The sequence below is a fragment of the Mercurialis annua genome, linkage group LG6 (genome assembly GCF_937616625.2).
Source record: "Mercurialis annua linkage group LG6, ddMerAnnu1.2, whole genome shotgun sequence".
Taxonomy (NCBI): Eukaryota; Viridiplantae; Streptophyta; class Magnoliopsida; order Malpighiales; family Euphorbiaceae; genus Mercurialis; species Mercurialis annua.
In genome coordinates this window covers 7,468,299-7,595,793 of record NC_065575.1, presented here as the reverse complement: position 1 = coordinate 7,595,793, position 127,495 = coordinate 7,468,299, and the positions used below count along the sequence as shown (strand labels likewise).

General features: G+C 33.0%; 14 protein-coding genes and 1 non-coding gene across 23 annotated transcripts; 8 read left to right on the top strand and 7 right to left on the bottom strand.

Annotated features, from left to right (window-relative positions):
• The first annotated feature begins 25,514 nt into the window (after window positions 1-25,514).
• On the top strand, window positions 25,515-30,308 carry LOC126686623 (ankyrin repeat-containing protein At5g02620-like). Of its 2 annotated transcripts, XM_050380759.1 has the most exons (4): window positions 25,515-26,728; window positions 27,476-27,885; window positions 28,952-29,837; window positions 29,985-30,308. In XM_050380759.1, exons 1-3 carry the CDS (start codon window positions 26,077-26,079, stop codon window positions 29,810-29,812), a joined length of 1,923 nt encoding a protein of 640 aa, XP_050236716.1. In that variant the 5' UTR covers window positions 25,515-26,076; the 3' UTR covers window positions 29,813-29,837; window positions 29,985-30,308. The 2 variants fall into 2 exon arrangements, with proteins under 2 accessions (XP_050236716.1, XP_050236715.1); XM_050380758.1 differs by having other exon boundaries at window positions 28,952-30,308.
• Window positions 30,309-30,483: 175 nt separating this feature from the next.
• On the bottom strand, window positions 30,484-36,382 carry LOC126686621 (type I inositol polyphosphate 5-phosphatase 12-like). Of its 2 annotated transcripts, XM_050380757.2 has the most exons (11): window positions 35,404-36,382; window positions 34,925-35,177; window positions 34,008-34,839; window positions 33,767-33,891; window positions 33,375-33,459; window positions 33,117-33,276; window positions 32,974-33,014; window positions 32,513-32,780; window positions 32,313-32,436; window positions 31,749-32,109; window positions 30,484-31,188 (listed from the first exon to the last, which is right to left on the bottom strand). In XM_050380757.2, exons 1-11 carry the CDS (start codon window positions 36,248-36,250, stop codon window positions 30,826-30,828), a joined length of 3,459 nt encoding a protein of 1,152 aa, XP_050236714.1. In that variant the 5' UTR covers window positions 36,251-36,382; the 3' UTR covers window positions 30,484-30,825. The 2 variants fall into 2 exon arrangements, with proteins under 2 accessions (XP_050236714.1, XP_050236713.1); XM_050380756.2 differs by having other exon boundaries at window positions 32,974-33,276.
• Window positions 36,383-47,813: 11,431 nt separating this feature from the next.
• On the top strand, window positions 47,814-54,831 carry LOC126688139 (UDP-N-acetylglucosamine diphosphorylase 1-like). Of its 2 annotated transcripts, XM_050382737.1 has the most exons (15): window positions 47,814-48,136; window positions 48,208-48,262; window positions 48,610-48,761; window positions 50,098-50,137; window positions 50,453-50,545; window positions 50,619-50,731; window positions 50,808-50,882; window positions 51,399-51,438; window positions 51,543-51,625; window positions 51,731-51,808; window positions 52,368-52,511; window positions 53,144-53,211; window positions 53,992-54,106; window positions 54,186-54,342; window positions 54,498-54,831. In XM_050382737.1, exons 1-15 carry the CDS (start codon window positions 47,972-47,974, stop codon window positions 54,593-54,595), a joined length of 1,476 nt encoding a protein of 491 aa, XP_050238694.1. In that variant the 5' UTR covers window positions 47,814-47,971; the 3' UTR covers window positions 54,596-54,831. The 2 variants fall into 2 exon arrangements, 1 of the variants encoding a protein (XP_050238694.1); XR_008790988.1 differs by lacking the exon at window positions 53,992-54,106.
• Window positions 54,832-57,838: 3,007 nt separating this feature from the next.
• Window positions 57,839-60,662, top strand: LOC126688044 (cell division control protein 2 homolog). Of its 2 annotated transcripts, none has more exons than XM_050382610.1 (9): window positions 57,839-58,123; window positions 58,688-58,732; window positions 58,831-59,003; window positions 59,102-59,228; window positions 59,423-59,569; window positions 59,648-59,811; window positions 59,901-59,976; window positions 60,172-60,246; window positions 60,325-60,662. In XM_050382610.1, the coding sequence occupies exons 2-9, from the start codon at window positions 58,718-58,720 to the stop codon at window positions 60,409-60,411; spliced, it is 864 nt and encodes a 287-aa protein (XP_050238567.1). In that variant the 5' UTR covers window positions 57,839-58,123; window positions 58,688-58,717; the 3' UTR covers window positions 60,412-60,662. The 2 variants fall into 2 exon arrangements, with proteins under 2 accessions (XP_050238567.1, XP_050238566.1); XM_050382609.1 differs by having other exon boundaries at window positions 58,679-58,732.
• A 1,875-nt stretch (window positions 60,663-62,537) lies between these two features.
• LOC126688296 (cell division control protein 2 homolog) lies at window positions 62,538-65,579 on the top strand. 3 transcript variants are annotated; one of them, XM_050382946.2, is made up of 8 exons: window positions 62,544-62,710; window positions 63,281-63,332; window positions 63,694-63,878; window positions 63,974-64,100; window positions 64,318-64,667; window positions 64,754-64,829; window positions 64,908-64,994; window positions 65,281-65,579. In XM_050382946.2, the coding sequence occupies exons 2-8, from the start codon at window positions 63,318-63,320 to the stop codon at window positions 65,365-65,367; spliced, it is 927 nt and encodes a 308-aa protein (XP_050238903.1). In that variant the 5' UTR covers window positions 62,544-62,710; window positions 63,281-63,317; the 3' UTR covers window positions 65,368-65,579. The 3 variants fall into 3 exon arrangements, with proteins under 3 accessions (XP_050238902.1, XP_050238901.1, XP_050238903.1); XM_050382945.2 differs by having other exon boundaries at window positions 62,538-62,710; window positions 63,289-63,332; window positions 64,754-64,994; XM_050382944.2 differs by having other exon boundaries at window positions 62,539-62,710; window positions 64,754-64,994.
• On the bottom strand, window positions 63,710-68,392 carry LOC126688297 (probable thiol methyltransferase 2). Of its 2 annotated transcripts, XR_007644222.2 has the most exons (11): window positions 67,980-68,392; window positions 67,725-67,855; window positions 67,513-67,599; window positions 66,564-66,664; window positions 66,387-66,486; window positions 66,146-66,192; window positions 65,943-66,021; window positions 65,530-65,606; window positions 65,227-65,343; window positions 64,285-64,992; window positions 63,710-64,056 (listed from the first exon to the last, which is right to left on the bottom strand). XR_007644222.2 is itself a non-coding variant. In XM_050382947.1 (8 exons), the coding sequence occupies exons 1-8, from the start codon at window positions 68,194-68,196 to the stop codon at window positions 65,553-65,555; spliced, it is 816 nt and encodes a 271-aa protein (XP_050238904.1). In that variant the 5' UTR covers window positions 68,197-68,391; the 3' UTR covers window positions 65,419-65,552. The 2 variants fall into 2 exon arrangements, 1 of the variants encoding a protein (XP_050238904.1); XM_050382947.1 differs by lacking the exons at window positions 63,710-64,056; window positions 64,285-64,992; window positions 65,227-65,343 and having other exon boundaries at window positions 65,419-65,606; window positions 67,980-68,391.
• A 528-nt stretch (window positions 68,393-68,920) lies between these two features.
• LOC126687258 (uncharacterized) lies at window positions 68,921-78,510 on the top strand. Of its 2 annotated transcripts, XM_050381751.2 has the most exons (15): window positions 68,926-69,226; window positions 69,314-69,527; window positions 69,656-69,754; window positions 70,027-70,117; window positions 70,527-70,593; window positions 70,917-70,960; window positions 71,266-71,436; window positions 71,573-71,671; window positions 72,821-72,889; window positions 74,223-74,361; window positions 76,400-76,601; window positions 76,998-77,110; window positions 77,191-77,230; window positions 77,903-78,113; window positions 78,206-78,510. In XM_050381751.2, the coding sequence occupies exons 1-14, from the start codon at window positions 69,092-69,094 to the stop codon at window positions 78,073-78,075; spliced, it is 1,656 nt and encodes a 551-aa protein (XP_050237708.1). In that variant the 5' UTR covers window positions 68,926-69,091; the 3' UTR covers window positions 78,076-78,113; window positions 78,206-78,510. The 2 variants fall into 2 exon arrangements, 1 of the variants encoding a protein (XP_050237708.1); XR_007644087.2 differs by lacking the exon at window positions 78,206-78,510 and having other exon boundaries at window positions 68,921-69,226; window positions 77,191-77,302; window positions 77,960-78,050.
• An 86-nt stretch (window positions 78,511-78,596) lies between these two features.
• Window positions 78,597-82,814, bottom strand: LOC126687260 (outer envelope pore protein 37, chloroplastic). The gene is made up of 6 exons (XM_050381753.2): window positions 82,273-82,814; window positions 80,283-80,372; window positions 79,813-79,983; window positions 79,418-79,512; window positions 78,955-79,075; window positions 78,597-78,858 (listed from the first exon to the last, which is right to left on the bottom strand). Exons 1-6 carry the CDS (start codon window positions 82,702-82,704, stop codon window positions 78,724-78,726), a joined length of 1,044 nt encoding a protein of 347 aa, XP_050237710.1. The 5' UTR covers window positions 82,705-82,814; the 3' UTR covers window positions 78,597-78,723.
• Window positions 82,815-84,788: 1,974 nt separating this feature from the next.
• On the bottom strand, window positions 84,789-84,862 carry TRNAI-AAU (transfer RNA isoleucine (anticodon AAU)). The gene has a single exon. It is a non-coding gene; the product is annotated as a tRNA-Ile (tRNA).
• Window positions 84,863-86,033: 1,171 nt separating this feature from the next.
• Window positions 86,034-93,947, bottom strand: LOC126687259 (la-related protein 6B). Its single transcript, XM_050381752.2, has 10 exons — window positions 93,200-93,947; window positions 90,176-90,257; window positions 89,309-89,403; window positions 89,133-89,204; window positions 88,257-88,336; window positions 88,070-88,169; window positions 87,385-87,432; window positions 87,217-87,285; window positions 86,936-87,085; window positions 86,034-86,575 (listed from the first exon to the last, which is right to left on the bottom strand). The coding sequence occupies exons 1-10, from the start codon at window positions 93,824-93,826 to the stop codon at window positions 86,321-86,323; spliced, it is 1,578 nt and encodes a 525-aa protein (XP_050237709.1). The 5' UTR covers window positions 93,827-93,947; the 3' UTR covers window positions 86,034-86,320.
• A 2,827-nt stretch (window positions 93,948-96,774) lies between these two features.
• On the bottom strand, window positions 96,775-103,968 carry LOC126653804 (inositol 1,3,4-trisphosphate 5/6-kinase 4). Its single transcript, XM_050347741.2, has 12 exons — window positions 103,704-103,968; window positions 103,591-103,626; window positions 103,333-103,507; window positions 103,131-103,231; window positions 102,635-102,703; window positions 101,982-102,184; window positions 101,537-101,690; window positions 100,281-100,394; window positions 99,370-99,432; window positions 98,202-98,347; window positions 97,969-98,101; window positions 96,775-97,176 (listed from the first exon to the last, which is right to left on the bottom strand). Exons 1-12 carry the CDS (start codon window positions 103,863-103,865, stop codon window positions 97,036-97,038), a joined length of 1,497 nt encoding a protein of 498 aa, XP_050203698.1. The 5' UTR covers window positions 103,866-103,968; the 3' UTR covers window positions 96,775-97,035.
• A 529-nt stretch (window positions 103,969-104,497) lies between these two features.
• Window positions 104,498-108,542, bottom strand: LOC126688245 (probable uridine nucleosidase 2). Its single transcript, XM_050382877.2, has 9 exons — window positions 108,319-108,542; window positions 107,898-108,013; window positions 107,529-107,588; window positions 106,445-106,630; window positions 106,262-106,366; window positions 106,060-106,156; window positions 105,337-105,444; window positions 105,098-105,233; window positions 104,498-104,792 (listed from the first exon to the last, which is right to left on the bottom strand). Exons 1-9 carry the CDS (start codon window positions 108,365-108,367, stop codon window positions 104,684-104,686), a joined length of 966 nt encoding a protein of 321 aa, XP_050238834.1. The 5' UTR covers window positions 108,368-108,542; the 3' UTR covers window positions 104,498-104,683.
• Window positions 108,543-112,740: 4,198 nt separating this feature from the next.
• Window positions 112,741-113,286, top strand: LOC126687503 (uncharacterized). Its single transcript, XM_050382063.1, has 2 exons — window positions 112,741-112,897; window positions 112,988-113,286. Exons 1-2 carry the CDS (start codon window positions 112,741-112,743, stop codon window positions 113,284-113,286), a joined length of 456 nt encoding a protein of 151 aa, XP_050238020.1.
• A 937-nt stretch (window positions 113,287-114,223) lies between these two features.
• On the top strand, window positions 114,224-116,130 carry LOC126687502 (uncharacterized). The gene is made up of 4 exons (XM_050382062.1): window positions 114,224-114,585; window positions 114,755-114,809; window positions 114,968-115,626; window positions 115,716-116,130. The coding sequence occupies exons 1-4, from the start codon at window positions 114,224-114,226 to the stop codon at window positions 116,128-116,130; spliced, it is 1,491 nt and encodes a 496-aa protein (XP_050238019.1).
• Window positions 116,131-121,928: 5,798 nt separating this feature from the next.
• On the top strand, window positions 121,929-124,338 carry LOC126654022 (uncharacterized). The gene has a single exon (XM_050348059.2). The coding sequence runs from the start codon at window positions 122,089-122,091 to the stop codon at window positions 124,144-124,146; it is 2,058 nt and encodes a 685-aa protein (XP_050204016.1). The 5' UTR covers window positions 121,929-122,088; the 3' UTR covers window positions 124,147-124,338.
• Window positions 124,339-127,495: the final 3,157 nt, after the last annotated feature.

The following is a 127,495-nucleotide window of genomic DNA, read 5'->3' as shown; positions in this document are numbered from 1 at the left end:
ACAAAATTTTAGCTTTCATTCACGAATGGCTACAAAAGGTTTCAAATATCCCAAAATGGGCTAAACTAGACGATTTTTAAAGGTTTGGATATAACTGACAAAATCCACAAACGTTTGATATTTTATTGGAATTAACTCTAAAATATTTAAAATATTTCTCAAAAAATGAAAAATAAAATAAAATATGAGTAATTATACTCATATCAATTGTAATTAAGTAAACTAAGTCAAACTAAATTTTAACTTAGTTTTAGTTAAAATTGATAATTAATATTGATTTAAACTTAAGCAATTATAAATATAAATTAAATTATTTTGATTACTATGTTCGTCCAAAATTGATGTGCCATCCTTTTTTTTGCCTCTTAATTATAGCCACCTTTTAGTTTTAGTAAACACTAAACAATTTGAAGATTAGAAAACTTTTTTACCCCTACTAAATAATGTATATTTATTCCTAAATAAATTAATTCTTCAAATTTTAAATATGAAAATAATATATGTTTAATGTTAAATATTATAAATTATTTTATACGTATATTGTTTCCGTCTCATAGAGATAAGAAAAATTGAATTTGCATAAAAACTGAAAAATAATAAAATAACTATAGACACTACTATACAGCAGCGTTTTTGCGACAGACTTTTCCGTCGCTATATACCTCTATTCCGTCGCAAAACGCATCTAGATAGGTCCTTTTTTATATTAGTATTGATGGAAACCGACTTGGAATATAATATAACGCACCAAATCCGCTTGTCAAAGAGAATACGTGGGCTCGCCAACACAAGTCGTGACCGAGTCTTTAGAGACTCGCCTTACATAGGCAACCCCAAAGAATTCACCTAATAGCAGTAATGACCGAATCCCGTAAGATTCGGTATATTTCAAATTTCAAATCTAACGCGTTGGATTAGGAGATAAAGCCTAACAAAGAAAACTCTGCGAGATCCGAGAAAAAATCTCTATATATATTTGATCTTTATAAAACGACATCATGGATTTCTGGAAAAACACGTTAGATTCGATATTGGCAGATTTGCTGAATCCTGTGGGGATTCGGTATTCGTTGCTCTTGGGAGAATCCTCTCTGATTCCCTTGTGTGGGCGAATCCGTTTAGGAAACAGATTCGGTGATGTTCTGGTTAAACGAGTTCTCTGATTCTCCTTTAGGGTCGACCAGCTATGACTTGTTTAGGCTATGACTTCTTTAGGCGAGTTCTCAGATACTCGACTATGACTTGTTTAGATGAGTCCATAGATTTTTCTTGATGGGGTAGATCCAGTGAGACTCAGTTCATTATATCAATATGTATTTCGGTTTTCATTATTTAAGTTTATAAAGACAACATTAATGTTATAAAATTAAGTTTATAATAAAGAGAAGGGTTAATTTCATAAAAAATTACGAACTTTACACGAAATTTCATTTTAATCACGACTTTTAAAAGTTGCCATATAAAACCATGACCTTTAATTTTTTTCAAATTTATCACCGATTATTTTCCGGTGTATTTTTACCTTTCATTTTTTTTCAAATCAGTCGGATTCTGGTTGTCACGTCAGCAAAAATACACTAAAAATCAATTTGGTGATAGATTTGAAAAAAAAAAGATTAAAATGAAATTTCGTGTAAAAGTCATGATGTTTTATGGAATTAACCCTAAAGAGAATATTAATATTATAAAATTAAGCTTATAAATATTTAATATTGAAAATAATTACAAAATTAATATAAAATTTATAATGATATAATATGCTAGTATTAATCTTTAATTTGGTTTGTTTTATTAGCTTCAAAAACCGAACACTTTTGATATTTTGACTATCAAACCGAGCTAACTAATTTATACTCGTATCTCTACTAAACTAAGCAAAAACTGAATCAAATTTTAATTCAAAGAAAATTAAATCATAATTCAATTTAATTAGGTAAAAAATCGATGAAAAATATTGGTTTGTATTTAAATAATTTAGAATATAATTTTTTATTTTGGTTTGGTTTGTATTTGTTGGTTAACCGAATCAAATGAAAAATTTTAACCTTAAACTAATTATGAAAGAATATGATCGGTTTGTTCAACTAGTTGAAATAAATAAGAACCAGTCAGCTGTCCGGCCCAAACAATCTAAAAGATTAGAAATTCGGTCCATTCAGATTTGGACCAGATCGAACTGGACAACTTGAATTAATATGTGGCTGAGCTAGTGGACGAAACAGTTTAGCCGGTGATTGAGCCATGAATCGAGTTAAATTTTTTGAACAAAAAGTTATTCAATTAATTAAAGGCCAAACGCTCGAAAAATACCAAATTTTTGCGATTTATATTTATGACCAAATATTTCAAAATCAGCATACAATAACCCGTTTTTGCATATCATGTCTTTATAGACATTTTTGAGTCGGTTTATTTTTTTTATTGTGATTCAACACGCACATATTTAGTTTTTTTATTGTGATTAAATCTTTTTTAATCTTATGTACATGACTCTCATGTTAGCAAGAAAATCAATTTGATTCGAATTTGGTTATAAAAGAAACACAATTTGTCAAAACGGGTTATATTGACCGATTTTAAAAGATTTGGTCATAACTGACAAAAGTTGCAAATTTTGGTATTTTTTGAGAGTTTAACCTTCATTAAACTAGTCTTGAATCAGTTAAATCGAGAACCGGTGGCTACACCAATTAGTTTACAAAATATTTTTTTTAAACAATTTTTTTTTTATTTTTTTACTTCATTTAAATTTTTTTCCACGATTGCTATAATTTAGAGCTTCTATGCCAAATTTCATAGAATTAAAAATAAAGTAAATTTTGAAATAAACTTAATAAATATTTTGAATAGTAGTTTTTTTTTCAATGTTATGGTAAAGTTGGAATGTATAAAATATTTAAAAAACACTATGGTAAAGTTGGAATGTATAAAATATGCAGCTCAACTATAGAAAAATGTTCAATAGTTATAGTTTTGTGTTAAAATTTAATTAGTGACCTAACAGTTGCGAGGTTCTTGTTTATATAATTAACAGTTTGCAAGTTGTTTAGATTGTTTATCACAAAAAATAACACATTCAACAAATTTTCAAATTTTCTCATATATATCTTCTGCATTTAATTTCGTTTCTTTTAAGTTTCAAATTTTTACGTTTTTTCTTAAAGGTTACAATTGTCAGTGTAATTCAGTAATTATATAAAATCACTTAAATGCCCCTGATTTTTTATTATAAATGACCAAAATAGGTCTTTCTATCCGGATAGATTCTATCCGGATAGCTTTTTCCTTTTTTAAATAGATTTAATTTAGATTAGTTGTAGATATTATACTAAATCAATTTTAATTTAACTGTACTGACAATCGCAAATGAGACCTCAGTAATATAGTTGGAAGACTTTTTAAAAGGAAAAGTTAATGGCTAAATCTATAATTAGGTCTCTTAACAATGTGTGTATTTTTTCTCAAAAAAAAAAAATCTGTAAACTTTTTTTTATAATCTCTCAACTAAAAAAAACGTTACTTTAAGTCTCTTATAAAATATCTGTCAGAAATGTGATATACATTTTAAAATTGGTGGGTGATAAAAGTTAAAAATCTTTTAGATCACTTAGATTCGTTGGATCAAAACTACTTATATAAGTATTATTACCAATTTTTACTTTTCTTTCATTCCTTTCTTTTTCACTTCGAACCTGTCACGACCCATTTTCATGAATCGTGACCGGCGCTAGGGTATGGGTATGGTTGTACCAAAACCCGTAGCTAGCCTTGCGGATAACCAACTTATATCATTTAAAACAATGTACCTGCAGAAAACCACATGCTCGGGGGCAACCGAGACTTCAGCCTAGTCTAGCAGTACAATAAGCAACATATATTCAAAGTATACTTATCTGAAATTATAACTCCAACATTATGGCAATATAATATAAATACCATAGTTACTGTAATCATACCAAAAGCGATAAAGTAATCACCAACAATCAGCAGTCTAAAATATAATAAAAGACTAATCATAAATACTCTAATACTACTACTGCGGTCTAAGAGTTTAAAACAGTTCGACTCTTTTATTCTGAAAAATAAAATAAGGAACCTCCGAGAATGAAGAAACGGAGATCGACCAATGCTCAAATCATAAACCTGGAAAATTTTGGAAAACAACGGGGTCAGATTTACTGAGTAGAGTTTATATAACCATTTACATTTATTAAGTTAAAAACCTTTAAAACGTTTAATAAAACATTTTCATTATGGATTATCAATGAAACCCTAAACCACAATTCTAAATCCATTGTCGTGTCGGTGAGACGTATCTCAATAACCGATCCCCGACTATCACTTAATAAATAGTGAGCCTAGGAGACGTATCTTCCACCGGTGCCCTCACTAAGGTGAGACGTATCTCAAACCTACCTCAATACCATAATCTTTACCGGTGCGCACGCAGTCTCGATGATGCCCATCGAGTAGCACGTTCCAAATCAAATCCACAATGCCGAAAACAGTTCAAAAGCTGCTTATACATATATATATACAAAATAATACATTTGCTTAATAAAGAGGTAAATAGAGATATAAACTCACTGCTTGCTATTCCACGTGAAACTTGGCAAGCAATTTAACTCTGGTTCGCCTCTGAAGTACGAACAATCGACGGGTCTAGCCAAGGTAATAATTATAAATTAAAAACAGACTCTAACTCTAAAGAGTACCAGACACCATGCATGATTAGCACAAGCAACAAGTTAAGGTAAGGCTAATCAGAGTAAACACAATACTCAAACAATTGCAAAGTCAACAACAAGTCAAGCCTATTGAATTCTCGCTCTAAAGTCCGTTTCAGAAAATATTATTTAAATACTTGTTAAATAATAAATCACTTCAAAATTCCAATTAGTGGGTTAGCCGAGTTACCGATAACTTAAGGTAACCTCACATGTCGAGCGACCTCAGTCTAGCGCGATCCAAATATTTTATTAAAATATAAACCAGAGTTTATATTCCAAAATAACTTTGATAAAATATTATATTTATATCTAATTATAAACCATGGTTTATAATTATAAAAACAACCTTGATAGAATAATAATTAAGATTAAAACGGAACTAAATGGTTTAAGATAAAGTAACCCAAGTTACAACCGAGTACTTAACTAAATAAAGTTAAGAAAACGTTGTAAAAATTAAAACGTAACTTTAGCCAAATTGGCACGTAAGCCAAAATTTTACAAAACAATGATTACCCAAGTAATTATTTGATTAAAATGTTATAAAATAACTATTGCTTTTAAATACAATTATCGAACAATTTTATTATAATCCAAATAAATATTATTTTCAGATTAAAATAATGTTGTCAATAAGTAAATTAGAGATCAACAGTATTTGAAAGTTTGGTTTCAAATCGGAATTCAAAATTCAAGAAATCACATTAAATATGTTTAAACACCATATTCTTGTCATTTTACATAATCAATTAGAGATAGCCAAAACCTTTGATTAATCACAACAAAACCAACCAATCGTCATGGAGAATCATTTATTCATTTCACTTGATTCAAAAGTTACTGCCGCCAATTTTAAAACCAAAACAACAAGAATTAATTAAAGATCCAAAGATACAGCAACATTTTTCACATAACCATGTCCCTTAAATTTCAGTCAACTCACACGACACAAGTAATTATTTATTTGGCAATCATGCTCAACATAAGAGAATCAACAAGGATAACAGATCAGCCAAAGAGCCACGGCAGCAACACAACCAGAGAAACAGCAGTAAAGGTAAGTTGATTCAAAGACGGCCAAAACCAACAACGGCAAGAACAAAAGATCGAACACGGCAAAGCAAATTTATTATGAACAACGTGCCTCAGTTAATAATCCTAGGAACAACGCAAATAACCCTAGGGTGTAAGAACCCATCGGCAGCAACACAACTAGAAACAGTAATCATGATATTATAAACGGTGAACCGTAATGTCGATAGACGGATGGATTATACGTACCAAATTCGATTCTCAAACGTTAGGATTAAAAAGGATGTAATTTAATGATGTAACGAAGCACCAAATCTCAGAATTGTACTGTAACGAATAAGATATTGATTAGAACGATAACACGGCGTCGAATGAATAATGAAAGGAAAGGCATGTGTTAAGTTATGGCTCATATTGTTCCTATTTGCATTAGGATATATTGTTCCTATTTAGATTAGGATACTTAATCCTTTGTTTAGCATTGTTTTCCTTTTAGGATTTATAGTCTAGTTCCTTATTAGATTAGGACTTAAATTGTGTCTTAAGGGTTCACTATAAATAGAGGTGATGACCCTATTGTAAACTCACAACAAACATATAGAATAAATTCTCTTTCTGCCCGTGGAGTAGATCGCATTGATCGAACCACGTAAAAATCTTGTGTGATTCTTTTCTCTTCTCTTATTTATTTTCTGCTGCGCTAACAAGTGGTATCGGAGCCTAGATTTTAAATCTGAGATTCTAGGTATTTTGTTGATTGAAGATGTCGCTTCATAAATTTGATATTGAGAAATTCAATGGTTCGAATGACTTTACTTTGTGGAAAGTCAAGATGAAGGCTGTTTTGGTTCAACAAGGATGCGTAGCGGCGTTAGGAGGAGAAAGCAATTTACCGGAAGGTTTGTCTGTGGGAGAGAAGGCAGATATTATGTCAAAGGCACATAGTACGATTCTATTGAGTCTTTCTGATGAGGTGTTGAGAGAGGTTATCGGTGAAGGAACTGCTGATGCTTTATGGGGAGCGTTGGAGAGCAAGTTTCAGAAGAAATCTCTTACAAACCGGTTGTATCAGAAACAACGTTTGTATACATTGAGGATGACGGAAAATACTCAGGTAAGAGATCATGTTAATAACTTCAATCGAATTGTTATAGATTTACAAGGTGTTGGTGTTTCGATTGAAGAAGAGGATCAAGCCCTCATTCTTTTATGTTCTTTGCCCAATTCATATGAAAAATTTGTTGATACAATGTTATATGGTAGAGATTCGATTTTTGTTAGTGATGTAAAGGATGCTTTGCACTCCAAAGAACTAAAGAAAAAGGTCTCTAACTCTAATGAGGAGGAATCGGTTTCTGGTCTTGTGGTGAGTCGGGGCAGGAGTCATGAGAGAGATGGTGGGAAAGGAAACAGGTCGCGTTCCAAATCGAAGTCTAATGGACGACGATGCTATCACTGCAAGGAGAAGGGGCACTTTAGAAGAGATTGTCCGAAGCTGAAAAAGGGTGGCGAAAACAAGGAATCAAGCGGTAATGCTAATGCAGCTGTGGTACAGGAGAGTTCTGATGAGGAAGAAAGCGGTGATGTTTTGACTGTGAGTACATCAAGTTCTGATAGTACCTGGGTCCTAGATACTGGTGCATCTTATCATATCTCTTCTAGAAAGGAATTGTTTAATTCTTTCAAGGAGTGGAATGGCACTGTAAAGGTGGCGAATGATAAGGAGCTTGCTGTCAAGGGTAGTGGTTCTGTTCAGATCAAGATGTATGATGGTATGGTTAGAACATTTGATGCTTGGTATATTCCTGAATTGCGGAAGAACTTGATTTCTGTGGGTACACTTGACAAGTAAGGGTACAACCACTCAGGTGGAGATGGACAGATCAGAATTTCTAAAGGTGCATTGACTGTGATGAAGGGTGTGCTACAACACGGCATTTATATTCTCACAGGAAGTGCAGTAGTGGGAACTGTGGCGGTTGCTCGGTCCTTGGAGGTACATGATGGTAAAACCGAGTTGTGGCATCAGAGGTTAGGTCATATGAGTGAGAGGGGGCTATCCATATTGAGTAAACAAGGGTTGTTAGAAGGAGCGGAAACGGGGAAGCTGAAGTTCTGTGAAACTTGTATTCTTGGCAAGCAACGCAGGGTGAAATTCACTTCTGGAAGGCACACTTCGAAAGGCATCCTGGATTATATTCACTCGGATTTATGGGGTCCTGCTCGGGTTGAATCCCACAGGGGACTCAAATATTTTGTGACCTTTATTGATGACTACTCGAGAAAGGTGTGGTTGTATTTTCTGAAATCGAAGGATGAAGTGTTTGGGCGGTTCAAGGAGTGGAAGACCATGGTTGAAAAACATACTGGAAAACAGGTCAAGACACTCAGGACGGACAACGGGTTAGAGTTTTGCAATGCACCATTCGATGACTTCTGTAGAAAGGAAGGTATAGTGAGGCATCACACTGTACGGTACACGCCACAGCAGAATGGGGTTGCAGAGCGGATGAACCAAACACTACTACAGCGTGCTCGGTGCATGCGGTTAAACGCGGGTCTTCCAAAGCGTTTCTGGGCTGAAGCAGTTAACACTGCTTGTTATCTGGTGAATAGATCGCCATCTACTGCAATTGATTTGAAGACACCTTAAGAGGTATGGTATGGTAAACCTGTTAGCAAAAATGCCAACTCGTAATAAAGTGGACTTTAAGTCCGGGTTGTCGAACCCACAAGGATGAGAGGTTTAAAGTGAGCGAAATCGATCTTGAAATTCAATTCGGATAGCAAACGAGTGATTGGTTTTGATTAATACTACGCAAATAAACTCAAGCAATAATAAATAAACTAAAAGCAACAACAATTCAACAACTAATTGATTAACGGATTAAAAACGATAATTAAAAGCGCCTAAGGGTTGCTAATCATGCCAAAGCAATTCCTAGGTAGATAGGTCGGGTATACGGGTATTGGTTTGGGTCAAGCCATTCTAAGGTATCCAAATCCGCTCTCTCGAGCCGGAAGTCGAAGAACCGAAAATTGATTAATAAGTCGAAATCCAACTCACTCTCGCGCAATTGAATGTCGACTACACCAATCAATCTGATTAATCCGCAAACTCAAACAACCGCTAAATCCCTAAATCACTCTCGTGCATCTAGGTCTTAAGCTTATGCTTAACTAGGTCTATTTAATTAGTTTAACTCTCGCCCTCACTAATCAAACACTAATCAAAGATTAAGAAGCCAACTTAATCAAGGCATTAAGACTAATAAACACAACAAAACCCTAACCCATACTACCCTAACCAATCATCTAGCAATTAAACATGGCAATCATAACAATCCCTAGACTAGGAGTTTAGCTACTCATGATTAAAGTTAAAGCAACAACTAAGCAATAATTAATTAACATAACAAAAGTGAGAATGATTACCTTAAATGAAGAACAATAAATCATAAAGAAGATAATGAAGAATCAAAGATAAAAGCTTGTATTCAATAGGTAAATCTTGTTCTTACAAAGCAATAAAAGCTTCCAAGCACCAACAATGGTGGAAACTATGGAGGCACAAAACCCTAAGCTATTCTACTCCTAAAAGATGACTAAAAGTGTTGCTACATAATAATTGATACCCTAAAGTTGAGGGATAAGGTCCCTTATATAGGCAAAATCAAAAGAGGAAATATATATCATTCTAGTACAAACTTTGTTGGGCTTAATAAGGAAATGTTCCAAGCAAAGCTCTAAACTCGAAATTTGGACTTTTTCTGAGTTTTCTTCACTTCTCGATCGAGAAGCTTCATTAAAGTCAGCTTCTCGATCGAGAAGCAAGATTTCACAATTCTCTGCCATTTTTTGCCTTGCTTCTCGATCGAGAAGGTGAGGTTCTCGATCGAGACATGCACAAAAGTTTGTCTCGAAAGAGACACTATTTCTGCTGCACAACCACTGACTTCAAAACTTCATAACTCGATGTAGAAACCTCCAAATGAGTTGGTTCTTGAACCTCTGGAAAGCTTAAGATGTCTACTTTATTTCTTATGAAGAACACAATTTCATTGGAAGCCTTGAACTGGTCCATATTCGTAAATTAGTGCAGCGGGGTCAGATTTTCAGGCTTGCAAATGTGCTTTCGACGTCTCTTTGCTTCGGAAACCTTCGGAATGGTCAAATTAAACCCAAAACTCATTGATTTCCATGTATTTAACCTGAAATACTAAAACACACAATAAGACCCAAAATAGCTCAATTATAACAATAAAAGCATATTAGAAGACCCAAAACCGACATAGAAAATAGGAGTATTTCTACTCCTATCAAACCTCCTCACACTAAACCCTTGCTTGTCCTCAAGCAAGAAATGAATCTTACTTAAGAACACATGCTAACTAATAAACTCATACTTAAACATGTATCAAACATTGCATTCCAACCAATGAATACTCAACCAAATGCTTCAAGAACCAACAAATAAGAGTGATGCAAACAAATGAGGAATGCAATTATAATGACATGATCCGGTGACATTAAGACTACAATCACGGAAGTACTTTAACAAAACAAGTTACATCTCGAGGTTGCTATCATATGCGGGACATGTACACAAATTTATCACAAGCTAACTTGGGCAAAACATGGCATAGTTCTTAAGTTTCAAACAATGGCATAATCCTCTCTAGATTTCACTCGCTCAAAAGATCAAGGTGTAAAGGAACGCATGCAAAGTCACCATAAGCTTGCTCATAGTCCGAACTCCACTACCTAGTTCGATTTCCGACAATTATCATATGGACTTTATTGGGTTGTAATGGGGTTAAGGGTTAGGGTAGGTAGAAAGGTAAATTTTTTGGTTAAACAAATAACTTGATGACTAACTCACAGAATATATCAAATTGATCTAACTTGAAATTTTGCACAATGTGAACATTTTCTTCTTTTTCATGCCTCTATTTATTCTTTTGCATTCAACTTCTTTTTCTTTCTTTTTCTCTTTTGTTCTAAACTTTCTTTATTCTTTCTTTGTTTTGATTTTCTTTCTTTTCTACTAAGATATTTTGTTCACTTTTCTTTTTCTTTTCATCAAGTTAGGATCAAGTGTTTCTTACATTAAAGTCAATCAAGTCAAATGTGGTGTTTAAAGAGGTAAATTTTTGAAAGGTTAAATGTGTGAAAATGTGGTTTAAAAACAAGAAAGGTCTTAGGCTCAAGTTTGTGTTATCTAGGGGTAAAAGGGTAGGCTTTTTAAGTGGTTTAAAGAAATGTGTAATCCTAATTGCCATACTCATCTAATTGACAAAAACTCAACAATGCAATCTTGAACGGACACCGAGCAAGTTCTAGGACTAAGCATACAAAACACAACAAGAAATGTAGGCTCAAAATATTCAATCAATGAAAAATGTGTGTTTTTGCCATATGCTAGAAACTACATCAACTATGCCAAGCATTGCCCAAATTTTGAAAATTACACAATTTTATGACATACATATCATGAATCCGCATCAAGCTAAATCGAGCATGCGTCGAGGGTTAAAATTGCTCACAAGTGAGTTCACCCTAATCCTATCGAATCATGTCATACGATTGGCATTTCATTAGGCAAGCATCACCAAAAATTGTTTACTCGAGAAACATCATTCTAAGCATTCATTAACTGGAAAATCGACAATTAATACGGTTCAAACATTTCATTCAACTTAGATAACATGCTTACAAAATTAAGCAAAGGCTTCATGCACTATAGGCACCAAAATCCCAACCTAAAACAACACTAACATCCTAAAACATTTAAACTAAATAAACACATAAAAGCATAAACACATAAAAACAACCTAAAACAATCTAAACACAAACGAGATTCAATTTTCCAACCCTCCTCACACTATTTCTAAGCAATGCCCTCAATGCTAAGAAATAAAACATATATGAAAATTGCATGAGTTTGGGTTAGAGAATAAAATCTTTTTTCAATCAAACGCAAAATAACATAAATGAAACACTAAAAATAAATAACAAAAGATAAATGACAAGAAAAGAAATCGAACCTCTCGGGATTGCCTCCCGAGTGCGCTTTAGTTGGAGTCCAAAGCTAGACTCTTTGCGTAAGGTTGTTAAAAATACAACCTAACATGTGGAAGCCGTCTTGGTAGCATCTTCTCCCTTTTTTTCCGTGTTGGCTCTTTCAAATAAAGCTCATGTGATATGAAGTATGCTTGTACTCTAAAATAATGAACATGAGGAGTATGGAGCATCTTCATATACTTGGTATTATTTCCATCATACTCGGAATCAAACCCCTCTAAGAATGGATCTTTATAATCAAAGGATTTGTTGAATTCCTCGTAGGGTACCGTAATACCAAATTTCTCCTTACTTTCATCATTTACACTCTTGGGACAAGTAAGTGGCTTGGAAATCGGAGCTTCAAGTTCAACATCCTCACACCTTTCTCTTTCGATCTCTATGTGAACTTTTGTGGGAGGATATTCTACTAAAGAATCATCATCTTTCAACTCTATGGCCATAGCATGTTGTGTTGAAGGAGCTTCAATTTCGGCTAGTAATCCTTCTTGGTTTGTCTCTTGCAAATCACTAGCTAACCGAGTAACTTGTATCTCTAGGTTATGGAGATGTATAGATTGAATTTCATGTTGTACCTCCATTCTATCTAACAACTCCATGATCTTGTCGATTTTGCTAGATTCATCAAACATTTTATCTTGTTGAAAACCATGTGGTTGTTGTGGTTCATTGCCAAAATTGGAATTGAGGTCACATTGGTTTTGATATGGGTGATAGCTTGAATCGAAGTTCAAGTTTTCATTGAAGTTCTCCCAATTGTTTCTCCAACCATAGTTCGGAGGGTTGTGCCACCCCGGATCATACACGTCGGAATAAGGGTCACTAGCTTGCCATTGATCACCCACATAGTCAACATGCTCATTCCACTCCGGATAGAGTTCGGGACACTCATCTCCGGTATGACTAAAATTCTCACAAATATCACAATTGTAGTTAATGTTTTGGTACGGCAAATAACTTTGATTCCATGCCATTACTCCTTTCCGACCATAATTCGCCATAAAAAGAATATTTGAAGATAAACCAATGAAGTCCAAAATTTCCTACGCAACCACAAACGAGAACACCAAGCGTAATTCACGAAAACACAAACTAACTAAAGAAAAGTAAAAATAGAAAATAAGGCTAACTCGACCGAATTTCAAAATACTTTCAATCAATTAAACGCAACCTCATCCCCGGCAACGGCGCCAAAAACTTGTTAGCAAAAATGCCAACTCGTAATAAAGTGGACTTTAAGTCCGGGTTGTCGAACCCACAAGGATGAGAGGTTTAAAGTGAGCGAAATCGATCTTGAAATTCAATTCGGATAGCAAACGAGTGATTGGTTTTGATTAATACTACGCATATAAACTCAAGCAATAATAAATAAACTAAAAGCAACAACAATTCAACAACTAATTGATTAACGGATTAAAAACGATAATTAAAAGCGCCTAAGGGTTGCTAATCATGCCAAAGCAATTCCTAGGTAGATAGGTCGGGTATACGGGTATTGGTTTGGGTCAAGCCATTCTAAGGTATCCAAATCCGCTCTCTCGAGCCGGAAGTCGAAGAACCGAAAATTGATTAATAAGTCGAAATCCAACTCACTCTCGCGCAATTGAATGTCGACTACACCAATCAATCCGATTAATCCGCAAACTCAAACAACCGCTAAATCCCTAAATCACTCTCGTGCATCTAGGTCTTAAGCTTATGCTTAACTAGGTCTATTTAATTAGTTTAACTCTCGCCCTCACTAATCAAACACTAATCAAAGATTAAGAAGCCAACTTAATTAAGGCATTAAGACTAATAAACACAACAAAACCCTAACCCATACTACCCTAACCAATCATCTAGCAATTAAACATGGCAATCATAACAATCCCTAGACTAGGAGTTTAGCTACTCATGATTAAAGTTAAAGCAACAACTAAGCAATAATTAATTAACATAACAAAAGTGAGAATGATTACCTTAAATGAAGAACAATAAATCATAAAGAAGATAATGGAGAATCAAAGATAAAAGCTTGTATTCAATAGGTAAATCTTGTTCTTACAAAGCAATAAAAGCTTCCAAGCACCAACAATGGTGGAAACTATGGAGGCACAAAACCCTAAGCTATTCTACTCCTAAAAGATGACTAAAAGTGTTGCTACATAATAATTGATACCCTAAAGTTGAGGGATAAGGTCCCTTATATAGGCAAAATCAAAAGAGGAAATATATATCATTCTAGTACAAACTTTGTTGGGCTTAATAAGGAAATGTTCCAAGCAAAGCTCTAAACTCGAAATTTGGACTTTTTCTGAGTTTTCTTCACTTCTCGATCGAGAAGCTTCATTAAAGTCAGCTTCTCGATCGAGAAGCAAGATTTCACAATTCTCTGCCATTTTTTGCCTTGCTTCTCGATCGAGAAGGTGAGGTTCTCGATCGAGACATGCACAAAAGTTTGTCTCGAAAGAGACACTATTTCTGCTGCACAACCACTGACTTCAAAACTTCATAACTCGATGTAGAAACCTCCAAATGAGTTGGTTCTTGAACCTCTGGAAAGCTTAAGATGTCTACTTTATTTCTTATGAAGAACACAATTTCATTGGAAGCCTTGAACTGGTCCATATTCGTAAATTAGTGCAGCGGGGTCAGATTTTCAGGCTTGCAAATGTGCTTTCGACGTCTCTTTGCTTCGGAAACCTTCGGAATGGTCAAATTAAACCCAAAACTCATTGATTTCCATGTATTTAACCTGAAATACTAAAACACACAATAAGACCCAAAATAGCTCAATTATAACAATAAAAGCATATTAGAAGACCCAAAACCGACATAGAAAATAGGAGTATTTCTACTCCTATCAAACCTCCTCACACTAAACCCTTGCTTGTCCTCAAGCAAGAAATGAATCTTACTTAAGAACACATGCTAACTAATAAACTCATACTTAAACATGTATCAAACATTGCATTCCAACCAATGAATACTCAACCAAATGCTTCAAGAACCAACAAATAAGAGTGATGCAAACAAATGAGGAATGCAATTATAATGACATGATCCGGTGACATTAAGACTACAATCACGGAAGTACTTTAACAAAACAAGTTACATCTCGAGGTTGCTATCATATGCGGGACATGTACACAAATTTATCACAAGCTAACTTGGGCAAAACATGGCATAGTTCTTAAGTTTCAAACAATGGCATAATCCTCTCTAGATTTCACTCGCTCAAAAGATCAAGGTGTAAAGGAACGCATGCAAAGTCACCATAAGCTTGCTCATAGTCCGAACTCCACTACCTAGTTCGATTTCCGACAATTATCATATGGACTTTATTGGGTTGTAATGGGGTTAAGGGTTAGGGTAGGTAGAAAGGTAAATTTTTTGGTTAAACAAATAACTTGATGACTAACTCACAGAATATATCAAATTGATCTAACTTGAAATTTTGCACAATGTGAACATTTTCTTCTTTTTCATGCCTCTATTTATTCTTTTGCATTCAACTTCTTTTTCTTTCTTTTTCTCTTTTGTTCTAAACTTTCTTTATTCTTTCTTTGTTTTGATTTTCTTTCTTTTCTACTAAGATATTTTGTTCACTTTTCTTTTTCTTTTCATCAAGTTAGGATCAAGTGTTTCTTACATTAAAGTCAATCAAGTCAAATGTGGTGTTTAAAGAGGTAAATTTTTGAAAGGTTAAATGTGTGAAAATGTGGTTTAAAAACAAGAAAGGTCTTAGGCTCAAGTTTGTGTTATCTAGGGGTAAAAGGGTAGGCTTTTTAAGTGGTTTAAAGAAATGTGTAATCCTAATTGCCATACTCATCTAATTGACAAAAACTCAACAATGCAATCTTGAACGGACACCGAGCAAGTTCTAGGACTAAGCATACAAAACACAACAAGAAATGTAGGCTCAAAATATTCAATCAATGAAAAATGTGTGTTTTTGCCATATGCTAGAAACTACATCAACTATGCCAAGCATTGCCCAAATTTTGAAAATTACACAATTTTATGACATACATATCATGAATCCGCATCAAGCTAAATCGAGCATGCGTCGAGGGTTAAAATTGCTCACAAGTGAGTTCACCCTAATCCTATCGAATCATGTCATACGATTGGCATTTCATTAGGCAAGCATCACCAAAAATTGTTTACTCGAGAAACATCATTCTAAGCATTCATTAACTGGAAAATCGACAATTAATACGGTTCAAACATTTCATTCAACTTAGATAACATGCTTACAAAATTAAGCAAAGGCTTCATGCACTATAGGCACCAAAATCCCAACCTAAAACAACACTAACATCCTAAAACATTTAAACTAAATAAACACATAAAAGCATAAACACATAAAAACAACCTAAAACAATCTAAACACAAACGAGATTCAATTTTCCAACCCTCCTCACACTATTTCTAAGCAATGCCCTCAATGCTAAGAAATAAAACATATATGAAAATTGCATGAGTTTGGGTTAGAGAATAAAATCTTTTTTCAATCAAACGCAAAATAACATAAATGAAACACTAAAAATAAATAACAAAAGATAAATGACAAGAAAAGAAATCGAACCTCTCGGGATTGCCTCCCGAGTGCGCTTTAGTTGGAGTCCAAAGCTAGACTCTTTGCGTAAGGTTGTTAAAAATACAACCTAACATGTGGAAGCCGTCTTGGTAGCATCTTCTCCCTTTTTTTCCGTGTTGGCTCTTTCAAATAAAGCTCATGTGATATGAAGTATGCTTGTACTCTAAAATAATGAACATGAGGAGTATGGAGCATCTTCATATACTTGGTATTATTTCCATCATACTCGGAATCAAACCCCTCTAAGAATGGATCTTTATAATCAAAGGATTTGTTGAATTCCTCGTAGGGTACCGTAATACCAAATTTCTCCTTACTTTCATCATTTACACTCTTGGGACAAGTAAGTGGCTTGGAAATCGGAGCTTCAAGTTCAACATCCTCACACCTTTCTCTTTCGATCTCTATGTGAACTTTTGTGGGAGGATATTCTACTAAAGAATCATCATCTTTCAACTCTATGGCCATAGCATGTTGTGTTGAAGGAGCTTCAATTTCGGCTAGTAATCCTTCTTGGTTTGTCTCTTGCAAATCACTAGCTAACCGAGTAACTTGTATCTCTAGGTTATGGAGATGTATAGATTGAATTTCATGTTGTACCTCCATTCTATCTAACAACTCCATGATCTTGTCGATTTTGCTAGATTCATCAAACATTTTATCTTGTTGAAAACCATGTGATTGTTGTGGTTCATTGCCAAAATTGGAATTGAGGTCACATTGGTTTTGATATGGGTGATAGCTTGAATCGAAGTTCAAGTTTTCATTGAAGTTCTCCCAATTGTTTCTCCAACCATAGTTCGGAGGGTTGTGCCACCCCGGATCATACACGTCGGAATAAGGGTCACTAGCTTGCCATTGATCACCCACATAGTCAACATGCTCATTCCACTCCGGATAGAGTTCGGGACACTCATCTCCGGTATGACTAAAATTCTCACAAATATCACAATTGTAGTTAATGTTTTGGTACGGCAAATAACTTTGATTCCATGCCATTACTCCTTTCCGACCATAATTCGCCATAAAAAGAATATTTGAAGATAAACCAATGAAGTCCAAAATTTCCTACGCAACCACAAACGAGAACACCAAGCGTAATTCACGAAAACACAAACTAACTAAAGAAAAGTAAAAATAGAAAATAAGGCTAACTCGACCGAATTTCAAAATACTTTCAATCAATTAAACGCAACCTCATCCCCGGCAACGGCGCCAAAAACTTGTTAGCAAAAATGCCAACTCGTAATAAAGTGGACTTTAAGTCCGGGTTGTCGAACCCACAAGGATGAGAGGTTTAAAGTGAGCGAAATCGATCTTGAAATTCAATTCGGATAGCAAACGAGTGATTGGTTTTGATTAATACTACGCATATAAACTCAAGCAATAATAAATAAACTAAAAGCAACAACAATTCAACAACTAATTGATTAACGGATTAAAAACGATAATTAAAAGCGCCTAAGGGTTGCTAATCATGCCAAAGCAATTCCTAGGTAGATAGGTCGGGTATACGGGTATTGGTTTGGGTCAAGCCATTCTAAGGTATCCAAATCCGCTCTCTCGAGCCGGAAGTCGAAGAACCGAAAATTGATTAATAAGTCGAAATCCAACTCACTCTCGCGCAATTGAATGTCGACTACACCAATCAATCCGATTAATCCGCAAACTCAAACAACCGCTAAATCCCTAAATCACTCTCGTGCATCTAGGTCTTAAGCTTATGCTTAACTAGGTCTATTTAATTAGTTTAACTCTCGCCCTCACTAATCAAACACTAATCAAAGATTAAGAAGCCAACTTAATTAAGGCATTAAGACTAATAAACACAACAAAACCCTAACCCATACTACCCTAACCAATCATCTAGCAATTAAACATGGCAATCATAACAATCCCTAGACTAGGAGTTTAGCTACTCATGATTAAAGTTAAAGCAACAACTAAGCAATAATTAATTAACATAACAAAAGTGAGAATGATTACCTTAAATGAAGAACAATAAATCATAAAGAAGATAATGGAGAATCAAAGATAAAAGCTTGTATTCAATAGGTAAATCTTGTTCTTACAAAGCAATAAAAGCTTCCAAGCACCAACAATGGTGGAAACTATGGAGGCACAAAACCCTAAGCTATTCTACTCCTAAAAGATGACTAAAAGTGTTGCTACATAATAATTGATACCCTAAAGTTGAGGGATAAGGTCCCTTATATAGGCAAAATCAAAAGAGGAAATATATATCATTCTAGTACAAACTTTGTTGGGCTTAATAAGGAAATGTTCCAAGCAAAGCTCTAAACTCGAAATTTGGACTTTTTCTGAGTTTTCTTCACTTCTCGATCGAGAAGCTTCATTAAAGTCAGCTTCTCGATCGAGAAGCAAGATTTCACAATTCTCTGCCATTTTTTGCCTTGCTTCTCGATCGAGAAGGTGAGGTTCTCGATCGAGACATGCACAAAAGTTTGTCTCGAAAGAGACACTATTTCTGCTGCACAACCACTGACTTCAAAACTTCATAACTCGATGTAGAAACCTCCAAATGAGTTGGTTCTTGAACCTCTGGAAAGCTTAAGATGTCTACTTTATTTCTTATGAAGAACACAATTTCATTGGAAGCCTTGAACTGGTCCATATTCGTAAATTAGTGCAGCGGGGTCAGATTTTCAGGCTTGCAAATGTGCTTTCGACGTCTCTTTGCTTCGGAAACCTTCGGAATGGTCAAATTAAACCCAAAACTCATTGATTTCCATGTATTTAACCTGAAATACTAAAACACACAATAAGACCCAAAATAGCTCAATTATAACAATAAAAGCATATTAGAAGACCCAAAACCGACATAGAAAATAGGAGTATTTCTACTCCTATCAAAACCCTCTGATTATTCTGGCTTGCGTGTTTTCGGTTGTGTTGCCTATGCTCATGTTAATGATGGTAAACTTGAGGCGAGGGCAATGAAATGCATATTTCTAGGGTATGCGACTGGAGTTAAAGGGTACAGACTGTGGTGCACAGAGATGGATAGAACTCCAAAACTGATTATTAGTAGAGACGTAACCTTTGATGAATCTACTATGTTTGGCCAGAAGAGGAACTTGGTGATCTTGCAGGAAAAACTGATCTGGGTGCTAGCCAGAAGGTGGAGTTTGTAGCTCCAAATAGGATTACTACTGATCCTATAAGCGAGCCTAATGAAGAAGTGGTAGAAGAGAGTATAGCAACAAGGAGAGGAAGAAGGCAAATCAGAACACCAATGAGATATGTGGGTTGTGTTGATACAGTTGATACTAATCCTATGGCTTATGCTTTGGCAATAAGTGAGATCATTGATTCTGATGAGCCGCAGTCGTATAAAGAGGCAGTGCAGAGTAGAGAAGCATCTGAATGGTTAATTTCCATGAATGAGGAGATGCAGTCTCTTGAGAAGAACAGTACATGGGAGTTGGTACCTCGACCAAAAGGAGTGAAACCGGTAGGATGCAAATGGGTTTTCAAGAAGAAAGAGGGTATTCCTGGAGTTGAATCAGCTAGATTCAAGGAGAGACTTGTAGCGAAGGGTTTTTCACAAAAGGAGGGAATTGACTACAATGAAGTATTCTCACCTGTTGTGAAGCACAAAACCATTCGGGTTCTTCTATCTATGTGAGTGCGTTGGATCTTGAGTTAGAACAACTTGATGTGAAAACAACGTTCTTGCATGGGAGTTTAGAGGAGCAGATTTATATGTCACAGCCGGAGGGATTTCTTGATTCTGATCACAAGGACTATGTGTGTTTGCTGAAAAAGTCCTTGTATGGTTTGAAGCAGTCTCCTAGACAGTGGTACAAGAGGTTTGATGCTTTCATGCTTTCTCATGGGTATGTTCGAAATCAGTTTGACAACTGTGTTTACTCTAGGAAGCTGTCTGATGATTCCTTGATCTATCTGTTGCTATATGTGGATGATATGTTAATTGCAGCTAAGTCTAAAGCTGAAATTAATGACTTGAAAGCCTTGTTGAGTAGTGAGTTTGAGATGAAGGATTTGGGTGCAGCCAAGAAGATTTTGGGCATGGAGATTTGGAGAGATAGGAAAGAAGGCCTGTTGTATGTTTCTCAACAGAAATATATTGAGAAGGTGCTGCAATCTTTTCAAATGGAGAATTCTAAGCCAGTAAATACTCCTTTGGCATCGCATTTTAAATTTGATGCTAATGCACTACCTAGTACTGATGCTGAGAAGGAATACATGAGCGATGTTCCGTATTCGAGTGCAGTTGGAAGCTTGATGTATGCAATGGTCTGTACAAGACCTGATTTAGCACATGCTGTTAGTGTGGTTAGCAGATTTATGAGTAATCCGGGAAAGACTCATTGGGAGGCGGTCAAGTGGATTATGCGGTACTTGAAGGGAACGAGTGGCATATGTCTGGTTTATGGTTCTAGTGGTGGTTCTGATGGAATTGTGGGTTACACAGATTCCGACTATGGAGGAGATCTTATTCGAAGGAGGTCCTTAACATGTTATATCTTCACCCTATATGGATGTGCTATTAGTTGGAAAGCAACTTTACAATCTACAGTTGCTTTGTCCACAACTGAAGCGGAATACATGTCATTGACGGAAGGGGTCAAGGAAGGTATGTGGTTGCGAGGTATAATTGATAGCTTGGGTTTAGAAGTTCAGAAGCCTGTGATTTATTGCGATAGTCAAAGTGCTTTGTGCTTGGCGAAGAATCCGGTGTATCATGAGAGATCAAAGCACATTGATGTGAGGATGAACTTCATTCGGGATGTCGTGGAAGACAAGAGATTTCTTATAGAGAAGATAGCCACTGGAGTTAATCCAGCGGATATGTTGACAAAGCCGTTGCCTACTGAAAAGTTCAAGCTCAGCTTGGACTTGGTCAATGTACGCAGTGCATGAGGCCCTTAAGGGGCATGGATGGCAGAGAGAGAGTTGGTCTTGGTTAACTTTGACTTTGGAGTAATTTTAAGTCAAGGTGGAGAGTTTATTCTGTGATGCAATTTGGTGGCCTTTGTGATTTGCTGAAGAAGGTTTCAAGATTAATCTTGTTGGATGTATTCGCCAAGGTGGAGATTGTTGAGTTATGGCTCATATTGTTCCTATTTGCATTAGGATATATTGTTCCTATTTAGATTAGGATACTTAATCCTTTGTTTAGCATTGTTTTCCTTTTAGGATTTATAATCTAGTTCCTTATTGGATTAGGACTTAAATTGTGTCTTAAGGGTTCACTATAAATAGAGGTGATGACCCTATTGTAAACTCACAACAAACATATAGAATAAATTCTCTCTCTGCCCGTGGAGTAGATCGCATTGATCGAACCACGTAAAAATCTTGTGTGATTCTTTTCTCTTCTCTTATTTATTTTCTGCTGCGCTAACAGCATGAATTACTTACCGAATTCGAGAACGATGGAAAAGAACAAATGAGTTGGTGTTTCAGAGTGTTTTAGACTGAGGTAGTCGGCTAGGGTTGATAGAAAATGATAGAATATGAAAAATAGGGTTTAAAAAATATAACAAGTCTATATAAATACTTGAAATTCCGAAACAGCATAGTGCACGTTCGTTCACTTGAGTGCACGATCGTTCACTCCATCGCTCCTCCAACGCGTCTCAAATTTTGATCCAACGGTCAACTTTTTGTCGTGCACAGCATATCCAAAATGGAGCCCGATCCAACGGTTCAATTGGGAGATATGAATTTTTTATCAAAACATGTCAGATTTAGAAGGCACACGAACACAACATCGATTATCATCCGAATACAAATCAAATCGCCATCGAAAACTCACAGGACACATGCGACACATACAAGATACAATTCCAACCCCAGTTAAAGTTTCACACTTGCTAAGTCCACCATTAATACTCCGAAACTAAGTTGGAAACACAACGAAGCCATGACGGAAAATACGGGATATTACAGAACCGGTCGAAACGTAGACTAAGACTACATCCACAATTAAGCGAATAGACAGGTGTGAGTACCATTTTGAATTAAGAATGAAAAGGAGTTTCTTTTTCTACGCCCCTTCGTATAATTCTTTTAAATTTCGAATATATAAATTTATAGTAAATTAAAATTTGCTCCTACTATTGAGCCTTGAAAATTATACAACGTATTGTAATTCAATTTATAAAAGAAGGACAATTGGCCGTACTTAGCGCAGAACCACCTAAGGGTGGCTAAAGATAGATCCATTCGGCGTGCTTACCATGGAGGCCATGCTGAATCGTGGGATCAAATATGTCGGTGTTGTATAAGTGAATGATAGTTTAATGATACAAAAGGGTGCGGAACTTGGCGAACATACGCTCGGTGCCCTTTTATTGACGAGTTTCTCCCGGATACTTAGATATTAAATAAAAATATTACAAAAAAGTATTTAAAAAGGGAATAAATAATTTTTAAACTATTAAATGTTGACTATACTTTGTCAATATCAGAATGAAAATAGAATATGATATATATCAACCAGAAAAACAGATTGAAAAATCGTGAAATGCTTCTTAATTTGATAAAAAAAACTCACATACCCCTATTATTGCTATAACCTTAGACAGTTAACTCGCCTGCGCGGCTGCACCTTTCACTTTATGGCTAGTCTTAGAAAACCACGGCTCCTTTCCTAGATGAAACCTTTAAGGAAGTTGGATATTCAATTGGGAATTTTCAAATGAATGATTTCAACGAATTTTTTTAATTTTTTTTATTGTATTTAATGCCAATCCTACAGCAGGTGGTTCTCTTCGTATATGAAATCATCACAGAAAGACGAAGCACAAGTAAACAATGAAGTCCACAACTCTTTGTTTTTTTTATGTGAACCAAAGGATGGTAACTAATTTCTAGTTGACCTCACAATTTATATATCCGAACTATTATTTTCTTCTTTTCAAAAAATCACTATTTCTCTTTTAATTTGTTATATTTTATACGACTGAAATCCCTTTCTATAAGAGGGTGCTATTTGAAGAAAACTAAAATATAAAGAGAAAAACAATTATATTTTACAACTGTATACTCTTATATTCTTTTTTTTTGTATATATTAGGTCATTTTCTTAAAAATTTGTTTTTATCAAGTCCTTACACTTAATTTATTTTGAATTTTGAATTTTTTTGGATGCAAAAGAAGCGTGCACGCACTGGCAGTGAAGCGCACGTGAAGCCAAATTTGAAGAGGGATTAGATAAATAAATTTTTTACAATACAAGTACTAGATAAACAAAAATTTAAAAACATAGAGATAAAATTTAAATGTAAAGAAAATATCTTACCATTAAAGAAATTGGAGTTACATCTCTTTTCCATTTCCGTTCAAGAGTTTCCCTATCCGCGGAACTCTTGGAATATATTTTTATTTCAAGAGGCCACATAGCATAATCCACCTCACACGAAAACTATTGAATAAAAAAAATTTAATCTATTAATTCAAATTTACTTAACTATTTTCCCTCAAGGTGACAGTAACGGCGACTGAACACACACGTATAATTCCGTCCAAGAAAAAAAAATTAAACAAAATTTGTGAAGTATAAAAGTTTAATGAATACAAAACTTTTAAAAAAGAATAGATAAATAAAAAAAATAAAGGCCTGATTATTTAAAAAAAAACCCCGCCTTATAATATTTTTTCGTTTATACCATTACCTAGGAAAAAGTTTATTTATACTCTATTTTTGATTTTTCGTTTTCAACTGTACCCCGAAATACTAAATTGATCTCTTTTCATATACAAAAAAGGCTAAAATAATCCTTCAAATTTACCTATTATTCTAATAAGACATTAATCATATTAATGGTTCAAAAATACCTTTTTTTCTAAAAAAAGTTTAAATTGATAATAAATATTTAATTTATATAAAAATTTATTTTTTTTTAAAAAAAAAAATTTCGGGCTCCTCCTCGAAGGAGGAGCACGAGCAGCTCCTTCCTCCATGGAAGGAGGAGCAGCTCAGCTCCTCCTCCCATGGAGGAAGGAGCAGATCTGTCCTTTCCCCATGGACGAAGGAGAGCTCCTCCGGCATCAAAACAATAAACAAATTAAAAAAAATTTAGCGGGTCAATAAATCGGGGGAGTACGATGGTACGACGAAAATATTTTTTTAAATAATTTAATTTGTTATTAAAATATTTAAAAATAATATATTAAAAAATTTATTTGAACATTTTTAAAATTGGAGGACTTATTTGTATTTTTTAAAATAAGAAAAAATATGGTGGAACCCTTCTATTTAGTTGTTATTAACATTTTTATACTTAAAAATTTTATATAGTCAATTGTACCCTTTTTGGAGTAGAGATGAAAATGAAAAATCAAAAAAAGGGTACAAATGAACTTTTTTCTAGATCATGGTAAAAACGAAAAAATATTATAAGGTGGAGTTTTTTTAAGTAATTAGGCTAAAGATAAAAATACATGAAACTCAATATAAATTTTGCCATATTTTAAAATTTATGAAAGAAATAGTACTCGAGATCAAGATAATAATTATACCTTAAAAGAAAAACTAAAATCATAACAACCATAAAAAGTGGTTGTCCCTACCAATTTTGCCTGTTTTAGTTTGGACACTACCAAGATTCAGTTTTATTACAATCACAGTTTTCCATTTTATTTTTATTAAGTTTTTTTTTGAAAATATTTTTATTAAGTTGATGTATAGTTTTTTAATAATATTTCAAAAAATTAAAAATAAAACAAATAAAATTTATTACCCAAATAACTTTTAATTTTCTCAGTGGGATCATACATTTTTTTAATCCCTTATAACAAATTAACAATGGCTTCATTCTTATCAAAAAAAAACAATGGCTTCATAGTTCATGCTTTATTACTTGACAAAAAGCAGAAAAGAATTGCCAAATAATCAAACATTTTAAAAAATAATAATTCCCCAGCATTTAATTTTTTTTTTGGTGACGAGTAATTTTACTGAGCCGAAACTTAATATTTTTGTTAATTCCGAGATGTGAACCGTCCGCAAGCCCACATACCCTATAATTCCGGACTGTAATGGCCGGCATTTAACTTTAATTTACATTTTCTGATAAAATCATAAAAAAAAACAAAAAACAAAAAGTAGGAAATTGCTTTTTAAACAAATCAAATCACAGAAGAGGTTTGCTGATATATCCTACTGTGTCACCTTCTTGCTACAAATGGAAGTTAGGATTTGAACTTCTTTCAACTTGTTTTTCCTGGGTTTCATAATCTGGGTGTAATTAATCTCATACAAAAGCTTATGTCTTTGAGTTCAGTGTAAGGTATTATGTATATTGAACTTCCAATTTTTTAATCTTGTTGATGGAGTCTTATGTTTGATTGATGATCAGCTTGTGGAATCTAAGTTTGTTTTGTGATTTCTGGTGACTATTTCATGTAAATTTGGCTTCTTTGAGTCTATAGGTTTGAATTTGAAACCCAAGAATTAAGCTTTCAAGTGATTTCTGGATGTTATTGTTACTGTGATGTGCTGATTGAGGATGATTTTGATCTATAATGGAAAAGGAGATGAAATTTGTGGGTAATTCGACTGAAAGATTGGGGATTTTGTTATAGACAAGTGATTATTTTCTGATGTTTTAGTTGGTAGAATTTTATTGTAGTGAGGTACTGTGTATAATCATGGAGAAACAACAAAGTTTGAAGGGAAGAACCATGGGAAAACAGGTTAGTTTTAAGGGAAGAACAATGGAGAAACAGGTGAGTTTTAGTGCAAAAACAATGGAGAAACAAGTAAGTTTTAAGGGGAAAACAATGGAGAAACAGGTAAGTTTTAAACAAAAAGTGATGGAGAAACTCCCAAGTTTTAATGGTGTTACTGAAAATTCATCGACTTCACGTGGATTGATGGAAAAACATCCTAGTTTCCGTGGTGCACTGGAGAAACAGAAGAGTTTTCGTGGTTTTGTGGAGAGACAGAAGAGTTTTCGAGTTATAATGGAAAGGCAGCTTAGTTTTATAGGTGGTGGTGGTGAGAAGAAGAAGAACAAGGAATCACCTGGAAAACGAGGTGATTCGCAAATTCATTTGGCAGCTCGCGCTGGGAATTTGAGTAGAGTCAGAGAGATTCTTCAAAGTTGTGATCCTAATGAGGCGAATGATCTGTTGGCAATTCAAAATCAGGAAGGAGAAACTCCCCTCTATGCCGCAGCAGAGAACGGACATGTGGGAGTTGTGGTAGAGATGTTGGAATACATGAACCTCGAGACTGCGTCCATTCCTGCTAGGAATGGATATGACCCATTCCATATTGCAGCTAAGCAGGGTCATCTTGGTAAGACTTAATCTGATTCGACATATAATACCATTTTATCTGTTAATAGTCTTTCATGAAGTGAGAAAACGTGGTTCTGATTCGTACCAAATGTGGAACACTTGAAATTTGGAAATGAAAACATTTTCCTATGATTGGATTTTTGAAATATGATTTTCTGATTTCAATGGAATGCAAATGCTATATCAACTATAATCGCTTAGTGGGTTGCTGTTATTTCCTAAACCTACATTTGATGCAAGAAAGGCAAGGTTACTTTTGGCCCTTATGCTCAAGAATTTTTCTAGATTGTGGACTCACCATTGCTTCCCATTATGTATTTTAGAAATATTGCTAGCTTCAAGTGCGTTTTTTAATCTGTTTCTCAATTTAATGAACTCACAGTTGCTTATATTTTGTTCTAGAAAAGAGCTGCATTATAATGGTTATTTAATTTGTCATATGATAAGTTCATTACTCTTGTTTCATTGATGAAGGTTAAAACAATAATAAGGCAATTCCTGATCCAAACATTATTTCCATTGGCAGTTCTGCATGGTTGACCACCTTAATTAATTTCTTCTGTAGTAAAGTGTAACTGTAGTCTTATTCTGATCTGTAATGAGAGATATGTGATAATTAAGCAAGCAACGGGCACATTTTTCTGCCTTTTCTGTCTGCAATTCAAGATTATGTGTTCTAGTTATTGAACATTAAATTTTGGTTTTGTTCATTGCTTCTGATATTCTTTGCATTTACATCTTGCAGATGTGTTGAATGAACTTTTGCAAGTGTTCCCCAATTTGGCCATGACCACAGATTTGACCTGTACAACCGCCTTGCATACAGCTGCCACCCAAGGTCATATAGATGTGGTCAATCTTCTCCTGGAAACGGATTCAAATCTGGCTAAAATTGCCCGTAATAATGGTAAGACCGCTCTCCATTCAGCTGCAAGGATGGGCCATGTGGAAGTTGTAAGGTCCCTCCTGACCAAGGATCCAAGCACTGGCCTACGAACAGATAAAAAAGGACAAGCTGCACTGCACATGGCTGTTAAGGGTCAAAATAAGGAAATTGTAATGGAGTTGCTAAAGCCTGACCCTGCTGTGTTGAGCTTGGCAGATAATAAAGGAAACACAGCATTGCATATCGCCACAATGAAGATTCGTACACAGGTGCATATCCATTTCTTTAGCCTTCATTCTTGTAAATTAGTTAATGAAATGTTAGAAGCTTTACACCTGCCAATAACTTACTGTAGTAAAGTTTGTTTCACCGCATTTTGTGAAGAATTTCCTATAGTAATACATAAAATCTGCTGAAAAATGCAACTTGAGAAGGGTGGCAGAAATATTTGCCACTGACTATGCTTTAAACCATATGGTGGGATTTTGAAATTTAAGAGTTCATAATTTTAATCCATTAAGCTCTAATTTGGCTAATGAAACCAAAAACTATTGCTTTGTATAAATTTATGGCTTGCTTTGTCTGTTTTGCTTTTCTGGCTTGGGGAAATATTGGGAATAGAATAAGAAATGTTTATTGGCCACAAAGCAGCAAAGAGCAGTTTGGACCCCTGACTATTTGAAGGCTTTCTCTTAGCATCTACAGTTTTCATGGTTGCATGCGAACCTGTTGTTGATTTTTCATTCCCTTAATTAGCCTTGCTCATTTAGAACCTCTTCAATATTCATAACTCATAAGACAAACGTGTAGGATCTGCAGCACACAGCTTGTATTATAAGAAGGAAGATTTGTTGTTTGAGATCATATCTCAAATTATGAGTGAAAAAATCATACTAATGCGCCAATCCTCAAGAGGGAAATAGATCAAACAACAATATTTATCCACCACAAATGGTTGTAGGAGCTATTGTGTCAGCATCTTGCCTTCATGGTGAAAGTTGCATTTTATTTTGGTCAAAAAATATCGGAAGAGACTAATTGGTCAAACCTTCAAATTACACTGCATTTTTTGCCCTTTTCTTGCTTTGCAACCCTTCTATTAGTTTAATTACAGAAAATTGATAGTTAAGAAATTGTAGGATGGGATAGCTATTCTGGGCAGAATTTATTAGAAACAATTCTAGATAATGGATTTGTTTTATACTAAAGTAATTTTGAATTATTTTGATTATGAGCTTCTTATTTCCTTTTCTATTATCTAATGCTATAGTTAGATAATTCGCATTCGTAACTTTATTCTTTATGGAGATTCAATTTCACTTTATGCAATTGCAGAATGTACGTTGCTTGTTATCAGTTGAGGGTATCGATGTAAATGCAATTAACAAAGCTGGAGAGACCCCACTTGACATTGCAGAAAAACTCAGTAATCCCGACATTATTTCCATTTTAAAGGAAGCAAGAGCTGTCAATTCTAAGGATCTTGGAAAACCACAAAATCCTGCAAAGCAACTTAAGCAGACAGTAAGTGACATAAAACATGACGTCCAGTCCCAGCTTCAGCAGACCCGTAAAACTGGCTTTAGGGTGCAGAAGATTGCTAAAAGATTGCAGAAGCTGCACATTAATGGTCTCAACAATGCTATAAACTCTGCAACTGTTGTTGCTGTACTCATAGCGACTGTTGCTTTTGCGGCCATTTTCACTGTGCCTGGCCAATATGAAGAAAATAAAGTAAAAGGCACATCTCTTGGGCAAGCCCATATAGCAGAAAATCCAGCTTTCTTAGCCTTCTTTGTTTTTGACAGCTTAGCATTGTTCATCTCTCTTGCTGTTGTCGTGGTCCAAACATCTGTTGTTGTGATTGAACCGAAGGCAAAGAAACAGCTTGTGTTTTTTATAAACAAACTCATGTGGCTTGCTTGCCTCTTCATTTCAATCTCATTTATTTCTCTCACTTATGTAGTCGTGGGGGTGAAGTACAGGTGGCTTGCTATTTATGCAACAGTTGTAGGGGGATCAATCATGCTTACTACAATCGGCTCCATGTGCTATTGCGTGGTTTTGCATAGAATGGAGGACTCAAGATTGAGGAGTATAAGAAAAGATAGTCGACACGATTCTTACCCTAGGTCAATGGTATCAGATCAGGAGATACTGGACAGCGAATTTAATAAGAGGATGTATGCAGTATAAGGACATCAGAGGGATAACGGAACAAGTACGAATTTTCTGGCTTCTTATATTCATCATCTACTTTATGAGGCTCGTATCTCATATACTTGCAAAATTTTGCTTGTAAAAAGTTAACCTGAGGTGTTGCTTTGTTGATATAATATGAAGTTATGAATAGATTATTCTGCTGCAGCAACGCAAAGGCGGTTGTCATCTGCTCATCCTTAATATACCGGAATTTAACCTTGATAAGGACTGCCAGTATCATACAGTTGGTTGTTCCTTCGACATCTGTTCGATGATGAATTGCGCGACTATCTGAATCTGTTGTACAACTAGTTATTACAAATTTGATCAAAGCTTAAAAGCACAAAAGATATCAACTACAGAAGACAAATATATCCTTATATATTCACTGTCTGTAGACTCTGTATTGTTTTGTATATCTAAAGCTAATCGGTTATTATGTTAAGAATTCATGTTCTTGAATAATGAAAGTATAGAATAAATTTTTGAATTACTGGTGCTATTGGTCGATGCAATTCACTTTATGTAATGCGGAGTGAATAGAAGGAGCATTGCAAATTCTGCATAATGATTAGGAACTCGCAGTCGCGTTCTTTCTCAAATTCAGCATATATGTCAAGGCGGAGTGCGTTCAGGTAAGTTTCAGCAACTGTAGAATATTTCAATTTACAAGAGAAATAGTTCTAATTTAATTCTGTAGAAAGCTATACGTTGGAGCATATTTGCTGCAATTTTTTAAAAAACCAACTAAATCAAGAATCATACAAATAACTTCAACTACAAATCTTGACTGGAAAAGGTAAAAAGGAAAAGAATTCAAGTATAAGAATAGGTGGCTGATGATAAACATATTGAACCTGTTGTAGAGCAAATGAACAGAGATCATCATGCATCATGAGTATTTACATCAATACTGTAGCACCCGTAGAGTTTCCGAGTTCTGTCTGTAATGATGATGCATCTGTATCTGCTTCCTTTTTTTTTACTATCAGCCTTATGGTTGAGATTCAAAATTTACGTGAATTTCGATGTTCATCAGCAGTATCAGATGAGTTGCTCAATTGCTGCCTGAGTTCAGAGCGGTGGTTGTGATTACCAGATTGGTTTTTCTTGGAATTGTTCAGTTTTGTGTCAATGCGCACAGCCTTAGCTGAGAAACAGTGGCGGACATGGATTTTGTGACTTTTGATATGTGTTGAGCTACTACCTTGGATAATCACAACTAAAATCACTTCCTTATCTCGTGTGTCTTCACACCACCAGTTCTGCGGAATGCCATCGACAAATTCTTCTAAGGTATGGAATTCTTCATGATGTACTGAAACTTCTGCAAATTGATCTGGTTTGATTACGCCAGCAGCGGGTGTGACCTGTTTTGAGGATTACACAAGAAATTAAGTGTTAATAGATGTTTGCTAGGTTGCAACGAAATAGAAATGCGAAAACACGAAAACAGGTAGAGAAAAATAGTGTTTTGGAGAGCTTCCACATATAAAATAAAGTTTCAAGTTTAAACTGGGGTTTCTGAAACATTTTCATATTTCAGAACGCAGAAAACGTAAATAGAATGAAGTTTACGTGCATCATAGGTTTGGGGGTGTGCATCTGGTTGAATTAAATTTTTTACAGTTTCTCTATAAAAGCAAATGAAACTAGTCCGTTTGTTCAGTTTTTCTTGATTCAGTTTGCACTAAAACGGAATTGAAGTACTTTTACTTTCAAAACTGAACCGAACAGAAAACCCGATTTCTTATTTGTATTTCAAACTGAATCAAACGGGATTTGTTTGTTCCACTATTTGATTTAGTTTGATTTTCGCACACTCTAGTAGGTTGTGTAAGGTCCGACAGCTTGAGTACGGGCGATGAACCTTACATTTATAGTCAAATTATTAGTGAAAGCAAGTGAGATACTATAGTAGAGAAGCTACCTCGAGCCATCGAGGAAAGCCGTAGGAGCCTCTAGGACGGTACTCATCCTCGTCTCCGTCATCCTTGATGGCGTATTGACCTTCACAAATAACTTTAAATATAGCTTCCTCCTTGAGGCACTTGTTGCTAATGCGCAGAATGGAGGTGTCCTGGTTCTGAAGAACAATGTTGTTGGTGCTTACACTGGTTTCTGGAATATAATGTGCTTCTTCAAGCAAAGACCTCACTTTCTCATTAGACCTTATAATTTCTCCAAACTCTTGTCTTCTCACTGATCTGTCAACATGTGCAATCTGCATATTGAACTTGCACCGAACCGGTTTGTGATCGCTCTCCGTAACGTCCATGCAAGCCTCATACCTTGAACACATGAAATGTCGAAATAAGAAACGGCAAAATAGAGAACAGTGAAATTACATTTTTATAGAAATAAGTTATAAATATAGAGTTTTGATGTTTTAGAAGCATTTTTTACACTAGGAATGAAATGCTGAAATGTAAGTTTCGTCAAGTTCACGTGCAATATAAGTTAGAATAACAATATCGTATAATTTGAAACATACTGTAAAATTGATGTGACTATTGGACACTCTAAGCTGCAATCAGAAACTGAAGACGCCCGGTTATCTCGATATATAATTCGATCACACCAAGCTGGTATACGCTTTTTCTCTCCGGAATCGTATCCTGCAAAGATGTAATTTAGCAGAATACTGAAAATTGCTTCATAGACATAAACCGTTATGACCGGAAAGAATTTTACCTCCTAATCCTGGTTGGTTTCTTTCAAATTTGTAAGTAGGAGGGAATCTGATGAGAGCCTCACGCATTCCTTGGAAAACTTTTCCTGTCTTCATTTCTGCTCTCAGCTGATCCTTTTCTCTAAGCCAATCAAAGCTTCTTTGCGAAACGAAGTCCCTTGCTTCATCGTATGATATACCGAAAAGCCGGTAGTTGAAATCACCTAAAAACACAACCATATCCGCCTCTGATAATTCAGGCTTTGAGTCCTCCGAGTTGGCGCTCACAGCCTGTGAAAACACCAAAAAATTCGTCTCAAAAGAGCAACAAATAAATAAATAATATGGATTTTACTATCAACTTGCCATCGGAAGTCTAATATTTATATACATTTGTCCATCATGTCATCCATAGACACAACCAATGTGATGGACAAAGTCTGTGTAAGAATTTGTCGAGATATAGATGAAAATGGAAACTTACGTTTGTGCCCTTGAGCATCTGATTGGCTGTGGAGACTCCGGCTGCAATAGAGAAGACGAATGGGAAGGCAGAAGTATAAAGCAGCCAAAATAAATAGGTGGAGAGGGCAAGAGAGCAACATAAAAATAAGAGTCGCACCATACCAGCTGCTGTAATGTGTGATGATCGACTGAACACCATCGATTTGAAAATGTGATCGAAATCAGCATTTCGACGATTTACTGCTTCCAGATGTGCTGCCAAGTGACAGTTCACAAAGCAAATTATCCTGTCAAGAACTCTAATCCTCAAACCTACACCTCCCTGCAAAGATTAACATCATTTAAAGCTATGTTTGTACCGAAAACGCTGAAACGAAATGACAAAATAATATTCTTTTATAGAAAATGAATTATGATAACCTTATTGCCAATTGCACGTCCAAATCCACATGGAACTGCTCCAGCATCAACATCCCCAACATGTGCTCTAAGATTCTTCCTCACCCTAATTAGGGACTCACCATTCATTTAAGTTGAAAAGAATGCCACTTAAGACTAAGGATGTCAAAACGAGTTAGTTGGCCGTGTTCGTATCATAACGACCCATTCAATTGACACGATTATGGTCAATACGAGCACAACTCGTTTAGCAATTGCGTCAATACAAACTCCAAAAATTAAACAGAATATGAGTCTCAAGCCATACAGCCTATTTAATCTGATGGTTCGATTATAAATCGTGTTCGCGTGTCATGCTCATTTTGACACCCCTGCTTAAGAAATGAGAATTAGAATTGATAGTAAGTACTTACCAAAGAGAAATAAGCAATCCTGCGAGTTGTCTAGAACCCATACGCTCGAAAGTTGTTCCCTCGTCTAATGCCTTGCCTATATTATCCAACCACCACTGCCCAACTGAGCTTCCTTCAAGTCCTACCTACAATCACAACATTATCATGTAATCAGACCATTACATATCCCGGTTAAATATTTTGCTGTTATCGAATATGATACTTTTACAAAACTATTGATAATGAAATTTGTGTTACTTACAGTTTCTTTAGCAGCAGACATAGCAAGAAAACCAGCTCCCATCTCAACTTCTTGCAACCCAACAACAATAATCCCCACATCCGAAGCAGTCGAACCTAACCATGCAGTAAGTGCATCCTGAGACGCTCGTCCTTGACCAACATTCCAAGTCCCAACTAAAATCCTGAAACAATCTCGTCTCGTGTATGCAACTTCTTTCTCCGCCAACTCTGATCGGATTATGTTATCCAGCGGCCCTGGCGACGTCAAGTTCCACCCCCGTATACCTCCGTGAGTCGCCAAGCTGAAAATATAACCGTTCCCAACGGCCAGTTTCAGGACAGGATTACTGTGAGATACCCAAACTGCAACCAAGTTTCCTTCAAGATCAAGAACTTGAACGATCCCACTCACGTATCCAACGTAAATCCTCGTCCCGAATGTGCAAAAACATTGAACTGTGGAGGAGTGGTGAGTGAAATCTTGGATTCGGTTTCCATTTCCATCCCATTGTACTAGTAATCCGTTTGAACAGCCGCTCCAGATCATTCCGTCCACGGTTAGGACTAATGCTTCGGTTCTTTTCGTGTCTTCTACGAAAGCTCCCGCCCCTCTGGTGGCGACGCGACGTACGGCGTCTGCTGCTCCCATTAAGGCATTACGTGATCGTTGAAGAAAGCCTTGAGATTTGTCCTTTTTTGATGCTGATACGAATTTTACCTTCATTTCGTCTTCGATTGGTTGATCTTGCTGTGATTGTGTTGATGATGATGACGACGATGATAGATCGACTCGGTTTTCGGTTTGGCCGTCGATGTTGAACACTCTCAGAAGCTCCTTTGTACGGGCATCCCTGCAGAATAAGCTTACATTTTAAACCGAAAACATACTTGAAATATAGGTACCGATCAGACAGTTTAATTCTAGCTTCTACATACCATAGAGAGAAGGAGAGAGGCTGAGCACACCAGACTTTAGCTCTAACATTATCAGACAACAAGCACTTGACATCAGAAGAAGAGATACTGGAGGCACCATTTACGGTCACTTGACTCCTCAGGTCAATGTGTGACCTCTCTACCAAGAGTGCAGCCATGTGTTTTTCCTCCGGTGATAGAGACAATGATTTCTCAATTGTTTCCCATGGCCATATCTTTATAGTCCCTCCCTCACCACCCGACCATAGATCACCTAAATCAACCGAAATAAAGGATCATTAGTAAAGAAAAAAAGATCTTGAAGAGCGAAATATACTAGTATTTGCTTTAAAAAGGTTAAATACTTTTGCGGTTATCTGATTATACTATTTTGACATGGCGATTATCGATATTCAAACATTTATTTTTCAAACAACGGAAGGTTATCCGATCAATTCAGGTTAATTTCCGGGCAAGAAAAGAGAAGATAATTAACTTACCATAAGCACTCATGACAATAGAAAGAACAGGACCTTTATGAGCCTGCCAAGACAAACCTTCCTTAAGAGGAGTATCAATGTCATCAAAAGAATGATCCATTTTCCATGACCTAATCTTGCCATCTTTATGTCCACTCCAGACCAATCTGTTAGCACTGTCAATGATCAAACACATTGTCGGAGAAGTATTCACCGACTCGTAAAACGGAGCTGCATCCTCATCTCCTCTCCTCACTCTACCTCCTAATCCACACCCTGCCTCATATGCATCATCAAATTTCCAAAACCTGATTCCGCATTCTTGACCCGCCCATAACTGCGTCTCCGTGCATGCAATGTTTCTCAGGAATTTACCCACTTGAGTCTCTCTCAGCGGGTGCGGTCTGAGCTCGAGGCAGGGCGGCCGTCCGGGGTGGACGGCCGCGCGTATCGGGGCTTTGAAGATCCCCGTACCTCCGCTAGCAATGAATTCAGGCAATGGTTGGAGTTGCTTAACCTCGTCGCGATCCGGCGGGACCTCCATGTTGAGGCTCATGGAGCGGAACTGCTCGTTATCCCCGGCGGAAGAGGAGGAGTTAATGGAGGTGGATGAATACGGGACGAAATTATCATCCTCGGAAGAGTCAAAGTTGTGATCGGAAGAACTGGTGGCTATTGGTATAGGAGGTGAGATGTTATCGAGGCTATGTTTTCTCATTTGGTGGTGGCGTTTGTGGGTGGTGGCACCGCCTGAGCTTGTCCGGAGCTGCTGGCTGTAATAGACCTTACGGGAAGTGGGTGGGGCATTATTATTCAAAGTGGACAACGGTTCTTTATCTTCTTCTTCCTCGATCCTGTCATCTTCCATTGTTGTTGATCTTGAAAATGTAAAAGAAAAAGAGTTATTTTGGGTTATGGAAGAGAAAGAAAGAGTCTAAGGAGAGATCCGAAAGAAGTGAAGGTATTGTTGTATTGCAGAGAGGAAGAGGAATTAGCGCCAAGAGATGGATGATCTTTAATTCTATATATAGAATAAATTTAAACTTACTTTCTTACTTTTAGTTCAGGGCTAACTTCGTCATTTTATTATCAAAATATTAAATTATACATTTTTCCATAATACTTAATTGAATTTTTTTTTTCTAATTAATGCGGCTCATATATGATTATACATGTTCATGGGTTTGGGTACCCGGCTCATCCGCCCAGGCCCGTCCTCATAGAGCCGGGCTTGGACACCAATATTTGGTCTCAAGCCCGGTCCGAGTCCGAGCCCGAAAAAACCCGCTTTTTTATGAGCGGACATGGACTTTCAATATCGTAAAAAAATCAACGTAAGCCCATTCAAGCCCGACCCGAGCCCGTAAAAATAGTGTATTAGGGCCGGGTTTGGATAGCATATTTAAGGGACGATGACAAAAGTATTTAAAATTTTAAAAAAATTTACAAAAGTATCTGTAAACTTTTTTATTTACAAAAATATCGATTGATTTAAAATTAATTACAAAACTACCAAAAAATAAAAATTATTTACAAAAGTACGATGTGTATAATGCCGGTATAATTATGGTATAATTTCGAAATATAAAAACTATAAATCAGATAATTTAAAAATAGTTTTTGGTTTATTATTAATATAATTTCAGTATATTTTCGGTATATTGATTATAAAATTTTAACATGTATAATTTTTTTTATATGTATTTTTCACTACTAGTTTCGGATTACGTGCTATGCACGTGGCTCGTAACGTAACTTCTCAATGAATATATTAGTAAATTTATTATAATTATATCAATTTTTTATTTATAATTAATGTTAAATTAGTTAAGAATTTTTGTAAAAGTAAATATAATATATTCGGTTATTAAATTTTCTTTTTTTGGTTTTATGTTAACTATAATTAAATAATTAATTTAATTTTATTAATAATATTTTTAAAAATAAATAAGATGGAAATTTAAATAATAATATATTGACCAAATACAGTATTTTAATTTTGTAGTTCAATCAAATTAAAAGATAGGTATTCCTACTAATTTGGAGACAATTTAGCAATTTTTTACATACTAAAAATTAAATTGGAGATAATTTAGCTACCTATTCTAATCAGGACTTTAATTATAATAGTGATTAATTAAATACTAATTAATTAATGACTATAAAACCTTTATTTAATAGTGAACTGAAAAGGATTATTCAGTAAATTTGCATGTCCCCCCCTCCATCCGTGCTTTTATATATAATATAGATAGTTGGTAATGAATTAGAGAATTTGTATATTGTTGGTATAATTTTAGTATATTGTTAGTTTACTTTTTAGTATATGATGTGGTGTAATATTGGTATAATAATAAAATTTCAGCATATTTTGATGTATATACTCTTAGTGTACTGCTGGTATAATTTTGGTATATTATTAATTTAATTTTTAGTATAGGATTTGATGTAATTTCGGTAAATTTTTATTTAATATTAATAAAATCTCAGTATGCATAATGTTGGTATAATTTTGGTATAATTTATTAGTATACTAACATTATACCCGCAGTATACACCGTATGTTTGTAATTATTATTTTTTTAGTACTTTTGTAAATATTTTTAGGATTTTTATAAATGCAAAAGTCAACATGTAGTTTTGTAATTATTTTCATTCTTTTTGGTAAATGGTGTAATTTTCTCTATATTTAAAGCCCGAACCGGACTTGAGCGGACTTGGGTTTGCCGTTAAAAAAGTCAAGCCCGTCTAAGCCCGGCCCGAACTCGTAAAAATAGTGTATTAGGGCCGGGTTTGGGTAGTATATTTGAAGCACAAACTGGGCTTGGACGGGCTTGGGTTGCTTTTAAAAAAGTCAAGCTCAACCCGAGCCCGTCTAAACTCGGCCCATTAACAGGTAGGGGTGTGCATCGGTCAGTTCGGTCACCGAACCGAACCAAAACCGAATTAACCGAACCCGAAATGTTAGAAATTTCAAAACCAAAACCGAACCGAATTACATTGAAACCGAACCGAAACCAAACCGAAAATATTTCGGTTCGGTCGGTTATTTCGGTTAACCGAAATAACCAAATTTTATTAAAATTAATTATTAAAAAATAAAAAATAAAATAAAAAACAATAATTTTAATACTAATTTATAATTTAAGTACATTTTGAGGTGTTTTAGTAACTAAATTCTAAAAAAATTACAAAATTACCTTAACTTTTTTTAAAAAAATACAAAAATAACACAATTAATATATATAATTCGGTTATTTCGGTCGGTTCGGTTAATTCGGAAATTCCATCACCAAAACCGATCCGAACCGAATTAACCAAACTTTTTAAAAATGAAAATCGAAACCGAACCGAATTAACCAAAAACCGAACCAAATTAAAATTTCGGTTTGGTTCGGTCGGTTAATTCGGTTTTAACCGAATACTGCACACCCCTATTAACAGGTCTCTATATGATAGACAAGATAAGGGTGCGAACATAACAAGCGAAACAGGATTGACTGATCTAATTTGGTTAATTCGATTAATTTTTTTTAATTAATTTGGTCGATTTGATTTGTAAAAAAAATTAGTTTGATTACGGTTAAGAGTTTTACAATTTTAGTTAACCTAATAATTTTTTTCTTTTTATAGTTATTCTTAATATTATTATCAGTTTAGCCGAATAAACTGACAAATTCGTTCAATTTGGTTTTATGTTTGAAAGTTTTTGGCGATTTTTAGTTAATTCAATTTTAATTAATTAAAGGTCAAACCCTAAAAAAATACCACACCTTTGCGACTTTTGTCAGTTATGATCAAATCTTTTAAAATCGGCAAATATTATCCACTTTTGCATATTATGTTTCTTTTATAGTCATTTTTGAATTGGTTTATTTTTTGCCAGCATGTCGGCCACATTAGATCTGACTCAGCAAAACGACGTCAGATCAAATTAAAGGTGTTTGGCTATATTTGATAAAACATGTAAACGGTTTGTTTATAGAGAAAATTACCTAGTGTACTCCTTTTTTCCAAATCTTTACAAACATTATCTACCTAAACTTTAGTTTTCAAGCGTGCGCTTTTTTTAATTCTTTCTTTTCATTTTTACTCTTTTTTCCAGCTTGTCAATTATGTGTGTTGTTCTTCTCCATTATCTTCTCTATTTCTTTTTATCAATTGCTTTTCTCTTTTCTCTTTTCTCTTATTATTTCAAAAAATCAAAAAACAATTTACACTCTTACTCATTGATTTATATTTTGAATTGAATCTCAATACAGATTTTTAATTATTTTTCCAAAGCTAGATTTTATATTTTTTTTATATTGCCGCACTGATTCTTCCAGTCTCCACCACATTAAGCAAACTCATGCTTACTCTATTATTAATGGCGCCACAAATAGAGTTAAGAGAGTATGTATGTTCTTTGTGAAAGCTTCAAAGATGTAAAAAAATAATTTCTCCAGCTTTATCATACTTTACTATGCTCTAGAATTAGATGATTGAAGGGTTTAATAAGATGGGTCACTTTGATTTTGTTTTGTTGTTTATTTTAAAATGTTAAAAAAAGATGTTGATTTGTGGAGCTTTTCTTGATAAATATACTTTTCCTCGTGTGATTTGTGCTTGTGGCCGAACAATGAATTACTTGCTATGGTGGTTCATGATATGATGTTGTCCATAAAATTTGATGTGGATGAGTTTGTAGGTAGTTCCTTAACTGAATTGTATTTTGAGAATGATTGTATAAAAGATGCGTACCTTATGTTTGATGAAATGCCAAAAAAATATTGAATTTTGTGAAAATTATGTTTAGTGATTTTGTGAAATGTGAAGAGCTGAATAATGCGTAAAAGGTATTGCATCATCAACTATTAGTAATTCTTTAGTTAAAACTTAAAACGTGTTGCATTTCAATCTATCTTCATAAAATTATTTGACGATGAAATACAATTTTCTAAAAATCAGTTGACAAGGATAATAAATGGATGAATATGAGTATTTTTTTTCTAATGAGAAGAGAATATGACATAGTACCGAAGTTCCCCACATTATAAAGGAATTCGTAAATGAAAAACTTGAACAACTAATGAGCAACCGAAAAACAACTGATGAGCAACAAAAAAGCAACTAATAAGCAGCAAAAAAAGAGCAACCAAAATGCAACTACCGAGCAACCGAAAAATAACTACCGAGCAACTAAAATGCAAGTGAAGCTAATATGAATATCAAAAATATTTTTGCATAGAGATATTACTGCTTGTGAAATTAAAATGTTAAGCAATTTTTTACACTTAAATCATAACATATCTTTTTTTTTAAAGAAATTTATTTGTCGAAAAATAAAAAATTACAGCGTAAGCGTGAAGGAAAAGATAGAAGATAAATATTAAATTATAATTTGTACTTTCCGCATTTCATTTTTTTTCTTAAACATCACCTTTAAAAAGAATATAATTTTGAAAGTTTATTCTATTAACAATATACAAAACTAGTCGTAATCCCGCGCATTTCCGCGAATCTAATTGAAATATTAATTTTTAAAGCAAAATTCATACAAATAATAATAAAAATAATTTGTGAATTATTAAGATAAAAAAATTTATTCTAATAATGCTAGTAATTTGTTATTTTAAAGTATTGAATATATGAGACATTTTTTGTATTTTATTTTTTTATAAATTTTTTGTGTCGATATTTTTTTATTTCTCCGATGACTTTTTTCCATTTCTTTGCAAGTTTGCATGCTACCTTTTTTAATAAGATAAGAAATAATCACCATTATTTTTAATACGATATTGTATTCATCAAATTCACTTGCGATGTGAATTTCTTTTACAATTGTTAGTGTATTGATATCGCTTTTTAATTGTTAAATATGTGCTCGATGACCACATACACGTTTATTTTTGTTCTTTTTATTATAGTGAGAAATTCTTAAATAGACTCAGTCCACCACGTCATTCGTGGACAGTCTATCAAAATATAACACGTCATTAAAATGAGAGTATTATTGTAATTTTGTTTGTTCTTTTTTTTACACATTTGAATAGTAATATTATGATGATGCCCTCATTTTTATGAGATGTTATTTTAATAGGCTCAGTTTACGGATGACATGGTGGACTGAGTCTACCTAAAAATTTCTTGAAGTTTTTATACTAATTTTTCTGCAACATTGATAAATTTCAATAACAAATTGAACATATTTAGTTTTAACTCTTTTATATTTAATATTATATAATATTTAATTTTTGAACATTAAATAAATATTTATAAAATAGCTCAAGGTTTACATTCTTTATTTAATTTGATTTTTGTGTTGCAGCATACAAATTGAATGACCGTATCAAAATATAACACGTCATTAAAATGAGAGTATTATTGTAATTTTGTTTGTTCTTTTTTTTACACATTTGAATAGTAATATTATGATGATGCCCTCATTTTTATGAGATGTTATTTTAATAGGCTCAGTTTACGGATGACATGGTGGACTGAGTCTACCTAAAAATTTCTTGAAGTTTTTATACTAATTTTTCTGCAACATTGATAAATTTCAATAACAAATTGAACATATTTAGTTTTAACTCTTTTATATTTAATATTATATAATATTTAATTTTTGAACATTAAATAAATATTTATAAAATAGCTCAAGGTTTACATTCTTTATTTAATTTGATTTTTGTGTTGCAGTATACAAATTGAATGACCGTAAAAGAAAATAATTAATTTATTAACTTATAACTTATGTTGTTATAAATATATAAATAAGTCATGTTTGATAAATAACTGAAGGTTTACATTCTATATATAATTTGATTTTTGTGTTGCAACATACATATTAAATAACCCATAAAAGAAAATAATTAATTTATTAACTTTTAACTTATATTAATGGTATTTTGATGGTTAATGACTTTTAACTTTTAACTTTTAACTTACATGTTAAGTGGTATTTTGATAGTTACTGACTTAATTAGTACTATGACATCAATTGGTTGAAACTAAAATGATAGTTGAATTTGAGGCAATTATAAAATCTGCCTAATACTCAATTTTTATGCTTAATAATTTGCTTTTTTGTTCTGATTGTGAAAATTGAGTATTACTCAGGTCTTATAATTAAAAACCAACTCTATACTTAGGCAGAAAGCTAATGTTAAAAAATTTAATTACAATCAACAACAATACAGAATAAAGCCAACTATCATAGAGTCGATACTCATTTATCTATTTCAAATTTTTTGTAAAAATTTAGTATCATTTAAAAAATTGACAGATTTTTGTTATAAGCATTATATATATAAAAAAAAACAAAAATTAATGAGAAGATAAGAGTTCAGTTCATATGTCATCTAATTTCAGCAATTTTTTTTTCTTTAAACAAAATCTATCAATTTTTTAAATGACAAATTTTGACTTTAAATAAATTTGAAATAGATAAAATGAGTATTGATACAATTTCTACAATCTCTATTAATAAGATCATAATAATAAAAAATAGTTCATATAAAGTCATAATAACTTTTCTCCTAGAAAGAATAATATTGAAAATAAAATCAACAACATAAGATCACATTAAATAACAGCACAACAGTTATATAACACAAAATCTATCCAAAAATCTATTACATAAAAATATAATTACTATTATTATTATTAATCACTTTGAGACTCAAACAACAATGTTAAGAAATATAAATTTAACAAAAAGAAGAATGATAAAAAATAACTTTTTCAAAACTTACATATAGCTTTAAATAATTCTCAGCATGCTAACCGGATTATTCTTGGGGAAAAATAAATTGCAAGCCCTTCTATATATAATTTTGTTGCCCTGTAAAATTTGATGTTTGAAGAAGGCATAGTTAAGAGAATAAAGAGATTAAGAGAATAAGAAAATAGAAACCTCATAACGTTTCAAAATATGGTGGAGATATAAAATGATGAGTTTGGTGATAGAGTTTGTGTATCAATACAATTACATGTTTATGATGAATTTAATCTCTATCACGGAACTGAATTCTAGTAGTTTAAACATGTAATTATATTGCTAGAGTTTGTGTACCTATTAAATTGAAGATCAATAATAATTATTTAATTATAAAAATTGAAGTAGTTAAAAAAAGTTGGAAACTCCAAGAATGCTCTATTTGGTGAGAATCAATGAGAGAGCTCCGTTGGTCCTCTCAATTATATAAGTATATAGATATCTATACTATATATAAAAGCACGGATGGGGGGGGGGGGGACAGGCACTTTTACCTAAAAGCCCTTTCTAATTCATCAGTTAATTACTGGTTTTATGGTCATTATCTAATTAATTGTAAAATTAAATTATTAAATGGAAGAAAATCTAATTACAGCACTAATTGGTATAGAATCCTATTGATTACAAACCTTTTTTTTCATAGAATATTTACTTTTTTCACTTATCTCTTTTTCTATATATTTTGATCCCTACAACATCTTTGTCCTTCTATAACTCAAATTCCTCATTATGCATGCATTGAATCTTCTCCTCCGTTGTAGATTTATTATTTTCCCATTCAAATTGAATTTATTGTTCTTTGTTCTTTATAAGTATAATCTGTCTTTAATTATAAATGAATTAGTTAAAGAATATAAACACTTAATTAAGTAATTCATTCGTATAGTAATAGAATACATCACCTATCCGTGATTATGTTTATTACAAATCCAATACAAGTTAATGGAAATATATATGTTAATGAATTTGATTATTTTAACTATTCACTCAATTAAATTAAATTTTACAATTATTTATTTATTTATTTAAATAAAAATCTAAAACACATGTATAATTACTTATTATTTTAATAAATATAAATAAATCTATACTATATATAAAAGCACGGATGGGGGGGGGGGGGACAAGCAAATTTACTGAATAATCCTTTTCAGTTTATTACTAAATAAAGGTTTTATAGTCATTAACTAATTAGTTATTTAATTAATTACTATTGTAATTAAAGTCCTAATTAAAATAGGTAGCTAAATTATCTCCAATTTAGTTTTAGTATGTAAAAAATAACTAAATTGTCTCCAAATTAGTAGGAATACCTATCTTTTAGTTTGATTTAACTACAAAATCAAAATACTGTATTTGGTCAATATATTATTATTTAATTTTCTATCTTATTATTTATAAAGATATTATTAATAAAATTAAATTAGTTATTTAATTATAGTTATTATAGAATTAAAAGAGGAATAAATTCAGTATGGAAAAAAATTTAATAGCCGAATATATATTATATTTATTTTTATAAATTTTTTTAACTAATTTAATATTAATTATAAATAAAAAATTATTATAATTATAATAAATTTATTAATATGTACATTGACGAGTTACGTTACGAGCCACGTGCGTAGCACGTAATGCGAAACTAGTAGTAATAAAAGGTCAATTCATATATTGTTTTTCATAGTTTACAAGTTACAATTTTAAATCCTTAATTTGAAAAGATGGCTTATATTCAAGATTGCATAAAGTTAAACTAGAAGATACATATAACAAAAATTTAGTGCATTATTTATACATAAACACAGTTCTTGTAACAGATAAATTAAACTTCTAGGTTGTTCATGTATATTATTAATTACAGATTTAATTTTTGGTTGTTCTTCGCTTGTTCATCGATTGTTCTTCGGTTGATATATCTACTATATATATATATACACTTTTGTAATGTCCAGCCATGACCTTGGAACAATTCCCCTGAAAAATAGAGTGACATAACATTCACGAGTAAGAAGATTCTATTTCATTGAGGGATAATTAGACAAAAATTCAAATATTAGTAACTCTTCGTAGCACCAGTAAGGAAATCGGAATTGAAGTTTGACCAATTCATGTCAAATGCACATGAAAAACAAGAGTGAAGGCTGGAAAAAAGTTGACAAAGCAAAACCATATTCCAATCTTTCAAACATTTATATAAGAAACTTAATAACAAATTTTCAAAAAATTAATCATATAAATCTCAAATAAAGTGGGTAATATATAAATATAAAAAGAGGCATTATAAATATATTCACAACATATAGTCTCTTGGGCATTTGATCAAATATGTTATATGCAACGTTAAAAAAAATATTGTATGTTCTTGCTGTATATAAATCTCCATCTTCAAAATTTTAATTTGATGCTCTTTTTGTTGTTGAAGCCAACAAAACCATGACAAAACTACTCATTCAACAGTTGATTAAAAAAACATGGAATCATACTTTTATTGCGAAGAAAACAAATAAAGGAATATCATACTCGGCGTTCTACAATAATTCCGGCGTCGAAACTAACACATATCAGTTCCGTTGTCTGTGCCGCCTTCGACTCTGTAAATCTCCGCTCCCTACCGCCGTTGTTGCTTGCTATCTAGGCCCGTCTCTCTTTTGTTATCTCTCTGCTGCTCATCTCTGTATTTACATGGTCCAAAAATAAAAACATTCATGATACAACACAGTGAAGATCTGAAATCAAAGTATCCAGAGAATGATGTAACAAATTACTTTCTCTATTAACATAAAATAATTTAGCTCTGCCAATTATCTAATAGAGAAGAAAGCGTCTTTTCACAAAATATATTTCAAAAAAGCGTATCTTTGCTAGTTTTTATTTGGCAGCGTGTAAATGGAAACTCTTAGACTAATTTGAGTATATATGTAAGAAGCCCTTGTTTATAACTGACACAGCATGTAAGATTTGAATATAACTGATATAACACGTGATAATTTGATAATTTATTGTGATTAAATCTTTTTTTAATCTTATACATGGCTGCTATGTTGGTGAGAAAATCGGTTTAGTTCTAATTTGACTGTAAAAATACCCACAGTGTGTCAAGTTATATTTGCCGTTTTTAAAAAGTTTAGTCATCTATATCTATATTATATATAAAAGCACGGATGGAGGGGGACAAGCACTTTTACCTAATTACCCTTTCTAATTTATTATTAATAATAGTAATTGATTATTAATTAAAATTGCATTGCAATGAAAATTTTATCGGAACAGAATTTGAATTGAACAAGGAAATAAAACTCTTGTAATTTTCATTAGCTATAATCTAGCCTATTTTTTGTAGTATTATTTAAAAATAACTAAATCAAGCATAATTGAATGAATATGAAATCCTCTTCAAATCAAATTTTCAATAGATTTTTTATTTAAGTCAAATTCATTACTTCCCAATTCCAATTATTAGAAGGATTGTGCATCATATTCTTTTCCGGAAACTATGGCAACTAAACAAGTTTCAAATTTAATTTGAATATTCTTAATTGTTTTTACAGGGAACATTAATTGTTTATGTATGGCGCATGTTATGCTCATAAGTTGAATTGGAATTTTGGAAAAAAGTTTATTTTATTGGATAATTGTTAAAATTTAATTAATAAAAAGCTTTCAATTAATTTCATAGTAAAAGTAGTTAACTATATGTCAATTGCTATTCTTTCTTTCACATATACTTATATTCAACTACTAAAAAATTATGCATGAGATCCAACAACTAATTATATTTGTGATAATATTATATAACACGAAATTAAATATTAACTAATAAGTATAAATTTTTAATTTTATTTGTAAAAGAATATCTTTAATTTTAATCAATTGTATATAAATATTTTTCTATCAAATAGCCAATTCATTCAAAAATTAGTAACTTAAGTTTTTATAAAAATAAATATATTTATTTATTGTTATTTTTAGGCTTAATTCCTTAAAAAAACCCCACCTTATTTTTTTTTCCGTTTATACCCTGACCTTGTAAAAACACCATTTGTACCCAATTTTGAGTTTTTATGTTTCATCTCTACCCAAAAGCATTAAATTGTACTCTTTTCATTTGAAAAAAAATTTAAAACAATCCTTCATTTTTAACTTATATACTAATTAGATATTAATATTATTAATAATACAAAAATACCATTTTTTTCAAAAAATAATAAAATAATAATAATTTTTTTTAATTTTTTTAAAAAATATTTCGAATTTTTTTTTAAATTTTTTTAATTTTTTTTAAAATATTTCCGACAAAAAATTAAAAATAATAATAATTTTTTTTAATTTTTTATTATTTTATCAAATTAAAAATAATTAATTAATTATTTGGATGTATTTGATTATTTTTTAAGTTTAAGGATTTATTTGTATATTTTAAAATAGAAAAAAGTATGTTTTAAACTCTTTTCCAAATGAAAAAAGTACAATTTAATGCTTTTGGGTAGAGATGAAACATAAAAACCCAAAATTGGGTACAAATGGTGTTTTTACAAGGTCAAGGTATAAACGAAGAAAAAGTGTAAGGTGAGGGTTTTTTAAGAAATTAAGCCTTATTTTTAATATAACTATCAATTAAAATTCAGTTATTTTTGACGTGTCACATTACGAGTCACGTGCGAAGCAAAACTAGTAACTACAAAATTCGCAAAGATTTTGTATGTCCAAAGGAATTGGATTCACAGTAATTGGCATATAAATTCACATAATACCTAAAATAGTAGCACGATTGAGCTCACAAATTGTCTAAGTTTAGTTACTGTACTAGAGAGACACACAGCTTCAAACATAATGAGAGAAGCAATTGAAACAAACAGTGCCTCTTCACTATCACCATCACAGCCACCTCCTCAAGCTCTTGTTGAAAGACTTAAAGATTACGATCAAGAAGACGTTTTTACCCTTTGGGATGAGCTTTCTCTTGAAGAACGTGACTTTCTTGTCAGGGACATTGAGGTGAATTCTATGAATTTTCAATTTATTTATGAATTTTGAGAAAACACTGAATTTGTTTGTTGAATTTGCAGAATTTAGATCTCCCCAGGCTAGATCGAATCATTCGATGTTCGCTCCATTCTCAAGGTGACATTAACGTGCAGCTTGTGTGATTTAAATTTTAAATTAATTTATCATGTGTAATCAGGAGCGGACCTAGGAAGAGCTTATGGTGTGCGGTTCCCACCTTATTATATTGAACCTTTGAAATAATATGAATATAGAATTTAATAGTATAGTTTTTCCGCCTAAAATTTATAGCATTGTCTATCTTAAAATTTATATTTTGTTAATTTTGCCCATATTATAGACTTCCACTACAATCTTGCCCACATTATAAAAAACTTTTGGATCCGCCACTGTGTGTAATTATGATAATAATCATGCTTATGCAATGATTGTTGCTGATAAAATGATGATAATGATGTTTGCAGGATTGCCGGTGGCGGCTATAGAGCCGGTGCCGGAGGGAAGTGTATCAACGTTGGAGGAAAGAACAATGGAAGATAAAGAGAGATGGTGGAAAATGGGATTGAAAGCTATCTCTAATGGAAAATTAGCTGTTTTGCTTTTATCTGGTGGCCAGGTAATTCTCTTTGCTTTTTCTCTACTTTTTTTCATTCAAAGTTATGTATTAGTTAATCATGTTTACTTGATTCTGCTCATAAAAAGGTATTAATAATTTCAACAGTGTTATGTATTTGTGTATTAATTTCTTTTAGCACTCTCCATGTGAATGAAAAGGAATGAGAAAGGAATTTTTTTTATGCTGTACTTTTGGGTTTATGCAGTTTTTTTTATTTGAATTGAAAAAAAAAAGGAAGGGAAAAAGTTTGTTTATTTTGCTAGATATATGTGTTTTATGTAATAATGATAAACTAATTTCAAAAGTAAAACAAGAATTATGATACTGTTTTTGTTGTTGTATGAAATAATAATTATTGCTTAACATAAAGATGCTTCATCAAATGTCCTTTCCTTTTGTGTCTATTCTTGTTTAAAGAAAGGTGCACATAAAACAACTCAGCATTTTTTTAACCACCTCTATAATCTAATTTCATTTAATTGGATTTTATATAATAGATTAGTAAATCTTGAGACTATTGATCAGTAAATCTTTCAACTTTTTTTGAAGTTCAAATGTGCACTAATTTGAAGTTTCCCATCAAGGATAAAGTGGCTACAACTGATAGGATATCATCAGGATTTGAATTTGTAACTTTCTGATGAAATGGATGTCAGATCGGGAACAATTTATTTTTTCACTGTAATAATTGATGTACCATATTCAGGACTGAGTTCATGATTTCAGAGAAAGCAAAAAAGATTTTATTCTGCTATTCTTTTGTCTCATATAACCGTAAATTCTTCTATGCTGCAGAGAATTTCAAGAATTCTCAAACAGCACCTTTTGTTATATTTGAACTCCTGCACATGATGTGATTTTACTTGATGCATTTAAAGTTTTGAATTACAGCCTGTTGGAGTGGGCAAAAAAAATAATTTTTTCCATATGAAAATGATTTTTTTTATTTATAATTTCCATATGAAAATGATAGTTGTCTGTTCTATTTGCAAAAACTTACATATACCGTCAAAGTTGAAAGTTGTATATATCTCTATGAAAAATAAGTTAGCCGAACTGGTTTCCAATTTTTTTGTCAATCTTGATGCGGCAGATGTGTGGCCATATTGTTTAATATATGGACTTGTTTTTTCTTTCAACAAGTTATGGTCGGAGTAGTGGTATAATCAATTTATATACTTTGCTTGGAAGAATGTCAGATACAGAATGTTGTGCTCCAATTTATATTTATTTCCTTTGCACTTGTACCTTATAGTTGTTAATTGTGCTATATTCTAGTATAGGCCTATGCTTTGTCGACTTTTTTGACTTTTTGTTTTTTCAATGAAATATGCAGGGAACAAGGCTTGGAAGTTCAGATCCAAAAGGATGTTTTAGTAAGTCATCTGTTATTAATATCTGATTTGAAAAGCGTTGTCATTGATTCTTTGTTTCAACCAAATTTTCATTAGTGGAGTTCAGTACTTTAAAAATGTAACCTAAGAATCGGATATGCTAATACCAGAATATAGAGTTCTATGCTTCATTATATAACACAAATACGTGAAATGCGCTGGAGAAAGTAAACTGCATGTAGCTCATATCTATTGAATGGCTGATGAGATAGCCATGATGCAAAGTGCTTATGGGAAAAATAATATTTAAAACCTTGTTTTAAGATGTATTGTTCTTTCCCTTATTATATGTACCAGATATTGGACTTCCATCTGGCAAGTCCCTTTTTCAACTTCAAGCCGAGCGAATTTTATGCGTCCAAAGACTAGCTGCCCAAGCTGCCAGTGAGGGTGGGTTTTCAATTCTCAAGGTTATAGTTTGTCTACTCATCTGACATATTGTCCTAATAGTTTTCCTCAATAGGATCTCGTGGTACAGCGTCAATACATTGGTATATTATGACCAGTCCATTTACTGATGAGGCCACGCGCAAATATTTTGAGAGCCACAAGTTTTTTGGTCTTGATTCTGATCAAGTAAGAAAGTTTGTTATCCACTCTTTTTTCTAAAGGTTTTCCGTCTCTTAATCCATAATTACATTTTCTATTGCAGGTTACCTTCTTCCAGCAAGGCACTATACCTAGTGTCTCAAAGGATGGCAGATTTATCATGGAGACTCCATACAAAGTATGACTTTGTTTAGCGAAAGAGCAAAGCAAAAGTCCCTTTTTTGAGATAGTATAGTGTCCAATAGTTGGTAGTTGGTCTTTTAAAATCAAAATCTATAAAGGGGTTGCCAATCACTTTTAGCTAGGAAATTCTACTTTTCAGAATAGGTCGATGTCATGCCAGATTAAGAATTCATGCATCTATTTCCAGTGTTGATGCACAAATGTGTCAAGTCAGTGACAAGTTGAGATGACTTGGAGCTTTTAAGATCTTCCCCTATATTGGTGACCTCCCTTTTGAAGGACAAAAGCATGGTTACTCAACTCAAAGCTGACAATACCTCATTCGGGGTGGCCTGAGAGCCATCTAAAAGACCAAATTTGTAAATAGTTTTAAAGTATTCTTAGTTGGCTTTGCAAGTTATAGGCTTTACTTGGAAGAAGCAAGCCTTTTTTAACATGTTTTCTCTTTTGTAGACTTACACGTCATCCTTTTAAATCATAATCATGATTACAAATTTTCTTTTGCAATTAGGTAGCTAAATCTCCTGATGGAAATGGAGGAGTATACACAGGTAGCTTTTTCAATATCTAGTCCTGCTTGTTACTTGCTAAATTTTGTGCTGTCCCTCACTTCTTGGTTGCTTATTGCTTTGGTTTAATCTCAATCGCTTTTTAGCTCTGAAGTATTCAAAATTATTAGAAGATATGGCCACAAGAGGGATTAAATACGTTGATTGCTATGGTGTCGACAATGCATTGGTGAGAGCTTTATTCCTTCAATTGCATTTCCCCCTTATATACTTCTAGTCTTCAAGCTTCAAGAAACTTTAAATTAAACTGTAGTGATTATGGTCCTGAAAGCAGGTTCGTGTAGCTGATCCGACCTTTTTAGGGTATTTTATTGATAAAGGTGCTGCTTCTGCTGCAAAAGTTGTACGCAAGGTAATTTATTTTTTATAGCTGAATTTATTGGAGAAAATAATAAAAATAGTTGGAATGTTTTTTTTATCAAAACCTGAAAATGTTTTTTTATTGTAGAAAAATCGAAACAGGCTACTTCTGTGAGGATTCCCATGCATTTTTCATCTATTTACAGTAAAGTTTTTATTTGTATCCTTTTGTTAAAAGATGTCAATTTTTTCTATTAGTTGTATATGGTATAGTGAGAAGCCGCTGTCTTTCTTCCAGTTTTCTTTAGACTTATCTTCATTTTTTGACTACTTGTTGTCTTGTGTTTGTCGCACATTTTGAAGAGTTCTAGAGTTTGACCAACTTGCCCCCTTTGTTTTCTAGTACTTCAATTAATTAGATTTAAGTTTCTTTTCACATAAAATTAGAATAGGATCCATGAAACAAATACCGAATGATCATTAATACATACAATTGGGTTTAATTTGAGAAACAACAATATTTTGTCATTTTTGAGCATATTGAATTTGAAATTACGTATTACAGTTCAAGAATTCTTGTATAGCTTAACTATTTAAGCATTTGATCACAGGCATATCCCCAAGAAAAGGTAGGTGTATTTGTGAGGCGAGGTAAAGGAGGACCTCTTACTGTTGTTGAATACAGTGAGTTGGACCAGTCGCTGGCTTCAGCAATCAATCAACAAACTGGACGTCTTCGTTTCTGTTGGAGTAATGTATGTCTGTTTCTGTGATGCTCCATGTAATAATATAAATATGCTTATTGCTTTGATATCTTCTGGCTTGCATACAAAAATTCAAATTTATTTTATGCTTTCTGCAGCCTTAAGTATATTGTTTGGCATTATAGTTATGGTAAAATTTTCAAAGTTGTTTTTCAGAATCTTCTAACTAAGAAATTCCAGTTTTTGACAATTTCTTTAGATGTATAGTGATAATTTTTTGTGTGCATATAAAATGATGTTTTGCTGTATCTGCAACTCTCATGAATCGATTGATGTCTTAAGCTGGCTCAGCAGCCGTAGGAGATGCATATCTTGCAAATACATTAAAAAATTGAATGGATGTGTGTCATTCTGTTTAAACTTAATATGAAGAGAAATATTATTAGATAAAAGGTTTGAAATAGAAATACACAGATAAAACTCCTGTTCTTTTGAGGCACATGTTATCGGATGGATTTGTTTTCCTCTTCCAACTACCAATTTTATTGAGTTCCTTTCTTGTTCTTACAAGTGCTATTTGATTTTGGAACTGCACAACATTTCAGCATCTATATTGCTTCTTTAGGTTTTAGATTTTCTTAAACGCTGTTATGCTAAACTTTTGCTACTGTTTTGGTTTCCAGGTGTGTTTACACATGTTCACTTTGGATTTTCTGAATCAAGTGGTAAATGCTCTCGAGAAAGACAGCATGTTAGTGGCTCTCTCTTTCTAACTGTATTATTGCGTTAGCAACTATCTGATCTGTTTTTCTTTTTGAAGATGTAGCTAAATATAAACATTTGTAGATTTTTAATTTGAAGCATAAGCTGAGGAATAAGTTTTCATGGTGGGATCACATATAGTTTGTATGTACAGGATCTTTGATCCATTTGTCTCTACCAGCTATAAAAGGCCATGAATGGATGAAAATGTCTAAAATATCAATTGCGGTGGTAATTTTTAATTTTTAAATGGATGAGAATCATAGGACATATGTAGTAGTTTATTTTGAAGTTTACATACAGTAGGAAGTGAGTGAGCCATGCACAATGGTTTGATGTAAATGTTTTAGAGAATCTTGGCATAAATATAATTGCAATTTGCAAAGGATTATTTGTGCTGCGTTTTCATTTATTGATTTTAAGAGGTATAGCGATTTAATTGTGCCTGGCTTGTTTTCAGAAGTGAAAATGATATTAGTGTGATTGCTACAGATCCTTTAATGTTAATGCATTATGAAGTCTGAGGAGAAATTAGGATATGGACATTTAAGCATCTAGATTCCTACTGTGGAGAGGAATCACTTATCGCATTCATGTTTCAAACACAACCATATGAGATAATTTGCAAATTACATAAATTTCTTTGTATTTGAGGATGTTCTAAAATAAAGTGTTTGGTCATGTACTTTACTCTGCTTTTTACATTTTGAATTTCGTCACATTTTAATTGTAGTAAAAAATTTAATGTGGACGTGCTTTATGGCTGTAGTTACCATCTAGCAGAGAAAAAAATTGCATCAATTCATGGATTTACATTGGGATTTAAACTAGAGCAGTTCATATTTGATGCGTTTCCGTATGCACCTTCAACTGCTCTTTTTGAGGTAGCTTAATCTCCTGCCCCAACTTCTGGCTTTGAATATTTAGTACTTATACTTGAAAGTTTCTTGCTCCAATGTGCAGGTGTTACGTGAAGAAGAGTTTGCACCAGTGAAAAATACGAATGGCTCAAACTTTGACACTCCGGACAGTGCTCGGTTGCTTGTGTTGCGGCTCCATGCTCGTTGGGTAGTTGCTGCTGGCGGTTTTTTAACGCATTCAGTGCCCCTATATGCAACTGGTAATTCATGCTTCTTTCTTTTTTTGTTCTATAATTGGTGAATGCATGGAGCAATAGAAGAGGTAGTGTATTGTAACGGGTAGATTGTCGAGCCGGTTGAATCATAAATAGTTTAGAGTGTTGTCTAATATGTATAATTTGGCAACTGGTAACAGGTGTGGAAGTATCTCCGGTTTGCTCATATGTTGGAGAAAACTTAGAAGCTATTTGCCGAGGAAGAACATTTCATGCACCTTGTGAGATTTCATTTTAGTTGCTTTTAATGAGCATGAGTTCAAATAAAGCCCGTCTAGTGAGTTGCTAATTTACGAGTGTTGTGTGCTATGAGTTGCCTTGGTGTGCTAAAATCTAGTCTTTAGAAAGAAGTTTCACAAGTATTGGTTGAGATTGATCCTTCAAGTGTAAAGGTACCAGAAATGAGATTAAGTTGGTAATATTACAAGTGTATTCCCATTCAAGTTGAATAAATTTAACATGAACTTGCATGAATTTCTCGGAATTGTTTGAGCGTAATAATTTTGTCATCCATCATCATATTCATATCCAGTAAGTAATGCATAAGCATAAAGCTTTTCTTTCCGAACCATAATACTGAGGACAAGTAACAGCATTGTTTTTCTAGTTTAAATTGGAAAAAAGAATGAGATTGAGTGATGTTTATAGAAGAAACATAGTAATAAATGTTACGCTGCGTAGCCTAATATTGTGAAGTACTATCAGCTTGTACTCTTATTATCATGATTACTATATTTACTGTTATATATTCTCATCGTCATAGTCGTGTCCTTGTTTTTTCATAGTTGATGAGCTCAAGAAGCAAATTTTCTTCCTTCCATTTGCCTAGTTCAACAAGTTTTTCTTATTATTTGTCTACCTGAAATTGTTTCGACTATTGTTATGACTGTCTCAGGCCGGCAATGAATTGGTAAAGCAACATTCTGTCACCTTTTCTTTTCTATTCTAAATTTTTTCGCCTCGTTAAGGGCGAGTTAACAAGGCAATAAGTGTCGAGGTCATACTTGAATTTAAACTCGAGATCTCATTCTCCATGATGATTATAGAGGGGTGAGAAAAAGGGTCAAATTGACTGATTTATCTAATATTGAATTAATTCATCTATTTAACTAAACCGAAAATAATGCCAAGAGATTGTATGAACATTCAAGCTTACAGTTCATACTTTTGTAAATAGTAATTGTTATGAGTTTCTTGAGTTGTAACCTTTCCTTATGGGATTTTATAAAAAGGTCTAATAAATAAATAATTTTTAAATCTAATCCCAAAATTATAAGTCAGAAAGTTTTATCACAGCGCGTTTCGCTCTCTACCTTTTTACTTTAGGCTTTGGTTTTTTACTTCGAATCTCGTTCCAGCGTGTTAAAAATAACAATTGAGAATAGTTTCATATGGTTTCTTAAAAGCACAGTTTGCAACCGTTTCTTAAACTGTTTCAAAAAGGACTTTATACAGTTTTTTAAACTGCAAATAAAGTTAAAAAAATGAATAAATATTTTTTTAATTTTTTTGTAAAAGAAAATGACCAAAAGATCAATTCACTCCCTCAACTTTGCACGAAATATCGAATGAATCACCTGCTTTTGGTACAAACACACCCAAAACTTGTGTTTTTAGTTCAAATGAACCCATCAGATACAAAAACACCCTAATGCGAATTACACCAATGGAGCCGTGACACTTCAGCACAGTGCATGAATTTGAGAAAAGGTGGTAGTTCGTGCATGAAAATGAGAAAATTTAAATTACGTGATTAAAATGAGAAAACGTGTAAAGCTGGTGAATTTTTATGACATAACCCTTTAATTAATATAAAAATTTTTGAGTATGAGAATCAATATCCGAATCATGCATTTTAGAGAGCTTAGTAGGGGTGACCACGGTTCACGAACTAGAATTCCAGTTTAAAACTCCGGTTTATAGTTTAAGGAACTCTTGAATTGAAATCAGCCGGTTCCAGTTCATAGTTATGATTTTGGCCGGTTAGAAATAGATCTTTATAAAAATTAAATTTAAACATTTAAAATAAAATTAAAATTAAATTTAAATATTTAAAAATTAAAAATTAATCATAATTTTGATAATTAATTATTATAGATAATAGATATAGTCATAATTGTTAAAAAAATAAAATAGAACTAATGGTTTCAAATTAAAATAGATTAAACAAATATAAATAATATTTTATATATTATAAATAAATTCAGTATTTTTTTTATAAAATAAATAAATATAGTATTGATATATTCATAGTTAATCATATATATATATATATATAGGCCAAACGCATATATGGGTCCCTGCACTATTACTTTTTTTCAATTTGGATCCCTGTACTAAAAAAGTGTGTAATAATTCCCTACACTATCAGAATGTGTTAATGTAAGTCCCTCTGTCACAGCAAGTTAACAGACAGTAAACTCCGTTAAAAAAAATCAATACAAAATCATATAATGGCTTATGTGGAAATAATATATAATTTTCAAACAATAATTTAATTAAGTAGACCCACTTTATTACATGTCATCTCCTCTCTAAATTACAGTAAGTATTCTTATACTGTTATACTTACAATAAATTGCAATTCATACCCTGTGTTGTTGGCTGCTGCTGCTATCCCCTTGGTTTCTCCATTTTTTCTTCACATAAATCCAGCCATGCACCCCCCATTTCAATTTCTTCTAAGTTGTAGTACACATGTTAAACATACCAACTGCTTCATCAAAGTTAAAACCATTTTTCAATTGAATTGAAATCTTGAAGAGCCACTTCAGTTTGTTGCTGTGTCTGCGGGGGCGGTGGCTTTCTATTTCCACCATACCATGATCTCTCCTCATCTAGAAAAAACCCTATTCCGATACTACCACTCATCGTCGTCGGTGTGCCCACATGTACATTACCTACAGCGCCGCCGCCAGAAATCGAAACAAATTGCGGCGGCAGCGTGAAGGATCTGACGGCGTGGAGGAGGTGGCGTGAAGGAGCTGACATCGTGAATGGTGGCGGTGCGGATAAGGTGGGGTTGGTTTGCTGATAATGAGAACAAGAATGGTGGTTGGAAGCATGGAGGAGGAGAAGTTGAATCTATGGAAGACGTTTTCTTTTTCCAAAATGAAAACCAAATGTTGAGGTAGATGAGGAATTAAATGGCAAAAAGTAAGAAATGAACAATAAAATTATTTCGAATTTTTTCTAACTACAGCTTAGGTGTCATCCATTTGACAATTCACTAATTAATGAAATATGACCAGTCTCAGAGAGACTCGTGTGTAACTCACGCTCTAACAGAGATTGACAGAAGGACCTAAAGTAAATGTTTCTGATAGTGTAGGGAATTATTATACACTTTTTTAGTGCAGGGACCCATTCTGAAAAAAGATGATAGTGCAAGGATCCATATATGCGTTTGGCCATATATATAATTGAAAAAATATACAATTCGGAATCAGAATTGACTATTCCGGTTCCAAAAAGTTATTGCATCGACCCATAATTGGCCTCTCTAGTTCTGACCGGTTTAGATACAGTTCAGAATTTCACCGGTTCAGTTCTGGTTTATGGTTCAACCCAGCCCACGGCTACCTGTAGGTTCTTAAAGAAATATTTAAACAAAATAGGAAACCTAATTTTGCTAATAATAAATCTAATTTCATCTTTCTTGATTTTGGCGGGAAAGCCAAATCAAAGAACCTTCTTTATTCAGTTACAAATAACTAACTAAAAGAATCTCAAAATTTCGCTCCAACTCAGTCGCAACTCACTTCAGGTATTTTCTTTTCTTTATAGGAATTGTAAAATCTTAGGAACAGATCAACATGTGATTAATCTTTATTACTGCATTTTTAGTATATTAAAATAATCGTAATTATATAAAATTCACAATTTAATTTTAAGAAATGGGTTTTAGTGATTAATTTTTTTGGAGATTTTGATAGCTTGCAATGGTTAATTCTGTTATTCACTTATCTTGCATTTTAAGTGTTTGATAAAGGGTACTTGTACAAAAGATCAATTGCGAGGACATAAATTTTGAATTTGTCATTAATTTTCATTAGGGTTTTTAGTATTGTTTAATCCTTATTATAATTCTGAGATATATTTACCATGTAAGACAAATCCGTTGATAGTTTTGTTAATTTTGATTGATTATCTTATTTTTATGAGACATTTCTATATGGATTTTCTTGCATTGTTTGATTCTGAACTCATATTTTCTTGATCTAGTTTATGTATGCTTGAAAGTTAAGTGTTTGATTGAAATATACGTAGAATTGATCTTAATGCGCGCACATTTACATTTCTCATTGTTTTATAAATGGAGGTTTGCAAGATCTGCTTCAGTATTGGAACAGCTTAACAGATGGAGGAAACACACGTACGTAAATGGATTCACAGTCGACGATTGATATTAAGTCTCAGAGATCTGTAGTATTCTACTCTAGCTAGCTCATCTTAATAGTGGTTGATCTGCAGTATAAAAGAATCTCAGATATCACACCAGTAGATGGAATGCTTTTTTCCAAGGGAATTGACCCTATAACCGGAAAGACTGTAACAATTAAGACAGTGCTTATTGAGGATACACTTGAAGGACTATCAAGCTCGATACTAGGAGATTTTTCTCTCCAGCACAAAAACATTGTCAGGTGATTAATAATTCCAGTACTTGTCAAGTGATTTGATCTTATCTGGATTCTATTTGCGAATCATGGTGTTATGACTGTCTGTGATTTGTTGAAAACAGTCTAATTGATGTCCAAATTAAAGACAAGGGTGTGGACTTCATTTATGAACATATGGACTTGAATTTGAAGAAGCTGATCTACCCACCAACAGAGAGCGGTCAGATAATTAAGCCTCGTTTGCTAAAGGTAAGAGATAATAACGATATAAATATAGAGTTTCTGAGTTTCAAAGCGATTTATGGAATGCCAAAAGGTAGGACTGCATAAATTCTATGCAGACCTCGATTAGTAATAGAGAGTGGGATTGATTTTTGTAAGACAAAAGATTATGTTTTTTATTTTTGCATAAGAAATTGATATATAGGATTTTCTTTTTGCAGAAAATTCTGTACCAGGTTCTGTCTGGTGTCTCTTATTATCATTCCAACAATATTTTTCACCTAGAGATAAAACCCAGAAATGTGTTGATAGATATGGGTACTGAAGAGGTGAAGCTTGGTCAAGGCCATATGCATAATAAATCAAAGGTGACAAGAGCATTTCACATTATTTTTGTTCAAATTTGCGTTTGGGTTTCGGATATGTTGAATTATTTTCTATATCAGGCAATAAAAAGATGGTCCAGTGCACCTGAAATCCTATTAGGTTCCCCCAACTATTCTGCTTCTGCAAATATTTGGTCTGTGGGGTGTATGTTCGTTGAGATGGCGATTGGGAAGCCTATTTTTAACGCAGATAAGGAGTTTGATACGCTAAGTGATATTTTCAGGTTCTATCTACTTGCCTTGTATTGTTGATATCTTCGTAATTAAGTACGGATTTGTTCACTTATATTTGTTGTTCATTGATTTTCTGAAGTTTCTTTGGGATGCCTAATGAGGAGACATGGCCAGGAGTAACTGCATTGCCTCAATATGCCTCTGCTTGCAAGCCTGTAAGAACATTCTACATTATCTTGCTATGAGTTTCACCTGAATCCTACATTTTCGTATTGTGTTTCTATTTTCATAAATGTTTCTGAAATTCCTAAACTTTCTTTGTATAACATCCATTTCCGTTTATGTATTTTGTTTCCTTTTCTGAAAACGTTATAACTTATTATTGTAAAATATGTCATTTTCCGTTTCAGCATTCTGAAAAGGCGAGAAAGAATCTGGCAGAATCGGTTTCTGGCATGGACCCTGACGGATTTAGACTTGTTAGTGTGAGTATCAAACTTTGCATTAGATATAAATTTTGGCAAAACGGAGGAATTTGATTCTGTCATCTCTCATATTGGCAGAAAATGCTTTGCATGATTCCAACTGCAAGAATATCCGCCCAAGATGCACTCAATGATCCGTACTTGAAGGATGCGATGAACGCGTAGTAGTTGGTGCTAAGTTTGGTTGAATCTGCATATTATTAGATATAGATTGAGACATTTTTAGTTAGACTTTTAGAAAAGTTTAGTATATATCTGCTTTGAAGCAAAATAAGTAGTTTTTTTCTCTCATTATGCAATATAATAGACTAAAAGTATAGTTTTGGGATATGTCTAGCAGCAAAGCTTCAATAATATATCCTAAACTTTGTACATTGACTTTGTCACTTTGATGAATCGAATTCATGTTGCTATTAGCATTAGTAAAAAAACTATTTCCAATCGAATTCATGTTACTGTTAGAATTAATGGGTCTCCAAAGCTTCAAAAATTATTTTATTTTTTTATTATCAATATTTTCTTCTCTATTTTTTCCTTTCTTTTTAAAATGTACTGGATGTTATTTTTTTATACTTCCGCAGGCCTCACTTGGTTCAAAAATATACAACTCCTAGAAAGTTAATTACTGAAAAAGTTAATATATTAATAGTTTCATTGCTTGGTTCACTTAATAACTTCCTGGAAAGTTACATTTTATTTTTAATTAATTAAAATTTAAAGACAATATTATACTCAATAACTAAATTGGCTAATTAGATATAGGATATAATAGAATTTTGATTAATTTAATTAGGGAAGATGAACTTATCTAGATTTTGCTAGAGAAGTCATTTCCCTAGTCAAAGGGAAGTCAACCCCTTAATTTTCCAGGAAGTAGATTAGCAAAAGTGAACAAAGTGAGAAAAAAATGCTATTTTCCGAGAAGTTAAACTTTCTTAGTGAACTTACCCCCAACAAAGTGAGGCCTAAATATTATTTGAAGTACCGTTTGCCACACAATATTTATTATCAGATTTAAACGGTTTCTTAGAATTTTAAAAAATAATAATTTATTTTAAGAATTAATTTTCAAGATAAATGAGAGCATTGTTATAATTTGGCTTAATCCCCATAAAATATCAAACGTTTATGCATCAAACCTTTAAATATCGGCAGGATTAGCTCGTTTTATCATATTCGTTAATTATCTTTTGTATCCATTTTTCGAATCAAACAATTATTTGGCAACGTGTCTGCCACGTCACTGCCAGCGCAACACTCCTAATCCACCTAAACCACATATAAACCACATAATAACCCAACAAAAATTAAACTAAACTTTTAAATCAAATTAATTAATTATGCAACTAAAGTTTATAATTTAGTAATTATTTAATCTTCATTTATGATCTATGTAATATTTATAATATTATTTAAAATGTTATCTATTTATATTTTAAGGATTTAAATAATACATAATTTATTTTTAAAATAGTAAATATTGAAAGATTTAATATGTAAATTTGATAAATTTCAGCAATTGCGTTTAGCACATGGACTTATTTAGTTCAAGACTTAAAAATATTAATCAAAAGAAAAATTAATGGTATGTTATTCGGCTGAATAAAATTCTGCCCTACCTGAATATATATTATGACTCCGCCCGTGCTGATGGTTGTGGTTTCTTTTTTAACCTTCTTTTTGACTTCAACTCTCATCATCTTTACTCCAACATAAATGCTCAAAAAACGACGATTGTTCGTGGAGGTTTCTTTTCGCTTATATTAGGATCATTTTAAAATTTTACCTGACGACGCGGAGTAATCATTTTGACATCGCAATAATAAGACTACAAAGAAGTTATCAAAAAGTTTATATACTATAAGACTACAAAAGAAGTTATCAAAAAGTTCATATACTTTTTGTTAAGAGTCAAAAAAGTTCATATACTATAAGACTACAAAAGATGAAGTTATCAAAAAGAACTCGGTGCTAAACCCATCATAAAGTTCATATATTATTAAGTATTATTTCACTTGGTCCTTAAAAATATTTTACATTAAAATAGCCCATTATCTGTTTTTAGTATTCTTTTGTGTATGGAATTACAAAAAACATTGTCATTTTGATTGACATGAAACGACGCCGTTTTATATTTGAAAGGATCACATATGTATAAAATAAATAGATAAGTTATTACTTATATACAAAATATTTATTAAGGACCAACTGAAATAAAGTTAATACTATAAGGGCTCTACGATGGATTTAGCCAAGAGATTAGTAGTTTTACTCTTTCTTGATTTTGGCGGGAAACCCAGATAATAGAACCTTCTTTATTCGGTTACAAATAACTGCCTAATCACGCTCCAACTCAGTTACAATTCACTTTATTTTCTATATAAACTGATTCCTTTAGTTCTATCTCTCAATTCGTGTAAATCGATAATTCAAGATTTAGCCCAAATTGCCCTCTAATAATCTGGTTAGTTGAGCTTCTTTTTGTTCTTTTCCATTTCAAGAAATTGGTTATGCTGATTAGGGTTTAGTGAATCACTGTTTTGATTGATTGATCATAAAATCTTTATTAATGGATTGTAAGATCTTTATTAGGGTTTAGTGAATCATGTGCTTTGTAAAATCTTTTCTTGAATATTAATTCATGGTAGGAATTGTAAAATCTTAGGAACAGATTAACTTGTGATTAATCTTTATTAATGGATTTTTAGTATATTTAATGAATCTTGATTTTTGTCTTCTACTATTTCATTCACAATTCAATTTCAAGAAATGGGTTTTAGTAATTAGGTTTTAGTGATTGAATTTTTGTTGAGTTTGATTGAAAATCTAATTTTTGTGAGAAATTGATATGCGGGTTTACTTGCATTGTTTCATTCTGCAATTTTCCTGATATCTTTTGCTGGCTTTAAGTATTTGAGATATTAATGCTAATCTTGAATCAACTGTACAGTTGGTTCGATTCATCTTTCGGTTAATCATTATTATGGCTTTTGTAACTTGTTTTTCTCAAATCTTGAATGGTTTTGTTTGCAAGATCTGCAGCAGTATTTGGATTTGGAACAGCTAAAGAAATGGAGGAAATACAGGTATATAACGCATATTATTGCAATCCCGTGATTAGTCATAAATCGTTTCATAGGGAATTCTTGCCTAAATCCGGTTTATGGTTGACCACTCTTACACGAGTAAACTTCACAATGCCTTAGAAAATTTACATATGATTGTACTAAAAATTACGGGAATTCTTGTCTAGACCGGTTTTATAGTAGACTACTTCGATACGAGGAAACTCTTTAAATGTAGTGAAATTTTGTGCGAGGGATTCATGAAGAACTGGTTAGGCGAAACAATTTCCAAAAACTTGTAGTGACATAGTAGCACTTTTATATTCTATTTTTGGTCATTTTTCATGCTCTTGCTCATATGAACATTTGCGGATATCTGCAGTATGAAAAGATGGGAATGATCAAACAAGGAAACCTGGGTTACTTTCACTGGGGTATTAACACTAAAACTAAACAGATAATAGCAATTCAGACAGTGCCAATTACGGATAAACTTGAAGGAGTTCCAAGATCAGTACTCGACGAAGTTTCTCTAGTCAAGGGATTACAGCATACAAACATTATAAGGTGATTATTTCAGTTGTCAAACTAATCTTAAACCTGCAATCCATTCAGAAAAATGCAATATGACATAATGATTTGTCTGCAATCTGCGAAATCAGGTTACTTGCAGTCCAAGTTCAAGAGAATACTGTGGATCTCATCTATGAGCATACGAACACCGATTTGCATAGGTTGATCCATCCTGCACCAGGCAAGAATCGGATAATCAAACCACCACTAATAAAGGTATGCAAGTACCAGAAATTTAATTTTTATTTCAAGCAAAAACACCTTATCACGATTCCAACAGATAATCATAATACAAATTAAACTTTTAATATCAGATTAAAACATAGAATACATATTTGGTAATATTTAGGCTTTTAACCATAAAAATTATGATAACATACTGCATTAGTTTTCATCTTACAAATTGTAGAATGAGAGGTTCCTCTTTTTGCAGAAAATTCTGTATCAGGTTCTGTCTGGTCTCTCCAATTATCATTCTCGCAAAATTATACACCGAGACATAAAACCTAGAAATGTGCTGATAGATACGGATACTTTAGTGGTGAAGATTGCTGATCTTTGGCTGACGAAGAAATTTTGTGGCCAAGGCTGTCGACTTGGTACAGAGCTCACTCGGGTTGGAAACCGTGGGACCAGAGCACCTGAAATCCTCTTAGGGGCCACCAATTATTCTGGTTCAGCTGATATTTGGTCAGTTGGCTGTCTATTTTACGAGATGATGACAGGCAAGCTTCTATTCAGCGAAAATACTCTGGCTGGTGATACGCTATGTGAAATATTCAGGTACAGAAATCTACTTGTCTTCTTATATTAACATATACAAAATTGATCACACTTTTAACATTATTGGGTTCCTTAATTCTCTGAAGTATCTTTGGTATGCCTACTGAGGATACATGGCCAGGAGTGACTTTCTTACCTGGATATCATTCCGTCCGACAGCAGGTCAGGAATTTCCTAATCTCCTCCCACAATTTTTTGGTTTCCTTTTATAGCATCTTATTTGTTCTCTCCTCCATGCAGTTTCTAGTTTATAAAGGAGAGAAGAAGAATATTATGTCATTGTGTTCTGATGCGGGACTTGAGGAAGTCGGTGTTGAACTTCTTTCTGTGAGTAAATATTTATGTTCCATCAGTTTATTTCTTGCGAACTTTTCAACACTAATTACATCATGTATCACACTACAAATGAAAAGTTCATAATCCTAAAAAAATTAGAACGAATGTATTTAACTCACGAAAATTGCACATTGTAGAAGCCACCTAGAGGCCATGTTTTGCTTTAATTTAACTATCTTTCCTGCCATAAGATAAGTCTATCTGATGTGTAAGTGTGGTTTACCTTGAAACCAGTGTTATCGTTTCCGTCCTGAGTTTTTCAATTCTCCTTTGGCAGAAAATGCTTTGCATGAATCCATCCGCAAGAGTATCTACGGAAGATGCAATAAAAGATCCGTACCTGATGGATATGATGGCCGTGTAATGTAAGTGCATACAAACATACAGCAAAAATAGTCAGACACAAGAAAGGACAGAGAAAATGTATAGTTCATTCAAGGACCATGCTTATGTTAACTGTTCAAACAGGATAGATCAGTATCTAGAGCTCTTCTAATTGTGCTTCATCATATGTATAAATACATACAGCATTAACAGATTATCATAGATTCATAGCAATGATTGCATCAGAGGTCTTTTCCATCTTCCAAGCTTCTCTCTTCCCTGTTGATTGCAAACAAATATTACAAATTTCAGAGTCCATTTTAACTAATTTTCAAGAACATTGTGAGGGAGAGTTAGACGAGGCCATTTTAATAGCTATGAACAAAAGTGAAGCCAATAAAGTGACAATTAACAGAGAATGTAAAAGTAAATTTTATTATCAATAGCTGTGTTTTAGTATCTTGGATTACATGCACAGATGTGTCGAAATGGGCCTAAGTATGACATGCGAACATTAGATATGTCCAATAACTCTGAATATTTAAGAATGAAAAGCATCAATTTGCTAGTAGAAAATCACTAAATCAATTTAATAAGAAAACCTTCTGATTGTACCTTTCGAGCTTTAACAGCCAAGTTATTATCAACAATAGATACTGCCTTGAAACCCACAGGATGCAAGGCCGCTTCATAACTACAAATAAGAAAATGAAATATTCAATTTTGTAAGAATGATAATAAGAACTCAGGAAGCCTAGGAAAGGTTGTGATAAAAATACAAATTTAGTTTTGAAACAGATTGAAAGATAAAGAATTACTCAGAAACTGATACTTTGAATGGTGGTCCACCAACATGATCATCTATCTGCGACAATTTTAGAATTTAAAAGGTGAATTGCTCAGAACTTGCACAATAAGGAAAAATATTGCTAAACATGCAATCCCACTTGCAGCTTAACTCCAAATTATACAGAACAAAGAAACTACAATATTTTGCAGGTGAGATTGATTCATTCTTGTTTACTACTCAAAGAGATTAGAAACTCATTAAATATTTACCGGGAAAATAAGTGTTATAAGCTCTCCATCAGGTTTTAAGAGATCCTGAATTCGCATTGCCCATTGTGACCTCATCTCCGGTTCAAGGGCACAAAAGAACCTGAGAATTTGTGCAACTATGCCATTTAATAGTTTTTTTTTTGCAAAGAAAATGAGCCTCTTATGAAGCTGACTTACGTATAATCGTAAATGGTATCGAATAACTCAGGTGGCTGCCAAGAGAAAAAGTCGGCCCTTATGAATGTGAAGTGCTCTGCATTAGGAGATGAGGAGGATAACTGCATCAAATTTTTAAGTGAGATTTGAAATCATAAATTTTTAGAGAAAATGTAAAAATAATGAATATCTTATGCCGCCATTAAACTAGACCTTAAAGTAAAAACTAATAAACTAAACTAACTAGCGGTGGATCCAAATAGAAAATAAATGAAGCAAATTTATTAACAATGATAACCTTCATATAAGATAGGTGTTGTGTAAACTGTAAAGTAAGATAACAAGTATACAAAAGTTTATACAATAAAGTGAGTCTTCAAATAAAAATTAGAAATAAAACTGAATGAAAAATGGAAACATATTTCTATTTACATTTATCTTTTTCGCCACAAGAAATCAATTAAAATCATACTCGAGTCAAATTAGTTAATTACTTTTAAGACTTAACCAAAGAATGATCATATGATAAATGTTAAAAGGGAACAGAGTTAAATTTTATGATGGCACAATGTAATGTTTAGAGCAATGGAGGAAATAAAATCCTCAAAGTGCCTTAATTAACTGAACTTGCATGTCATGTGGTTTAGTTCATACTTTCTAACTTGACCTCTGCAAGCATATCGGTCAAAGTTACTTTTTCAAGTCTGTAGAATCTAATGAATGAATATATCCTATGTATTTTATACAGAAATCCTTTGCAAATAAAACATCTTCAAGATCAACATACTACTTTCTTTTCACGTGGGAAATGTAGACGGGCATTTGACGTACAAACATCAAAGACCAGCAGATATTGCAAATTATGTATCAAAGCAAGCAAAAGATGAGGTAAGAACTCAAATTTTTACACTGCCCCTTTATTCGTAACTATTACGCATTTAAGTAGAATGTGCCTGGGCAATGCCATTACCTCATTTGCTTTATAAATGGCTTTATCAGATATGTCCAACCCAACAACAGAACGCTCAGGGCAGGCAATTGCTCTCACATCGTGTCCCTGTCACATTTGAACAAGTTACATGATAAAATAATGAAAAAGTCAGATTCTTTTATTTGCAATAATTTTAAACTAGCTAGTGCATAAAGATGAAGTCATTAAGTAAGAGATGATAAATAATTTACAGTGCCACATCCAGGGATTAAAACCCTGCCATCAGGAAGGGATCCTGTCTGATGAAGATGCAACAAAATGGGCGTTGGTTGTCCTAAATCCCACGGGGTAACTCCTTGTTCCCAGCACTTGTCCCAACCACCTGATCAGTTTATTACAATGAAACAATTCAGACACCAAATGCACATAATAATTTATTTAAACCCGTGAAGCAGAGCTTATTAAAAAGAACAATCAAAACTTAATTAGATATATATTAAACGTACCAGAAGAATGAGTGTCGATGAGTTGTTGCATTTTATGAACTTGAGGCTCCAATTTAACGTTATTTTCATTATTAATACTTGTTGGTTCTTGTCCTTTTTTACCATCCATTTTCCGATTGGCAGCTCCAATCCAGAAGCTTCTTCGGCTGGTAAAATCTCCGGTTGTTGACGCCGGATTGTGAACGGAGAGTAGCCAACCAGAGGACAAGGATCGCATAATGTTTTGCTATTTGATTGGTGAAATATTAACCAGCTTTACTTTGTGAGTGGCGGTTCGGGTTTGGAGTTATGAGTCGGGTAGAAAGTACACGGGCCTATACTTAAATAATAGTTTGCCCCTTAAATTTGCATGCATAGACAACTAATATCAAAATGAATGTTGTTTGTCAATTTTCACCTTCAATTTGTCAAATTTAATTAATAAACTAAACCACATTTCAGTCACCGATAATGTACTAAAAATATTATAAATTTATATATCTGAACTGTAAATACACTAAAATTATATCAATACCGATACCGATAATTTACTACAATACGTTATAAAATTTGTGGTTTTATAAAAGAATGAATTTTATCAGCGGTGTTTGAAGCTTTCTAAATATCTATCTAAATGTTCTAATTTTTATTTTTTTAATTAATATTTCAGCTTTTAAAATGTACCAAAAGAATAATGTTAGCCAATTTTTTTATCACTAGACAACTAAAAAGGCTCAAAATAATTTTAAATTTGCCGATAGGCACATAATTGTTATTTTTTTATTAATATGACACATAAATTAAATAAAAATTTAGTTGTTTGTATAGTTCAATTTAACACATTAAGGACGGAAATAACCAAAATCACCTCTTCTCTTCACAGCATTTTAAAAAAGTGAAAGCACCAGTATGAATAACTAAAAATTTCAGATATCAAAGTAAAATATTTGAAAAAGTTGAGACACCGTTGCCATTATTTTTCCTCTGTAAAAAAACCCTTTGTAGATCCAGATCCGACCCGCTTATACTTTTTAACAGAAACACGATCATTCCCGCCTTCCTTCTTCTTCTCAATCAATTACCCCAAAAAAAAATCAAAACTGGTAACAGCGGAAGCAGTAGCGTAAATTCTAATGGGAGTGATAAAAGATGGAGAAGTATCTGGAATTATACCTAACAAAGAAGCATTTGCCGTTCATTATCCAGGTTATCCGTCTTCTATGTCGCGCGCCATCCAAACGCTCGGCGGCGCCGATGCTATTCTCAAGGTATTTTGATTACTATTATCAGTCTATCTCTAGGTTTTCAAATTTTTGTGTTTATATGTGTAAGTATTTGTGGTGGAATTTGAGCAGGCTCGCAGCTCGCAATCCAATAAATTAGAGCTCTATTTCCGGCCGGAGGATCCCTACTCGCATCCGGCGTCCGGAGAGCTACGCGCCTGTAACAATTTACTGTTGAAATTATCAAAGAAGAAGAATAAAGATGAAAGTGAATCGCAAGTTCATCATGTGGAGGAGCTTTCTGCTGATATTGTTGCTCACATTCATGAGGCTTATCATTTTGACGGTTATTAAATAAATTATTTTTGTTTTGTTTTTTTATTTAACTTGATTTTGAGAGTTGTATTTTGAGTTTTTATTGTGTTTTTTGTTTGGAGTTTTGGTTTATACTGAGTTTTGTGGATTTTGGAAAAGGAATGGTGGACTATCAGCATGTAGTTGCGGTTCATGCGGATGCTGCTGCGCAAAAGAAAAAGAGGAATTGGACTGAAATGGAAGAAGAGCCGCGTTTTGGTATATCTTTCTTTTAATATTATAAGCATTGTTTGGAATAAATCATGCGGGGGCAGTAATTTAATCAGGATTGGAAGAGTTGGTTGGACTCTCCGAATTATTGAATTTCCCAAACAATTAGACTAAATTCTTGTGTTTCTAGACTTTCTAAACACACTGAAAATGCTTTTGTTTTTAACTCCTGCCGTTTTTGAATAGCAAGAAAAGAGAAGGTTTTGTACTTCTATTAGTACTGCTGAGTCACTGACTTTTTTATTTGTGTTGTTTTGTAGGTAAGGCTGGGTTTATGGGTATGGATCAGGAGGATGTCATGATTCTAGTTCCTCCACTTTTTACAATGAAAGATATGCCCGCCAATTTAGCGTAAGAAACTTTTTATGTATCACTAGTAGCACCTTCACATTTTATGTTAATTAAGGGTGTGCTTTCCTAATTCAATTATTCTACTGGATGTTTGTTTTTGTTTTTGTATAGGTTTTACATCTACTTTCCTTTGTGTAAGTTCAGTAGATATACATTTAAAAATAAATGATAACTTTAGCAACCTTAGGGTCAAAATTCTTGAAATTAATGATATATAGATATAATAACATGGCAGCAGGCATAACCACGGCCATATAACTGAGTTTATGAGTATTATAAATATGATATGATTCACCATAAACTGCCTATAAGAAGGATGAATTGTTCGGTCAGGAACCTTTCGAATACTATAAGTTTGTTGTATGTTTCATTTGTTTTACTAATTGTAGGTATATGTAATTTTTTTCAGGTTGAAACCAACATCAAATCCAAGCTTAAAAAATAAGTCAGAAGAAGCCATGGAAAACCATTTTGAGGTATTGACTGCACAATCTAACATCAATTTATTACCACATTTAGTATGTCATGGAAGCTAATGTTTAGGCTCCAATATATATTAATCTAATTGATTCATAACCACAAGGGAAAAAAAGAGCACGGAGATCCTTTCACTAAAATTTCCTTTTATTTACGACTGTGATTCCTAGGGATTTATTCAGATCACTGAATTAATTAGAGCTTTTTTGATACAAACGTTTGTGTTTTCATTCTTTTTGTAGTAAATCTTTGTACTTAAAAAATACAGCGGTACGTTGTTGTCAAACTAACAAATTTCTTATTTTTTTCTTTTCTTTTGCAGATGAATTTGGAGCCAGCCCTTGCTATTGATTTTACTATTAAAGATATCCTGGACATTTTATTTGTGCTTTTAGATCTTTTTTCTCTCTGCAATGATTTTTGTTGCGTTAATAAATTTTCTGTTTTCACATTTCTCTTTTGGACCTCAGCATTTAGGGTTAATCTAGAAAATTTGCTCCATCTTCTTGCCATTGCAGGAGAGTTCTGGTATGCATTATTACCAGTGGCAGCAAAGGCTATGAAGTTTAAGAGATGCTAATGCTGCAAGAAATGAAAATTACTTAAAAAATGCCAACATGTATCTTTTGATGTCATGTTCCTCTCATTCAGTTGCACTTAGCCTTCTTACAGATTCCTAAAGAAATGGATTGGAAGTTATACATAGCGCAAGGTACAGAGTTTTGGGGCTGGCAGATGACTGTATCCGAATTGTTTGAGGAGCGGCCTATATGGCCCAAAGATGCATTGATCGAACGCTTACTTGTTAAAAACCTGAAATTTAACCATCAGACACTTAGAAGGTGTTTTTTCCAGAAATCACTCACTCACATTAACTTTTCTCATTTGATTTCAGTTTTTTTCCTGTACTTTGATAAGCTTGGAATTTCTATGACCTTATAATTTCATGTCATCGTATTTTATTTGTCGGTCTTGTAGACTTCTCCTTGCAGTTGCTTACTATTTTTCGGGAGGGCCATTTCTCAGATTTTGGATCAGAAAAGGATATGATCCTCGCAAAGATCCTGATTCTCGCATGTGAGAATTTCTACTTCCCCTTTTGTTCATTTTTGCTTATATTATCCATTAATTTTTAACACACACAATCCAGTGTTCTGCTTAAATGCATGAATGGAGCACAAGGTAGTGGTGGCTTTGATGCATGATTTTGAACGCCTCGTCGGTCTTAACTTATCTATCACATACAGACTCCTTGTATTTTCATGATGCACTTCAACAATGATGAGGCTTTTTTCCTTTTCTTTTTTATGTGAAACAGTGATGAAACATGATGAAACATGATGAAACCTAGCATATGTTTTTCTTCAAACAACCTTTTTTCTTCATAGGAATTTGTTCTGAGATGTTATTGCTATGAAGGTCTGTAAATATGGTTTGGGACATCAGATGTTCTGAACTGATTCCATTCTGATGCTTCTGTTATTCATTAAAAGATGGCTTTAATGATTCTTTTTCTTACCCCTCAAGAGTTATATAGCACAAAGTGGTGCAATAAAAGATGTAAAATGAGCTGCCTGCTAAAAATTACTCTGATAATTTCTTGTGTACATATGATATTAAAAATTAGGCCAAATGTTGTAAAAAGGCCAAATCTTTCACAAAAGTTTCACAAAAGTCCTGACCTTGCAATTTTGTCGATTTTGGCCAAAAACTGGTTATTTGGTTTCACAAAAGTCCCGACCTCTCAATTTTGTCGATTTTGGCCAAAATTGGATTATTTGGTTTCACAAAAGTCCTGACCTTTCAATATTTGGCATGCCACATAGGCGTCACATAAGCTCCACATAGGCAAATTGAAATCAAATTGAGAGTTGGCCACAATTGAAACCAAATAATTTGTTTTTGGCCAAAATCGACAAAATTGAAAGATCGGGACTTTTGTGAAACTTTTATAAAAGGTTTGGCCTTTATAAGACATTTGGCCTAAAAATTATGAAAGTGATGGTTTATAAGTTAGCTAAGAATGAGAATTAATGTATATCATCTCTATAGGGAACGTGCTTGTCATTTACTTGGACGTAAAGAATCTAAAGCATGGCAATTCTTTTCATGATTGCTGCTCATGTATGCATTTTCATTTACTTCATAGCATATTTAACTGCTTCCCTGAAATACTATGACATGAGTAGATTGTCAAGGTGCTTAGATATACTACTGCGTTTGCAGATATCAGAGAATGGATTTTCGAGTGCCACCTCCTTTACGAGGTTTTCTTGATGCTGATGCTGCTAGTGGGTTAGTACAGTTATAATCTTATTATGCAGTGCTGGCATGGTTAAACATTATTATTTTAGTGTAGTTTAAAAAACCAATCTTTCCACACTCCACATTGCCTTAAATTTCCCAACTCTGGATTATTTTGTTTTACCATATTCTTGATTTACATGAATATGTGAAGATTATTTATTTATTTTTCGATTTTTTTCCCATAAATTCAGTAATAATATCAAAGTTTAGTTCAAACATATAATTCTTAATGGTAATGTATAATATTACATTTTCTAGTTATTTCTTAAAGCTTCGAAAATAAAACAGGGTAGCACTATGGTTGGTCAGCCTAGCGGCCCTTGCTCACTAGAGTCCTATGCAAAGGCATTTCTACTTATTAGGCAGATTATGCTGTGCTGCTCTTGCACAGTAGAAAAGCAATATGCACATAACTGAGCAGATATGGGATTGGATAAATGGAAACACAAGGAATCACTTGTCAAGAAATGAGTGAACCTTGTAGGAAGGTGGAGGTAGTAGCTTGTTAGGATAATTTGGATGAATGTATATTGTTTATTATATGTTTGATTGCTAGAATCTCAGAAGGTTAGTTGGGAGCTTGGCTGCGTTATTAGTAACTCTGCATTAACCCCCTTCCTTCACACCTTTATATATGCTGTAGATAGTTGCTGATCTAAGAATTTAAAAGCGCTCAGAGAATTATTGGAGTTTTAAAAATGGACTATTTAACTGAAATAAGCCGATTTTTAAAAAAAAATGCCAATTATTAGGGTTTCTTAAATTTGCTGGAGTGAACCTTGTTAGCATCTTTACTTAAAAATAATGCCTAAAGGTCCATACACACCATTTTTTTTTCAAACCAACCAGTTTAAAAATCATGAAAAGAAGTGTAGATTTCTGTCATTAAAGTTCAGCTTGCAGCTCCAAACTCATCTGCAAACTGATTTCTAGGATGAGTACAATCTGATTAGCAGTCCATAGTTTAACTATCATGCATGCAAAGCTGCAATGCATAAAGGAGGAAACATAACCTAGATTTGGCCAAAATTTTAGAAATTAGTCTTGGTCAAATTATTTACTCTTTCATACTAACATCTTTGTTACCTCAGCAATATCACATTTTAGTTCATTGTTGCACCAGTACTGAGGGTCCTTGGTGGTTGATTCCTACTTGGAGATAAAAGCATATTCATTAACTGCTATCTGGCTGAAACATTAATATTTTTGTATCTTTATCAATCCACTTGTAATTGCTATCTGAACTACTTGTAGACTATTTATTGCACTGAATTTTTACATAGGCCAAGTATTGATGTCAATATTCATGTGAACTCTGCAGCTTGAAGCATAAATGGGAGGATTTATGCAAATTTCAAGTTATTCCTTATAAATTTCAGACATCATTGCAGCTGTGTGAACTCGATGATGATTATATACAGCAGGAGATAAAAAAGCCTCCAAAGCAGACAACCTGCACTGTGAGTGTTTTGGTAACCTAATATCTATGTATTACTCCCTCCGGTCCATAGTCGCATTTGAGACATTTTTTTGGTCCATAATATTTGTCACTCTATAATATCAAGAGAGCTTAATTGGTCTTTTTCCATGTTTGCCCCTCATTAATTTATTGAAAGAATACAATAAACAAGTAAAAATAGTAGTCATAAATGTAAACAAGTTTCAATATCGGGTTAATTTAGTAAAAGTGTTTACAAATTAAGACATATTAATTGTTTTCTTAGTTCTTGTGTCAAAGCCAAATGCGACAAATATTATGGACCGGAGGGAGTAATTGTTTATGTGCTATTATTCGATGGACAAGCACATGCATGTGTACATTGACAACCGTACGGGACTTCCATGCAGTTTAAGTCCGAAAATATGTCATACTTTTCTATAGAAATTTTCTGGATGAAATTGAGGTCTAATGTTAATTCCACAATACTATGCATATAAATTCTTCTCATTATCTAGATGAATTATATCATCTTTCTGTTGTTTTGAGTTTTGTGCCTTTAATATGCTAAACTCTTTATTTAAACCTTGAACTTAATGAGAAATAATTATTGTGCCCCTAAACCTGTGACTCATAGAGCCCATGTTTTTCTAGTTTCCCAGTTCATTCTGGTTTTCACAAATCAGTGCTTAGAGGAGATGATATATGCTTAGATCAAAAGAAAAGGTACTGGTTTTAACATCAGCACACAGACAATCTTCTCTTCTTGTTTAACTAGAACTCTAGAAGATATTTAAAAGGAAGGGTAGTGAAATCACTTTATAAATAATCTTAATTACTTAACCCATTGCTTTGGTATGTTGAGAATAGGAGAGTTCAAGTGTTCTAAAACCTTTAATATATGTGTATTACTGTCTCTTTCTAATAATGATATATGGTTACCTTACCATATACAGCCATCGTACCCTTTAGAATCTTCCATCCAAATATAGCAATAACCGCTAATTCCTTGTTTTTGGAAGAGGAAAAAGGAAAACAAAACTGATGGGGCTCTGTGGTAGAACTGCAACTAATTACTAAAGTTGGATATAAGTCTATTTACGGATTAAAAATACAATGAACTTTTTAAATCGCACTAGAACTGATAAAGTTAAAAGGTTTGACCAAAATTAAAGCAAATGTTTTTTAATTTTTTGGGTCAATATATCCTTTTCTACATGTTTTTATGCTTTTAGAGATTAGAGAAGTAAATTTGGGTCCATGCGATGCTACAAGCATTCCTTCTCATTGTTCGATGGTGTAAGCTTTGGGTATATTTTCTAGTTGAGGTCTGCAAAGTACACCTGATAAGAGGAAGAGTACCAAATGTAATATCATAATCTTGATGATTCGGCTCAACATATTGCTTATAGTTGGAGGTAAACTAGAATTAGTGATCTTGTTCAAGTATTAATTGAGCATGGACAGCCATAAACCTAAATCGCGTAGAGAAAACAGTCAAATTAGATGTTTGATTTTAGGAAAAAATTGAATAAGGGACAGTCTAGTTATGTAAAGTTAACTAAATTTGGGAAGTAGTATAAGCAGATTGGCAAAGTCATAGCATATGAGTATATACACCATGCTTTCTTCTCACTTAACAAATTTTAATTAATTAGGAAACTGAGGTTTCTTACTTGCACACTGTTTATTTTAAATTTCTGCATATTGGATAATTATTAATTTACTGTGGATGTTAAATGATAATACAATTCCGAGTCTCTGCATACTCCTTTAATTTTAGAAAAATTATTGCACGCAACCGTTGCGCCATCTCATTCGTGCAACAAACCGATGGTGCGTTAGCAATAAAAAAATTAATAATAAAAAAATTAAATAATAATTAAAAGACTCCCTATCGCAAATGCTTATTGGCTTGTTGTAAAAATGACATGGCACAACCGTTACATGGGATAAACAGTCTTAGTTTTATATGCTTGACTGCTGACTAATTAATGGAACACTGGCGTAACTAGGACTGAATGTTTGAATTAAAAATATTAAAGCCATTTATTTCACAGTATGGAACAGGATGGTTCTCACATCATGTGCATGATAGCTTGAGACTTCGTGTTATGGTGAGATTTCTATCTGTGTACCCAAAACTTGGTGCAGCAAAATTACTAAAAGCTGCTTCTGAAGATTTTGAAAAGTCAAAGAGGGCATGTTTTTACGAAGAAGCTCTAAAACTTGGCAAGGAGGAGCTCCACAAAGTCAATAAAGGTTATAACAGCTGCACCATTAATTTTTCTAGCTTATATCTAGTATGCCTTTGCAGCAAGTGACCTTTTCCCTATTCATCTCCACTCTATTTTAAATAAGTCAAATCATGACTATACCTGTGCTGCCAAATAAATTTAGCAAGTGTTGTGAAAATTTTGGGTCTTCCAGATTTTTTTGTTTTATGTTGCTATTTCTCAACTAGGCTACCTGTTTTAAATAAGTCTACTCCCTTACCTCATTCTTTTTTCCCCTTGGATTCTAGTTATGTTTCTCTAGAAGCTAATTCAATCTTTACATACTGCATATGCAACTGGTCATATGAGATTGCTATTGGATTATTAGCAGGTCCTTTATACTGCTTGTTTTCTCATTTTGAAATCAAAAAAAAAATTGCAGAGGCTATTGGGGACGAAGCAAATGTGAACCAAAATCTTGTTGACGAAGAGGCAGATGAAATTGAGGTCGATGATCCTGAAGAGGAATTGGATGCATATGAAGAACTGGATCTGGTAATCACATGCCTGATACATCATTATCATCTTTCTTTGTTTTAGATGAAATTTGAGCCAATTTTTGTTGTACTTTGTAGGCTGGTGAGAAAGATGAACCATCTCTGCAACCTTATGCATGTATCCTTGCACAATGACCATGCCATCCCTCGTTTTGTTTTAAAATTGCATTTACAATGATGATAACTATCTGTGAGTAATCAGATCTTGCCAGTTTTCAATTTCTCTTTTCTTTTTTAGGAACTCATGCTACACACTTTCTAATACGTTGATTTAGATGGCACTTAGAAATCTCATTGAACTGATGCAATAACCTAATGGAGTGTTACTACTTAAAGTGAACCAATAAGAACTGAAACAACAAATCAATATTGTTACTCATGTTATCAAATCTAGTCTTTTTGACTTGATATTGCTTTTGTATTTTCACTTTAAGAGGGAATTTCTCTTCTAAATTATAAAAATGGGAAACTTGAAGGACTAATAATGAAAGTCATTTTCTTTAGATGTGAATTGATTCTCTAATTAAACATTCTTTTTAGTTAGGCGAGTTGGTAAAATAAAAGTACGTGCAACTGAATTTATGTTTCGTAGTAAGAGTATAACAGTTCATGGTTATACTTGAATCTTTATTATATTCACTAGTCAATGTATAAGGTCCAACACCTTCGGCATCTGGCAGAAGGTTTAGGCGTTGTGTTTCAGATAGGAGTGACTCTCTGTTTATTTTATGTCAAAACTATCATCATTTGGATGTTACACGGTACTATTTCCTATATTAACTGAATCTAGATGCTGAAAACAACTCGAAAAGCTATTTGCAACAACTGTTTGATACCTTTCCATCAGCTGCTGATACTGGCAGTGGCAAAATACAAAATGGAGAGAGCAGTGATGAAGAATATCAAATTTTTGAGCAAGACGACGATGAAGATTACCTTGATGAAGATGATTATGATTTATGACATGCTCAACTCATGAAGCCGTATGAAGAAACATTCCGGTTTGCTTTTCTTTCCATTTTTCTTTTATCCACTGGAAAATTTTCCATCTTTGTGAGGTTATTAAAGTTATGAATTTTCATCTTGAATTCAGACGGTCAAGGTTTTGGAATTTACAAATGTGTGATGAAGATCCATCATCAGTTTGGATAAACAATCTACAACCAATTTCTAGCTGTACATGCAGCCGACACCAGGTTCATCTTTAGACGCTCTCGAACTGGGTCGAGTAGTTCTAGGTTCTGAGTAGTGACCTTTTGAGCATTATTTATACATCTGTTTTTTTAAGATTTATCAAGTGAATATAATTGTGTTCTACAAATTTCCCTCTCGAATTGAGGTTTATGCATGTATAGATCACAGACTCATGATTCAATACAAACAATTCAGTTAATTCTACAGAGAGACTAGTCTTCCAATTTGTATTTAGTTAAATTAATATTTAATATAGTAGAGAGATTTGGATTAATTATTGAGGATTGATATTATATTTTTCCAAAGTGATTTGATTATGTATTGATGATTTTAAACAAAAATGAAACTTGATGTCATTGTCTGTTTCATCAGTCTGCATCATTACATGATATGAACATTGGAGAAACAAAGAGCAGGTCACAGTATATCCCATCTCTTTTTAACACGGAACATCAACGCTGAGGATTTGATGTCATCTTGCGGCACTTGAAGCATAAATTGGATTTTCATCTTCATCGGAGCAGTCTTTGCTTTTCCAGCTTCATCCCCAACCTGAACCACATTATTATGCATTTTCATGTCAAAACCTCATGCTTAGTTGCACAAAAGGTTGGAATTTCATCAAATTTTTAGATCAGGAACGCTTACCCAGAGTGATGCCCAACCCATTCGCACCTCGGAATCATAACCAGCTTTAAATTTGTAATCTTTGCCATACGTCTGCTTGTATACTGCACTCCAATTGTTGGAATCAAAATTGTACCAGTAGCTGCAAGAAGAAATTTCAAGCCGAACAATGAGAAAATATTGGAGGGTGAAATAATGAAACGTTAAATGTTTTTTGAGATTATTAAAGAAGCAAGTTGAAAATTTCTAGCATATTGTTATTTCTCTAGTTTCAATTTTTTTAACTTTTGCCTTCTATGAGGTTATAGTTCGTCTTTAAGGTCTCATGTTGAGAAAGACGCTATAAACAGTTGTCGAAAGTTTTGATGTTTAAAATACTCCTAGTCATATATAATACTTTATCCCAAGCTATCATAATATTACCAGCTGAGTTATAAGCTTAAAAGAGAAAGTTTAATACAGTTTACAGAGAGCATGTTCTAACCTCAACTTATTACTAGGGCTGAATTGGCGCTTGAATGCAAAAGACGCGGCATTTGAAGGCAGAGAAATACTAGGGATGAACGAAAGTGCTTCATCCTGCAAATAGTTCAGAAATCTCAGAAGCATATCTTTGCACAATTAAACATGGAAAAATATTCTACACTCAGCACACAGATGACCGGAAAATGGCTAAAAGAACTTATTTGATACAATTTAAAAAAGTTGAATCACTAAAAAAATTTAGATACCAAAATAACATATTTGAATAAGTTCAGAGACACTGTTTTCCTTTGAAAAAGAAGAGAATGGGAAAAACAAAAGACACAAGATTAAGATAAAGATGGAGAAACAAAAGAAAGAATATTAAGACGGTGTATCATGTTCAAGAGAAACCACCTTATACAAGTATCGGAGTTTCAAATCTTCATTAGTGAACTGAGCAGTGCAGAGCCCATTCAATATCTGCCCTCTCACAACTCCACTCACTGACAATGTTCTCTTCGCTTCCTCTTCTTCTCTCTCCTCAAGTGAAACTTCACCGAGCGGGAATTTTAAAGTAGCAATTGGCTGCAAAAATATAATAGTCATGAAGGGGAACAAAACCGAAGGACGGTTAGAGCAGAAACTGAACAAAAATTATCTTGCTTTATCTATACTTAAACACTAACACTTAGCGGCATTCAAAATCTATAAAAAAAAAACTAAAACGGAAATTTTTTCCTGTTTTTAAACCGGTATGCTATAGCTAGTGAACAAACAATTAAAGAAGGAATATTACCGGCCACATACCAAGCTGCAGGAAAAAATCAAATTCCCAACTCTAAATTTTAACAGCCAGATTCAATAATAGGCAAGAATGTAATTACCAAACCAATTGTTGGAACAGGAGACGACAATTCAAGTCCATAGCCCGGATGAGGAAGATTTGCGACCATTGCTACCTCTCCTTGTTGTGCCTAAAGCAAAGTTACAGCAAAAGTCACAATATGAATGGGGTTACACACTGTCAACAGACATATACATGCATTGAATAATAAACAATAATCAAATGCAAAACTACCAAATGAAGCACCAAAAGTTTAACGTCAAGAATATGAACACCATATACAAGAGAAACAAGTTCCATGTGACATGAAAAACTAAAAGAATGAACATTTCCACAAATTGAGTTATTCATCTTCTCAAGATAGTATCTGCAATGTGGATGTGTGCTCTGATATACAAAAGAAATTAGAGCTGCCAAAGTGAGCATTTAACAGTATATCTTATAATTTTAGGAGATTTCTCATAACAGAACATTCATTCAACATTCACTAAAGGGAAAGAAAATATAGATCTCAATCAGAAATCAGTGCCAAGTAAATAAAACGTGAGAGGTTTAACACATGACAACAATAGCTCTACATAACTTCACGGTCCTTTCATATAATAGTGATTGCAAATATTATATTCTAGACCTAATAACACCTATGATGGCATTAAACCCAAGGCCATATTTGGTTCATGGAATAGGTGCGGAATGGAATAGCTATTCCGTATAGAATGACAATTCTTTGCTTTGGTTCATGGAATAGGTATTCCAAAGAATTGCTATTCCATGATTTTGTGGAATAAGGACTCCTCTCAAAAACTAAAGAATGGCTATTCCATTCCTTATGGAATAGCTATTCTATTCCATAATATTCCATTCCATGAACCAAACATGGCCCAAGTTCAAAAACTAAGAAAGTTCTCATACATGATTACATAACATGGTTTTACTATTCACCAATATAAAAGAAACCAAAATGCTAGAAAGATACGATTTGACTAGCATGAGCATTAGACATAAGCTGTACAAAACCAATCCATTTCCCCTTTTCAGTTAAACAACTTGGAGCTTTTCATTAGGATGTTTACTTGTTAGCTACAATTAGCACAAAAAGTGATTCTATCCGAGGAGAAAATCAAACCAGAAATAAATATCTTGATTTTATTTTGAATTTTAGTTCTATTTAAAGCCACTAAAAAGAACAATCAGGAACCCGTCCACCAAATATCAAATGCATTAAATCATAATAGTTGCAAGTTAGTTTAATGATACTGTTTTTCCTTACTCACTCAGACTCGAGAACCGCTGCATGAAAGAATAAAATCCTTTTCATTGAAGAACTTCCAACTGATTCAGACGAATAGAAACACTTCATATGCAGCATACTTATCCAACAACTTAAAAATTCCCAAAACTAATTCTTAAAAATTATTGTATTGACGTGTCCATATTATATCGTATCCAGTGTTTGTGTCTTTTTTCCGCATTCATATGCATAAACCATAAATCTTGGAACTCCACCACATCACTAATATACAAATAACACTCCTTGATTTTAGTTCCAAGTCCTAACACAGCAGTAGAACATTATTTCTTTTACTATTTGTTCTACTCACTAATATCGCAGCATATACATCGGACTTCACTTAAATTAATGCAATTATCACTCATTTAATACTTCCTTAAGCCACTTACTTAATACTGTAATTGGGGTTAGTCCCCATTTTAATCAGCTATGGTACACAAATACAAATAAAAACAGCTTCAGCTCATTAATGACAGCATTATACTTTCCCAATTTGCTTTCTTTTCGCTCTCATTCTAGCAACAATTTCTCTCTTAGCAACTAATATAAGATGATTACCATATATAAATGGACATAACGTAATCATTTTCAAACTAAAACAAAGATTAAAACTTTATTAACTTACTAAAAGAACTCCACTTATACCAATAGAACCCACATCTCAGAATCTTCATCACACACTAAAAAAACAAAAACCACCCTATGGTTGAAATCATTAAAAATAAATAAAAAATGTTACCTTTAGATCATGGGCACCCCTGAAATGCAAAGTGGGAGTAGCATCAAACTGAGCTTTGAAAAGGGCGTTTTGCTCCTCAAAATCATATTGTATAGACAGAAATTTAGAGCTGAAAGTAAGGTTAGGTTCAGTAATTTCTCCTTTATTATTGTTTTGAAATGATAATTTTAGTTTAGCCAAACTGTCGAACACCTTGCACGACACTTTCTGTAGGAAGAGGGAGCTGTCACTGTCGAACTCTGAGGTCACTCTAAGTGTGGGTTTCTTGAAAAATGGTGACGGCTTAGGTGGCGGTGGTTGTGACGGTGGCGGTGGAGGTGGCGGTGGTGGGTAAATGAGGGGTGAAGGTGGATCTGCAGGTGGGATAGGTGGGACCATGTGATTGGGTTGGTGGTGTGGAGGTGGGAGAGATAAAGAGAGTGAATCGGACATTATTTCCTTAAAAATGGATGATAAACAGAGGTTTGTTTGTTTGTATGAGAAGAGAGTGAGTTTGTGTTTGAAAGTGAGAGAGACAGATTAGATGGTTGGTGACGGAATTTTTGATGCAATTTCTATTTTCTACTATAACCTTTTTTTTAATTTATTCCTTCTAATTGAACCACATGTTAACGTTTTTTTGTTTTTGGTTAATGGAAATTTTGAAATTTTTGAATTTGAGAAGAAAAGTGAAATGCATATTTTTGAACTGCGAATTAAAGTAAGAACAAATTACTTTAAAATGATCTCTTTTGTTTGAAAATCAAATGATTTGGTGTCTCACTTTTAATTCTGTTAATAATTTAGTCATTCCGTCTATTTTTTATGCTAGTCAACGATGTTAAAGAATTTAGTGGTTAATTAATTTCAAACTTGAAAAATGAAATCACAGATAAAAACAAAACTTTGAGACTAAATTGGTCTTTTTTGACTTGGTTGACTAACACCAAAAATGGACGGAAAGATTAAATTAATGATAGAAAAAAATGATTGACAAAATTGTTTGATTTTCAAACAAAATGGAATAAAGTGTGCATTATGATATATGTGAGGAGTTTCAAAATAATTTGTTTAAAGTGTCATATGATTGGTTTGGTTTTAATCAAAAATGTCATATGATTGCCTCAAAATTTAAATTTAAATATATAATTTTTGCTAAGTTTAAATAGAATTATTATTTATTCATAAAAAATGGAATTATTATTTTAAAAACTCCGGCTTAAGTTTTTTTATTTATCAGTTTTATAAAATTAACTTTAAAACATGAGATGGTGAAAGAAAGCCTTTTTTTTAATTTTAAGAGTAGGAGTTGGTGATTTTCAGTCTCCGATCAAATATCATTGTCTTTTGTTTATTTCTATATTTTTGCTGTTTTTTTATATAAAAATATTGCTTTTATTATGAAGATGTATATGTAGTTTAATGTGGTTTGGTGTTTCTAATTATGATTTGATGTATGAATCTTTTAAAAGATAAAGTTATTTACTGTTTGTTTGAGTTTTTAATTTGAATTTATAATTGAAATGAAGCATGAAAAAATAGAAGTTTTTCAATATGAAAATAGTGTTATAGAAGTCTTAACTAGACCTGGCAATTCGTGTCTGCGGGTCATAAACAGGTCAAACCCGTTTAGACACGAACACGATTAGCCTAAATACGAACACGACACGATTATTAATCGGTTTGATATATAAAACTCAAACACGACACGGATATTACACGGGTTACACGACACGACACGTATAAACACGTTTATTTAAACGTGTTAATGGATCAACCCGTTTAAAGTGACACGTTTAAACCCATTTAATTCTTTAACTATTTTTTTAATTTATTTAATATAATACTAATAGAATTATTACTATATTTTGAGATAAATACTATTTTAAATATATATAATATAAATTTTTTAATTAAAATTAAGAATTTAATAACATTTAAATTATAAAAATAAATAATATTTAATTAAAAATAGTTAACCATGTTTGAACGGGTTTAAACGGGTTAGGCGTGTATAATCCATTTAGACCCAAAATTAATCGTGTCATAAACGGGTTGACCCGTTTATGACCCAAACCCATTTACATCAAATCCAAACCCGTTTAATTTCGTGTCGTGTCGTATCATCTAATCGTGTCGTGTCTAAAATTGCCAGATCTAATCTTAACACTTAATTTTTTTTTTATTTATTGTCGCTGTAAAAATTTTATTTTCTTTTTGTAAATTAATTGTTCGTTTTTTCAACTTTTTGAACCTTTTTTATATCAATCATTTTAAATTGTATCTTGGTGTTTTTCTTAATAAAATATATTTTTTGACAAAAAAGTTTACATACACAAATCCAAATTTTTAAAATTAAGATTGTTTATGGCTTTAACTTTCAAACAAAAAGATTGAGTTGTTTGAAAAATTATTTTAAAAATATTTAGGACTAATTTTAGAAAAGGGGTATGAGTTCCATACCAAAACAATACAGAAATAGAATGGATTCAACCTGCCAATACAAATCATGTCTGCAAAAAGTAAAACTAAAAGAATGGCCTATGCAGGTTTCGAACCTGCGACCTTCGCGTTATTAGCACGACGCTCTAACCAACTGAGCTAATAGGCCAATTCATCATGATATGGAATTAGTCAATTTTATAAATTAGCATATAAAGTTCAAATCATATAATTCTAAAACTATTATTTAGGAGTTACATATATATATAAATGATATATTTAGAGATGGAATTATGTGTAAAAATGTTCATATCAATGAAAAACGTGTTACACGCTCAATGACGATAGGATGCACATATAAGTCCACATAGAAGATAATTATAAAAATTGAATAATATAGAGATTTGTAATAATTAAGAGTGTTCTAAAATAAAGGACTTGAGTGGAAATTTACCCCCTCAACTTGTAAGCAATGAGCAATTAACACATAAATTAACTTTGTGGACAAATTAATCACGAACTTGGTAATTATAGAAAATTAACTCCATTTGGACAAATTAGTTTACAAGTTGAAGGGGTAAATTGTCAATTTAGGGAACAATTAGCTTACAAGTTGAGGGGACAAATTGACAAGATGGGATTAATTGCCCATAATTAACAAGTTCGTGATTAATTTGCCCACAAAGTTAATTTATGTGTAAATTGCCCATTGTTTATAAGTTGAGGGGGCAAATTGCTACTTATGTCTAAAATAAAGTGAATTAATAAAAAAGTTAAATTATACATTGGATCTATAATATTGGTACAAATTTACTAAAATAAGTAATATTTTTTTATATTATATTCATAATTATTTTTTTGACAGAAATATTATATTCATAATTCATAAATCATGAGCTTCTTTTGTTACACGACAGACCAAAAACAAGATATAAAAACACATCTTGATTAAGCAATTTCTTGGAGATCATGAACCAGAAAATCAAGCTTCTACAAGGGCTTCATATCCTGGCTATTACAAGAACAATGGTTAATATCAAGAGGTTCAATTTTAGAGGTATTGATTTCCATGTTTTTTATATTTTCTCATCAAAATTGACATCAGTCTGTTTAGTATTTGGAGTACTAGGATGATTAAGTACCACATAAACAACAGAATATTAGGGTCCAAAGAGGTTAGGGCTCGAGTAACTTTTGATTTAAATCAATCATGTGGATTTTTTTTATCATTTCTACTAGCTCAAAATCTGCTGCTTTGAAAGGAAAAAAAAGTCAAGCTTGTGATGAAATTATAAAATCATCATTTTTAGAGTCGATAAATGATTAACAATTTGTGTATGTAATGTTAAAAAGTCTAGGCAGCAATATATGTATATAAGTATTTTTCATTTTTTTTCTCGTACTTTTCCCTCTCAAGGGTTTTCATATTCTTCTTGTTTCTACATCATACAGCTAAAGACAGTAATATAATATAAGAAAAGAGTTTTGTCCTTCAACTCCTTACACAAATACAAGACATTAAATATTCTACCCAACCCTTTGTTACTACTTCAGATTGACAGCCCTTTGTAAAACCCTGCCATCCAAACCATTTCGTAGAAGAATTACTTACCCAGAGTAACACATGTCATGCAGTATTAACAGCAACTGGCTTCCCGCGACCCATAGCAAATCCTCTAGTGCCATCTGGCATACGAGGTCCAGGAGGTTGTTGCTTCGGTATAGATGGCTGTTCATTATATATTGGATTATTTGAAGGGGGGGTTCCTATGTGATTCCCACGGTTGTTATGGTGGTGCTGGCCCCTCCCACGTCCCTTTCCTCGTCCTCGATTCCGCCCCTTTTTCTGTGGACTTTCCTTGTCATTAGCCAGATCCTCTCCCTGCCCAATCAAATGATGACAATCCAGACAAGAAAATCGTTTAGTGCAACAAAGATCAGCCGATGTACTGTTTTTAACAATGCACATGACAGAAAAGGAGCCATGCTTCTTAACTTTATACCTTCTCGTAAAATAGAAACAGTTAATTTTTTTATTAAAGAGAATGCGTAGAATGAAATATTAGCAACATTTGTTGTGAAGTTTCTTTTCAGTTTTTTAACTTGCGCAGAGTAAAGTGGAAGAAAATCCAGATGCAAATTTAGAGAATTTTAATCTTTATGAGTAAGCTTCAATCACACAAATCAGCTTATAACTGCATCTAAAAGGTGAAGCATTCAATTGGAAACAGCCAGCGCTTACAGTAAGCTCATGTGCATGAACATCATTCAGTTGCGGAGGATCTTCATTATGTTTTTCATTTGGTGTTTGCTCAGATGTCGAAACATCTTCTTCCCCAGACTTTCCTTGGCCATCATGCCCTTTATTTCCTCGTGCTTGAGTAGGTTTTGACTAAACGTGACAGAAGTAAACCAATAACTCCAAAAATTAGATAACTTTGCAACCCGCCAAAATGACCAAGAGCATGGACACATGTATATACGCAAGCAATGAAGAAGAATTAATTTGATTTACGCACATACCACACGTTTTAACATTAATCGAACCCTAAGACCACTCCTCCAATTCTCCTCATCATTTAGCTCTGCTACCTGCAGAGTAGAATATACATTTAATCAATCAACTTCTCTAGAAGGGAATGGGATTTGAAAGATGAGCTTCCTCTAATAGAAGAAAAAAGTAACACTTACTGCTTTCTCAGCTATCTCAACCGACTCGTATTCCACAAATGCATGCAACTACACGCATAAAACAGAGAATATTAGATGTGCACCACAATACTGAAATGAGTATAAAAATCAGTGTCAGATAAAAAACATTTGAGCTTCTGAAAAAGTAGAAGACTATGACGTATGACCTCATAAATGAATTGACAAATTATTAAAAGCATTAAATATTTTTCCTAGCAAAACAATAATAGAAGTTATCTGAACTTCATCGAGGACAGAAGGAGAATATACCATGGAGGACCAAAGATCCTCCTGAATACATCAGCACATAGCTATCCAAAGGGGAAAAAAAAGAACAGGATAGCAAGCTAAACAAGTACACTCTCAAAGCAGATTGAATATCAATCAAGAAACCCCTGATGCATTGATCTCATGTATAGTCCAGAAGGACCACCTTGTCTCACAATAAACCAAAGCAAATCTGATAATAGGATAAACAAAAGTTACATTCCAAGCATAAGAAACACTGTTTAATTATAGCAGCTGAAAATTGTACACGACCATGCTTGACAAGATTTAAATGCTAGCTTCATTCTTCCTATTCATATTTTCTGATTTGCAACTCAAGTTAACTATTGGCTATCCATTTTGCCAAATAGTCATTTCCCGTTTTCCCTAATGTGCATGAGCTTCCAATGGAATGTACCTTGTTACTGAAATGCATTCCCTCGCCTTTAGCTGATCTGGATGCTGAAGAGGCTCCGCTGCCAGAAGTTTGAGGGGGGCATGTGCGGATTGTCTTCACACTGAATAAGTAATCAGTATTAGATATCTACATTTAAATAAAAGAGAAACTTAACTATATAAAATCTTATATAGAATCGTCTCAGTACCTCCCAACGGCAGAAAAAATCTTCATGAGGTTTTGGTGACAATGATCTTCAGGTAAATTTTCAGCAAACACTATGCGAGACTAAGATACAGATAAAACAAGATCTTGTTATAACTCCAAAATGAGGATTAAGGATGCAAGAAACAGATAATGTTCTCTCTAAATTTCAGTTGCACACTTCAAGAGATAAAAGAAGGGAAATGGATTGCTAAGAAGAGAAGGGGCATATAAACATAAGGAAGAAGGGGAGTGGACTGCTAAGAAGAGAAGAGTTATAAAGATTGAAGGGACATAGGAATGTATCTAAGTACACGTGTCCTATTTTGGATCCATATCCCTGTATTTTCAATTTAGAAAGTTAACGTCCGATGATATATACCTGTGTGTGTGTATGTGTATACATATATATGTAGGGTTAATCACTCAAAAGTACCCCATCTTTTTGATTTTTTTTCGTTTATGGCCGCATCTTTCAAAATCTTCAATAATTGTGCAAACTGGAGCGGGAAAAGGTTCAAATAAACCTCTCATATTACTTCATTTTTAAAATTTATTATGATAGAAATACAAATTGAAATAATATGAAATAATATAAACAACATATTTGAACTTTTTTCCACTTCTATTTGAACAATTGGCTACAATTGAAAGTAAAAATTGAAAAATGAGCCAAAACTGAAGATTTTGAAAGATGCGGCCATAAACGGAAAAAATCAAAAAGATAGGGTATTTTTCAGTGATTCAGCCATATACATGTGTCTGTATGTATATATATATGTGCGTGTGTTTGTGTACATATATATATTGGACACTACACCTGAGACTATGTAACATAGAAAACAAAAAATGGGTAAAATGAATTGACAAAAAAACTTACTTGCAACTCTTCAACATCCGACTCTGTAAAGGGATGTTGCCGTCTCACCCTCTTTCCATCTTCACTAACTACCTGAGTTGACAAAAGTGCGAAGGTTAATAAGAACACCTGGAATTATAATAGCAGGTAACATTAAAGAAAATGTACTTGAAGCAGCAAACATTGTACAAGCTTACAAGCTTTGATGAGTTCCGCAGAATGGAAGCAAGATGAGAATTACTGTTTATGGCAGCTTTGACCTTCTTAAAGGAAGCAACAATGGATATTGGCACTAAAACCAAACAGAAAGAATTAGAATGGACTGAAAAGTAAAAGACAACAACTAATTTTCAAATGACAATTGGGCAGCCATCTATTTCTTGATGTAATAGACAAAATTTCTTTTAAAGAACCATATTTCTAAGTTCTTGTGGTATGAAAAGGAATAAAAAAAAAAGAGTATGTTAACATCTTTTTTACAAGAAACAAATTAGTTAACAAAATTCAAATTCTAAAGGCAAAGTACAGCTTCTATAACAATTGCATACACAGAGCATAGTTATATAAAAAAATGAAGAAAATACAAGAATCAGATGCATTTACAAAGAGACAATCCAATCAGAACATCGGGAAAGGAGATATCATATGATTCATTCATTTGGAGCTTAACAAATGACAGTAAGTTAAAGGAACAAATGAAACTTTAGTTCCTTGATGTGTGTGTGTGTGTGTGAATATAAATGTGTTCTACAGTATCTTGATCATAATCGTTGGTTCCTTCCACAATATGAACATTAAAAGGCACAATTAAAAGCTAAAGATTGAACAAACTATCATGGGAAGGCATTCATGCTTAAGAAAAGCAATACCTAGTTACCTACTAAGATTTTATGCGCATACACATCATATCACAACAGAACTAGAAAGCAAACAGAAAGTGTCTCTAAGCATAGACAGCCAAAACACTGTAGCTGTAGTAGAATTAAAAAATACTGGAAAGCAAAGATAGAAGAAAAAAGGTTGGAAAGCAAAGAAAAGTAAAGGACTAGAATGCAGACTGTTACCATATCCTTCAGGGTCCTTGTTAATAAACCTCATCAAGTGGTCAGTAGTTGCCAAATTTAAATCACTGAAATAATACTCCACCTGTAAACATTACAAATTTCATAAGGAAAGAGCAAAAAAATTGAAAAATATAATTTACAAGAGCACAAAGGGTAATGTTTTGAATACTGAAGTGAAACATTAGATGTGAAAACCACAAATGAAGACAAAACAGCAAGTACTCTGTTTTTACATTTAATAGCAAGTAAAATTTCCAGGTATTCATTAGCTAATAATCCATACATGCTTCAAATATTTAAGAATCTTACAGTAACAGATGGGGAGTTGTACTGTAAAACAAGGAATACAAAGTACTGTCTCGGCAGCTTACCCTTTTCCTTTCACCAACCAAGATCTATTTTATTTTTTCGGAACCAAAAATCTATTTCACAATGAGTCAATGACACAAACCTCTCTTAGAAAGGCATTACATACCATTATATAAAGTCTTAATCATCCAAAAATACCCCATCTTTTTTATTTTTTTGTTTATGGCCCAAAGTTTCAAAATTTTCAATTTTAGTCAATTTCTCATTTTTCAGTTGCAACTATAACAATTTGTTCAAATAGAAGCGGAAAAAATTTTAAATATGCCCTTCATATTATTATAATGGCCTAATCACTCAAAAAACCCTCACCTTTAATTTTTTTTCAATTCCACCCCGACGTTGAAAATTTGTCAATTTTACCCACTTTTAAATTTTCCGTTTTCAATTGTACCCCAATTTTTTAATTTTTGTTAATTTTTTAACTTAAATGATGAAATCATTCAATTAACTAAATTTAAACATGAAATTAAATTCTTTTTTATTCAAAAAAGTACAAATAAGTCCTTTATTTTTAAAAACTAACTAAAACCCATAATCATATCAACACTAACTTAAATTCTTAATTAATTTAACTAAATTTAAATAAATTTTAAAAACGTACAATTAATATATGCTAGACATGGAGAATGTTTAAAAAAAAATTCCAAACGAAAAAGACGTTAATTTAATTTTTCAGGGTACAATTGAAACACAAAAATGCAAAATAGGGTAAAATTGACAAATTTTCAACGTCAGGGTATGATTGAAAAGGGGCTAAAAGGTCGGGGGTTTTTAAGACATTAGACCTATTATAATTTATCCTTTTACCATCAAAAATTCCAAACATAAAGTGTATATTGAATCTTTTTCCACTCAAATTTGAACAAATGGCTATAATTGAAATTGAAAAATGGGCTACAATTGAAGATTGTAAAATTTGGGCCATAAACGAAAAAAATTGAAAAGGTGGGATATTTTTTATGGTTGAGCCTTTCATAAATCATTAAAACACATGGCAACCTTAATTTTCAAAAAAGATAGCTGACTATTCTAAGCAATTTTAGAGAGGTTGTTGCACATAATAAATACTACAGCAGTACCTATACTTCTTAATTGACCCTCAAGTGAATGCATTGAAGAACTAAATCCGTTCTCAACCCTTTCATTCAAAATAATGATAATACAGTATTCTTTTTGTTTCATTTACAAACTGGAAGCGGTCAGGAACAAAGAAAGCATGTTCAAATTATGCTCATACAGAGAGTTACTAAAACTACAGTCCACGTAAAAGAGCAATAACATGTACCATTTTGCATGGCTCAGATGTTTTTACCTTTTCTATAGAGGAGTTAAGCGAACAGGCAATGTAATTTTTAAAGATTATTCTTCATGCTAAAGCAAATAAACAAACACTTGCGATTAATCCAGTTCTAGGAGCTACATTTCAATTTTTTTACTTTTGACAATGAAGCTATAAATTAAACGATGTAACTTGGTGATTATTTTCTTGGTAAGACATCGACCGAGTCTAAGACTCCTTCATTGCCATTTAGAAAATAAAAAACACTTAAAAAATAAGCTTAAGACCCAAATAGTTACCAGGCAAAAACTGACTGCAAACCTTCTTAAGATTATTAATCAAGAAGAAAAGGATTCTATCTTAGCAATGCATACAAAGCATGACAGTTTTTTAAATAAGGGCAGTTTTTCTACTCCATTTTCCTAGCATCAGCTACAGCCTAATTTGTTTTTTTATCAAAATGTGATAAGCATATGCAATTTCAATGCCCTTAATAGAACATGGGACAGAATTTACTCAAATGTTTCTTTTGACTATACAATGTATAAATTAAATTGAATAATAAATAGTATAGATGAATTAATTAATTACATGCTACAAACCCGTTATCTTTCCGAACAAATTTTGGTTAGTAATCTATACTATTTCCTTGAAACTTCACAAGTTTCTTCCCATAATTTTGGATACCTGAGTCCCGAGCCTATGAGCAGACAGTAGATCTATGTGCGATAAAAGCCAGATGACAAACTAATGGGTATCTAAAAGTTTCAAGTTTCCCATTTTACAGCTTTGAAGATACTCAAACTCAGGCAGCAGTTGTTTCTACGGTGAGCATGGTGGCCAAAAGACCAATCACACAAAAACGACGAAAATATTGTGCTACATTTTGTGTCAATCAACAAGTATCCAGAAAAATATCTCCTAATGAAAGGACCACAAATTTAGCAAAAGAAACAGCACCACCACCAACAAAAAAAGATATACTTACAAATCAAAATTTCCATGTAGCTCCCCAATACTTATCATGAAAAAGAAATCTTTCATATGTACAGGATCCTAAAAGCAAATACAAACCACCCATTCACCCAAGCACCAGATGCAAGCTAAAAGATTTAAGATAAGTATCATATTTTGTCATCTTAGTTAACCTATTATATGCATATATTCGCCTGGTCTGCAGAGCCCAAGGGCATGCCCAAGTAGCTTACGTGTTTCCACTTCCCAATAAATACGTCCAGAACATGATAAAGCTAACTTGTACATCAGCCAGTTCAATATTTTCATTCATACTATTTTTACTAGATTTCCTCAAATTAACTTAAGAATGTTAACAAACTTATAGAACCTAAAACTAATAATTAAAAAAAATCACTGACCTGACTTAAAAGTTTCTGCATAGCATCATCAGACATCCCATTTCCGTTCTTATCAGTTTTATTCACATGATCAGCTGCCGCTACTTCCTTCTTGGCGGAAGGAGTAGCAGTGGACTCCACCTCTTCCTCTAGTTGCGCCTTCTTCACATAATGATGATTTTGATTTTGATTTTGATTATGATTCCCCTGATACTGAACTGCCACGTACTGACTATTATTACCATGATTATTATGATTCCTCACCGGAACATACTGCTGCTGATTATGATGCTGGTGGTGGTGGTGATTAGGGTTATGATGACGAGGATGGTGATTTTGGACCGGCATCACGCGAGGAACAGGAATATGGAACTGCGAAGGAGGCGGAGGAGGATAAACATGCATCACACCCGGGGGCGGTGGTGGAGGAATCACGGCAACTCGAGTAGCAGTGGTGGTCGTCGGCGGAGGTTGCGGCTGTTGAGGGGGGCGCGTGGGGACAAACGCGGGAGCCTTAGCGTTGAGTTTACTGAAGGATACATTACGAGAAAGCGACGGATCTGAAGAAGAAGACGACGAAGAAGATGAGGATTGATCTAGGGTTTGTGGTAGAGATTCAAGTTCATGTTCTAGAGGTGCCATAGTCATATAATTATGAATAAAATTGGATAGAGTTTGAGAGGGATTTAGGGTTTAGATTGAGGTGGGAGTGACAGGGAGGAGCCCTTGGCGAGGGCGAAGAGACAAATTGGAGAGGATTTCTCGGTTTCTGGAGATCAACATACTCTTCCATTTATACTTGTTTTTTTTACATTCAATTGTGGGCTCTACTTTGGACTGTGAAGTGGGTTACTGAACTGCCCAACCCGGCTCAGTTCTGAGTTTAGGAGTGTTCACCGTCCCTGTATTAAACGACATCAAAAGTTTAGTTTCGGATTTTTTTATTCATTAAATGGACCGACTTTTCAATTATTGTCATGCTTGTGTGTATTTTAATCAAGACAAGCTAAGCTAACAATTGAAAACCTGTTAAATAATACGTACTTAATGCGAACAACCTGTAAAATATACTTTTAATATCTGAATTTATATAGAGCGGATGCATGTAGAGGGTATTAACAGAAGTAACCCGACGAATAAAAGTAAATTGAAACTTTAATTTCGATTTAATTAACTTCAATTACGGTTGAAAATTTTGAAAAATTTAGAGTTTTGGATCATTTCACGGTCCACAATTTTCTCAATTTGTATATAATTTGATTACAAAAAAATTAATTTGATTAATTCGGTTCGATGACCAAGATGCATGGTCCTATTAGAGCATAAGTATCCACTTTATAGATAATTTTTAAAGAATGTTAATATTTATATAAGACTGAAAAATATAATTTTATTATCTTTATTAGATTATACTAATAAAATACATATTTTTTAAAGGTTTAATTATTTAAAAAAATCCCACCTTGTAACATTTATTCGTTTATACCCTGACCTAGGAAAAAGTTCATTTGTACCCTTTTTTTAATTTTTTATTTTCGTCTCTATCCTAAAGAGCTAATTTGACCTCTTTTTATTTGGAAAAATATTCAAAATGATCCTTTATATTTAACTTATATTCTAATTAAACATTAATATTATTAATCATTTATAATGTTTTCATCCTTTAATTAATTTAATTGTCAAAAATTTAAATTTTAGGGTAGAGATGAAAACGAAAAATCAAAAAAGGGTACAAATGAACTTTTTTCTACGTGAGGGTATAAACGAAAAAAATGTTATAAGGTGAGGTTTTTTTAAGTAATTAGACCTTTTTAAAATTGTATTCTGCCTAATTATTACTTCTTTTCTTTTGGTTTTGATGCATGCTAATGGGTTAAGATTCATATTTAGTTGTGAACTTGTGATGATCAAATTTTGTGTCGAATTTATTGGTCACAGAATCATTGATATTATAGATTTTGGATGGGAATTTTTATAATTAGTGTAGTGATTAGTGTTTTTTTAATGAAAACTTACTCAACTTCTTCTATAACTATTCTTTTTGTTGATGATTTTTATAATTTTTTTCCATTGGTTTGCTTAATGGTATTAGTCATGATATTGGACAAAAATATGGTGACTGATGAAAAATAAAAAAGAACTACTTTCTTTAAAGAATATATGTAATTTGGATTTTATTCTGCAAATAAAATTTAATACCATATGTCCCGATTAACTTATAAGGGACTTCATCAATTTTAATTATTTATTTATTTTCTTTTCCGACAAGTAAATGTGTATGAGGAATACACGGTATTCGATCAAGATCAAATTAATTTGACCGAATTATTTCAAATAAACTAAGCTAAAATTTTCAAATAAAATTTTGTTCGATTACAGCTCTTGAAAAGTTTGATTCAACCGAATTGACCAAAATTTATATATTAAGCAATTATAAAATAAATTATGAATTTTTGCATATTTTATAATATAAACATGGACTTTCTATTTTAAGAACACAAAATACTTTTTCTCTACAATCCGGAACACGTAATATATTTTCAATTAAAAATGGTTAAAAATGGTGATACGAATGCTAAAACATTGGTATAATAGCATATATTTCGACATCCTTATCAATATTTTGTTATCAAGTATTTGTTTAGAGTTCCAAATTGTTTAATATTTAATATTTTGTATTTTAAATTGTCAAAATTAAAAATTTATATTAAGATTATAAAACATGCTAAAGTTTATAGTTTATTTTGCAGCTAACATAATTCATATCACACGCGCACTTTTCTTCTTCGTCTCAATAGTTAAGTGCTCTTTCAAGGACCCAATTATAACAACAATAGAGGTGCAAGTAGTTTTGACAAATAAAGGTGCATGAATTAAGGGGCCGTTTGGTTCAAGGTTGGAAATAGAAATCGAAATGGAAATCGGAATGAGAAGGAATGGGAATTGTAATGATTGTTTTCATTTTTTGTTTGGTTCAAAATTAGTGTAGGAATGGGAATGGATAAAGTTTAATAAAAAAATTATTTATTATTTATTAAAAATACTTATTCTAAATATTTTTTTATATAAAAAACAAAATTATTTTAAAAAAGAATTTAAAAAAATTAAAAAAAAAAGAATATTTAAAAAAAAAAATCGAAAAAATTAAAAAAATTATTTTAAAAAATTATTTTAAAAAAAAATTAAAAACATATTTTCTAAAAAAATTAAAAAATCATTTTTAAAAAAAATATTTTTTTTTTATTATTTTAGTATATTTTTTAAAATAAATATTTAAAAATAGTTTTTTAATAATTATATATCTATTATTTATTATTAAAATATTTTGTAAAATTTTGATTCTCATTCCCAAAACTCCATTCCCATGGGGTAAGGAGGAATGGATGATTCCCATTGTGGGGGTAATCACATACCCATTCCTTACTACAATTTGACAAAACAAACACAAACAATAGGAATCATTCCAATATCCATTCCCATTCCTCCCTTTTTATGGCGAACCAAACGGCCCCTAAATGTGTTTTGCCAGATCATGCTTCTGCTTATACCCTAATTTTCATCAAGCTATACACATTCAAGTGTTTAACATTTCCTACTAACTAATGTACATTCTTGATTGCAATGTCTGTGTTCTTGTTCTAGTGTAGTGATATCAATGCCTACATGTGATAAGATGGAAGAACTCCTACCATTACACACTTCTGAATAATTAATTATTAAGATAGTACTAACAGAAATAGCGAATGTAGAATTTGTTTCAATAGTGTAACCAGGAAACTAAGGAAAATGGAACTCATAAAAGTTTAGTAGTTTCAATTCATGTCGAGATCAATGACCAATGATCAATAAAAATATACCTATTTCTTGTCTCGTCTTGATTCAAACTTGTTTTTGATTGCATCCCAAAAGGCGGGAATGGACACATCATCGGGTACTTCCTTGAATGATGGCAGATAATTTACATCCACAATCACATGGTCATGAGTGTGTTCCTCTACCTGAAATTGTAACACAAGTCATAGGAGGATGTAAAATATTTATGTAACAGATGGGATTCATCAAGGGTCGTACTTTATACTTCTCAATCATAAAAAGTTTGATGTCATGTAAAACTTATAGGTGAGGTTCCGACTATGGTTCTTGTATCTCAAACAGAATCTAATAATCCTTCATCATCATCATCATAGCACAAAAAACACAAAATGAGGTAGTTAATCAGCCAAATAGGTGTAAAAATGTCCATGCTAGTGGGCTGATAGCAGACCTATTTAACAGGTAGCACCAAACCAAATCTCAATGGCACTCCCTAAAACAATACTTTAAGTTTGAGTTTTATGCTTTATGAGTATAAATTGACCTTATGCTATGCGGCATGGATGTTGCAATGGTAAAATAGTACAATCACAGTTCTCCTCTTGCAGAGTGGTGGAGACACTTAATCGGGCAAGTGACACTAATATCAGCAGTTCATCTTTGTGATGTAATTTATTAAAAAAATAACTAAAAGAAGATTTCACCAGAAAAACAGAAATGTCTGAAATACTTATTTATGACATTTATATGGTGTGCTGTGTATGCAAAAATTTGACAACTTAATGCAGACTGATGATGCCCCAAGAAAGAAAATATCTCTTTAATTGTAGAAGGGCTTAAACAACAATTCTTTTGATAACATATTTGATAAACGTTCCAAGCTTAGCCTATTTAAACAACAATTCTTTTGATAACAGATTTATCTATATATATACACAGAATACCCTGGATATAAAGTCAAGAAAAGCACTACTTACAACAATATCAAAACCGAATACTGTAAGATCAAGTTTTCTTGCAAGCCACTTTGCAGCATCAGTGACTAGAGCAAAATCAAATTGATGAGTCGCTGAAAGAGAATTCTCAGTGCTAGTAGGAAGAGATTTTAAGCTGTAGTATTGCGAATAGTGTTAATGAGTCGGGACATGAACCTTTGATCGCAATTTAAACAAACAAAAAGAAAAACTGAAGAAAGGGAAACACATGCTACCTGTCAAATAGTAAAGGTCCAATCCCATTTGATTCAGAAGATTTTATCAAGATATCAATATTTGGCGTAGACTTTTTAACAGCATAGAAAACTTTCTCACCCAAGACATATATCTTGAACAAGGTCGATGAATGATCTACATATTCCTGCAATGTCAATAAATTCTAGCACTGAGTTCAAGGACAAACATGATAATCCACATGTCAGCATAACAATAAGGCAGGTACTTAAAGCAATCATATTTAGGGCATAAATCAATTATATTAAGTCATGTTATCTAGGTCAAAAAGAAAAATGTCAATGAGTATGAAGAATTTTGCTCGGAAAACAAGTTCTGGATGTTCCTGTACACAATCTTGTATCTTTGGCAAACCTAGAAAAGAAATTACGGTGGACTCCAAAACAAGATATCAGTCGTACAAAATCTTCATGCTGGCAATTACAGGCTTTAATCAATTGTGATTTGAGAGTTGTGAATTATTAGTCTTCAGGGTATCCATGCTTAGGGAAATATTAATAGAGTTCATTAAACATTAAGCAACCTCTCAATTCCAATAAACATTTAATTATCAACTTCAAAAACAATATAAAGCAGAAATACATGATATCCAAATGCAGCAGCCCATAATTCCAAAGCCAGTATTATCATGAACAAAATGTAAAGATTGGATAAAATACATTTTTCCATTTAAAAATCAGTCCAAATTAAGACAAATATATAAAAATCTATCGCATTAGTGAAAATAGAATAAGTTACAGCAGAACTACTGAAGATTACTTCTTCTGGGACAAAATGTAATGGTATCACCAAACTTCACATTAATACCAAATTACCACTACAATCAGAATATATCAGTTTTAATAAATTTATTAGTAATTTTAATTTTGTTGCAGTTGACCTACTTTAAGTGACATGTCTCCAGTAATTCAATGTGATTTCACATTAAAAGGTTTAGCTAGTGAGCAATGACCCTCCAAAGAGAAATTTAAACAAAAAAAGGTAAAGCCATTTAAGATTTCAGAGAGAGATACGTCTGAACAAAGATAATACAATAAAATAAAGTTAGATGACAAAATTATAACATAATAATATTTGTGATCACATTTAATTAGGACTGTACTGAAGTTTAATGAGTGTTGAGGCAATCAGCCATGTTTTGGTGCTTACCTGAACAATTGCTGGAAGAGGAACACTTAAATCCTTAAAATCTTCAACCCTAAAGACAATTGCCTGCAACATGCATATTAGTCACTTTAACACAGAGAAAAGCAATATCAGGATACTACTATCAGCTATTCTATGTAAAATTACAAACATCCACAAAGGACCCACTTTCAATTGCTAAGGTTCTTAACTGGAACACCAGATACACCATCTTTCATATACCCAAAAGTGGCAACACTCAAGGAGTAGTTGCTCTTTTTGTGAAAGACATTAAGCAGATTTGAGCATATATATCAGTGTTAGAAAAAATGTGCATATCCTCATAAAGAAACAATTGGCCATCAGGCTCATTAAAGTATATAACAAACAAAGGGACTGGAAAATTAGATAATCGACCACGAAAATTTCGCTTAGAGATAAAAGTATCAAAGAAGAGGTACTTCTGCTGGTCTCCTATTTTGTTTTATTTTAGCAACTAACACAACATGTCCTCTACATCATAAAAAAAAAACATATCCTATTTGACATGCATACTAACATTTGGACAATATCTTATGAAAGCATGCGAGATAGAAATTGCAAGTGTTTCAAACTTTTTAATTAAAGCTTCATGTCTAAGAAGTCTGGATTCTTCTTCTTTTATTCTATATGAAATTAAAACAAGTTAACTAGAAACCTTTGGGATTCAGTAATCAGGATTAATACTCCACCAAAAAAAAAAGTATTTCCTCATAAGCATAAATCGACAAATTACAGATCAGTAGGGTATCAGGAAGAAATTAGTTAAGAGCAGAATCATACGGAGACTAGAAGAGTAGTCTCAGAAGAAAAAGTATAGCATTTAAGTGAAAAAAAATCCTAAATCTTGTTTAGCTGCTGTATTGGTTCCCTCTTAATGCCAAAACATTCCTTACCATACTGTGGGCATCAGCTACCCCACATGCAATCTGAGGTTTGACTATACTTGGAAGAGACAGTTTAGCTTCTGACAACCTCCGAATCAAATCTGGCTCATTAAAATCATCAACCTGCACATTTAAATTCCAGGTGTAACTACAGTTGAGACAAAAATGGAAAAGATCTTCACAATATCATTATGATTTAACTTAATCTTCATTGTTAAAATGCACACCGAAGAGTGTTTCCCTAGTTTTTCCTATAGTCCTAGCTAAACTAATATGTTGGCAGTTGCCACAATAATCAAAACATAAAAGAATAGAGGAAACACCAAAACAAGTCTAGATAAATAATGTTGATAGTTACCATACTCTTAAGTACACCAACATTTAAAAGGTAAAAAAACAAAAGTATCCATGTTAACATGCTTTCTTTGATTAGAAGGTCATCTAGCTCATTTTGGTCTGTTACAGTTACTTTATTTATAATTAAAAGCTTATCTGAATATGATAAGCTTCTGATGATATTTGCTCGAGGTCTAGCAAACATATTTCAAGTGTATTGATAAGCCTGAGAGTGAACTAAACAAGAAAATCTATCTCTCATTGGAAATGGAAATACTTTAATAAGCCACAGTACAGTACAAAAGAAAAAGAAAGGGCAAAGAAGCTAAAGATGCAAATATAGTCTTGGTCATCTACCAATATTAACAAGCATCAATCTTATTTCATGCGACATCACTATAGTTCCTGATTCAAATTTTCTCAGTTAAATTTCATGTCTAGCTAGTATCTGCGTATTTCAAATTTTTAAACCACAACAAATCTAAAGTACGGAACTGTATAGCTCTTTTGTCGAAAATAATATTGACACGCCCATATTTGCAGAAAAGATTATAAACGATACCAACCTTGTAAAAGTTTTACTGTTTCAATCATTTAGGGAATCTCATCAAGCATTTAGATCAAAATGAGTTGCACACGATCACAGATTAGCAAAAGAGACCAGCTTAAAAATAGCATTGTCCCTTATAAAAATGATTCATGGTTACTATATCAAGTTAGTTAGTCAAAAGAGGTTGAATGCAATTAAACTCTCTTGAATTCTGGCAAATAGTCAGTCCAATGGATAAATTCACAGCAATTCCTAAAGGCCACGTGTCTTTTCACGAAAAGGGAAAAAGAGTCAAAACAAAAGCAAGTAGAGCTATTCAGACAGTAAGCCTTGAATGCTCAATCAGCTTAACAAATAAATACCATTTTGATCAAAAGACCTTTAGGAAATGGGGTCCTCTGATTGTAAGGTGACCTTCTGTATGGAGATCCTCCAGCCCAAGAAGAATTTGTTGAATTTTTAGCCGATCCAATACAGGGTATATTTTCTCAAGCGGGTCGATCACGAAACAGCTGGCGTGATGCTCCATGTATCTGTATGAGTATCAACAATCATAAAAAGGACCACCCTGGATAGTATGAACTTAATCTGAGAATTCATGCATAACACTAATGCACACTGATCCAGCAGACTGGCAAATGATACATCACAAATATAAAAAGGTGGAGTTATTGGTTGTGTTACTGTAATAATAAGGCAGATTGTAAAGCAGGTCTTATTGCAGTACGCAATAGCAGTAGAAGGAAAAATATGCCGAGACAAGAAGCAGTAGCATGCTGATATATACTCCGTAGATACTGTTTAAAGCTTTTATGAAAAATTACCTTTTTAATTCTTGCATGCCTGTGGTATACGTAATGCTCTTTGCGAATTCTGTAGAGCTGTTTAATTCAAGAGAGAGTATTTCATCTGTTGCTTTATGTAGAATTATGTCAACATATTGCAGTTGAGATGGTAGAGGCAGTTCAAATGTGAGAGGCATAAACATTAATCCATTTGGAGTAGGAGACAGGGGGAATGCACCCCTCTACAACAAGGACAAAAGAAAAGGCTTCAAGTTCTAGATAAAACAAAGACTACAGCCATGTTAAAATCGCACTAAGAACCATTCAATACACTGCATTAGCAATTGAATGCAATGAAGAACTGAGCATATTTATGATTCAAAAACTAGAGCGTGACTCAATCTTTTTTCTAATAGAAATAAATTACATAAAATTATTTTACAGTAACATCAGAATCTAGAATCACCATATTTACTACATTAGAAAGTTAAAGAACTTAATAGCATCTAAATTCTAGGTTTAAACCAAAAACCAGTAAGTTCTGAACAGCAAGGTAAAAGTCTAATCAGGCATTTCATAGCTTTCTTTCCCTTCACTTTTCTGCATCTAATATTAATATTTCTCAAGATCTAAGACCCTTTTCTTTCCCTTTGCTCTTCTATATCTAACATTACTACTTCTCACAATCTCACCTTTGCAAAATCTTCTTCTCGGGAAGGCTTCATGATATAACCAACTGTCACAACATCCTTGCCGATTGCCTGTTTGAAATTCGGAAAACCAAAAAGATACAGTAAAATAATTTCAATGAGGTAAAGCATTTTTTAAAAATTATGGTGACTGAATTTTAAAATAAAAATAAATAATGTAGCTGAATGCAATCATCTTGAATAAGGTAAAAGTTTCATTCCCATCTAGCTGGATAATTCGTTCAAAATAAAGGTGGAATAATTTTCCAATAGCAGTTTATTGTAAACTCTGCACAGTCCTACTCCTCCCCTACACATCTAAAATCCATGATTTCGTAATAAAACACAATTCTTTCTGATCTCTTTTCCAAAACAAGAAAACTTGTGCGCATACACCTTTAAATTCACGAAAATTCTGGTACATAACACAGACATTATCCTAATAAAAATTTACAGTAGCAGAATTGCTTAAACAAGAAATACCCACTTTATCACCAACCTTTTTATTTAAGCAACAAATAGTAGAATACAACTCTTCCACTCTACTAATACCCAGCGTCTTCAAATTATCATAAGGATCAGCAACAGCACCCTTAGCATCTGGATAAGTAACATTTCAGCACATAAAGTGAATAACAAAGCTAACATTATCAACAATTTAAAAAAAAAATGAGAGCCTAAATGAGGCGAAAATTCCTCACCAACAGCAATGATGATCCAATTCAATTTGTTAAAAAGATTAAATGTATCCTTGCTGCTCTTAGTAACGACGTATAAAACACTCCCTTCATTATGATCACTCCAAGTCCAAGTAGAGCCGTCCAAAATAAAGCAATCAATTGAGTATTGAGTTGCTGTGTTTTTAAGCAAGCTCACCTATTATCATAAAATTTAAGTTTCACTAACTAAAACGAACAAATTTCAAATTTAACAAACATTAAAAACAGGAACAGGTTAACCTTATCGTGAGACAGAGATGATGAATATGAAATCCCCTGCGGCAAATAATAAAGTTATTAGTTAGTTAGTTGCATGCATTGTTGGAAAAATGAAGTGAAGTGAAGTGAAGTACCAGGTGAGGGAGGTTGGAATGGCGGAGTTTACGGAGGAGGGACAGAGCCGGTGATCGGAGAGTGGCGGTTTCAGAATTGTTGTCTAATAAAACGGACTCGTCTAAAATGACTCCGCTTACTAATGCGGCTGCTGGTGGTGGTGGTGGTGGCGGTGCTTCCATTATAGATAATTTAGTTTCTTTGTTTGATCAGTGATTTTTCTTTTTCACTTTACTATATGAAGAAGAAGATGCGTTTTGTTTCTGTGTTTGTAAAGCAAAGTGAGGAGTCATAGATATGCGTGCCTCTGTTCTGTGCTTTTTTTATTTTATAGTGGAATTCATTCCATTTTACCATACAACTCATAGGAATAACTACACAATGATACCTACACTTTTCCGAGGTCAAATTTAATTATTTAACAAGTTTAGACTTTTAGAGGTTCGATAGGTGAAACGTTAAGATGGGTAAAAGTGTACAAGTTTAGAGATTAAGCTATGTATGAAGCCAGTGGGCATATATTTTGAATCAGACCGAAAACTAGACCGAATCAAATGTCTAAAAAAAAAAATCAAAACGATGTTCAGTTTGTTATTTCCGTTTGGTTCAATTTGCTCTAAAAAATTTGTGTTTAAAACCAAACCAAATCAAAAAATCAACATTTTTGATTATATCAAATCGAACCGAATGAAATCAAATTTGTCGATTATTCAAATCCGGTTTGATTTTCGCAGAGGCGTACTGCTGCTGACTGCTACGGTGCATGTGCAGTGATGATATTCGAGAAGTAACTAAATTACATCCACTCCACTAATTTGCTGGAAAGAAGCAGAAAGCTTTATTATGTGATCAATACAATAGCTATAGAGTCGAAGCAACGGAAGATAAATACAATGCACAGTTACTAGTCAACAATGGCATTAGAAATGCATAAGAAACAACAGCTGCAATACATATCTACTCTCCTCAGTTACCACCTCATTCTACCTGAATGAAATCTTTATGATTCCAAAAGCCGTTCCATTACCATTTTCACAACTGTCGGACCATCAACCGTCACAGCAACCTTCACCGACGGTTTATCATTCCACTCGGTGACTTCAGCATATCTGAATTTTATTTCAAGAAACAAAGACAAAATATCAGTAAGTCTTACTGACTTGTGAAAAAACTGGTACCTTGTATGTTGATTATCATTTTATTTTTCTGAAAAATGCACTAGATAATATTATGATAAACGCCATAGTTCATAATCATCTTCATTTTGAAATGGTATCCCATGTTTATTTACTTAGTTAGGATAAATATTCCTAATTTAGAGGGTATTAGATCGCCCATTTCCGCGATATGTATAATTTGTGTGCTTCTCCAGACTAGTATGACATCGTCTTTGAAGCGATAATTTCAGGACTACCTCTTCTTTTTGTTAAACAATAGTGTCAGTCCCTTTGAAATGCCGGTGGTTTGGACTCTAACGACACCCTCTATGTAGGTCATAAGCGTAGGATCAACAGCGGCAAGAAGAGTAGTTGGATCGTGAAGATAGACTCCTGCACAAAGGGCACAACTAGCCATTAACAACTTCAAAATTCAGATGATTATTTCAGTATCTGCTTTCTGGTCTTATAAATCAGCAAAAGTAAATTCACAAACCTCTCATGTTGTATGCGTCGTGGTGATAATCGTAGTATACACCTAAGATCTTGTGCAAGTACTGAGCATATTTTGCATTTGATTGTGCCAGTTTATTTCGATCCTCATCTGCGGAATGCCAGAATAGAGAAACAAATATTCAAAAAAGACATGCCCATAAAAAAATTAAAAAACATAATCCACAGGTTTATGCCATAACAAAGCATAAGCATTATTATCAGAAACAAAATAATTTCTTTAGTTTTGTAGAATATGAAAATATCAAGTAAAGAAGATTGGAGTTAGCACAAGACGAACAGTTTTGTGCATGTGAAGCATACAACCATACTTATATGGAAGTAGTTGTGAGTTTGACAAACACTCTCAGGCCTAAAGAATTTAACCTACAACGAAAATCAGAAAGTCTATTTTTGTGATTGAAGTAGTTAGTTGTTAATTTTCAAGGACAGCTTAGAGAAAAATGACATCAAAACATTCTGCAAATTAAACTTACACCACTCTCCTTTAGTTTAAAACAAACTTACAGTGGACATGACAATGTTCACACTCTATCCAAACACATCTAAATGCTCAACACGTAAGTGGTTTTTCCGATTGTTATATGATGAACAGGGAAGGTTTTTGGTTGGACTTCAACATTACAGAACCGCACATTGTACATATGACTAGTTGTTACATACATAAAGTCGTATGTGCACACAGTATAGATTGACAAATTGATACCTGTTATGAAAACTTGATGGGTAACATTAATCCCAATAGCCAAAATATCTGCTCCACAGGTGAAAACAATATCAGCAGCATCTGGATCACCAAATATCTGATTGCAGAGTTCAAAATTTTAGAATAACATAACAAATAAATATATCGGATGAGAAAAAGAGAAGGAAAGCAGCCTAAGACATTGGTACACAAGATAACTCACATTTGCCTCTGCTGCTGGATTCACATTCCCGTTTACTGCAAAAGCACCACCAAGTAGAATAATCTGCCCGATATTTTTAACAAATGCAGGATCTAACTCGATAGCCTGTGTGATAGCTATCCATAAGAAAATATACTAAACGAAGCTTGCTAAGAAACCATTCTAAATGACCAAGAATCTGACCAGTGCAATATTTGTAAGTGGACCCAATGCCACCACAGTGACTTTTCCAGGGTAAAGATTTGCTTGTTCAACCAGAAAAGCAGCTGCTGACTGTTCGATTGGCTTCCCTTTTGGTGGGGGGAAATATTGGTTGCCAAGTCCATCATTACCATGGACAAAATCAGCAATACGAAGTTTCGTACCTTTCTTTAAAATACACATAAACGGAATAAATTGATAAACAATGACATTCAACCACATATGGCTTAAATCTTACAATATCATTTTCGGCACAAAATGCAACACTGCTAGTGAAAATTTATAGTTAAGTTGTAAGAGTAAGACTGCATCGATAAAGACCAGGCATTATAGACAAAAACTAACTGCAATTTAGTTAAAGTTGTAAGAGTAAGACTGCATCAATAAAGACCAGGCATTATAGACAAAAAGTAACCGCAATTATGAAATAAATCATTCACAGAAACTTTTCCTCTAAGATCAGAGATGCCATCTCTTCCTTGCATATGGAAAAGATACAGACTACAGAGTATAAACCTAGAAGCCCGAGAATGAAAATATGACCCAAAAACTATATATAAGACCATTTGCCTTTTTATGGAAAACAAAAAGAGAACACACTTGTCAGAGTCCATGGTTCACTTGTGCCATAAAGTAGTTCCCAAACCAATTATAACATTATCTGATTCCCATATCGCTTTCTCGTGTTACAGAATAAGCCAACACTTCAAGCTTCTATAAATATAAGATCTACGTGCACATCCACAAATATAATTAAGTTGATTTACAAAAAGCCTTACTCCTAAACTATTTTCTGTTGTCATAACGAAATACAAAAGCAAAAATACATAACCCTCGCAGATGGACATATACTATATTTTTGAATTTCCTTGATATACAATAAGTGCTAAATCCTTAATCATCAGAAACTTTTATTAATCTTGTAGCCGTTAAAGTATTGAATTGCATAAGAATAAGAGAATAGCAGCACGAGTTGCTTCAGATAAAGACATATCAATCACACAAAAGAGACAAATCCAAAGATCCGATAAACCACAGGACGAGTGCAAGAGCGAGGAGTACATACAGTAATTGTGACATGAGATCCCTCAGCAACGGGAATATCAGTCCTCCCTGCAACCTCCAGCTAATCCATAAACAGCAAACAGGAAACGAAATACAAAGATTACCAAACGTTGTATAGATCAAACTACTTCGTGTATTGGATTTCACTTAACTATCTAAGGCTCCATTGCATGTACTCGGCATAATCTATATTTTTTACATACTTATTTAAAACATAAACGCTTTACTCATATCTATGATCCAAGATTTTAAGAAAATTACGATAAAAGTTAAGCAGAAGTGCAAGTCAATTAATCAAATAGTATCTAAAAATCTAATACCGTATAATATTGAACAACATGAATCTGGATGTTACAGAGAAATGAATTACCAAATGCAAGGCATTCTTAGTAGCCAGAGAGGTATAAACATTCCCAAATATAGTAGTCAGTCCAATCACCTCCACTTCAGGTGACTTCAATGCAAGGAATATAGCCATGGCATCATCTATAACACAAATTACATAAATACACATCAAGAACATAAAAACTAAAGTAAAACCCACCTTCCCCATCCTAAATTTAGCAACAGATGCAAAAATATATTTCATTTCCAAATCAAGGAAAAATCCAAAATCCAAACTTTACATTTCTTTCTACTCTTGTGATTCAAAATAAATTCCACAACAACCAATTTGATACTAAGTATAAACAAATTTAAATATGAAATCAAAAGTTAAAAAATCTAAATAAAGGAAAATCAAGAAACATGGCTAACCAAATGAATAATTAAAGATAAAGAAAAGGAAATACCAACTCCAGGGTCAGTGTCTATGATGATCTTCTTTGGTTGAGTTGCCATGGATATGGATCAGAGAGTTGAACAAATGATTAATGATGATGATGGGTAATAATATATATCAGAAAATTAAAATTGGAGAGTGATAGAAATACTAGTTAGTAACGGCCAACTATAGTAGGTGGGAATGGGATCAAAAAGTTGCTCCATTTCTCCACATGCTCCAGTTTGGTTTATTCATTTTTTTTTTTCTATTTTTGTAGACACACGTTGTCTTTACAGATTAATTATTACTAATGTAATGGAATATCTACTAGATCAAATTGAATATTTAATTTTTTTGTTTAAAATATTACTAAATAAATTAAAAAAAATCTCCATTTCTTTTAAATATAATTCGTATTGTTTTAATTTTTAGCATATACTTTTTGATAAAATTATTGTTAATATAGACATAGGAAAAGTTATTTTTCAGCAACAAATTATTGTAAATTTATTTGCATTTTTTAAATAGTATAACTTATTTATAAATAATTTTTTCCAAATGGCATATTTTTTTATTCAAGAAATATGATTATATAGAAAATATATGATGTCTTCTATATTTTTATTTTAAATAAATATTATGAAATGTGTTTTACTAAATTGTTGAGAGGAAAGTATTATCCCCTCCGTCCATCTCAAATTGATAGACAGTTTATGACAAATACGAGTATTAAAAATTTATGATCTCTAGATAACATGAGTTAATATATGGAAAAAAAATTATCATACTTGTCCTCATTTAATATAGTGGTAATTTTTATTTTTTTATGATTTTTGTTGTATTTTTAAATATCTTCTATAATTAATGAGAATATATTTGACAATACTTATTTAAATATATATCTAGTGCCTATAATTTGAAAAATAATGCCTATCAATCGAGAGATTATGTATTAAGCCTAATTTCAGTGATCAGACTCTCCAAATGTATTTGAGATTGGTTTTGCGAGTCAATACAATCAAGTTAGGGTAATTTAACATTAACAACTAATCTTTTTTTAATCAATTAATTAGTAATTAATCTTAATTTATTTAAGACATATATTTGGATGCAGGTCGAGATTTCTCCAGGCAATCTTTTCTCTAAGAAAGCACGAGATGGATTACTGGACCAGTTCAACAACTTTAAAATATCGGCAGAGACTGCGGAGCAGTCTCGCCGGACGCAATGAAACTCATAAGTTGGAACCTCCAAGGTTTGGGGAACCCTTGGACGGTACAGGCTCTTAAGTTCTTTATTCATAGTAATTCCCCTAGTATTTTCTTTTTGATGGAGACGAAATTAGTTAATAGCGAATTTTCTAGCATTTGTAGGAGTTTTAGTTGTTACAAGTCTTTTATAGTTGATTCCAATGGGAGAAGAGGAGGTTTGGCGCTGTTTTGGAAGAATAATCTGAATGTTAATATTGCTGGATTCTCTAGCAACCATATAGAGTTTGACGTGTTGGATGTTAGTACGAATCTCAGCTGGAGAGGGGTAGGAATGTATGGGTGGCCAGAAACCTCGCATAAACACCTAACTTGGGAGTTAATTCATCATATGTGTCTGAATGGTAGTGGCATGCTGCTGCTTTTTGGAGATTTCAACCTCTTCTTGAACCACAATGAGAAGAAAGGAGGCAGGAGAGGCGATCAGCGTGAGGTTGATGGGTTCAGAGAGGTTCTGTTTGACTGTGGTCTCGATGATTTAGGGTTTTCATGTAATGCTTTGTCACGACCCAAAATATTGAGCCGCAACCGGCGCTAGGGAACGGGAGTGGTAGCTCCGGAACCCGTAGCAAGCCTTAAATCACTATTAATTTTTCGCAAATGTAAACAATTAACATAAAGCAACAAAAGCAAGTATACATAACATGTATACACAAACATTTACACTAACTGTTCAAAAACCTTGCGGGCTCTAGTAACCGTACCTTGTACGAACTGGCCTCACGGTACTATATCCATCAGTTAGTGTATCCAACATATCACCGGCATCTGGTGCCGTGCACAACATATAAAACACGTAGCCTACAAAAACCTATAAACAGGACAGCAAGGATATGTACAATAAAAATACACTGCTGTCTAGGTTACGACTCTGTCAACGCGGGACTACTACTGCAGCATTCACAGAAGTCAGAAACTATACATATACAGCTGACTTCTGGACTTGAAAATTGGCCTCTAGCTAAGTCCACACACTAAGCACCTGGAAACAGCAAAGGTGAGGGGTCAGTATTTGAGAAAATACTGAGTGAGTTGACATTTACTAACGGTATTAATATAAAAACATAGCATCGCATTTCAAGAAAACAATAATATGAAACATATAAACACGTATTTGATCCGTACGAAACTAATATCCTAGCATGCGACACATCTCTCAAATAATCATATATCATTTAACCCAATCGTAAATATCAATTGCGAGTCCAACTCGCTGGTGGCCCAGCCACTAGATACGGGGACTCCAGACTACACCGTAGCCGAGTACTCACTCGTATCAAAACTCAATCGTAAATTTCATATTCATCAACAGCTCCCAGCTGTGTCAAGTCATTTCTCAAATGCAAACATACTAGACTGACTCGATACTGGTGATCACACAGCCTATTGACACCCAATAGGTAGCTAGTTTCTTCGGATCGCATACTAGTTCTCGTATATAAACTTAATAGAAACATATAACATTTCAATCAAATTATATAACATACGATGCGTATAAACAGTATATATATCTATATAAAATATCTTTAACATATAATACACGAAAGTAAATACAACTCACAGTGACCGCAATCCAATCAATAATGTGGTCGATGAAATGATATGCCCTCGCTATCCCATGTCTACTGACCTCTCTGCTCTGACACGTCTGATAAATCGTTTAATAGTCAGACGTGAAACTAGTAATTTTACTCACATAATACTTCTAAGTTTTAGGGTTTAATTTCATTTTAAACTTATTTACGTATTCGATAACTTTAATCGTATAGTCGACTTCGCGAATACCATTTCTCATAATTGAGAATCGCTTAACGTCCTTGACGTTTTCCATTACTATTAGTTATCTAAAACGTCGAGCTAATCTCAAGATTAATGATTCTCAAAGTCCAAAATTTGTCCATTAGCGTCCAATTACTCTAAACGTCAAACTCCTAGGTCAATTATAGCTTGTATTCGCGTGGGGGTGAGTTGGAGTGCACGAGTGTGCGTTTTGGTGGGTGCACGATCGTGCAACCAAGTACACGTTCGTGCACCTCAGGGGTACACGTTCGTGTACTTATTGTACACGTTCGTGTACCATGAAAAGTACACGTTCGTGTACATCAGTACACGATCGTGTACCTTGCTAGGTGCACGTTCGTGTACTTCCAGTACACATTCGTGCACCCGTGGTGAACGGTCTTGCACCACGTGCACAGCCCCGAAAATAAGATTTTCCGGGGTTTCGCCATAATCCCGACGTGCTAAACATACCCACGCTCAATACCCATGTCTCGGTTTCTTCACAAACGTCATAATAACCTCAAAATCATTAAATTACAACCTAAACTCAATCCTAACCCAAAACAGCCAACAATTCATCATTTTCATGCCAAAACCCGACCTCTTATCTTAATTTAATGGCCGGAGATGATAGAGCTTTCAATTCTGAAGAAATCGCCGCTTGAATCGCTCGAATCGGACGTCGAACGGAGAAACGGCAGCGAAACGACGGAAATCGGCGATAGCTTTCCGTTTTCTCTCGATCCTTCTCTGATCTTCTTTCTTCTTTCTGATTCAATTCCAAAACCTTATATGTTAAGGTTAAAAGCTCACTTTGGTCCTTATTCTTTTTCTTTATTATCATTTATCTTTTAAACTTTTCTTTTATACGATTTAGTCCATAGCTAAATTGTTAACTTCTTTTATTATGATTTATACGTATTATTCGTCTCCGATAAATAATACGAAACTCAATATTAACACTTTCCCGTCAAAATCCAAAATTTCCATTTTCGATACAAAGTGGCTAAATTACCACTTTGGTCCCTGAACTTTATTTTGGACTTTTCTTGACATTTTTCCTTTTAATTCCAATTCTAACTTTAGAATTGAAATATAATCTTAATTTTCTCATAGTTAGTTTCTCACAACCGACCTACTTGAAACTTATTTATCTTAATTTTATCAAAATCTTTCCGATTTCGCCACTCTGGCGAATCTAAACTGGACACGTGGTCCAATTAGATAATTAAATATTTTGGGGTATTACATGCTTATACCTGGACTAATAGGAGGGAGCATGATCACAATGTTAAGATTCGTCTCGACAGATTTATTGCTAATGGGCTGTGGCGAGACTCATTTCCAGACAGTCGTGTTACCCACTTGGCAGGTTCCGGTCGGATCATTGTCCGATAATGATGGACATCAGTTTGGTTCAGATTCCGAAATCTTCGAGACCATTTCGGTTTGAGAAAATGTGGTTGGATCACAATCAGTTTGATGATGTAGTTCAGGACGTCTGGAATATGGGTAGAGAATCTGATATTGAGTTCATGGAAAAATTAGAGAGTTGTGGTTTGCATTTGAAGTTTTAGGCGCACGATAATTTTGGCAGCATAAAGAAACAGCTCAAGAAGCTTATGGATAAACTTAAGCTGATGCAAGGGAGGGAAGGGAACGAAGGATCTGACCGCAATATAGCTAACACAGCTGCCGAGATTGACAAATTACTGCGAAGGGAAGAGATTATGTGGCGTCAACGATCCAAAGCTGACTGGCTCAAGGAAGGGGATCGTAATACAAAATTCTTTCACCATAAGGCGTCTAGTCGAAAGAAAAATAACAGTATAGCTCAGATTCGTGATGATTTTGGCGAGTGGAGAGCTGGTGAGGATATTGCAAAGGTGGTTGTCGCTTATTTCAATCAACTTTTTACGTCATCAAATCCTACAAACCAATCTTAAGTTATAAACTGTATCGATTCAGCGCTGTCCGTTGAGCAGTGCGAAGAGCTTCAACGACCCTTCCGAGAAGATGAGATCAGATGGGCATTAAAGCAAATGGGTCCTACCAAAAGCCAGGTCCAGATGGTATGCATGCAGTGTTCTATAATTCCTTTTGGCATGTCATAGGCAGAGATGTTGTTGACTGCGCTCTCCAGTTCATGCTAACAGGTGAAATGCCCGCCAAAATGAATCATACTTTCATCACCCTCATCCCAAAAATTGCTTCCCCTGAAACTATGAAAGACTTGCGACCGATCAGTTTATGCAACGTTATATACAAATTGATCTCAAAAGTCCTGGCTAATCGGTTAAAGGGGGTCTTATCGTCGGTCATCGATGAAGCGCAGAGTGCTTTTGTGCCAGGTCGACTTATCACGTATAATGCCATGGTCGCTTTTGAAATGTTTCATTCCATGGACAAACGATCTCAAGGAAAGTGCGGTACTTTAGCGCTCAAGTTGGATATGAGCAAGGCCTACGACCGTGTGGAATGGAGTTTTATCGAATTGGTTATGGCAAAAATGAAGTTCCCGCGTCACTTTATTAATCTGATAATGAGCTGTGTCAAGTCAGTTACTTACTCGGTTTTAATAAATGGGTCGCCTTGTGGTCATATCTGTTCTCAGAGAGGGTTGCGCCAAGGAGATCCGCTCTCCCCTTACCTGTTTTTGCTTTGTGCAGAAGGTTTCTCAGCGCTTCTTCAACATGGTGCGCAGAGAGGGGACATTACTGGAGGCCGAGTCTGTAGGGGTGGTCCAAAGATCCATCATCTCTTCTTTACGGATGATAGCATGCTTTTTGCGAAGCAACTGGAAGAGAGTGTAGGGCCCTAAAGCAAATTATTTCAGATTTTGAGGATGCTTCAGGCCAAGTAGTTAACGGCGACAAAACTGAAATGTTGTTTAGTTCAGCGACTCCGACCGTGAATAGACAAGCAGCTCAAGACATTATGGGGTACAAGGTGGTCAGTCAATTCAAGAAGTATATAGGGTTGCCGACTATGGTGGATTGGTCAAAAAAACCAATTTTTGGTTTTCTCCGAGATAGACTCCACAAGAGGGTGTTGGGTTGGAAAGAAAAGTTCTTACCGAAGGCGGGTAGAGAAGTCCTGATAAAATCTATCGCCCAATCTATACCCACTTACATCATGAGTTGTTTTGCCTTACCGGTGTCGTTTTGCAATGAAATGCAAAGCATTATTACGAAGCTTTGGTGGAGCGGCACTGACGATAAAAGAAAAATCTCGTGTGTTAGTTGGTGAGCTATATGTCAAACTAAAAGGAAAGGAGGGTTGGGTTTCCGGAATCTTCGAGCGTTTAATTTAGCCATGTAGGGGAAACAAGCGTGGAAGCTTATCCAAAATCCTACCTCTTTATGTGCGAGGGTTCTCCGGGCAAAGTATTTCCATAACTCTGATTTTATGCAGGCTAAATGGAGGTCGGGTTCTAGCTTCCTGTGGCGTACTATTCTTAAAGGAAGAAGTGTTTTAAATTGTGGTATAGCTTGGAGAGTGGGAAACGGGTAGAGTATCGATGTGGAAAAAGATATGTGGATTACCTCTTCTAGTTTCATGAAACATGTGGGGTGCCATAATATTCCTAATGATTGTCGGGTTTGCTATTTCATTGACGTGGATCAGGCCAAATGGGATCTGGGAAAACTTCAAATAGCCTTCTCTCCTAATGATGTCGACCACATTCTTCAAATTCCCATTAGTTTCAGGCTTCCTCCAGATAAGCTTTTTTGGGTTCCTAATAAAAACAGTGTTTATTCCGTTAAATCTGGCTACTTTCAAGTTCGTAATTTGGTCGATAGGGATAGGGCTTCATCATTAGGTGGTTCAACTTTGAGATCCTTCTGGAGGCAGATCTGGCGATGTAATATCCAGCCAAAGGTGAAACCTTTTCTGTGGCATATAGGTCATGATTCGCTGCCGTGTAATGTCAATTTATCCAAAAGAATGCCTATGATGCCTAAGTCGTGTCCTAGATGCAGGCTAGAGGAGGCATCTGATCTCCATGCGCTGAAAGATTGTGAGGAAGTCCGAGGTTTGTGGTTGATTTCGCCGTTGGGGCTGTGGGTAGAGGGAGCTAATAATCTGAATCTTGTTGATTGGATTAATTCGATGTTCACCTCCCTGAAGACTGAGGATCTGCAAATGTTTGTGTTGTCGATGTGGACTATATGGAATCACAGGAATAATATTGTTTTTGAAAATAGTCGCTTGCCTCCGCCATTGCTGTTTAGCAATATTCGGGCGATGTCTGCTGCTATTGCTTGGAGAAACAGTCTTCAAAGGTGGCGAACAAATCTGATGGCCAGAATTGGCAGCCCCCGCCGTTACTTGCTGTTAAACTTAATACTGATGCAACGGTTTCCATTGATAGAAAGAGGTCAGTTGCAAGTGCAGTCATAAGGAACAGCGAAGGTAGGGTTATTAAGAGTGGAGTGCGAGTTTTACAGGGCGTTACCGATGTTGAACTAGTTGAAGCTATGGCAGTGGAGTTTGGGCTAAAACTTGCAGTTGATGTCTGCTGCTCGGAGTTGATTGTGGAATCAGATTCTCTTGGAGTCATCAACAAAATTCACAATCTGCATAGTGCAATCGATCATACTCAGCTCATTATTGAGGATTGCCTTGCGATTCTGTTGAGTTATCCGACTCGTTTTCAGCATATTAGAAAACTCTGTAACAATGTCGCCCATGCTTTGGCAAAATGGAGCATGTTAGTCGGTAGAAATTGCTCTTTTAACGGCGAAGTTCCTTTTCCGGTCAATGATCTTATTGTTATTTTCTCTTAATCAATAAAGAGCAATCTTCCTCTAAAAAAACATACATTTGAATATTTCCCACCAACTCAAAAAATAAATTGATTTTGAAACAAAAAAGAGAGAAAAACATATATATTTCACCTAATATAAGAGCATCTCCAATGCAATGCTAAAATGGAGTGTTAATGCTATAATTTAGCATTAAGTCTTAAAATACAACTCCAATGGAGTGCTATAGTTTGTGCTAAATTCAGCATATGCTATATCACGTGCTAAATTTAGCACAGACTATAGCATATGCTAAACTACAACAACCAATAACATTTTTTTATTAGTTACAATTTTACCACGGTTATTTTTTTTTTTGCATTTATTATTTTAATATTTTTTTTACCTTTTTACTTTTTTCATTTTAAATTTTGTGCTTCAATTTAATTTTACGGCATTGATTTGATTTTTTAATAGTAGACCATATATCAATATAATAAAAAAAATATATAATTTATTTTTATATAGTTCATCGATTATCGTAATTATTTCTTTTGATAAGCTCATTATTATATAAAAAATACATTAACTTTTGTTTAAAAAATTATCAAATAATTAAAAATTAATAAAATTCAGAGATAATTATCTTAATAAATAATTATAACACTTATTTTTAACTTTGTGCATTGCAGAACAAATTAGAATGCTATGCTATTTCTAGCATTTTATCATTTTTTCATGCTAAATTTAGCATAAAAAATAGCACTCCATTGGAGATGCTCTAAAAATGTATATATATATATATATATATACCTTTTTTTTAAAATTTAATAATTTTTATAAGTTTTTTGTAAGTATTCTCAAAATTATTTTTTCTTATCAATATTTTTACAACTTTTTTGGAATAGTATAAAAGTCCCAATTGTTGATCTAAGTCACATGGGACACGTTACAAAAATCAATTCATTTTTCTAAAATCAAAATTAAAGTAAGGTGATTACAAAGATAGAAATTACTAGTAATAGTATCTTTTTAAAATAAATTGGCAGCGGTGCATAGTGTTTTTCTCCTCCGGTGATTGATTCTAGTGGGAGCCGCAACTTAATAATTAGCCAGCTGAGATGAGGAAGCTCCACCTGAACTTCCTGAATAGAGATGGTACCGATCTAAACAAAGCACCACCTATGACCTACGCCGGTATAAATGCTGATGCGGATTTTTTAATAAACTAAAAAATCATAATTTTTTATTAAATAGCGTCATAAGGTTAATTATTCTTAATTTTTTAGAAACTTACTTAAATCTTCAAAAATTTATAAATTTATCTCATATTGATCGATTTATTAGAAGTTTATTAGAATTTTTCAATATCGATATAATATTTCTTAAATTGTTTTATATGAATCATGTAATATTCAATTGACAATTTTTTTCTTTTTAATTTTTTTAAAGAGTACACATTTAATTACCATGTAAGCACATTTAAATTAATTTTAAAAAAATTGAATAGATTTTTAATGAATTTATTAAATTGAAATACATTTACATCGTTCAAAATGTTTAAATAAATTTCAAAAAGATCACATAAATTTTTTGACGCAATTAGGCCTATATTTTTTTATTTTAAATAAACATCATTAAATATACTATACTGAATTGTTGATCTAACTCACATGGAACATGTTAAAATTCAATTCAATTTTTGGTGTGCTTCTACATTGCCACATTGCTAACGTGTCTCTGTGTTTTCCCTAAACACGGTACCTCCAAAAAAAGCTCGATGAAAAAGAATGGTTTACACTAGTTGTATTGTGATTATAGAGGGCTAATTATTAATTTTAATTATCTATCAATAAAACCTAATTTATAGAGTTTATTTTTGAGTAATTGATTATACATTACAACATCAAGAGATATAAATAATATACAACAGTCATGTGCAAATTTTGGCTCTCTGATTTGTTAAATTTCAAGTATTTGTCTTTGGTAGACAAAAAATTGAAGCATTCAAAGTCTAAACTCTTAGTCAAAGCTGGAAAATAACAATCATTGGTCAAAAACCATGATTAACTATTGTAATTCACAAAATAAACTATATTGTAATTTTTTAATTTCTGAAAAGAACAAATCAGAACAGATACTCATAGCAAATGTACAACATGCATATAATTTTTGCAGAGGAAGTTCAGCCTGTGTTATATTATATTTGTTGCTTATTATGATTCAAACCTGAAAAAATAATGATTACATTATAAAATAGTAACCATAATCTATATAGGAGGTGTATAATTGTTTGTGTATATGATAATACTATATCATATAATAAAGTGAATCATTTGTATTAATTTCTTTTATATCAGCGCATGTCTAATGAAGTTTTAAAATTGTATAATGGCTTAATACATCATTTGACCCCTAAACTATACCATTTTATTCTCTGCAACCTATAAACTAATTTCATATTCTTTTGGACCTCTTAACTCTTTTTTTTATTCTATTTAACCCCTCATTCGGAATGTGCACACCACGCGCGATGACGTGGATAAAATTGCTGACATGGCTTGCTGAAATGGGGTTAAATAGAATAAAAAAAATAGTTAAGAGGTCCAATTGAACACTAAAATAGTTTAGAGGTCATAGGGAATAAGAGGGTAAGGTTTAGGGGTCAAAAAATATATTAAGCCTAAATTTTTTTTTTAATTTAAAATAAAAAGTGATGTACTTTACATATTACCTGAAAAAATCATTTAAGGCTTTAAAAATAATGAAATTTAGCGTGTTTTCCAATTTTAACACAAATTTTAAAAATTCAGAATTGATTTGAAAAGTTTGAAATTGCAAAAAATTAAAAGCTGGTGTATTAAAATTTTTAAAATTGGAAATTCGTGAAACACAATAAAAATTATAATTTTTAAAAAAATTTAGTCTTTTTTTAATATTATCACAGTATCGTAAATTTATATATTTTATAATATCGTTAAAAACAGACAAACTTCACTAATCATTATTGAAATGTAAACAAATATTTACATGTATGAGAAGTTATATTATGTAATTATTTGACTAAATGCCAATATTTTTTTATTTTTCTAGAAGATTAAATGGATAAAAATTGAATAATTGTATTTTCGAAAAGGTTAAATGAGTAAAAATTAAAAGTTTGAAGGTGCAATAGGAAAATAAAATAAGTTCAGAGGTCAAATAGAATAAAATAGTGTAGTTCAGAGGTTTAATAGAACAATTTATGCATTTTAATTATCCTTCACGCGCTTAAAAGCGTTTGAAAACACGCGCTTTTGCCACGTAGGAGGAAAAAGGTCAAATCGGCAAAAAATTTGCAGTTGACGGGTTAAATAGAACAAAAAATAAAGTTATGAGGTTCAATAGAATATCAAATTAGTTTAAGAGTCTCAGAGAATAAAAGTGTATAGTTTAGGGGTCAAATGATGTATTAAGCCATTGTATAATGGTACAAAATTGCATATCAGTAAATAATGATCATGAACTTACAGAGTTAAAATTGTATTCATATGGAGGTCATAATAAAATAAGTGTGGGAGTATCTCTCTGCACTGCTAAAAGAATTAAATAAACATAATATTTTGTTTTTGTTTGTATATGTTGTCTATTCTTTTTCCAGTGGAAATGTATGGTTGAAATCTAAAAGTTTAAAATTTAATTGTTTTTAGGGTTAATTCCTAAAAAAATCACGAACTTTACACGAAGTTTCATTTTAATCATGAACTTTAAAAGTTGTCATTTAAAGGCACGAACTTTTATTTTGTTTCAAATCTATCGCCAAAGTAAAATCCGGTGTATTTTATCGAACCAAAAATTCTTAATCCTATATACTCTAACTAAAAGATAATAAGATTTAATGTCGATTTATAATTTGGGTCTTTTATTAATGGTTTATTGAAGAATTTAGTCAACAAAAATACACTGAAATGATAGATTTGAAACAAAATGAAAGTTCGTGCTTTTAAATGACAACTTTTAAAGGTCATGATTAAAATGAAATTTCGTGTAAAGTTCGTGATTTTTTTAGGAATTAACCCTTGTTTTTATGGTGATAACTAAAAAAATATGCCATCTGTTCTTTTTTTAATGGATTAAGCAAAAAAGAAAATTTTAAGGTAAAAATGAGTTGGTAGGTGTTTTCTTTAAATGAGATGAGACTGTATTCATATATATAAGTTTAAAATCTAGAGCTACAACTCTCTAAAAAAAATTGGAATTACAATTTTGCCTCTTGCAAAAATCTACCAAACTCGAATGAAAATTAGTCTGGATGTAGAATGCCTAAACATGTTATTTTATAGTTAACATCCATAAGGAATATCTTATAATTAAATTTAAAAAGAAAAGTTAAAAACAAATAAATGGTTGGTTTCAAAATGGAAAATAAATAAAGGCTCGACAAATGGTAGGTTTCAAAATAGAAATAAGAAAATGATTCTAAAAAAATGACAAAATTCAAACTCATTTAGACTTGTTTTTTTTAATTAACATAATTTTTTTTTTCTATTGACTCGAACATAACAACAGTTACATGTAAAATTCAGGATAAATTCAATGATCTGACAAAGAAAAAGCATTTGCTATAATTATAAACATTTTAATCGCAGATCAACCTTACAATCTTCAAATGTGAATTAAATAGCTGTGCTGAAGTTAATATAAATTTTGATTCTTCAAAACACTACATTTGAAATATTTAAATTGTTGCAAAAATTTGCTGAAACCAACATAAACCGACAATAAATAAACTTGAACCATCATAAGAGTCTTGTATAGTCAATAAGACTTCATAAATCAAGATTCATCAAGAATCCAAACTATTCATCAAAAAAAAAAGAATCCAAACATGTGATGCCCCAAGAACGATAAAATCTCAATCGAACTCGAAAAACACTATCATATCACAAAAACATACCAAAAAAACAACAAAAACACAAACAAATCTCCATAAGAGAGAATTATCTTCAAAAAAGTGAAATAACATAACTATATATACGTACGTAAAATGGTGATTTTGTAAGTAAATGTCGAAAATCACCGTCTCCATACCCTTTAAATTGAAACGGTGGAGGTGACTTTAAGAAGAAAATGGAAAACATTATTCAATAATGAAAAAAAATAAAATGAGCTATGTTTCAGATGTCATAAGCTTCGGAAGCAATCTGCTAATTCGTGAGTTCAATTTCTTGCAAAAAGCGCTCTCCCTCCTTAATTATAAAAAAACTAAGGACATAATTTACTATTTTTAAAACTTGAGACAATTATGTTTTGTTCTAATTTGACATTAATTAGCTAAGAAAAGACTATGTAGTTTTAATTAAATAAAATTAAAATATAATTATTTCCTTTTGTCATGATAAAATGAAGCACAAAAAAAGCTTAGGATATGATGTAGAAGGAAACAAAATAATTCATGGAAAGAGCATATCCAAAAATAGTAAAAAGAAAAGGCAAATATAGCAAAAAGAAAAAATTACTATCATTCAAATAAAAAATACTTTCATTAAATTTTAAAAGATTTAAATTCAAATAAAATATAAAACTAATATATAAAATTAACTTAAATTTATTTTCATCTTAATTTATATTTCTAAGAGTTAGAATTATAATAACAAATTAGATCTATATGTTAAACTAATGAACTCCTCCTTTTATTCATTGAAAATGAATAAAAAAACAGAAGTGGGCAAAAGATTTGAAAATGGTCCAACTGTACACATAAAAACAAGCTTTAACGTCTCTCTGAGACTTTTAACAAAAAAAAAAGCATCTCAACAAATAAAATAACAAAAAAACCCCAAAACTTACAAAAAGAAACAGAATATAATAGAGAATAATAAAAAGAAAAAACAGTTTCTCTGAGTCCCACCATTTCATTTTCAAATCAAAGCAAAAAGAAAATCAAATCATTTCACAAACAGAAACCCCCTCATTATAGACTACCAATTACAAAAATAATAATCCCTCTCACCCAACACCATGAATTCATCATCATCTTCATCCCAAAATTCCCATAATAAAAAATCCTCAGCTTCTGCATGGCAACACTCCATAATGCAACAAACTAATAAGAAAAACTCATTCAGAAACCCATTTCAAGATCTCAACAATGGTGGCTCTGCCACTGTTAGTTCTAATTCATCTGCTTCTCTGTCCTCCATTGAAGCTCCTAAAGGTTGTCTCAGGTTTTTTCTATCTAACAATTCTTCTTCTGCTACAAAAACTCAGTTATCTAGCCCTAGAAATAACAAAAATGGAGTGAAAAAACTCATGTTATCCAGTCCTCACAATCCTAAGTCAGCACCTAGTATGAGACATGTTAAGGATAGCTCTTCAAAAGGGTCTATTTTTCATAAACCCACTTCACAAAAGTTGGAGAAATCTAAGAGAAACCCTCTTAAATCTAGGAAAAGTAATGATATTTGTGATGGTAATAAAAAACCCAGTTTGAGTAATGTTAAAAGTTTGAAACTTTCTTCAGGTTTGAACAGTAGTAGAGGCAGTTTAGGAGAGATGAACCAGTTGGTAGTTGATAAAGTTAGTGGCTTTAGTGTGTCTAATGATTCGAATTTGACTCCTTTGAATAAGGTGGTTAATGGGTCTGGTTTGAATCTTGGTGGTGTTGTTGATGATAATGTTATGATTCATAATGATGAGAGTCTTTGTAAAAGTAATGCTAAATCAATTAGTAGTAATACTAAGACTCCTCCGGTTCAGGCCTCGGTTTCTCCTGAAATACAATGCGGGTCGTCCATGGTGTCATCAATGACTGCAAAAACAATCACCCCTGTTTGTTATGGTGCTGGTTTTGTAGCTTCAGGGGTTGTTGATAAGAGGAAGTGTAGGCCTAGAGGGGTGCTAACTGTTGGAGAAGCGAAGGCTCTTGATTGTTTCGGTAGTGATGGTGAATCGGATAAAGAGAATACTCCGGTTCCGGTTAACAAATCTAGAGCCTCGGGATTGACTTTGCCTATGGAGGCTTCGATGCATTGGCTTTTGTCGCCCTGTAATGAGGAGGATGAGGAACTAAAAGAGAATTCTGAAGATGGTTCATCCCGGTTTCGGAGGTTGGAGGAGCGTGCCTTGCACAATTTTTCGGCTTCACCCTTGTCTGGCAATGATATTTTTTCGCCAGATTTACTCGATGACAGCTTCAACAGAAGTGTTTCTAGCGGTAGTTCTAGGAGGAAGATAAAGAGTTCTTCATTGATTTCGCCAAGTCTAGCATTTACGGGGCTTCAACTGTACGATGATACAGTTTTAACTGATTTATGTTCAGGAAAAGAAAGGAAGAAATGTTTTGATCTTGATGAAGGTAAATCCCCATTATCCATAGATTCTCTGGGTTGTGGAAATATAATTCAAACCCCGCAATCTGACTCTAGCTCGGATAGACGAATTGACATATCTTGGTTAAAAGCTGACGGTGAACGAAAGAATGGTAACTTTGATAGTGAGCTTGATTCTGTGGCTGAGAATCTTCAGATGGCCAGTGTATCTCCCAAGAGCCATGTGTCAATATGGGATCCAACGAGTTCAAGTTTTCAGTTTGATCGTTTGACTTCGCCGTCTAATTCTGTTGATCTTTCTCATTTTCTGAAATTTTTAGATGATAGAGCTTCACTGTATTCTAATTGCACAACGGAAAATGCATCACAGTCTCAAATGAGGATATCATGGAGGGAAGGATTGTCTAGTCGGATCTTTGAAATGGACGAGTTTGATTCGTGCAGATGCTTATCAGATGAAGAGGATGATGCCAGTGCCAATGAGTGCAAAGATGACTGCTTAAATGTTCAATCTTGTTCTGATCCGAATGTTCATACAGTTAATGAACAAACTTCAACTAATTGTGGTTCTTCATGTACCGATTTTATAGAAGATGGACACGAAATTCGTGTTAAATTAAAGAAGGAAATCGTCCCCCAGGTATCATGCTCATGTGCAGAGTCTATAAGCACTGATGCAGGGGGTTTGGTCCGTTCCGACGATTCGGACTGGACATTATGCTACAAGAATCACTTGTTTCAATTGTAATAGGTACCCTCTTTTTTTATTTTTATTCCTTAGCTCAGGTAGAACAATCTTAGAGACTGACAGTGGAATTTATTGCTCCGAATTTGTATTCGAGTTCTGTTCTGAATTTTCTTGATTCATGATGATGATGCTCTTTGTTCAGTCATCTGAATTTTCTCAAAAAGTTTAACATCATATCTTGCTGCTCTGAAATTCGTTGTGCTAATTGATTGTAGCATTTGTTCATGTTTTCGATAATAAAAGATCAAAAACAGAGGGAGCGTTTTATGTAAACTGTAAAGTACTGACCGACACATGGTGCTTGGTTCTGAGCATAGTTGAGCAAAATGTTATAGAACCTTGAAATTCAACCCTTGTTGACTGTATGTCATGATGGAACTCTTAGCTAGACCCGGTGATTTTTGATATGACAGTTAAATGATATGACACAAAATTAATCGGATTTGGATCATGTCAATCCATAGATACGCGTTGTCTTCATATAATCCGTATTATACACGAGTTGTGTTTGAATTTTATATATAAAATACAATTATTTATCGTGTTATATTTGTGTTTAGTTTAGTCGTATTTCGTATTTAGACAGATACGGCTTATACATGACCTGCTGACATGAATTGCCTCCTAGCAACCAATAGTTGAATTAGCACAACATAGGCAAATATCAACTCTTGTTGACAATATGCCATAATGGAGCGTTTAGCTACCAGAAGTTGAATTAGCACAACATAGGGGTGAGCAAAATTTCAAGCCGACCCAAGATAGCCGATTGAACCGATAGTTTTAGTTCGGTTTAATTAGAGGTTGGTTTGATTTTGGTTTTCATTTTTTCTCAATTTGGTTTCGGTTTTGAATTTTAAAAACCAAACTTAAAACCGAGCAAAATTTGAAAAAGATTTGTTTTCCGGTTTCCGGTTTTAAGGTGAGCTCAAATCCGATCCAAAACTGTTATAAGTTTCTTTTCTGTTGCTGAGACCCTACTTCATAAGAGGAATTATAATAAATTCGGGTGGAGCTTATACGGGGTACCTCTAATTTTTTTTTCCTTCTAAATTACAAATCCAAACCTGTCACAAAATTCTGAGTCTACCATGGAATCAGACAAGGTAGGGTTTGAATCTTAAAATTACCAGTGAAATCTAGTCCAAGATGAGCGGACCGGACGGCTACTCAAGTCTAAATATGTAGACTTAAAGCAAACAGTCATGTTTATTGAGATGATTATCCCTAAAATATAGGGAAAGAAATACTATTTCTAAATGGAGCAAAATACCCCGAGAGCCATCGTATATCGTAATTTACATTTCGTTCTTTTTATTTGAAAATTAAACGACACAATTAACTATTTTTATTTTCTTCAACAGTTTTAGTTCTTCTGTCTTTTTTTAATGTTAATCAACTAAGTTAAAGGATTAAATTATTAAAACATAAAATTACAATTTACTCATTAAACTTATATTTTTAATTTTTTTTACTCAAAAATCATATTATTATGAGATTTAGTGGGGTTATTAGCCAAAATGGTACCTAACCTTTGCACCTTGTATCAAAATGGTACCCAACTTTTAATTTGTATCAAAATGGTACCTAACCTTCTAATGTTTGTATCAAAATGGGTTTTTTAACATTTTCCAGTCACTTTTGATGACGTGGCAACCGGAAAAATAATTTTTTTATTGATGTAAAATAAGAGTTCGTTTTAATTTTTTAAATTATATAAAATCTTATTTGTCATGGGATGTGGCAAAAATATAAAAAATTAGTTTTCTGGTTGCCTCCATCAAAAGTGACCGGAAATTGTTTATAAAACCATTTTAATACAACATTAGAAGGTTGGGTACCATTTTGATACAAATTAAAGGTTGGGTACCATTCTGATACAATGTGCGAAGGTTGGGTACCATTTTGGCTAATAACCCGATTAAGTGAGTTAGAAAAAAAAATATTTTCGATTTTAAAGTTTTTAGTTTTAAAAAATAAAAAAGTAAAAGAAAAGCGTAAGATTAAAAAAAAAGTAAGAGAGATAAAAATAAATTGAATATAATGAGCCATTGAATTTTTAAAATTTACTCCTTCCGTCCCATTTTATTAGTCCACTTCCTATTTTAACACATATTAAGAAAACATTAAATACTAACAATTCTTTCTTTTGTAGCCTTTTTTTATTTTTGAGTTAATTTAGAATTACTATATTAAAAAAAGAAAAATAGGCAATACAATAATAATAACATCAAATGCCAACACAAATGTAAAAATAATATCCATTAATATTAAGAGTAAAAGAGAAAAATATGTATATATAATACAATTGTGATAATCAATTTGGGGCATCTAAATATAGTATAGTGGACAAATAAAATGGGACGGAGGGAGTATTATTTTTATTTATATTTGTGTCAAAAATAATTTAAAAACTAAATTGAGTTTCAAGTTTTTTTAGTTAAGTGTTTTGATTCAGTTGACTAACACTTTAAAGACGGAGGACCAAATTATTGACGGAAATAAAAATAAAAAACTATCATTTAGTATTTAAAAGAAGGGATGAAAGTGTGAATTATGACATATGTGAATGGTCTCATAATAATTTTCTCTTCTAAATATAGAGTTAGACCGTAATTTTACAAACACTCAAATGAAAATAGATATTTTATTAAAAAATACTTAAAATTACTTGATTGTAAATAAATTCATTTGACACAAACATAAGTAACTAATAAAGAATATCTTAGTAAACTTTTAATTAAATCAAACACATCTATTTTTTTGTAAAATTCACTCGAACGTACAAATTAAGTCAAACACTATGACGTACTTAGAAAGTTTAATACGAGCTTATACAACTTTTTATTTTTCAATTCGAATCATCAAGTGAAAATTCAATTAAAAATGTTTATGTGGACGTTATAATATATCTCACCGTACCTTTCAATCAGCATGGCAATTGAAGTTGCTAAAATGAAATTGTAGTTTAAATCGTAAAAATCGCTAAGTTCACGATTTTTTTAGCATTTTAAATCTTTATTTTATCTACTTTAAAGACTTTAGTTGTTTAAAAGAAAACACTATTGAATGTGTTTTTTCATTTCTATTTTTTGATCACATTTTAGACAATGGCATATTTACATAACACAATAGCATGTTGTACAAGTAATCAAAGTTATAATTTTATATTTAAATATTAGATAAAATTCACAGGGAAAAGGATAGATGATGTTTAAAAAATTGTACTTGAAAATTAAAAGATATGATAAAACAAGAACAAAACAAATTTTAGAAGCTAACTAAGATGACTTTGCACCTCATACAATATAGTTTTATTGGATGATCTTACTGGTTCATCCACATAAAA

What these genes read in the sequence shown, in the direction of transcription:
- LOC126686621 (XM_050380756.2), bottom strand. Translation starts at nt 36,250, where the DNA reads ATGGAAGATGACAGGATCGAGGAAGAAGAAGATAAAGAACCGTTGTCC. An exon ending in GGATTGCTTATTTCTCTTTG is followed by an intron (nt 33,460 to 33,766) that starts GTAAGTACTTAC and finishes GTCCCTAATTAG; the next exon opens with GGTGAGGAAGAATCTTAGAG. An exon ending in AAACCAACCAGGATTAGGAG is followed by an intron (nt 32,437 to 32,512) that starts GTAAAATTCTTT and finishes ACATCTTTGCAG; the next exon opens with GATACGATTCCGGAGAGAAA.
- LOC126687259 (XM_050381752.2), bottom strand. Translation starts at nt 93,826, where the DNA reads ATGACTATGGCACCTCTAGAACATGAACTTGAATCTCTACCACAAACC. An exon ending in TGCAGAAACTTTTAAGTCAG is followed by an intron (nt 90,258 to 93,199) that starts GTCAGTGATTTT and finishes TAATGTTTACAG; the next exon opens with GTGGAGTATTATTTCAGTGA. An exon ending in CGGATGTTGAAGAGTTGCAA is followed by an intron (nt 88,337 to 89,132) that starts GTAAGTTTTTTT and finishes TCTGTATCTTAG; the next exon opens with TCTCGCATAGTGTTTGCTGA.
- LOC126688296 (XM_050382945.2), top strand. An exon ending in ACGCTATGTGAAATATTCAG is followed by an intron (nt 64,668 to 64,753) that starts GTACAGAAATCT and finishes AATTCTCTGAAG; the next exon opens with TATCTTTGGTATGCCTACTG. An exon ending in TCGGTGTTGAACTTCTTTCT is followed by an intron (nt 64,995 to 65,280) that starts GTGAGTAAATAT and finishes CTCCTTTGGCAG; the next exon opens with AAAATGCTTTGCATGAATCC.
- LOC126654022 (XM_050348059.2), top strand. Translation starts at nt 122,089, where the DNA reads ATGAATTCATCATCATCTTCATCCCAAAATTCCCATAATAAAAAATCC.
- LOC126653804 (XM_050347741.2), bottom strand. Translation starts at nt 103,865, where the DNA reads ATGGAAGCACCGCCACCACCACCACCACCAGCAGCCGCATTAGTAAGC. An exon ending in GAGAAGAAGATTTTGCAAAG is followed by an intron (nt 102,185 to 102,634) that starts GTGAGATTGTGA and finishes TCCTTGTTGTAG; the next exon opens with AGGGGTGCATTCCCCCTGTC. An exon ending in GGACCTTTACTATTTGACAG is followed by an intron (nt 98,102 to 98,201) that starts GTAGCATGTGTT and finishes GCAATACTACAG; the next exon opens with CTTAAAATCTCTTCCTACTA.
- LOC126686623 (XM_050380759.1), top strand. Translation starts at nt 26,077, where the DNA reads ATGGAGAAACAACAAAGTTTGAAGGGAAGAACCATGGGAAAACAGGTT. An exon ending in AGCTAAGCAGGGTCATCTTG is followed by an intron (nt 26,729 to 27,475) that starts GTAAGACTTAAT and finishes TACATCTTGCAG; the next exon opens with ATGTGTTGAATGAACTTTTG. An exon ending in CAATGAAGATTCGTACACAG is followed by an intron (nt 27,886 to 28,951) that starts GTGCATATCCAT and finishes ATGCAATTGCAG; the next exon opens with AATGTACGTTGCTTGTTATC.
- LOC126687502 (XM_050382062.1), top strand. Translation starts at nt 114,224, where the DNA reads ATGTTGTTTAGTTCAGCGACTCCGACCGTGAATAGACAAGCAGCTCAA. An exon ending in AAAATCTCGTGTGTTAGTTG is followed by an intron (nt 114,586 to 114,754) that starts GTGAGCTATATG and finishes GATTTTATGCAG; the next exon opens with GCTAAATGGAGGTCGGGTTC. An exon ending in TGGAGAAACAGTCTTCAAAG is followed by an intron (nt 115,627 to 115,715) that starts GTGGCGAACAAA and finishes TTCCATTGATAG; the next exon opens with AAAGAGGTCAGTTGCAAGTG.
- LOC126687260 (XM_050381753.2), bottom strand. Translation starts at nt 82,704, where the DNA reads ATGTCCGATTCACTCTCTTTATCTCTCCCACCTCCACACCACCAACCC. An exon ending in AACTCCGATACTTGTATAAG is followed by an intron (nt 79,513 to 79,812) that starts GTGGTTTCTCTT and finishes AACTATTTGCAG; the next exon opens with GATGAAGCACTTTCGTTCAT. An exon ending in AGCCCTAGTAATAAGTTGAG is followed by an intron (nt 79,076 to 79,417) that starts GTTAGAACATGC and finishes TTCTTCTTGCAG; the next exon opens with CTACTGGTACAATTTTGATT.
- LOC126688245 (XM_050382877.2), bottom strand. Translation starts at nt 108,367, where the DNA reads ATGGCAACTCAACCAAAGAAGATCATCATAGACACTGACCCTGGAGTT. An exon ending in AGACACTGACCCTGGAGTTG is followed by an intron (nt 108,014 to 108,318) that starts GTATTTCCTTTT and finishes TTTGTGTTATAG; the next exon opens with ATGATGCCATGGCTATATTC. An exon ending in CCATCAAGTTTTCATAACAG is followed by an intron (nt 105,445 to 106,059) that starts GTATCAATTTGT and finishes GGCATTCCGCAG; the next exon opens with ATGAGGATCGAAATAAACTG.
- LOC126687503 (XM_050382063.1), top strand. Translation starts at nt 112,741, where the DNA reads ATGGACATCAGTTTGGTTCAGATTCCGAAATCTTCGAGACCATTTCGG. An exon ending in GGAAAAATTAGAGAGTTGTG is followed by an intron (nt 112,898 to 112,987) that starts GTTTGCATTTGA and finishes AGCTGATGCAAG; the next exon opens with GGAGGGAAGGGAACGAAGGA.
- LOC126688297 (XM_050382947.1), bottom strand. Translation starts at nt 68,196, where the DNA reads ATGCGATCCTTGTCCTCTGGTTGGCTACTCTCCGTTCACAATCCGGCG. An exon ending in CCATTTATAAAGCAAATGAG is followed by an intron (nt 66,665 to 67,512) that starts GTAATGGCATTG and finishes AATTTGATGCAG; the next exon opens with TTATCCTCCTCATCTCCTAA. An exon ending in TTCAAAGTATCAGTTTCTGA is followed by an intron (nt 66,022 to 66,145) that starts GTAATTCTTTAT and finishes TCTTATTTGTAG; the next exon opens with TTATGAAGCGGCCTTGCATC.
- LOC126688139 (XM_050382737.1), top strand. Translation starts at nt 47,972, where the DNA reads ATGAGAGAAGCAATTGAAACAAACAGTGCCTCTTCACTATCACCATCA. An exon ending in TGCCCAAGCTGCCAGTGAGG is followed by an intron (nt 50,546 to 50,618) that starts GTGGGTTTTCAA and finishes TTTCCTCAATAG; the next exon opens with GATCTCGTGGTACAGCGTCA. An exon ending in ATGGTGTCGACAATGCATTG is followed by an intron (nt 51,626 to 51,730) that starts GTGAGAGCTTTA and finishes TCCTGAAAGCAG; the next exon opens with GTTCGTGTAGCTGATCCGAC.
- LOC126687258 (XM_050381751.2), top strand. Translation starts at nt 69,092, where the DNA reads ATGGGAGTGATAAAAGATGGAGAAGTATCTGGAATTATACCTAACAAA. An exon ending in TGAGGCTTATCATTTTGACG is followed by an intron (nt 69,528 to 69,655) that starts GTTATTAAATAA and finishes ATTTTGGAAAAG; the next exon opens with GAATGGTGGACTATCAGCAT. An exon ending in CCATGGAAAACCATTTTGAG is followed by an intron (nt 70,594 to 70,916) that starts GTATTGACTGCA and finishes TTTCTTTTGCAG; the next exon opens with ATGAATTTGGAGCCAGCCCT.
- LOC126688044 (XM_050382610.1), top strand. An exon ending in ACGCTAAGTGATATTTTCAG is followed by an intron (nt 59,812 to 59,900) that starts GTTCTATCTACT and finishes GATTTTCTGAAG; the next exon opens with TTTCTTTGGGATGCCTAATG. An exon ending in ACGGATTTAGACTTGTTAGT is followed by an intron (nt 60,247 to 60,324) that starts GTGAGTATCAAA and finishes TCATATTGGCAG; the next exon opens with AAAATGCTTTGCATGATTCC.